General features: G+C 37.6%; 1 long non-coding RNA gene across 1 annotated transcript; it reads right to left on the bottom strand.

Annotated features, from left to right (window-relative positions):
* Positions 1-24,926: 24,926 nt before the first annotated feature.
* Positions 24,927-123,533, bottom strand: LOC141513384 (uncharacterized). The gene is made up of 4 exons (XR_012475784.1): positions 123,448-123,533; positions 72,954-73,041; positions 26,464-26,562; positions 24,927-25,112 (listed from the first exon to the last, which is right to left on the bottom strand). It is a non-coding gene; the product is annotated as an uncharacterized LOC141513384 (long non-coding RNA).
* Between the last annotated feature and the right edge of the window lie 20,646 nt (positions 123,534-144,179).

Raw genomic sequence — 144,179 nt, 5'->3', positions numbered from 1 at the left:
AAATTAATTCTTCTATTGCCAACCTAGGTGGAGGGAGGCAGATACTTATATGTAATTATTTAGGGGAAAATCCCTTAGGGAACTGATCTTCAAGAACAGGTTTTATGCTAAAGGTTAAGCAAAGTCACTTTTATTTCCCTGAGCCTCAGTTATTCTCATCTGTAAAATGGATAAAATAATACTTGTATAACCTACCTCCTCAGGGAAAGTAAAAATAACCATTTATTAACTTCAGTACTTTATTTATTTATGATTTTTTATTTTTTACTTATTATTATTAATTATGAAAATTCTTTATAAGTGTGTGCTATCATTATCATCATCATTACTTTCTCTGATATTTATATGGGAAGTCTTTATTCCCCTTGAAATGAATATGGTTGTGATGCAGCGATTGACTGATACATTATATGAACTGATACTGAATGAAGTAATAATGGTTGTCCTTCATTCTCAAAGAAGACCATGACATCAGGGAGGTGATGCCATGACAAGCACATGAACTGGATCTGAGTGAGGGGGTGTTATGCTAAGTCACCAGCCTCACTTTCTCCTCCAGAGCCATCTGGGGCCAGATAGGAATCGAGACAACTAGAGATGGCTCTGGATACAAAGCATTTAGGGTTAAGTACTTACCCAAGGTCACACAGCTAGTAAATGTCTGAGGCTGAATTCTAATTTCTGTCCTCCTGACTCCAAGACCAGTGCCCTATCCACTGTGCCATCTAGCAGAATCAGGAGAACATTGTACACGGTAACAGCAACATTGTGAGATGATCAATTATAATATACTTAGCTCTTCTCATCCAATACAATCATCCAAGACAATTCCAAAGGACTCATGATGAAAAAATGTCATCTTCATTCAGAGAAAGGATTATGAATTTGAATACAGATCAAAGCAGATTATTTTCGCTTTTTTAATTTTTTCCCTTTTGTTCTAATTTTTCTTTTACAACATGGAAATATGTTTAATACAATTGTACATGCATAACCTATTACTTGCTTAGGGAGAAATGAAGAAAAGGAGAAAAGGAGAAAAAATGTGGAACTCAGAATGTTACAAAGCTGCAAGTTGAGTGTCCAGTGGATAAAGCACATGCCCTGGATTCAGGAGGAAGTGAATTCAACTGACTTCAGACACTTGCTAGCTGTGTGACCCTGGGCAATCACTTCATCCTGCTTGTCTCAGTTTCCCTTTTCTGTAAAATGTGCCAGAGAAAGAAATGGCAAACCACCCTGCCAAGAAAACCCTAAATGGGGTCACGAAGGAAAAAACAATACTTCCTTTGTTATTCATAAAGAATACATAGACTATCTATTTTGAAGAAATTAGAAACTGGGAGGTTTTTTTTTTCCCTTGGAACAAACAATATTGTAAACAGCAAAGCTAGGACCAAGTCTAGTGTTAATGTTCTTTCCCCTTTCTGCATTGTAAACCTTGATTATTGGAGCCTTGAAAACCAGGACAATTGGTGTTTAATAACCAAAGGAGCTGACAGCCTAAGTGGAGCAAGCATTGTGCCAATCACCTCACAAATATTATCTCCCTTGATCCTCACAGCTATGAGAGGTGGGTGATATTAATTATCTCCATTTTACAGTTGAACTGAGATTAAGTGACTTGTTCAAAGTCACACCACTGAGGCTAGATTTGAATTCAGATCTTTCTGACTCTGGGTCTAACATGCTATCCTTTGAGATACCGAGCTGGTGTGATCTGCTCTACCACAGAGGAAAAAAGTCTCCCAACCTCCCGGTAGACAGATGCACAGGGGGCCCACTGGACTAATACTAATTAACATAGTTAAGCAATATACACAGGATTACTCAGTGAAAGGTCAGCAGAAAACTCAACTGCCATCCCCTTGCTATTTTTGGCAATGAAATCCATATGTCCTGTGCCATTGAACCCAATGCCCTCCTAAAAACCCTCAGAGTTGAAAGAAGGGGGAAACGTGAAAGGAAATCCATAGATTTTTAGAATTGGACAGGACCTTAAAGACCATCTGGTCTAGAGGTGTCAAATGTGCAGCCCACCAGATGAGTATGGCCTGAACCAGATTAAGATGTAATTGGAAAAAATTTAACAAAATAAATAAAATTTGAATAGAATACAGATAATATTGATTGTGGTTTTCTATGTCAATATGCCGCTGGCAAAAATCCTTACCTACCAAAGGGTAGCCCCATTTCAATTCTATTTTGATGCTACTAATCTAGTCCATTTGTTCTCTTTTTACAAGAAAGGAAACTGAGATCTTGATCAGTGGGAAGAAGAAATGATTCTACTAAAGTTGTAGGAGAGTAGGAAGCAAAGTTTGGATTCAAACCATTCTGACCTCAAATCAATTACTGTAGCTTTCTGCTTACTATTGCTTCATATCTCTCCATATTGACTCCATCCAATGCCTTCTGGAACTCTTGTTCTTCCTCATCTGTAAAAACTTCTCAAAGTTGTAGTAAGGATCAAATGCAATCATTATAAAGTATTTTTGTTGAATAAATGAAAGAACAACATTTCCTTTGTTCTCAAGGAAGACCACCATCAGGAAGATGATACCATGACAAGCAAGTGAATTGGATTTGAGTGAGGGGATGCTGGGCTAAGTCACCAGCCTCACTTTTGGTTCAGTGGCCCGGCATGGATCAAGATGACCAGAGATGGCCTTGAATGTGAGGCACTCAGGGTTAAGTGTCTTGCCCTTGGTCAGACAGCTAGTAAGTGTCTGAGATCTGGTTTGAACTAGGGTCATCCTGACCTCAGGGCTGGACTCAACCCATTGCATCATCTAGTTGCTCTTCTGGAATATAGTGGATACTATTGAAATATTATCACTCTTATCATTGAACAAATTGTCCTTTTTATTAAAGTCATGCCATTTCTCTGAGGAAATACTGTATCGTTATTTAGTGTACAGTTAAGTGTAGCTATTTTCCTTGCAGTAAAATATAGTCTTCTTGAAGGCCAGAGTTTTATTTGCATCAGAGACAGCTCAGTGACACAGTTGATAGAGAGGACAGGAAGACCTCAGTTTCAATTACCTCCTAAACACTTATATGTGGGACTTCCAACAAATTATTTAAATTGTCCTCTTCAGATTCCTTATCTGTAAAATGAGAATAATAACAGCACCTACCTTATACATGGGGTTGCTCTGAGGTCAAAATGAGGTAACATATGCAATGCATTCTGCAAACCTTAATATAAATTAGCTTTTAATTTGTATTAGTAATATTAGTATACAGAGAACTGTCAATTAATAATCTAATGAATGTCCAATGATTTGAATTTTGTTCAATTCCCATCACTTTTCCAGTTGAAGAAACTGAGGTAGGAAAAAAGGGAAGTGATTCAGGCATGTTTACAAAATAAAGGAAAAATTGTGAAGGAAAGTTTCTCTGAGATTATGGAGAGAAGATGGATAGAGAAGGGGAACTGAGGGTTGTGTTTAGGTAATGTTAGTTAGACCAGGGAAAGGGAAAGAAATATTATGGACATTCTCATCTTCCTCCTAAAAAGGTACAATTTTTCTTTTACCTGGCTTAGCCTCATTGGTGAAAGAAATTCAACCCTTCAAGGGGAGAGGAGGAAAATAAGGGGGGGTTGGCCTCCTGGGTTTTGGAAATTGGCCCTGTCAAAAGAGTGGCTCAACGAGAACCCTAATAACTGAGAAGAAGAGGGGTTCAGGACAGAACAGCAGCCAACAGCCAGAGAAGAGGATTCTTGAAGCTTGAATATTTGACCTAGAGTGGATTTTATTTTGTCTTTGGGCAGGAGGGAGATGGTAGTTTTACTGAGAGTTTTGATTACAGTAAGATAGAGCCTCTTATTGAGCCTCTGATTGTTTCAAACAAGCCTCTTTGTGGTATTAGTATTTATTACACCGAATTAGAAGGCTTGAGGAGTGGCTTCTGTATGTATTTAGAACCACTTAGCTAAAGCATCGAAACATAATGCTTTTTATTACTCCATAAACACAAGTCTCTCCAATGTCTCTGTTGCCTCTGAGAACCTCCTGCCTGTTCCTTCCCTCTCCCCCAACTCCTGCTCTCTCTCCTCTCAGCTTCCTTTCAATTAATCAAAGACTAATCTTACAATGTGATATGAAATCCTCACCCAACATACTCTCTCTGAGTTGGCTGTGAAATGAGCACTCAATGTCAAAGACAAATTAGATGGTCTAATTGCCCTCATTTTGGATTCAGAAACCATGAAGCACTTTTAATAACTCACAACAGCTGCTAAGATATGGAAGGAGTGGACGGCTAGGTGGCACAGTGGATAGAGCACTGACCTTGGAGTCAGGGGTACCTGAATTCAAATCCAGCCTCAGACACTTACCTAGCTGTGTGGCCTTGTGCAAGCCACTTAACCCCATTGCCTTGAAAAATCTAAAAAAAAAGATATGGAAGGAGGAGGGAAAATGGGCAAAAGATGATTCCCTCTCATTGGTTTCCATCATATATACTATTAATTCATTCATTCATCAATCATTGTTCATCATTCATGTATGAGTGTGTACATTCATTCACTCATTCATTCAATTAGCTAACAAGCATCTTGTTAAGTGCCTACTGGGTGTAAGGGCTGGGGATCCCTATACAAAGAATGAAATTCTTTCAATTATTCAACAAAACATTTAAACCAGGAAGGTATGCTGATCATTAGGGCCAGGGACTTCCTTGTAGAAAACTTAGTGATATAAGTTATCCTATATTATAGTGTTGCTGAAATACAAATCAATCAGTAAGCATGTATTAAGCACTTACTGTATGATAAACTTTATGCCTATACATCTTCTAACATGCCAGGGATACAAAAATGATAAATGAAACAAATCATCCCTGCTGGCAAGGAGCCTGCATTTTAATTGGAGAGACATGATCTTGGGGTGATGGAAGAGGTATAATCTATTCTGTTCCATAATTTTTCCTAGTTTTAAAACTGGATTCCCTCTCTGAGGGACTACACTCTAATTTAGGATTGGTGACCACTCTTTAGGTGTTGTTTAATCTGTATTTTAATTAAGACCTATCCTCTGTGACCCCATTTGGGGTTGTCTTGGCAGATATAATGGACTGATGTACCATTTTCTTCTCCAATTCATGTTATAGAGGAAGAAACTGAGGTAAATGGGACTACCCAATTACATTTATCAAATTATCAAGAGCCAAGCTACAGAGGTAGTCTATGCCCTGGGATAAGTTCATTGTCTCTGCTTGCCTATTTATATGAAGTTCAGTTACTCCAAAGCTTAGAATCCCCTCTTAGATATGAGAAACTTCATATATAGCCCCGAGGACCTCCCCTTTACATTTCATAGTCTCTAACTTTGTTCCTCACACCTTTGTCTTTGCTGGAGTCAAAATGGTGGTACATCCTTACGCAAGTCTTACCAAATACTTCAAACATTATACATCCTGCATTTCTTTCCCTATGAGTTTTCCCTGACACCTGCAAAAAAATCTAATAATTTCTTCATGGCAAGGACCCCTTACACTTTGGTCTTTGTCCAGTCCCTGGAATATAAGCAGTATCTCATAAATAATGTTTGATGAATTGATTCAGCAAGAGGTAACATTATGCAGTAGACTTGTAGTGACCACTTATTCTTATTATTGGAAACTATCAGTTATCAGTTAATATTAATAGATAGTTACTAACAATAGCTAATGTTTATATAGCACATCATTCTATAAAAAAGCTATATAATATATACCTGCAAATTAGGTAATAGATATCTATAGATATCTATGTGTATCTAGTTATATAGATATAGCTATATATATATATATATATGTATATATAATTATATGAACTATATAGGTGAATAGATATATGGATTTATATAGCTATATAATTAACTATATTCTCTTTATATATATGGTCTATATGTATGAGTGTGTACATATTAGTGTATTCTCATTTAATTATTACTAAAACCCTATGATATAGGTGCTATTATTCCATTTTATGGATCAGGAAACTGGCTGAGTGACCTGCCCAGAGGTATACAACTAATAAATGTCTGAGGCAAGATTCACTCAGGATTTCCAAACTCTTGCCTTCTGTACTCTATCGATTGAACCAGCTGACTAGGAAACTCATATGCCCTCTCTAAGTCTCATTTTCCACATCTATAAAGTAGAACTATTTATATAATCTACCTCATAGTGTAGGATCAAATGTAAACCAAGTTATAACTCATAAAATGCCATTAATTATTTGCATTATTTGTCACTTTACTAATTATTATTTGTTGTTATTATTAATAATAATATTTGAGAAGGACCTTTTTCCTAGTACCTTGCTTTGTAGGTATCAAATGGCTAGCTATCATCTTCATACACTCATAGAAGGTTGGAGCTTGAAGGGAAGTCATAAGGATCTAGATAGTTTGGGGGTTTTTATGAGGTAATCAGAGTTAATGAATCTAGACAATTCAAGGAACTTAGAGACCACCTAATTAGACCCAATATTTTATACATGAGGAAACTGAGACCATCTAGTCAACCTCCTTTTTTGACAGTCTAGCAAGGACTCAGGGCCAAAAGTTCAAGGGGCAATAATTCATAGGCAAAAATCACCAGGGCTCCCTAACCACACCCTGCCTGAAGTCCTTTCTGACCATAGTGAATTATTTTTCCTTTTGCTTATTTTGTCTACATTTCAGAAGCAGCCCCCACTGCCAAGCAGGGCATATTTCCAAAGAAGGGCAAAACTAGCCATCAGCAAAAGCCACCATTTCATTATTTCATTCTGTCTTCATCCATCACCTTTCTAACCTCCCCTCATCACCTACCCATTTTACAGGCAGTGGGGGAGGAAGAAGAGTCAAGTAATTAATTATCAATAATGTTTTCTTGGAAAACATTGGAAAGAAATTTCAAGACTCACCCATGAGTCAGAGAAGGCAAAGAAGCATTAGGGCAGTGAGATAATCATATCCCTCCCCTCACCCTAACCACCAATCTAGAAGTTCATGAATTAGCAAAGATAGATAGATAGAGACCTGAGAGAGCATTTAGTCCAAATCTCTTATTTTAATGATGGGGAAACTGAGGCACAAAGGAAAATGATCAGCCAAAAGTGAAAGTGGTGACAGAACTAGAACCACATCTCAGGAGTCAGAAATTCCAGGTTTGTATTATAGTCTTGCTATTAACTAGCTTAAGTATGCAAGCAGGTTGCTTAACTTTTAAGTCATTTGTGTCTTAGCTTCCTTATCTATAAAATGGAGGTAATACTGTGCTATGGGGATGAAATGAGATTACTAACAGAAACCATATAATATATTATGTAGATGTCAACTACTATATTTATCCCTAAAAGATAACCCCTCCTCTTGAGGAAAGTAAATTTCTTGAGGAGTTTAGATTCTGTAACCGAGGGTTCTTAACCTGGAGTCTGTGAATTAAAAAAAAATCTTATTAACTATATTTCAACATAATTGGTTTCCTTTGAAATTTATACATTTTAAAACATTATCTGAAAAGGGATCCATATACTTCTCCTGTATGCCTGAGAGGTACATGCCACAAAATTAGATTAAAAAGAATTCTGCCACAGAATAATTTAGAGTTATAAGGAAGGCAGTGATTTGGAATCAGATGAGCCGTATCCTTGTCCTTGGGATGCTATTTTATTTACACACACACACACACACACACACACACACACACACACACACACACACAGGATTACACCTTCAGAACTAGAAAGGATCTCAAAGGTCAACTAGTTGGGTCCATAAGAAAAGGTCTAGCCTTCTTATTACCCAGGAAGGCCTATTCAAAGAATGAAACCCATGTGAACTGTTGGGGTAAAGGAAAAAGAGACCCCTTTACATGTATGGGTCCCTTTGACAGGCTGGTAAAGCTTACAAGACTTCAGAATCAGTTGTTAAATACATAGAATAAAATATATAGGATTTAAAAAAGAAATAAATTATATTAAATTTTACATTTTTAAATTTATAGTTAAAAAAAAAAGAAGTTCATGAATTTCAGGTTAAGAACCCATGACTTGCAAAGTGTTTCTAAAAGTGTTCTAAAAACAAATCAACCTGAGACAGAAAGATTATAGTACCTCTGTTTCTCCTTCACAATGCACTCTTCCCCATATCTTGACTTGCTGTTGGAGTACCCTGAATTTTCAGAGACTATATCAGAAATCTCAACAAGTCCAATCCATCTGAAATGACTTCACACATGGACCCTGTGGTCCACTGTGTATCGATCACCTGATGACCAGCCTAAGTGAAGAGAGCCAAGAGACTGACTACAAGGTGATTGATTTTTTTCCTGCCTCAATAACTCACAAAACTAGCTAGTAAGTATACAGGGGCCATATGACCTGTGACAGTGAAAGGGTTACCCCCACTGACAAAATCACAAATCTTCAAACTGAAATATTAAAATAAACATCAACCAAAAAGGTAGAAGCCAAAATAATTTTCTGGGTTACCCTCAGTTAACCAGAAACATTCATTACTCAGAATCCCTTATTCCATTAGTATTCTAGATGGCCAAGTTTTAACTTATCATACCTATATGATTCGAGTCATCTGTCTACCACAGCCAAAATCCATCACTTCCTTGCTCTCTCCTCTATTTTGCCTTCCTGTGTAGTAAAGGTGAAATGTCTCCCCCCTAGGAAAAAGCAATATGTTTAACACTGTCAGTCCAGACAAGCTATCCTGCTTCTTATTCCCCTCGACCCCCCACTATGCTTGATTTGAGGATCATCAAAGATCATTTTACTCCCAAATGGAGTTATAAATCAGTTTCCTTTACAGGGATATTTCCCACAAAATACCCCGTTTTACTGTCAAAGGGTAAAAGGAAGAAAAATGTGAAGACTAATGCATGAGAATCAAAGACATAAGGAAGAGAGCAATATTTTCTCAGTGGAAGCTTGAGTGAAATTCCCCCTAAAATATCCCAGGGTCTCCGAAAATCGATCCTTTGAAATGTCTCAACCTTTGTTATCATAAGCAGTTTGATAAGCCCACCCAGGACAAAGATACTGGGAATTCATGGCATATGGAGACCATTAATCCAGTCTTTGGCTTTCTTAAGTACTTCGATGTACTTTTCGGCTCATGCCCCCACACTAAATCCAAGCATTTCAAGTAGAGTAGGGTTAATTTTCTTAAATGGATTTTAGTCAACCAACCAGTTAGCCAAATTCCTTGTGTCTCTTTTCAACACAATAATAAACTGAACTACTTGCTTACCGACCTTCCATCTGAGAGATTTCAGGTTGGACATCGTTCAATTTAACCTCCCACCCCCCCCCCGATTTTTAGAAGCCATTCTCTCCATGCCAAATTGTGGAGGAGAAATATAATAGGGGTCATACATAGGGGAGGATTCAGATGGATCCACCTAATCAGGCTATTCTGATTTCAGAACATCATGCCCAGGAAGAAGGAAGGGAGTGTTGAGGTACTGCCACACCACTATTGTGTTCCCCAATACTATCTGCAATTCCTTGGAAGAATAATAATCCTAAATAATAATAAATTCATATTTCTATAGGATTTTAAGGATTACAAATTGCTTTCCTATATTGTAGGAAGTGTAAGGATTACAACTATCTGAAGAAGTATGTAATACTCCATCTCCATTGACCTCTTCCAGTATCTTTTCTTCAATGAAACAATAGTGAAAGAATTTCTTAAATCTTCTCCAAGGCTAACTCTGGTCTTTATAATTCACAATATTCAGTTTCGTTCCTACCCATTTCCATGTATGCCATCTTCCTTTTTTCAAGGTTATTTCCAGATTGGTTCATATTAATATCTTCTCAAGCTTCTCTGAATTTTTTATTCATTATTTGTTATAGCATAATACTGTATCATTAAACCCATGAACTACAATGTAATGACCATTCCTCAAATAACAGTCACCTACTTTGTTTCTAGTTCTTTCCTTCAATAAAAAGTACCCCAATACCTTTTGCCACATAAAATGTTATCTAGTCACACCCCCTTCACTTCACATTTGAGGTATTGATTTTCTGAATGTAAGCATAAGACTTCTTTTTATTCCTTTAAAATTTCAGCTTCTTTCATTTGGTCCAGTGTTTTCAAGACTGTCAAGTTTTTTGGTTGTTTTGTTTTGTTTTTTATGTCTGTTTAGAATCCAGGCTGTCATCCAATAATTAGCTGTCCCCCTCCAGTTTTGTGACCTATAAATTTTATGGCATTACCTAAATCATTCAGAAGCATCTTCTTATGAAAACCATGATTCTTTTGTTGGCATTCTGTTTCAAAGAAGAAGAACCATGTCAAAGAGCAGCAGAACTTTGACTTAAAAGGAATGTGAGAGAACATTTACCACAAGTCCTTAACCTTTTCTAAGTTCTAGACCCCATACATAGTTACTGAAGCCTATGCATTCCTTATAGAAATGGTATTTTTAATTATATAAAAGAGATGAGATTAATTAGGTTGAAATATAGTTTTCAAAACATTTTAAAAACAAGTTCCCATCCCTATTTTAAGAATCCTTGGCCAACCTTCTTATTTTACAGACAGGGAAACTGAGGCTTCCATAGGTACAATGATTTGTTCAAGATCAGATAGGTAGTAAAGAGGAAAACCAGAATTTACACCAAAGTCTCCAGACTCTAGATCCAGTGATTGCTTCTTTACACTACGCAGCATCCAAAAGTTCGGAAGAGTTCTCTAATGAATGAGAGAAAGGCAAGCAATCTAAGAACAAGTAGTTTGTTCTTTGGTTTCCATGGAGCTCTGCTGCTGGGTCCTCCGCTTACAGAGGGAAAATTACAGTTACTCTACCTATTCTGAAAATACAACCTAATCCTCAATCTGTTGGGGTCCAGTTGATCCCCAAAGTGGATGATAGGGTGAAATTGGCTGCCAATTCCCCTGTGTTACAGAGTTCAGGTGTCAGACTTCCTCTGAACCTAGACATACCTGGATGGTCCTATGGGTAGGTTCTGCACACAGATGTCTAATTAGCTTATATCATTTTTCTAAATGAATTCAGCCAAGTAAATGAAATTAAAAAAAAAAATTAAAACACATTGTAAGCAGCACATCCCCCCAGGCCACTGTCTGCAGTGAATTAAACAGAACATATTTCCCAAGACCACAAATCTATTGAAACAGTTTCCCAGTGATAGGCATTGAACTACACAGTTAAAATCCTAGGGGCCAAAAACACACTTCTGAATCCCAAAGAAAAGTCACAGAAAACGACTTTCTCCAGGCTTTGTCATAATGGTTCATTGTCCTGGAGGCTGGAGGGAAATTTGTCAATGCACACCAGATTTTCAGGGGAGAATGGGCATTATATCTGATATTAAGCAACTGACCTGAAATTAATATAGCAGGGCTTATTTGGATGAACCTCTCTTTTAAAAAAAAAGAGGGGCCCAGCAGGGGAATGAGAGTCAAAGGAGAGAGGCAAGAGGAAGGTTAGCAAAGCTTTCCCCAAACAAAGAAACTGTTACTATAAAAGACTGAAAACTTGGCAGGTAATTACATATGTGTGTGTCTGTACGTCTATTAATTTCTAGAAAGCTCAAAGATGAACGCTTTGGATTTCTTGTATATAATAACAGTAAGGATGAAGCTGGATCCAACTGTTCTCAATAGAGTGGAAAAGAAATAGAACCAAGCTAGAAGGGCCCATTTTTGATCATCAAGGTGTTTTGATCTTTTAAATTATGTTTGAAATTAGGCATAGCCTGGAAAATGTGAGTGATTTTTCTTAGTCTGGAAGCTATAGGCTTCCAGTGTAGTTTGTTCAATATTTGTCTGGCTGTGCTCCCCCTAGCCCTGACCCCACTTCAGTTCTCTGCCAAGGTAGTTTCTCTGGTTGATGCTACCATCCTTCAAATGTTACCTTTTTCCACAAAGACTTCCCTGATAACTTCCCTCCCCTACCCAAAGTCTAAAATGATATCTTTTCATCTTTTTTAATCAAATTTCATAGGTCCTTAGACTGATCTTGAAACACATTTTATATTTCATTTAGAACTTAGGTGGCTTAGTGGGGAGAGCACTGGTGGGGAGTGAGGAAACGTTGAGTTTAAATCCAGCCTTAGACCTTGTGATCCTGTATAAGTCACTCAGCCTCTGCCTGCTTCAGTTTCCTCATCTGTAAAGTGGAGACAATAATATCCACCTCCCAAGGTTGTTATGAGGATAAAATGACATCATGTTTATAAAGCACTTTGCAAACCTTAAAATGTTTTTATAAATGCTAGTTATTATTACATTTAAATGAATTTATCTAAAAAGAAATATATCATCAACTTCATTAAAACAGTATACTTACCAAATAAGGACCATTTCCTGTTTGTCCTTATATAATCCTTAATATCTAACACAGTGTAGAGCAGGTCTTAATATTGGCTTTGTGAACTTGCATTCTTTATGTCTTGATAACCATATTCCTTTGTAATCCTTTGTACTTTATTTTTCTCATTTATAAGCATCATTCTAAGAATCCATAGTCTTCACCCAAACACACACACACACACACACACACACACACACACACACACACACACACACACACAGAAAATCTTTTCTCAAATCCCTTTCTCAACTTGAGGACGACACACCACCCCCCCCCCCCCCCCCCGCATGCCTGGAATGCTCTCCTTCCTCTTATTTGACCATTGATCCCTCTGGCTTCCTTAAAATCCTGATTAATATCCCACCTTCCACAGTAAGCCTTCCCCAAAGTCCTAATTCCAGTGCATTTTTATCCTGTAATTTTGCTTGCTTTGTATACATCTATTTGCATATTACTCCCCCCATTAGATTCTGAATTCCTTGAGGGCAGGGTTGATTGTCTTTGGCTTCTTTTTGTATCCCCTGACTTGACACAGTGCCTAACACAGATGAGTCATTTAATAAATATTGATTGATTGATTCAAACTCCTCTCCCAGATATATTCAACTATCTATTTGCTCAAGACTCCAGGGATTTTGACTAAGTAATCCTGGTCATGAATTAAGCGAGTTAATTAAGTCATCATAATAATTTAAAATATTATCCCCCACCAAGTGACACATAGGCATTTAACAGTGGAATGTAGGGCCCTTGAAGACCCAATTCTCCCAAACCTCCCAAGGTTACTTGGCTCTCCAAGGCCAGCAAAGTGCCTAGAAGATATACACTGAATCACTGTTGAATTGGATTAAAAGCAGATCCTCATGGTATTTGGTCTTGGGGAAGTCACTTAACTCCTCTGATCAATTGTAATACAAGAGTATTAGACATTCTGCTTCTGATCATGCCAATTAGGGGATGAACTAACTCTTTGATTTCTCCTGCCACACTTTGGACTCATGTTGGGTATGTTGTCCATTAAAACATCTAAGTCTTTTTCCCCCATATACACCTTGCCTGACTACATACCTCCCCTATCCTGGACTTGTACAAAGCCACCCCCCAAAAAAATACAAATCTCAAAATCTCACATAGGATTTTACATTATTTTTTCTTAAATTTCATCTAATTAGACTCAACCCCACCCCATCCTCACCTGTAAAGATACTCTTAGAGGCTGACTTTGTCTACCTGTTGGTAGACCTTGACTGTGTCTGTGTGTGTGTGTGTGTGTGTGTGTGTGTGTGTGTGTGTGTGTATGGAGAGCGACAGAGAGAGAGAGAGAGAGAGAGAGAGAGAGAGAGAGAGAAGAGAGAGACTTCTATTGATAAAAGTATGCTAGCATACTTGAAAGAATCAAAGGTTTGAAATCAGAAGACTTGGCTTTAAATCTTCTTAACAGTTTGGTAAAACAGAATAGAGTGCTAGACCCAAAATCAAAGAGGACCTGAGTTCAAACCTGACCTCAGTAACTTTCTACCTGTATAACCCTGAGCAAGCCTCTTAACATCTCTGCTGTAAAATGAGGGAAATAATTATATCAACCCTCCAAACTTTTTGTGAAGATGGAATGTAATGCTAAAGTGCCTAGTACACTGCCTGGTACCTCGTAGGTTATTAATAAAAGCTTCTTCCGTCCTTTTCCCTTCTTAACTTCTATGACTTCAGATTTTGTCCTTCTACTTGCTCATCTGTAAAATGAGAGTAAAGTGAGATGATCTCTGAAGTCCCTTCCAATACTACACTGGATTCTACGGGTAATTCTAGGGTCCCTTTAAGTTCCTTTGAGCTAGGAAACATAGGGCAGTGACAGATTCCAAAGTCATGACCCTATACTTTGGGCAGCCAGATGGAAAGAAATTTGGGGCCAGGATACAAGAGTTTGCAAGCACCCTAATATAATTGGTCAGCATGCAAAGTTGGCCTTGCTTCCCTGATCTTTCAAAGCCTCTCCTTGGCTACAAACTAAAGCTCCACTTCAGTCTTCAAGCAAACCTGGAAGAGACCCAGTCTCAAGAGCAAAACAACTTGTAAAATATTTTCTATCTGTCATAACATGGTCATACACTACTAACTAATGATCATAACTTCCACTTCCCAAGCCAGCTCAAGTAGCACCGGTTTTTGTTTTGTTTTACTAGCATGCAATAAATACAAAATCCGAGAAGGAAGAAGGATGGTTGGACCTGAAGGATGTCCAGCTAGGTGAAGGATTCTGGTTATCTGTCTTTATGCTGCTGGGGTGGGAAAATTTTCCTAATCAATGAAGGAGGCCGTATAGTGGAATAACAATAATCCTTAAAACCCTCCAATTTCTGCAGCATTTCAAGGTATTTCAAGACATTTTTTATAACAACCCCATGAGATAGGCTGTGCGGGTGTACTTGTGTCTTTTTTACTGATAAGGAAACTGATTCTTAATGATGATATTTGCCTTTCTTTCTCAAAGAAGACCATGATATCAGGGAGTGGATGCCATAACAAACAAGTGAATTGATTTTGAGTAAAGAGGTGCTGTGCAAAGTCACTGATCTCACTTTTCCCTCTGGAGCCATGCAGGTCCAATGGTCAGATATGAATCAGGATGACTGGAGATGACCCTGGATGCAAGGCAATCAGGATTAAGTGATTTGTCCAAGGTCACAAAGCTGGTAAGTATCAAGTGTCTGAAACCAGATTCCGACTCAGATCCTCCTTGACTCCAAGGCTGGTGCTCTATCCACTGTCCCACCAAGCTGATCATACCCTGTAAGACAGTTTATGTGGGTACAATTACGTCCTTTTTCCTGAGAAGGAAATTGAGCCTTAGGTAGGTAAAGTCAGTTTGCTGAAGGTCATGAAGCCAGTTCATGACAGAAACAGTCTAGCGCTCTTTCCAAAAGCACAGGACAGTATTAATAGGGTATATTTATGAACAACAATTATATATTTATTTAGTAAGTATGTGTAGTAGAGAGAGCAAGCCCCAGTGAGAACTTGATTCAGATCCTTCCTCAAAACAAAGGGACGATGTGAATCAACTCTTGCCCTTCACATGAATCCCCTCACTGCCCCTACTTCTGCCCCTGCAACTCTTTGAGATCCATAAATTATAAAACAGTTTCAGACTTCTGGTAGAGAAAATTCTAAAGAAGAGTTGCCTATACCAATGAAATCACATGTCCAGTAAAAAACAAAGTATTTATACATCACTCAATAAGCCCAAATGGACATCTAGGTGGCAAAATGTCTAGAGTACTAGACTTGGAATAAGGAAGTCAAATTCCAGCCCAGCTGTGTAGCCCCAGGCAAATCCCTTAACCCTTTTCGCCTCAATTTCCAAAACTGTAAAATGAGTTGGAGAAGAAAATGGCAAACCACTCCTTATTTCTGCCTCAGATGGGGCCATAATGAGAAAAACATGACTGAAATGATTAAACAACAAGAAGTCAATCAGCCAATCAGCATTTATTAGGCACCTACATGTGACAGGCAACCAGGTGGCTTAGTGGATAGATTAGTGCACCTGGAGTGAGGAAGATTAGAGTTTCCAATCTGCCCTCAAATAATTTCTTCTGGTGTGACCCTGGACAAGACACTTCAGTTTGCCCTTAACCTACTGTGGAGAATGAAATGGAAAATCACTCCAGTATCTTTGCCAAGAAAACTCCATAGATAGTATGATCCATGGGGTCACAAAGAGTCAGACATGACTGAACAGTAATATGTTTCTAGACTTGTCCCTTTCCTGAGTTCTAGGCCTAGCTCTGACTCCCCATAGATATCTTTCTAGTTGACTCTTCCAAGTTAACATTACCAAGATTTAGCTTCTTTTTCCCTAAACTTGTCAACTCTTCTGACTTCATTCTTTCAGGCTACTGCTGGACCATTCATCTTGTCTTCCATGTCTATGACCTTGGAATTACCTTTGACTTATCCCTCTGCTTCTACTTCAAACTGTCACAAATTCCTGAAGATTTCACCTCCATAATATATCCTTTAAACTATTTCCACTATCATCTGTCCAGTAAAGGCCCTCTGTTGCCCTCAGTAGACAATTATAATGTAACCATTAGAGTCTAATGCGCCTTTCAACCCCCATTCTTCTATCTGACTCCCTCGCCAACCAAATTGTTCCTTCCCTTTACTGTCAAAATATTTTTTCTTTCCTATAGATTTATTGCTATCATTTTCTATGATCAAAAAATCTTTAATGATTTCCCATCATCTACTGGATAAAGTTCTCACTCTTAATGGTCAAGAAAAACGTTTGCAAATGAGTTAGAAAAAGAAATGGTAAACCACTCCATATCTTTGCCAAGAAAACCTCAAATGGGGTCATGAAGAGTCAGACACGATTGAACAGCAACAACATCAACAGCAACAATCTGGAACCCTTCAACTTCCTTGTATTCCATATTCCATTGAAAATGAATTATTCTCTGCATTCCAAACACACCCTGAATTTTCCCACCACTGTTCTTTTGCTAACATTCTCTAGGTCTAATAGTTACCCTCTCTATAAAGCTTCCTTGAACAACCCTGACAGCAGCATCATTCTTATTAGACCTCACTCCACTATACCATCTCCTGTCATCCTGATTTATATGTGACCACTGGACCCAGGTGACTCTGGAGAAGAAAGTGAGGCTGGTGACTTAGTACAGCAGGCATGGCCCCCTCCTACCCAATTCACATGCTTGTCATGGCATCACCTCCCTCCTCTTCTTCAAGAACAAAGGACATCATAATCATCATCTTCACCATTTCCTTGTCCAAAATCCAGTCTCTTAAGGACAGGATTGATGGAGGCTAGAATTAACATTCTCCAGATCAGATTTCTAATCTCAATGAATTTCTGTCCTTTGTGTTACACTCAAGCAGAGGTAGATAGCCAAATCTAGGCTTTCCAAGACTATGGGTGGTCTAGGTTCAGAAGTTGTCCCTTCATCCAAAAAAGACAAGATGTCATTCTCCCAGAACTGAATTAGAATTGGTTCATCTATCATTAATTATTACCCAATCAGAGCTGATTGCCACCCTCTGGAACATTCATTTTTCCAAGGACATGTAAGCCCTGAGCTTGCTACCATGATCATCTTTAGTCCAAGAGGGAGTCAGCCAAATGACTATTCCTTTTATTAATAAAATATTGACATTATTAATAAAATGATTGCCTAGAAACTATGTCTTTCAGTCTTTTAAATGTTGCAAGGGTGAGGAAGTTGATGTAATAAAGTTTTTTACTTCAAATGTATGTTTTGTATTTCAAATGAGAGAAATAAAAACTAGCTTTCCGGAGTCTTGGGTTCTAGTCTAGAATGTTCTACAAGACTATCTGTCTATATAATCATAATCAAGTTGCTTCTCTGCTCTGGGCTTCAGTTTTCTTACCTGCCAACTAGGTGGTGCAGAGTATAATGTAGTTAGTCTGGAACCAGGAAGATTTGAATTCAAATTCTTTGACCCTGGATATTTTTCTTGGTCTGATTTGCTTGTCAACAAGCATTTTATTAAGGACCTACTATGTTTCAGGTACTCTTTGTATTCCTAGGTCTTAGCACAATCTACCAATCTATCTATCTTACCTATATATAATCAAGTATCTATCCATTTATCAATTCATTCACCTATTTCTATCATCTATATATCTTTCCACGTATGTATTTATCATCCAACCATCTATTTATCTATCCAATTATCTATTCATCAATTTATGTATCCATCTAACTATCCATGAAAGTATCTGTCCAGTTATCTATCTATCCATCAGCTATCCATCCATCTATCCATCTATCTATCTATCCATCCATCCTTCTCTCCATCCACCTATTTATCCATCTATCTATTCATCTAGCTGGCCAGCTCTCAAGCCAAATTTTATGAACTAGAATGAAAGCCTGTTAGAACTAGAAAAGATCTTAAAGTTCATCTATTCTAACTTCATTTTTCACCTGAGGAAACAAAATCCCTAGAGTTAAATAACTCACCTAAAGTCACACAACTAAGTGTCAGAGCCAAAATTCAAACCCATTTCTTCTCATTCCAATCCCTATACTCTTTACCCAATACCATGCTATATCCATCTATATGTTCCCTAAATGGTGATGCAGTAGACACAGCACTGACCCTGAAGTCAAATGACTTCAAATCTGAATTCAAATCTGCCCTTAGACATTCACCAGCTGTGAGATCTTGAGCCAGTCACTTTATCTCAATTTCTTCAGCTGCAAAATGAATTGTTATGAGGATTAACTGGGGCGATATTCATAAAGCATTTATAGGTGCCTGCACATAGTAGGTTTTATATATATATATATATATGTATATATATACATTATATATGTAATATATTATTATCATTGTTATATGCTTATTGAGTGGGAGTTGCAGAAGCAGCACAGCTACAGGATTAGGACACAGAGGGACTATTGGAAAACCACTTCCCTGCATGGGCCACATCCCATCAATGTCTGGGACACTCAGCTGGCAGCTGCAGTCCTCAGTTTCTCTCCAATGTGATGTCTGTTTTGACGGATGAATTAACCAAGCAAAATGGGAGTCCCTCAGGTTATTTGAGTGCACGCAGCTACGTTCCTTCCTGCAGGGCTGGTGAAAGTAAACAACATTATTATAGATTTGGGCCATGGCCTGGCATGTGTAAGTAGAATTTCTGCCTAGGCCATATGTTCGCACTGAACTGGAACAGGGGCATGGATACAGGGAAATTGTTTAAAGAGTCCATTCAACCTCAGTCCTTCCAGCCCAAATGTCAGTGAATATGATTTTCTTTAACTAACCACAAAGAGGGTTTTGTTTGTCAAATAAAATAATACATAAATTGGTATACTAGCTAGCAAAATTTTTTCCCAATAATTATTATTATTACTTGAATGTCAGTCCCACACCAAGAATGGGACATTATAGCGCCATAGGAGACCATAATCTTTTCCCTGGTAGCCCTGTGCCAAAGCCACATGAGAATGGGAGGCCAAAATACCAGGGCCCCCCATTCCCAAAAAAATATGCAATAGGAGCAGATGCCCAAGAAATATTTAATTAAACTCCAAAAAAAAGAAGGTGAGCACAACTGTTAGAAATTAAATCCTCACTCACAGAACAAGTCTGTTAGTCATTCTCTGACACTGCTATAATTTCTCCCTGAGACAGGTTAACTACATGTCAAGAAATGTTTCCGACCCAGACAGCACGTACCTACCAGTTTGAGGTGATGTTTTCATTTCTCACGTGCCGAAGACCAGACTTCCAGTTGCAGGGCCAACAAGCAAGCCAGATTCAGGTCAGAAAAATGAGGGTGTCTCCTCAGATGGCAAAGGTACCCAAAGAAAGAGAGAAAGAGCAACAGACAGAAAAGAGGGGTGAGGAGAACACGGCTACTCTTTGCAATCTCTGTTTTTCTAAAAGTCTTCCATTGTTAGCCAGATACCTATAGAAATACGCAAATCACTTAAACCTCTGAGCCTCAGTTTACCTTCTCTGTTAAATGAGAATGGTGATGCTTGCCATACGTAACCTCACAGCATCGTTAAGCAAAGAGCTTCATAAACCTTCTAAGCACTATATAAATGTGAGTTATGTGTATTATTGTTGTTGGAAGCAGCCTCACCCTGCTCACCTCATCACGCTGCATCCACTTCAAGGAACCCTATTAAGAAAACTCTTAAATTCCAAAGTTTTGCTATTTCAAGAACTAACTACTGTAAAGGAATGAATTTCTCTCTGTTCTCAAATTATCATGTACATGCCTATCTGTTGGCATATTGTATCATGTGCTCCCCCCACCACCATTCTGCAAAATAGAATGTTAAATCTTTGAAAGCAGGGGCCAGTTTGGTCTTTGTTTTTCATCTCTGTTTCTGTATATATAGCAAAAAAACCTACAATAAATGCTTCCTGGATTTTTGAAAGGTAATGGGGTTAAGTGACTTGCCCATGGTCACACAACTAAGAAAAGTAGGTCCCATTTTGAAATCAGGTCTTCCTGACTCCAGAGCAAGTGCTCTATCCACTGAGCCACCTAGCTGCCCACGTAGACGGAATATATTAGATTCAATTCATAAATATCAGGGATAGAAGGATCCTTAGAGATCTTCTAGGCCATGTCCCTCAGTATACAAAAAAGGAAACTGAGACCTAGAGTTACTTCTACAGGGTTCCATCGGAAGACTGTAGACTCCAACCCAAGTCTCCTTGATGCGTGGAGGAGAAATTAGCTCACAACGCTCAGTTCATCTCTCTGGTGAAAAGAGCATACTAAGGTGAGTTCACTTTCAGGGTGAAAATAGCTCACAACGGTCAGTTCACTTCTCCCGCCTCCTAAAGCTTGCAGGGCTTTGGCCTAGATGATTTGTGAGCCCCCTCCCAGCCCTGCTGTTTTCTACCATCTTAGGGACAGTCTGAGATTTCTATCCCTTTAAACAAGGGCCAAGCTTTGACCTAGACTTCACAAACCTTCCTTCATAGCTTGCTACTTATTAAGTGCAGCTGGTGGTCTGAGGGAACTAGCCCACGCGGAGGGCCACTAGTTAACTTTTTTCTTTTTTTATAAATAGCAAGATCAACAGGGGTGTGGGGTGTTCAGCTCTCGGTTTCTTCAAAATAAAAGGCATTTGGGGGCCCTGAAATCCTCCGTTTTTTCAATGGAGGCCGGAATTTAATTTCAGATAGTGTTACTCCACGTTGTGTAAGGGATTGGCCTTGACTCTACTCGGGCACAAAACCCTCTTTATTAGTCACACACCAAGAAGCCTTAAGTCTTTTTTTTTTCCATCTCTAAAAATGACATTTCGTCAGTGTGTTCTTTTCCTCAAACTCCCCACCACTGCCGCCCCTTTTTTAATCACCTGAACACTGAGCTTCAAACCACAGCCCGCTAGGCCCCGTGTGAAGTGGGGAGTTCTCTGGGCCCCGGCTTCTCCCCCAAACTGAAGCTCCAGTGTGCCTCCAACAGCTTGCTCTTAAAGGAAGGCAGCTGCTCCAGCTCAGGTTTCATCCAGCCACCAATTTCCTTTTCCCCTGACAAACGGGCCTCAGAAAACGCACAGGCCAGAAATTCTCCACGTTTAGCGAAACATTTCCTCTTCCCCGGCCTCCCTTCCATTAACATTATTACTCCGCTCCTGGGAAAAGTGGACTTTTCTTTCCAGAGACAGGAGTGTTATTTCTCTCTTGGTTTCACTCTTTATTTGACTTTTGAGTGGTGGGAGGGGTTGGTGGGGGGTTCTCTGAGGAGGGGGCTAGGGGCCAAGAGGCAGAGGGATGGAAGTGTGGGGTGAAGAGAGTTAGGACCTTTCTTTCTTTCTTTACTAAGGACCCTTCCCACTGGTCACTTTTCCAGTCTGAATTGTCACCTGAGGAAAAAAAAAAGAAAGAAAAAAACTCTACATCTGCAGAAACTTGCCACCAGGGCCTCATCCTCAGGGGTAGTTCCTCTCAGGGCTTAACTTTTTAGGCCCTCTGTGATGTTTGTCCTTCATTCTCAAAGAAGACCGTGACAGCAGGGAGGTGATGCCATGACAAGCACATGAATTGGATTTGAGTGAGGGGAGGGGGAGAAGGGGGTTGAGCTAAGTCACCAGCCTCACTTTATCCTCCAGAGTCAGCTGGGTCCAGTGACCAGATAGGGATCAGGTTGACTGGAGATGGCCCTGGATACCGGGCAATCAGGGTTAAGTGACTTGCCCAAGGTCACATAGATAGTAAATGGCAAGTATCTGAGCCTGGATTCAAATTCCCATCCTGCTGAGATCATACATTAAAAAGCATTGACTCTGGGGGGGGAGGGAGGGGGGCCTAGTTCAAATCTCACTATTGACACTTGCTACCTGTATGACCTTGGGCAAGCTACTTAATGTCTTGGGTCTTAGGATTTGGGGAGCTTTGTTGGTGGGGAATAAAAAGATTTATTTAAGTATTGCTGTGGTTAGCAGAAGCTAAGGGAGAGAAATCCATCAAAGGATAAGCAATAAGGAAAGATAAATGCAAGAGAGGCTATTTGGGGGATCATGCTTCTCCAAAGTGGGCTAGCTTCACTGAAAGATAAACCATCAGGGGATAAGCAGCAAAGAAGGCTATAGGGGCATGAGAGGTGATTCAGGGAGATAACACCCCACCAGAGCAGGCTGGCCTTCCAAAGGAAGACAAATCATCTCATTTTTTCAATCTGTAACATGAACTGGTTAAAATATTTGACCTCAGAAGTCTAAATCTATGATCTCCTAATCCTATGTACTATAAGGCCCCTTCCAATTATGCCAATCTATATTTATAATGCCCTTCTCGTGCTACTATTCTAAGAACCCTGCCATTTTGACATGCCATATTCTAAGGCTTTTTTTTCTAGATCTAACATTCCATAGTCTAAAAGCCTCTTCCAGCTCATTGTTATGATCTTTCCAGTTCCAATATATCCACACAGTATTTAACTTTTCTTTTTCTAAGAAGAGGAAGGAAATAAGTGTTTATTAACATAATGCCAATCACTATGACAAGCATTTACCAAATATTAAATCACTTGCTCTTTACAACAATACTGAGAGGTAAGTACTATTATTGCCATTTTACAGTTGAAGAAACTGAGGCCCCAAGAGGTTATGATATTTGGCCAGAGTCATATAGCTAGTGAGTGTCTAGGACTGGATTTAAACTCTGGAAGAGGGGGAGGGATGGCCAGAGTGTGGAAGGTCCTAAGTGATTTCCTAATTGAGTCTAAGGAAGAAGAAAGTAATCATCTTAAATAAGTTTCTGATTAAATGAATAAGTGTCTGGGTGCATTTTAGAGCTTACAGAAATACTCATTTTTTACAACAGAAAATATGTCCAAGGAAATTTGCTTTTGAAAAAGGTGAAGCAGGACAGAAAGTAATGCCACACAGCCAAAGTACTATAGCATGGTGGCAGCAAGCCCAAACTGAGCCCCCTATTAATAAATTTAGAGCAATAATATTATATTTCACCAAAGTTCTATAGTGCTTCTTATTCCCCAGAGCCATCAAGCACTTTTAGACTCTGCCCATGTGGCCCGATGCCAGGCCAGTCTGCCTATTGATTTGGGCACTTCCACTACTACCACCCAAAGACTAAATGGAGAAAAATGACGGGGAGGGAGGAAAATCTGAGACCTTGGGCCTTGGTCTACTGCCTCTCCTGTCTCCTTCATAGGTCATCACTGCATTTTAGCCTGTTCATGAAGGAGGAAACTATAGGGTTTTAAAAATAATACAAAATGTGTTTTAAATACTCAATAAAATGCTTTTTAAGGTTAACTTTTACATTGCTCTCAGATATCCTGAATTTCTTGTGGAACTGTAGAAGACTCAAGATCCCAGATCATAGAATCTTAGAGGATGAATCTACCATTCCAAGTGTTGACATCACCATCTTTGAAAGTTTGTGGAGGGCAGGAACTGACTCCTCTTTTTGTACATCTAGTGCTTATCACACTGTCTGGTATACAGTAAGGACTTCATAAATCTTTATTGATTGAACAATAGCATAACTGCATTGTGTTTGTGCATACTGTCTCATTTGATCCTCACAACTACACTGGGGAGTTCCCACGGACTATTTGTGCCCTACCTGAGCTCCTATAGATCTCTGATCAGTAGTCATAGTCAACACATGGTACCTTGACTCTAACATAGTGATGTCATTTTGTTCCTCTTTGAGAATGAAGGATTACAACCCATTAGGAGGTAGGTGTTATTATTATCTCCATTTTACAGATGAGAAAACTAAGGCAAAGAGAAGTTATACAGCATCACATGGCTAGTAAGTGTGTGGGGGACTAGATTAGAACTCAGGACTTTTGGATCCTGCTTTCTATCCATTGTGCCATCTAACTGCCTTAAAATCCTGGAATCCTAGAAGCCAATAAGCATTTAGACTCTTCCAGGTATCGGCAGTGAGTACTAGGGTTACAGAGAAAGACAAAACAATTCCTTCCCTCAGGGAGCTTCCATGAGCGAAATGACATGCATAACACCAAGTAGCTGGGTAGCTGGGAGAAGTCATAAAGGTCTAAGGAGGGATTGAGCTAAATTTTGGAGAAAGTTCAAGGAAGCCAGGACAATGAAAAGGATGAGGTGAAGGGACAGAGTATTTCAGATAGGAGAGTCAGATAACCCAAAAAACAGAGAAGACACACAGTAGGGCAGTGTACTAGACCACAGAATGTGTGTGTGTGTGTGTGTAAGAGAAGTAAGTATAAGAAGGTCCAATGATTATCATATTATCCCATTTCATACCATATCATATTACATATCATATTATATCATATCATACAAATCATATCATATCATATCTGAAATAATAGCTAATGATGAAGGCAGAAAAAGAAAAGATTAGGAATGAATCAGCTTTGGAGGGTACATGAAAATGAGGAGTATAAGAAAGACTAGGAAGTCAAATTAGAAAAAACAAACATAGGGCTTTACATTTGACCCTCAGGAGCTCATTGAACCCGAAGGTGACATGTTCAGATCTACACTTTAGGGGAAAAAAATCACTTTCCACTCAGCTGGACAAGCCAAGTACTCTCTGCCAGGCTCAGTTCTTCTCTGTAAGTGGTGATAATAATAATACCCGTTATCTAGGTGGTGCAGTGGATAGAGTAATGATCTCGGAGTCAGGAAGACTCATTTCCGGAACTCAAATCTGGCCTCAGACAGTTGTGTGACCCTGAGCAAGTCCTTCAACTCTGATTACCTCAATTTCTTCATCTGTCAAGTGAGCTGAAGAAGGAAATGATAAGGTCAGGATCTTTGCCAAGAAAACCTCAAATAGGGTCACAAAGAGTTGGATATGACTGAAAATGACTAAACAATGGCACCTACCTAGGATCTCCTAGCATTGTCATGAGGAATGAATGAGACAAGATTTGTACAATTAGGGCATAATATCAACGCCATAATGATAATGACCAATAATTATCATACCATACCATTTCATACCATACCAAATCACATCACATCATATCATATCTGCTGAGTGGAAGGGAGACTGGCATGGTAAGAGATTTGTGGCAGGGAGAAACTGTTCAAAGGCTATTGAATAGTCCAAATGAGAGGTGATGGTTATGTGAGTGAAAAGGATGCATATGAAATAATAGCTATGATGAAGGCAGAAAATAAAACAAGATTAGGAATGAATCAGCTTTGAGGGGTACATGAAAATGAGGAGTTCACCCAAGTATATGAGAGCGGGTCACTAGAAGGGTGGGGTCACCCTTATTAAAAATAGCAAATTCCAACCTTCCTACTTATGATCTATGTGAAATGGGGCAAATCATTTAATTTCACTGGACTTGAGTTCCATCGCCAGTGTATTGCACTAGATGACATATAAAACTCTGCTTAATTCTAAATCATATGATTCTAAGCCAGTTCAAGCCACATGAGTCTACAGGACAAAGTTAAGAAACTTATTTGCTTAATGACAAAAGGTAGGGCTTCTCCACTTAGGAAAAAGTGGTCAAACCAACTTGTCAACTTATAGGGAGAGAAATAACACTTACGTGTCTCCCTGGATTGCATACAACCTTCTTGAATGCAGGGTTTATTTCCTTTTTGTCTTTATATTTTTATTCCTAACACATAATAGAAGTTTGGTGCCTATTGTTTAACTTAATGAAAGTTAACAGCTGGGGTAAGTATATAGACTTTTAGTGAACCTGTGACCTTCTTCCAATGGTATAGACTTACCTCCCACCTTCTCGACCTCTACTTCTTGCCGATAATGTCCCATAGTCCTCTGAAGACAACAATCCCCACTCAATGCACTAAACACCTCTTTTAGGTCTTAGATCAGACTGTGGGCATTGTTATGTAGGACCCCAGTTTAAATAGTCCCCCCTCACATAGACTGTGAGAATTTTTACTGTTTTTCCAAGAAATAGAGAATAGAATCTCAGAGTAAGACAGTTCAACAGCCATTCTTTGAAGAATTTCATGAGACTGAGATTAGAGTTTAACTATCATATCTATGAGGAGTCTGTGAAAGGATTTTGAGACTTAGCGATCTTATAAAAAAAAATCACCTGAAATTAAGAAACTAACATTTTTTGAGAGAGTATGAAGAAGTTACCTTGATAAGAGATCCTGAGAATTTGTGAGTCTTTGCCCACTGAACTGTGAGACTTTTTAAAGTATGATTCCAAGCCTGTGGAGAAGTCATCTGTTGCTGCTAATAGAGAAAAAATGTCTTTAGTTATAATCATTCATGACTGGGACACATTGTCAAAATATGTAAATATGTTTTTGTACTATTTGTTATGCTGTTTCTGTATTCTGTGGACAATAACAGGTTGCTGTTGGTTTTGTTTTTCCTTCATTCTTGAAGAAGACCATGCCATTGGGGAGCTGATATCATGACATGCAAGTGAACTGAATTTAAGTGAGGGGGTGCTGGACAAAGTCACCAGCTTCACTTTCTCCTCTGGAGTCATCTGAATCATCCTGTATATAATAACACATATTTATCCAAATCTATTAGACCAAATGGTTTAAACTAAATTAATTTAATTTAATTGAACTAATAATTAATAATAATAAAAATAAATCCATATATACTAACAATAATAAATTAATAACAAACTAATAATATAATTAATAAAAAGAAGATGGTGAAATTTCAATAATACATGAGGAAATATCAGAAGGAATCCTTTGATTGCCTTTAAAACCAGATTTGAGAGAATTCACAGGGTAACAAGTCGAGTGAAAAGCAGAGGGACTGTGATTCATTGTATTTGTTTCTTAGAGCACCTAAGATGCATTCCTCTCACCTGGCTAAACACACCCAAATCCTTGTCCTTGGGATTATTCTATATATGTTAGCAGAGAGCCTGGCCACACATGGTAACATTTTATTCCTCAAGTTGCTCCATGTGATTTCTTGTCCATGAGTTCTCTCCTCGTGGAGATTCAGTCATCACCTTCTGCCTGCTATGATACATTTCCTGGATTACCCATTTTATTCCACTTACTGCATGTGTTGTTAGTGATAATATGCCACAGACTATCCTACTCAGACCCACCATAAGTTTCTTCATTGGTTGCTTTTAGTTTTGATTCTTTGGAGATTATGTTGTTTCATGATGAATCACAGAAAAGTAAAAAATGGTAAGAACAATTGAATCAGACTAAGTGTATTAACACACACACACACACACACACACACACGCACATACATATACATCTGCCCACATAACCCATGTTGGAACTAACATCATTTTGCAATTAATCAATAACTTTCTCTTTTTGTATTTTTTTCTTTGTGTAAGGCAATTGTCTGAGTCCATTTTTGAACTCAGGTCCTCCTGACTCCAGGGCCAGTGCTCTTTCCACTGTGCCACCTCGCTACCCCTCATCAATAACTTTTATTGAGCTCCTTCTATGGGCCAAGCACTAAGAAGGTCCTTATTCAGAGAGATTATATTCAAACAGGATAGTTTAGTAGGAAGGCCACTAGAAGTTTTGAGTGAGAGGAGTAATCAGAAAAGGCTTCACATAGAAGATGGTATTTGAGCTGTATCTTGAAAGAATGGAGAGATTTGTTCAAGCTAGAATGAGGATGGAGTACATTTCAGACATCTGTCATAGGGACCATCAAGTCAAAGGGATTGAGATGGAGCGATGTATGGGAGGGTGAGAGAAAAGGCTAGTTTAGGCATCTCAGCAAGTACAGGAAGGGGAATAATAATACCCAATGAGTTTGGGAAGATAGATTGGGACCAGATTGTGAAGTCCTTTAAGTGCTCAAAACAAGAATTTGTATTTTATCCTTTAAAAAAGGAAGTACTGAAGTTATTGAGTTAGGGAGAAATATGGGTAAATGAAAACAATGCAGGAAGTATGTCAAAATATCCAAAAGAGGATTAAAAAATGAAAACGGGGGGGGGGGGAATTCCAGAGAGTATTATTGCCCTTAGGAAAGATCATGGAGAAGACATCAATAATCATCAACTCATTTTTCTTTCCTAACAAATTCTTATGAGAAGTGTATAGATCATTCAAGGAAAAACTATCATTTTTGCCTAAATAGAATATATAATAGAAGTTAGATTTTTAAAAAAAATTGATACCCTAAAAATAAATATACAGTCATACCATCCTTTCAAGTCTTATATGACTTAGAAAACATAGTAAACATTTAATAATGTTTATTGATTGGCTAAGAATATCAAAGCTAGGAAGGTCCTGAGAATGCAGAATGACAAAGCTAGGGTAGTTCTTCAAATACAAAATGGCACAACTGGGAGGGCCTCTAGAACTTAAACCATCAGAACGTGGAGGGAAACTATTAGAATGTAGAATGTCAGACCTGGAAGGAGCCTTAAAACATTGATTATCTGAGCTAGAGTTGGAGGGGTCCTCAGAAAGCATCTGGTCCAGTCCCTTACGCACCCTACTAAAGAGATAACCAACTTGAAACAGAGCTGGAAGCAACTAGCATTAGACCTCGACTGAGTACCTGAGAAGGTCTTGGACCTAGATCTCCTAGATTAGTGCTGTTGCACCCATCTGGGTAGACATGCTACTTTATCAGAAGAACAGAGTCTGTTCATCACGGGGTCTTTAACTCCATCTCCTCTCTCTGAGGCCTCAACATGTACACACTGGGAAAACCAGTCTGATTTCAGAAGCTAAGCTAAAAGCAGATGAAGAAACGAGAAGTATCCTAAGAGATGACCTCTCTTTGCCTGTGTAGAACTGGAGGAGAAACCAGAGAGCCCTTTTGATCAAACAGCTTCCTGGGAACATTGGGCCATGCAGCAACAGAGGAGCAACAATCTCAGGCCTCTGTTAAAGAGCTTTGGCTGACATTCTCCAGAGCCAATTCACCATTTCCCCTGGGGATCAGCAAGAGCTCTAGTAATATCCAGGTCTATTATTAATAATACAATAATAACTTACATTATAGCATACCCTTCCTCCCTAAGGAGAGGCTACAGCTTCAAGAACACAGCAAGTTGTAACTCAACCTGGGCACAGGGACCACATTCATCCATGGCAGCTGGTTAATGGGGCACAGTGTGACTGCCCAGAGGAGAATGGAGGAAGGGGATCTGGTAAATGGCATTAATGGCTCTGTTGGGTATTGTTTGGAGAGGGAGGCAAGGGTCTGTTCTCTCTCTAATGGGGTAAAGAGAAGTAGGCAGGTGTATTGGCTTTAAAAAATGTATAAGAATGTAATTTCTTCCTATTTCCAAGCCTGCTAAGACCATACTTAGCCTAAGGGGGCCTTTGGAAACCATGCAACTAAGAAACAGGCTAACCTTAACTTTACTGTCCTGGAAATATCCTTTTCTACTACGTGGCTGATCTATTGCATTACTCAAACCCCCTCCAGCTAGGTCTTACCTCCTAAAGCTCTCTAATAAAGGGTTCCAAGAATTGACCTTTGTCCTGGGGCAGAAGCTGAAGGGGGAGCAGGTTGATCATTTTTTCATTGACTTGAATAAAGATGTGTTTGTTAAATTTAAGATGACACAAAATTGGGAAGGATAGTGATTAAAGTCTCTTAACTCTCAAATGCTCAAAAGGATTTGTGGTTTCATTAATTTAGGAGATTCCTCCAAGGATGCAAATGGTGATCCAGGTCGCATAGGTTAGCACACATACTGTCTGGGTGACAGAAGAATGGGGCTACTTCATTGGACACTGTGGGGTCTTTAACTCCAGGCTCTCACTCTGGGCCCATGCATGTCCCTCTTTATCCATATCATCCCATAAGCTAGCTACTAAGAAGCTACCCAACATCCTGGAGGCTTCACACTTTAGGTTGTCCACTTATTGCCTTACCCTTGACACATGACTGCCCTATCTTCTTTTCTTCTCAAATATTTACTTGATACCATGCCTTATTCCTATTCTCCCAAGTTTCTCACTAGTTATATGTGTTATGGTCAGTATCTACTTAACATGCTCTTCTCCATTGCTCTTCTCTGAATTTTTTTTTCAAAATATAAGCCAGTGAAAACATCAGCTCCCAAGATGAATGCATGCTAAGGTTTGAACAATGCAGAGAGCAGGCCTTGCCCCCATCTTTTCAAAGCTGATAAATATTCTAATAGGGTGTTCCTTCCATTCATTGGCCCACCCCAACCCACTGCTTTCCCCATATCATTTTCCATCAGTGTCATATCAGCTTATCTAACCATTCTACATAAGCCTAAGTCCTGATTAGCTCTGGGCCTCTATCCAGAGCATATATCCCACTGTACATTTGAACTACCATCTGCATAATTCTCTTGGTGCAATGTGATATTAGTACTCCAATTCTCATCTCTGTTCTCCTCAGCTCTCTCTAAATAGCAATAAATATTTGTTTCTCATTATCCTTGAATGGAATTGTTGCTCCTAATCAGAGTATATCTAACAGTTCAAAATCACTCTAGTAGAATTTTTTTGACTTTGAAAAGATGGGTCTTTGTATTTTAGGAGAATCTTAGGATCATAAAAGGAGCTTTGCAGTTTGCTTAAGGCCATTCAGACTGCTCTCCTCCATTTGTCAATTTGTCCTGGATATTCAAATAAACAAATTCCAATAAAAAATGTTCAGGTTGTCTATCTAATTGCATGTCATGTCATAATCTGGACAGCAGGTATTCTTCATCCATTTGGTTTTTCTTGTGTGGATAGTTAAGTAAAATTCTTGATAAGTTACAAATCCCTTCCAGGAGTTTCTGTAGTGTTCCAGGCTTGATAAAGCTAGCACAATGTCACCTGCCAAGAGGAACCAAAAATATATCAGATTGGAATTATGTAATGAACTTAATTAGATGAAATTTCATTCCTCCAAAGATCGTTATTGATGTGGATGAGTCATCCTTTGACACAGATAGTGTGATCTTTCTTAAAACTTTACAAAATTTTCAGTGATCCTTACTTTCTTTTTGGTTGTATACTCTTGGTTACAAAGGGAGATTAATTGGGAAGAAGAGAAAGGTGGGTATGTTCAGATAGAACTGTAAAGTAAAATAAGTGACATAAATAATGAGAGAGAGAGGGGGAGAGAGAGAGAGAGAGAGAGAGAGAGAGAGAGAGAGAGAGAGAGAGAGAGAGAGAGAGAGAGAGAAGAGTAATAGACAGCTAGGTAGTTTCTGTGGCCCAAAAATTCAACATCTTATGACCAAACTGAGGAGAACTAATGAGTCTCTCAGAATTCAACTAGGCTTGTCCTCAGACAAGAGTCACACAACCCATCATGACTCTGATTCAAAGCTTTCCCACTTGGTAAAAACTATCAAAACTTGCCCTTTCCTGGCTTAGCTTCCAGGAACCCACAATCACATCTGTGCAATGATGAGGCTTCAGAGAATAATATTAGTGGAAGAGATGATATTTAGTCAGGAAAAATGTGATGTCCAATACTTGAGTTCCAAAAAAATCAACTTGGGTGTTCATGGAAGTTGTGTCTAAGGATCAGAAGAGTTCTTATGCAGAAGCAGATTTACACTTAATCTGCTTGGTCACATGGGAAAGAATTAGAGCAACAGGGGAAATTACAGAAGGGAAATTTTTAGCCTGATCAAAGGGCTAACTTCCAAGAAATCAGAATTGTCCAAAATGGAAGCACAATGCAGGAAATCAGGGAGTCCTTCCTGCTGATCAGTCTCAAACAGAGGCTAGATGACCAACCACTTTTTATGATACTCCAAATGGATTTCTTTTTGTTCATGTATGGGATGAATTAAATGACCTTTAAGGTTTCTTCTGACTCTTAATTTCTATGAATGGTGTTTCCAAACTCCTGACTTTATTATCTCTTCCCATCCTCCCTTTGGATGATCTGCCAGTCATACCTGCCATCCTTCAAATTATTAATAATTATGGCTGATATTTATATGATGCTTTACTATTTATAAATTCCTTTAGAAATATTATCTCATTCATGTTTTACAGCAACCTAGGGAAGTAGATGCTATTATTATTCCCATTTTATAGATCAGGAAACTGATGCTGGGAGAGGTTAAGTAACTTAGGCAGAGTCACACAGTGAGCGAGTGTCTGAGATAGCATTTGAAGTCAGGGTCTTCCTCGATTCAAGCCCAGCTGCCAGGTTAGCCACTCCCTAAGGATAAAATGAGAGCAAAGGTTGGTCGAACTAAATTGGTAAAGGGTTATGAAGCCCTGTCATTGTTCACACTCAGAGCTAAAAGTCTTGGGAACAGTAGGTTATAGGGACAGTGGAAGTGGCCCTGAAGATTCAAATTCTAGCCGGTCTTTCCCTTGGATCCATCTCTTCTTCCAACCGCTATTCTGGGTGGGCGATTCTTATTGCTCCAGCCACTTGGAAAGAAGGCAGGATGGTTCTCCCTATGGTTTTCCATTTAACAGGGCACATCTGGGTTTCATATCAGGCCTAATTAATCCTCCATGGCTGTTGGGTACTGACTCTCAAACAGGGCAGCCTCTAATTGTAGCTTCAGCCAGGCATGGTGACAGAGTGGGCCAAGGCAGCCCAGCCACTGATTTACTGCCTATATCATCAGGGAGAGAAAAAGGAGGAAAAATGAATGAGGGAATTGCCTTTGGAAGCAACTGTTGGCAGTAGAAGGCTATAATTGGGAGATCTGAGTTCTAGCCCTCCACGAATAAATGCTCCAATTGATGGGGCCTTGTTCAAATCCCTCCCTCTTCCTGGGTCTCTGGATCCTTCCCTAGAGAACAAGGTAGCTTAGAGCAAACAATCTTTGGGACTTTCTTAGGAGCCCATGGTTCTAAAACCCTGTAAATCAAATGTGATTTGACTTGAAAGTAAGGAGGAGAGGGAGGATGTGAATTTAGAAGACCTATCTGGTTAAGATACAGGCTTCTCCCTTCTTTGTTCTTAACTTTTGTTTGAGAGAGAGAGAGAGAGAGAGAAGAGAAGAAGAGAGAGTGTCCTAGTCGCCTTTGACAGGCTGGACCTCTTCTCAGAATAGAATTGTTTTAAATGCATAAAATACATGGTATTATAAAGGAAATAGATTATGTTGAAATCTAGCTATAAATATGTGTTTTTAAAAAATCAGTTAATGGACTTCGGGTTAAGAACCCTGTTTTAAGGTAAAGCCTCCCAGGCTGGGATCCATATACCCAAAGAGGGAACAAGAAATTTTGTCAAGGTTATGTGGGAATGGTGCAGTAAGTAATTCTATTATCCTATTAAAATATATTAAAAGTTGTACTTAACCAATATGGACTTAATAAGCACCTACAAGTGTCAACACTATGTTAAGTGCCAGAGATGCAAATACAGGCAAAACTATATTCCCTGTCCTTAAGGAACTCACATTCTAATGGAGAAACAATATACAAAAACAGCATATAAAATATTATTCATATATATACAGCTATTTGTGTATATGTATGTGTGCACATATGGATCATGACATTATATGCATCATATGTGTGCATATTATGTATTGTTGTTCTTTGTCCTTCATTCTTGAAGAAGACCCTGACATCAGGGAGGTGATGCCATGACAAGCACATGAATTGGATTGGAGTGAGGGGGGCTGTGCTAAGTCACCAGCCTCACTTTCTCCTCCAGAGCCATCTGGGTCATATATGGATCAGGAGCACCCGAGATACCCTTGAATGTGAGGCAAGCAGGGTTAACCAGGAACACATGGTTAGGAAGTAACAAGCATCTGGGGTTGGATTTGAACTCAGATCCTCCTGATTCTAGGGCCGATGTTCTGGGGCCAGTATACACTGCACCACCTAGGTACCACAATATAATGTATACACACACTAACACACACACACACACACATACACACACACAAACACACAGTACAGTGTAAATCATGAGAGGTAATCTAGGGAAATCATTGTGAGATGGAAGGCAAGAAAGTCACCTTGCAGAAATGGGGATTTGAGCTATATTGAAGGAAGCCCAGGACTTTGGGGGGGGGTGGAAATATTATGTACTAAAGGAAGTTTTCTTTAAAAAAACTACTCTGTATTTAATTTTATTTTGTGTGTGCAGATGCATGGTAAACTCAAGAATGTGTTTCCTTTCATACTGAATAGAGAGTGTGGGAAAGTTTACTGGAAGTCGAAAATGATGGAGACTTATAGAAAAGTTGGGAAACCATGACCCTAGGACCTCCTGTTAGAACCAAAGTCCTAAACCATTGGGTTTCAGTAAAATTTCAGTGGAAAAAAAGTCCATAAAAGGGAGTCTGGATGTTTTGTTAACTTTTTTGTTACACACACACACACACACACACACACACACACACACACACACACACACAGAGCGTGCACGCACACATGCACACCCCTACCTTCCTTTGCAATGGCAAATCAGTGGATAGAAGAAAGCAACAGGTCTACAAGATTGAGCAACATGTGTAGCATTCTGCTCTTGAAACCCACTAATTCTTTTCTCAGAAAAGGGATATGCCCTTCATTATCAGTCAACTGGAACCAAGATTGGTCATGACTTTGGCATGTTGTCTTCTGGGGTTATAATCCTGTAGAGTAGTAGTGCATTCATTATGTATATAATTCTCTTTGCTTTGTCTACTGTCCTCTACTGGGGAACATTAACCCTTTCAATCCTGGCACTCATCTCCTGGTGCCTACACCATTTTGACTGGTGAATGGGGTGCCTGGATCACTCTATGTCACTGTCCCCAGTCATTCTTCACATGCCATCTGGGCCTATTTTCTTGCTATTTGTCTAGTGTACTGCTACACCCCACGGACAAATAGACTTTGCATCCACCCTATATCATATCCATAGATACTCTTCTCCTCTCCACCCTTTCCCTTGTAATCATGAGTACTTCCATTGCTATTGGAGAGGGCATGCCAGTCATGACTCAACTCATCATCCCTATGACTTCCCCAAACCAAAATACCTAATCCACCACTCCCCCACCACTGTTTCTTGAGGGTGAGGGTTCCTTTCTTTCTATTTGTAACCCTAGTTTTGCACAGGGTTTCATATTTTTTTTTTAAAAAAGAGTGCTTTTTTCATGCCTTCATTGTTGTGGATCAATTCCTTCAATGCTTCTTCTCTGAATTCCCTGTTTTCATCATTTCTTTCAGCACAGTAATATTCTATCCTATCCAAATAGTACAATTTCTTCAAACATTTCCCTAATATCTTTTTTAAAAATTTAAATATTTTATTATTTATTTTCTAACTACATGCAAAGATAATTTTCATAAATCATTTTGCTAAGGTTTTAAATTTCACAGTTTTCCCTTCCTCCCTTTCCTTCCCCTTACCCTGACATAAAGCAATCTTATATTAGTTATACAAGTATAACTATATTAAACATATATTCATATTAATCATATTGTAAAAGAAGAATCAAAAGGGGATAAAAAAACAGAAGAAAAAACAAAACATAAAACAAATTTTTAAAATTGAATATAGTAAGCTTTGATCTTCATTCAGATTCAAAAATTCCTTCTCTGGATGTAGATGGTATTTTCTATCAAAATCCTTTAGATCATAGTTGATCATCATTCAATGCTGCTATTAGTGTGTATAGTGTCCTTCTGGTCTGCTCACCTCGCTCAGCATCAGTTCATGCAGGTTTTGCAAGACTTTTCTGAAGTTCTCCTGCTCATGATTTCTTACTGAGGACTATTCTCTTTGTGCTAGAAGGGACCTCAGGTCATCAAGTCCTACCTCATCATTTTTAACAGATGAGGAAACTGAGATCAAAATTAGCTAATTTGCCTTACCCAAGTCTCACATAGGAAATGTGTCAGATAAGGGGCATTAATAATAATAATTATTATTATAATGATAATAATTAACATTTACTAAGGCATTATATGTGAAGCACTTGGCTAGGTGATTTACAATTATTGTGTCATTTGATCCACACATCAAACCCTGAGAGACGAAGCTGCTATTATCCCCACTTTATAGATGAGGAAACTGAGGTAAAGAGAGGTTAAATGCTCAACCATAACTAGTAAGTATCTGAGAGTGAATTTGAACTCAGTTCTTATTAATTCCAGAATTATCTATTGTGCCACCTTATTGCTCCTAAAATTAGATTCAAATGAAGCTCTCTTATTCTAGACTCAAGACTTTTCCCACTTTGCCACGTTGTCCTCTCAGTTGATTGGGGTTTTGTTTTGATTTGAGTTTTTGGTTACCACAAAAGTTCTACTATTAATACTTTGTTATATATGTGGGACCTTTCTTTCTTTGACATCTTTATAGTATAGTCCCAGGTGTACTGATGCTATATCAAAGGGTATAAACAGTTTAGCCATTTTTATCACATATTTCCTAATGGTTGTAAAAATTTTCCCACTTTCAGGTTGGGTAGGAAGGGGAAAACAGAGGAAAGAAAAGCAGAGAGATCACAGGGCGGGGTGGTGTGAGGGGAGACAAGAAGGAAAAGAGAGAAAAAGCTTCCTTTTGGGAGATGCCAGCTTGGAGATTTATCACCAGGCTGTATTTCACAAGATGTGAGCCAGAACGCCAATAGCATATGTAATGGTTTTACCAGCAGACAAAGCATCCCTGTTCTGGACCAAAAGCTATCTAGGCAGCAATATTTTAATTGGGCTTATATGCTTTTACTAAACTAATTTTAAAGCTGTACAGGGTGACTGAGGGGAAAGGGGAGAAATCTGAAAAGGAATGCCTTCCAAGAAGAGGAAGTCCCCATTTCAATAGAACTGGGACACTTACTTTCTTTTAAGTTAATGACTGAAATATTAGGAAAATAGAGAAGGCAAACAGGGTGTGCAGTTGGAAGAGCAATGCCCTGAAAGTAAGGATTCCTGAAGCTTAATCTTGGTTCTTCCATAAATTGAGCTGTATGACTTTGGGCAAAACCCTGACCTCTTTGGACTTCGATTTTCATCTCTGCAAATCGATATATAATGGACTAAATTATCTCTTTTTTAGACCTGATGTTTCACGATTACAAATAATTGGGACAAGGAGAGAAACACAAATTCTAAGTATTTAAAGGGTACAAAATCAACTATAAAGGTAGAAAAGATCTTTGATCTAGAGTTAAAAGGAAACTCAAAGGATATCCAATCCAACATTTCCCATTTTACAGATGAGAATACTGAGGCTTAGTCTTTCACAAGGTCATGCAGTGTCAAAGGAGTAAATTTAAACCCACCTCCTCCTCTGTCTCAAAAGGCAGTATCTTTTCCACTGTGCAACACTTTCTCCCCAAATAAATTCCCTCCGTTACTTCCTTATTTTACATATGAAGAAACTGAGGCTCAGAGAGACAATGAATCTTGAAGAAATACTATAAAGTAGTTTGTACCAGTCAGAATTCTAAGTTCAGAGAGATAATAGATCTTGAGAAATCTCAACAGAGTAGTGTGTTTCAACCAGAATTCAAGGTTCAAAGAGATAGATAATAGAATTTGAAAAACTTGACTGAAATAGTATGTATTAGCCAGAATTCAAACCTACATCCTCTGATTCTAAATCTTAAACCTTTTCTACTTCATCATGAAAATAGACAGAATTTGTGTATATTGAGGGCTATGAGGCATTGGATAATATCTCAGTTTATTCTCACAGCAGCTCTGAGAGGGATACACTATCATCATCCCCCATTTTACAGATGGGGAAATGAAGGCAGGTAGGATCCCCCAGCTGTGAAGTGTCTAAGGACAGATTTGAACTCAAATTCTCCTGACTCAGTCCTTTTTCACTCTTCCATTTAGCTGCCTTAGATGAAGGACTTCTGTTTCTATTATACTGTAATTACTTCCCTCTCCCTCTGTTCCCCAGAGGGAACACTCTGAGATATACCAGGCTTTTGTTGATCCTTGAGTGTCTCACCTCCTCTTCCAGTAACATTTAGATCATCAGAGATCGTAAATTTAGAAGAGATCACAGAAATTATCCAATTCCTTATTCTGCACATGAAGAAATAGAGACCCAGGCAGAGTGATACAGTTGAGAATCCAGGGTTAAGACAGACAGTAATCTATCGATAGCCAAGTTCACACAGCTATCCATAATCATTATTACTCCTCCCAGGGTCATACCTCTCAAAGATTCTCTCCTCAGGCCCCTCAATCACTGAGCTTAATGAAATAGTTAAAGGCAATAATGACAGTAGAAGGCAATGGTTGGAATGCCCCTCCTTCTTTCTGGGCTCTCCTGTTCCATGATCTCACCAAACTCCCACGTTTAGTCACAGTCCATCCTCCCTTTCCAAACTCACAGTACCAATTAGTGAGTCCCTGCCTTATTCATTGCTAATGAAGTCCCATGGTCAGATCAGCCTGCCTCAGTTGTTCTCTTTCTCCTCTCTAAGGTCAACACACCCCAGCATGCCCCTCCTCTTCTGGTAGGTCAACTGAGATCCTCTAGTCCATAGTCACTCCCTCACTTCTAACTCTGGCTCTCTCAGCATGGCTCCAGTAAATAGCATTTCTCTCATTCTCATAGCACCCACTATCATTCTGACTCCTACAATTTCTATCTCAGCCCTGGCATTCTCTGTCATTTGGTTGGCAGTGTGACCCCTTCCCCTCATGGTTCCTTTGTTACCATGACTGCCCTCATCCAGGAGCTCTGCTTCCTCTGTGCTGTACAATCATTTCAGGTCTGTCTGACTCTTCCTGTCCCATTTAAGTCTTCTCTTCTCCAATATAAACAGCATCGGTCTCTTTGAATAATCTTCATACAATACAGTCTCTTATCCCCTCATCATTTTTGGTTTCCAACTAGAATTCAGGTCCCCTGATTACTAGTCCATGACTCTTTCCACAATCCCAGCTCACTTTACAAATGAGGAACTAAGACAAACAGGATTAAATAACTTGACATATTTTTAGTCACACATATATCATTGGTCCCACAGCTAGTAAGTATCCGAGGCCAGATTTGAACTCAGGAAGATGAAAGTCTGTATTTGAACTTGGGTATTGCAATACTATTATTTTTTTCAATTTTTTTCAGCTGTGTCCAACTCTCTGTCACTGTTTGAGGTATCTTGGTAAAGATGTTTGCCTTTTTCTTCTCTAGATTACTGTATAGATGAGGGAAATGAAATAAACAGGGATAAGTGACTTGCCCAGGGTCACACAGTGAGTAAATATCTAAGGCCAGATTTGAACCCAGAAAGATGAACCTTCCTGACCAGCACTCTAATTGTGCCACCTCGCTGCCCCCCAAAATATATTATAAAACCTAGTTTTGATCAATATCTTTGGTTGATCAAATAGGAGCTATTAACCAAACCAATGTTTAGTGCTGAAGAATATGTAAGAATGGGGTGGCTAGGTGGCACAGTGGATAGATCACTGGCCCTGGAGTCAGGAGTACCTCAGTTCAAATCTGGCCTCAGACATGTAATAATTACCTAGCTGTGTGGCCTTGGGCAAGCCACTTAACCCCATTCTCCTTGCAAAAAAACAACCTAAAAAAAAAGAATATGTAAGAATAAGCTAAAGATTCTGAACTGATTTGACTGAAACCTATTGGGTGCTTTACCAGGACATACTGGTAACATTTTACAACTGACTCCCAGAACATTCCTGATACACTTCCATCATTTTCTTAAATCTAAACAAGGGGGCAGTTAGATGGTTCAGTGGATAGAGCACTGATCTTAGAGTTGGGACAGGAGTTCCAATTCAGCCTCAGACACTTGAAACTAGCTGTGTGCCTTAGGATACCTCACCTCCAGGGTCATCTCCAGTCATCCCGATTCATCTGGACCTAGATGACTCTGGATGAGAAAGGGAGTTGGTGATTTAGCCCAGCATCCTCGCACTCAAGTCCAATTCATGTGCTTATCACGGCATCATCTCCCTGATGTAATGCTCTTCTTTGAAAGCAGAAGACAAACATCATCATCATCATCAAATCTAAACAATCAACAAAGTAATAAATCAAACCCTGCTTTTAGAGCATTTGCTGTTCCAAAGGTGAAGCTCACGCTGAAATTTAACAATCAGCTCTCAAGACTCATCCAAAGGTCACATGGAAAAATAATAGCTGACTCAGCATCTCCAATTTGGAACCAACATAGAGTCCAATCTAGCCTTAGTCATTCCTGAATAGGAAAGCCTCAACAATAATCCTGAGGAGAGAAGATCTGGTCTCTGTTAATAACAAAGATGTTCTGTAAAAAGGTCTAACCCCAACCCTGCCAACTCCTGAGATAGCCCATTCCAGATTGTGACTGCCCCATTTTTCCCTTCCATTAAGTTGAAATCTACCTCTCTAAAACTTGCTCTCACTTATAGTTCTGACTTCCGGGGCCAGGAAGAACAAAAACAGTAGCTAATAAGAGCCAGTATTTATATAGGCCTTTGAAGTTGGTAAAGTGTTTTTTATAAATTTTATCTCATTTTATTCTCACAACCACTCTGAGACATATATACTATTATTATCCTCATTTTACAGATGAGAAAACTGAGGCAGAAAGAGGCTAAATCACCTGCCCAGGTCACAAAGCTTAAATTTCTAATGTGGGATTGGAAATCAAATGAACTTTATCTTCCTTTTAAATGACAGCCGTACTTAGATATTTTGATGTCAAAAATCAAGTCCCCTCTAAGTCTGCTCTTCTCCAGTCTAATAAGTCTTTTTCAGTCTCTTTGAACAATCTTTATACCATACGGTCTCCTGTCTCCTCATCATTTTTGGTTTCTAGGACTAGAATTCAGAACCCCTGATTACTAGTCCATGACTCTTTCCACAAGGTCTATTCCATTCCATTATTTAGGCTTAAATTCATACAGCTATTCATCACTATAATTAATCATAAAACACTCTCCAGGATCCAACCAAAAGTATATTGTACTCTAATGATAAAATGTATTTTGCCATCCTGTCCCAATTAAAAAACCCTCACACAGTTGCACCAGGGATTCATCTTTACTCAATATATTACTAGAATTTCAGAGTAGGAAATAGCCTTGAAGATTCTCTAGTTTAGAGGTTCTTAAATTTGAGGGAGGATCATAAAGCTGACTTGGTAAACTGGGGAAATCTATGGACTACTTCTTAGAATCATGTTTTTAAGTGTACAAGATAAAACCAATTGACATTACAAAAAATATTAAATAAAAACATTTTTCCCATTCAAGTAAATGAACTTCTGGAAATTTATCCATGGATTTCTTGGAGGTTCATGGACTCCAGATTAAGACTTATATTCTAGTCTAATCCTTTTATTTAAGAGAAGAGGACATTAAGTCTCAGTAGGGGAAAGTGATTTTGCTCAGTCACATAAGTATAGACATATATCATTTTATTGTATTTTGTAGATATTGAGGTGGGTTTTTTTTTTCACAAATTGAAGGTTTATGGCAACCTTACATTGAACAAGTTCATAGGCATCATTTTTCCAACACATTGTGACTCTATGTCACATTTTGGTAATTATCACAATATTTCAAACTTTTTCATTATCATTATAATCATTATTATTATTATTATTATCTGTTAAAATAATCTATGATCAGTGATCTTGGTCATTATAATTCTAATTATATGGGGATGTTACAAATTATGTCCATGTAAGAAGACAAATTTCATTGATAAATGTTATGTGTATTCTACCTGCTGCACTGACCATCTATGTCCCCACCTTTCTCTCTCTCAACTTGGGCCTCTCTATTACCCTGAGATACAACAATACTGAAATTAGATCATTTAATAATCCTACAATAGCCTCTAAGTGTTCAAAGGAAAAGGAAGAATCAATAGATTTGGCAAAATTCATTGTATTTTTGTTTTGTTTAGGGTTTTGTTTTTTTTGTGCAAGGCAAACGGGGTTAAGTGGCTTGCCCAAGGTAATTATTAAGTGTCTGAGACCGGATTTGAACCAAAGTACTTCTGACTCCAGGGCCGGTGCTTTATCCACTGCGCCACCTAGCTGCCCCTTTCATTGTATTTTTTTTTTAAGAAAGTGCCACAGCTACTCCAATCTTTGGCAACTATCACCTGATCAGTCTGCAGCCCCCAGCATCATGGCAAGACCTTCCATCAGCCAAGAGGTTATAACTCACTGTAGGTTCAGATGATGGTTGGCAATTTTTAGCCATAAAGTATTTTTTATTCAAGAGGCACATATTTTTAGACAAGATATCTTTGGGTTTACTGACTAGACTTCTTTCTTAAGGACCAAATCACTCTAGAGATCATTAATTGGCCAACAATAAGTCCCAGTCCAAGCCCACAGGGGTCAATTTTGAGTGATTATAAAAAGCAATTGTTTCTGTTTATGACAGAAACCTTAAGGGTCTTCCTCTCCCAGACTAATTTATTTTTTGAATAAGCAAAAGAGGTCTTTTTTGCTTCATTTCTTACCTAGTCTTAATCACTGAGTGGGCAAAGCTTCAGTTGACCCAAGACTTTAGTTTAAAAAGGCAGAGTCCTTCCACTGCACCCAGAATCATCTCTAGTTGTGTGGATGTGCCACTGGATGCAGTTGACTCCAGATGAGAGAGTTTAGTGACTTTGCGCAATCCTCCTTCACTTAAATCCAATTCACTTGAAAAGCACAGCAGCCCCTTCCTGACGTCATGGTCCTCTTCCAGAACAAAGGACAAATAATAACAACAGAGGACAGAAATCAATTCTCCCTCCCAATAGTGAAAGGATTTGATTCTTGGGGGGTCAGAAAGTCAAGATTGGGGCTCCTAGCTAAGTCTGAGGGACCTGTAATATCTAGCAGGAACTGAGGATAGGTAGCCTAGAGCCAAGAAAAGATGAAGCTGAATGGGGGGGGGGGAAGAGGAATAATAATTGGCTTCAAATATTTGAAAGACTGTCATGTGGAAAGGGGATTAAATTTGTTCTATTTAACTCCAGAACACAGAAGTTGAAGGAAAGGGTAGATGCTTCAGGGTGACAGATTTCTGTTTGTCTTAAGCAAAAACTTCCTAACAATCAGAACAATCAAAAATGAGATGGATTGCCTCAGGAAGTGATCATTCCCCATCTGAGGTTTTCAGGGAGAGTGTAGAGAGGTAATTTTTATGCAGATACAGACAGAAGCATGTGAACCCTGAGATCCCTCCCAAGATTCTGTGATTCTATGACTTCCTAGCTGTGTGACCTTGGACCAGTCCCTTGAATCACTCTATCACTCAGTTTCCTCTTCTGTAAAGTGGGGAAATAATTGTGCTTAAGTTAACAACTTCACAGGGTTGTTGGGATGAGGTTGCTTTATAAACCATAAAGTGTTATAAAAATTCTGTCATTATGGTATATATGTATAAATATTGTTTATACAGTTATACATTATTTATACATAATAAATATATTATAAACATATCTCTGTGTACATATAAACATATTTGCACATATTTTATGTGTGTGTATGTCTATATATACATATTTATACACATACACAAATGAATATATAGATAGAGCTGTATATGTATATATATAAATATAAATCTGTGTATTTTTATTTATATTCCATATAATCCTACAGTAATCCCTTCCACATTATGGAAGGAAGCATCAGAGGAGTAGCACTCCTGGAAAATCTAAGTGAAATTTTTTGGTCCTCCCTTCATTCCAAAGAGGAAGTCTGATTTTTTTCTTTTGCTTTTTTTTTTTCTTTTTTGTGGTATTTATAATACTATACATTTATTTTATGCCTTTCTATGTTATCTGCTGGCCTAAGCATGATATCTGAGATTTCCACAAAACTCAAAAAAATTCCAATTTCATTTCTTATTCCAAATCACTGTATCTTGAATCTACAATGAGGAAATTTTCAAAGTGGAAGGGATAATTAGATAATCATAATAAGAAGATATAGTAATGACATCTATTAGTCAAAACGCATTTTAAGTATTTTCTGGGCTAAGCATTGGTAATACAAATATTAGCAACAAGAAAGTCAGTTCCTGTCTCAAGGAGCTTCCATTCTAATATTATTATATTATTATTTCCAAGTCTCATTCGCCTTTCTTTTATCTCTCCCTGCTGATCCATAAGAACAGCTGTTTATTTTTTTGATAATCATTTATTAGCCATCTACTATGCACAGAATATTATGCTAAATTCTGAGATTGATGGGGAAATGTTGTTGTTAGTCCTTGTTCTTGAAAAAGACAGTGACTTGGGGCAGCTAGGTGGTGCAGTGCATAGAGCACCAGTTCTAGAGTCAGGATTCCCTGAGTTCAAATCTGGCCTCAGACACTTATCACCTGTGTAGCCTTGCGCAAGCCACTTAACCCTATTTGCCTTGCAAAACCCTAAAAAATAAAAATTAAAAAATTAAAAAGTGACTTCAGAGAGGGGAATACAAAGTTTAGATAAAAGGTAAATATCTATAGGAAGCTAAGACACCAAATGACCAATTCATCCCATGCACTCATTTCTCTCATATGAAAAAAGAGGGTTGAAAACTAATTGAACTCTAAAATTCTATAAAACATTAAATTCCATAAAACTCCTAAATTCTATAAGACACAATATTCCATAAACACTGGAGAAATACAGCACGCAGTATGTTCTACTCAGTGAGATGCAAGGCTGTGGTCATAACCAGGGAGCATCAGGGTAAACTTCATGGAGGAAGTGACATTTGAGTTGATGAGAATGTTGGTCCTTTGTTCTCAAAGATGATCATGGCATCAGAGAGGTGATATCAATACAGTGTTCTGTATCCAATGCCCCTCCACTCCTACTAAAACAAGCAAACAAAATATAATGTGCACTTTCTCATCAAGCTTGGTCATTATAATGATGCCATGCTCAATTTCTTTTTGATGTTATTCTTGTCATCTAAGTTATATTGCTCCGCTGATTCTACTTGCTTTGCCCTGCATCAATTCATATAAACAGAAAGAGTTTTTTCCAAACAAAGGTGCCCAGTCTTGACAGGAAAACATTAATAGAGTGTCACTTATTAAGCTTCGTCTTGAGAACCTCTAATAAACATTAAATGTGGATTATTATTCTCACTTGAGGCACTTTCCAGTCCTAATAGACAACTGGTGGCCCAGTAACTAGAACTCTAGGTCTGGAGTTCAAATTTATCCTCAGACACCTCCTAGCATTTTGAATCCAGACAAGTAACTTAGATGTTGTATACCTCAGTTTCCTCATCTATAAAATAGAGATAATAAAAGACCTCACAAGATTGCTGTGAAGTGCAAATGAGATAATTATTCAAAGTGACATCTGGCAAATACTAAGAATTATGTACATGTTAGCTATTATTATTTTAATTAAATAGATAATAATTGTAAAGAGCTCAGCAAATAATAGAGGCTATATAAATGTCAGTTATTATCATCATCATCATTATTATTATTGCATGAGATAATAATTGTAAAGTGTTTAAAAAAGTATATAGCACATAGTAGGGGCTTATTCCCTTCCCCTATTATAGCACATTGCAGTGAGCTATGGGCCAGTATGGGTAGTGGGAGAAGGGGGAGAACTGTTGAAAAAGTGGAGGAGGTAATAGCTAATACCTTTCAGTCAGTTGCCCATGAGATAATGAACTAATATTTTTTTAATTCCAAGGTGCACAAATTACATCATTTTGATGCTCTTTTAACAGGCAAAATCTTTATTCTGTTGCCAATTTCTTCACCCTCAGACAGGAAGAAGCACTTTGATCTACTGATTATATTAGGAGGCTAATGCAGCTTTAATGAAATTACTTTCCTCAGTTTGACAAGTTTATTTTACCCTCCTCATACACAGCAATGTGTAAGAAGCTTGACTTTCCATCAGCAGACCCAGCTCACACCCAGAATGAAAGGCGCCATTTCTAGGGGAATTGTTTATCTTTTGCGAGCCCCTGCCCGCCATTGCAGAGTGGATACACATTACTACCAACAGGAACCATTTGAGACAAATAATGCTGCAAAGCCTTCTCATACTGTGTCTGTGGGAGGCCGGGGCCACCAGATGAAAAGATGGAGCACATCAGCCAGATGCCTGTCCTACCCATCAGCAAACACCTGATCTCACAGAAGCAATCAGCTGATTGTGAATGCTTTGGAAATTCCAAATTAACCAAATTTCTGTATGTCCAGGATTAATTTTGTCCTCACTTTGATCAAAGAAAAGGGTCCAATGATAGCTGTTAAGCCAAGAACCCCCCAGGCTAAATGGGACCCTAAATAGTACTCATTGGTTCCCAATTTTTTTCATTCAAGAGATGAAAGGGAGCTTCAAATGGGAACTGTGATGGGGCAGCTAAATGGCGCAGTGAATAGAGCACGGGCCCTGGAGTCAGGAGGAGCTGAGTTCAAATCCAACCTCAGACACTTAATAATTACCTAGCTGTGTGATCTTGGACAAGTCACTTAACCCCATTGCCTTGCCAAAAAAAAAATGGGAACTATGACAATAAAGAAGGTAACCTTTGAGAGAACTGTGCCTTGCCAAGAGTAATGGGACTTAGTTTGGTGGAATGAATAAAGTATATGTCCTGAAGTCAGAAATGACCTAGGCTCCAACTCTACTTCTAATATTTTCTAACTGTATGACCACAGACAAGTCATTTAATGTGACTGAATTCCATTTCCCTTATCTTTAAAAAAATGGAAATAAAACATTTTTGCTCTCTCCCCAAGTTGTTGGAAGGGTCTGAGAAGAAACCATTTGTATATTTATTGTTTCTGTATTCTAGCCCCCTCCTCATTTCCTGTACTGGACTTGGACCTGCCTTTCCTTCTTTATGCCCATCTTGAGACAATGCTACATGACTGGTCTCTCCCTTCCCTTCCCTTTCATACTCCAGCTCTGAAAATTGCAAACAAATCAAAAGAGTCAAACCTTCCTGGTTACTTAGTATGTTCTGAGTATATGTGCAACCTAGGCAAGTCATTTTACTCTATTTGCCTCAGTTTCCCATATGTGTTCCTTTTTCCTTCATTTCCTTTACCTCCCCCTTTCCTCTGGATAAGTTCCCATGTGTCAGTGTCCTTCCTAAAATTCATTACCCAAGATTAAATCCTATATCCCAGATAAGGTTTGACTAGGACAGCCAGCCTCTAAGGCCAAATTTGAACTCCATTCTTCCTGTTAGAAATGCCAAGTACGCTATCCACTGTGTTACATAGCTGCCCCGATGGAGACAAAGAGAGATAAAGAAAGAGAGAAGGAGGGGAAGAAAGATCTAAAGAAAAAGACAGAAATAATTACAGATTTGGAGCTATAGGTAGGGAAGGTAAGAAGATAGGGACTGACTGCTTAAAGTACTTTCAGCTTGAAGTTGAATTCTGATTTGGGAAAGGGGGAAATGATGTAAGATAATTAGCTAGAAACACTAAGGGGCAGCCCTGAGAGGGAAGACCAAAGCCTATTTCCAGGAGTCATAGCCTACCCATCACTGGATCATCTAACCCCCTGGACAAAAGAGAAACAATCCAGAAAAGCAGCTCACCAACCAAACAAGCCAGAAAATGGACTTTGATGTGTCATCTTTTCTTTGAGTAGGGACAACTGATTCCATCCATTAGATGCCATACATAACTAAAGTCTGGCAACCTCTCAAAAACTATGACCGAATTTTCCAATTCCATTCCTTTTTTTTTCATTCTACAAAGGCTAGAGTCTGGCTTGTTGTTATTCAGTCATTTTTCAGTCACGTCTGATTTTTTTGTGACTCCATTTGGGCTTTTCTTGTCAAAGATACTGAAATGCTTTGCCATTTCCTTCTTTAGCTCGTTTGACAGAAGAGGAAAAGAAGCAAACAGGATTAAGTGACTTGCCCAGGGCTGCACAGCTAATAAGTGTTTAAGGCTAGATTTGTACTCAAAGATGAGTCTTCTTAACTCTAAGACTGGTACTTCATACATTCCACCTAGCTTCCCTAGGGACATGAAAAGAGAAGAAATATGGATTACCCAACCATTCAGTCATTCCCACAATTAGAATTTGGGGTAACTTCCATAGGTGAGGGTGAGTGGGGCCAGGGAAGTAACCAATAGTGACCAATTAATGGGAATTAAGAGTATCATGACATCATCAGTTTCCATTGCTAGAATAGTTTCCATTTGAGATGGTTGGGATATTATAATTCCCTATTGTAATGATGAAGAAACTGAGGCTTAGAAAGATGAGATGATTGATGACCAAGGTCCCATACAATTGGTGACTGATCTGGGATTCCAATCAGATCTGCCTCACACTCTTTCTACTTTATCAGGATCCCTCTGAGACATGGTTCCTAGGTCATAGGGTTATGAAGTTTTCAAGTTAAAAATAACCTTAAAAATATCTAGTCCCAACCACATCCTAGAAGAGGAAAATGAGGCTGAGAAGGTGAAATGTCTTGCCCAAAACCAAAGAGTAGAGTCAAGATGGTGTATATTTGCAAATAATGAGTGATTTTTTTCTTCTCACATGCTTGTAAATGTACCTAGGGTCTATGATGTGTTGGGTGAATTTAGAAATCCACTTTCCAAGAAGATGCCCACTAGCCTGTCCCCAGAGGTTTAATCCCTTTTGGAAAGGATTCTAGAAGCCAAGGAGACCAATCCCGAAACCACCTTTCCCCAAAAAATCAATGGAGGGACCCAATCCCTTCATCTAGTATACATTCCTGTTTCCTTACGTAAATGACCCATACTGTCATTTCATGTTCACCACCTCTTCCATCACCAACCTTCAGATGTGTGATTGATCTACCCAACATATGAGCTGTGATGTCTAGGCACAGTGGATCAGTTCATTACTAACCAAAAATCAACAACCCACACAAGTGGGGCTTTGAATTTTGGACAGGCAGGAACTCTGCATTTCAATGTACAGTGGTATTCAGGTTATTTATTAAAAAAAACTCATGGATATATTTTTGTGGCATTTTTCAACCAGAATTTTTTTATGATGGGTGGGACAACTAGAAGGTTAGAACTATGAAATGGGAATGAAGAGAACTGGGTGTTCATTTTAGGTCAGACTCTGACAAGCTCTGTGATCGTGGAATAGTCACTAAACCTCCCTGTACACTTTATAAATAAGACCTTAGAGCAAGAAGGGACCTTAGAAACCATCTGCTCCATTCATTTTACATATCAAGAAACTGCAAGGAAGTGATTGACATGAAATTATACAGAGAGAAATTAAATTTTTCTTTAATCCTAAATGGCCTTTTTTTAGTCCTGTCTTGACATCTCTGTAGACTACCTTTGTTTCTTGGATTTTCCTGAACTACTCTCTTGGTTTTCTCCAATTTTCTGGAAAGTTCTTCCTCAATCTCTTTGTCGGACCATTCCCTAAATGGTCCATGACTCCAGATCTTCTCTTTTCCTCTCCTCTCTTTCTTCCTCTTTTTTCTTAATCTCTCTCTCTCTCTCTCTCTCTCTCTCTTACTGTCCTTCAGCTTTAATCTCTCCTCATTCTCCTACCTCTTCTCTTATCATTTCCCATAGGTTTCATTACCATATCTAGGTTAGATGATCCTAAAATTGATGCACAACATCCTTAAACCTGAATAATCCATAATTCCAAATAACCAAAATGTCTGTTGAACTTTTCCTTCTAGAAATTTAAATTCAATATATCCATAAGATTGTCATATTTTCCTCTTAAAAACATCCCACTTCCTAACTTTGAACTCCATTCTTCCTGTTAGAAATGCCAAGTACGCTATCCACTGTGTTACATAGCTGCCCCGATGGAGACAAAGAGAGATAAAGAAAGAGAGAAGGAGGGGAAGAAAGATCTAAAGAAAAAGACAGAAATAATTACAGATTTGGAGCATCACCATTTTTCCTCGCCCAAATCTCCAACCTCAGAAACTGTTCCCTTTCCCTAGTTAATATATCCAATCAGCTATGAAATCCTGGAAACCTTACATATACCCCCTTCTTTTCACTCACATGGTCACTCAGCTGTGGCCTCTCATATGGATGATTGAATTATACTTCTTAATTGGTATCTGTTCCTATTCTCTGTTGTTGGAGTTGGTAGTAATCCTTCATTTTCAAAAGGAACATCTCATTCTGTCCTCCAGAGACATTGGAAATCAAGATGACTGGCTATGGCCTGGCATGCAGTAGGTGATCTTTGCATCGTGAATATCTGATCAACCTCTAAACTTTCCACAGTGCCTGCTCCAGCCTCCTTCACGACCATAGGAACAAATTGTTTTCATTTGTCCTTTCTACTCGGGAAGTCTTCAAAAGTAGGTATCGATATCCCTCTAACTCACAGATGGGTTTGAAGCCTATCAATTACCCTCAACTGGTTTAACCCATCCAATGAAATGGTTTACTGGACTGGGACTTCTGTGAATACTACAGCTTCTTGGAGGCACAGGAGAGAGTTGGGTGACAGGTAGATAAGAAAGGTGAATGAATTGTACTGATAAGGGCTTGGTAAGCCCTAAAACCAGAGGAGCTAGACCTCCCTGAACATTCCATACTATCCTCTATCCATTTACCAAAATGATATTTCCTGTAGCAGGGATCTGAACATACTACTGTCCCATTCAAAAAATTTCAATGGTTTCTTGTTCAATTTAATAGGAACAAGAAACCATTGAAATGTTTGGATGAGAGCCTGTCTCCTCAGCCCTACTCTACAATTCTTTCCATTGCTTTGTTTATTTCACTGACAAAAATCAACAAATAAGCATACCTGTCTCCTACTTAGATAGCTAATCATTAGGATGGAATGTCTAGACTAAAGTCATGAAGACCTGAATTCAAATCCAGTCTCAGATATTTATTAGCTATATGACTCTGGGCAAGTCACTTAAACCCTATTTGCTTCAGTTCTTCATCATAAAATTGGAACACATATTAGAGAAGAAAATGTCAAACTACTCCAGAATCTTGACAAAAAAAAAACCTCCTGGACAAGTCCAGGGAGTTGCAAAGAGTCAGATAGTAATGAATAACAATAAAGTCTTATACCTATTTCACTTTTTTCTATATCAAATAGTTTTGGATTCTTTGAATAAAATGGTCCAGTCCATAGTGTACCCACAGTAAGGTAGGGTCATTGATAGAGCACCACGTCTGGAATCAGTAAGATCTGAAATTAAATCCTGCCTCAGACATTCACTGTATTACCCTGAAGAAGTCCCTTAGCCACTGTCTACCTTAGATTCTACTTCTGTAAAACAGGATGGAAAAATAGGTAAGATTAGAAAAATAAAAAAAACTACCTTCCTGGGTTGTTGTGAGTATCAAATGAGAAGTTACTTTTAAGTATTTTGTAAACTTTAAAACATTACAATAAATATAAGTAAATATAAGAAATATTTACTACATTACGTTAAATAAAGGGTATATCATGGCATTAATAAAGGTATCATTATTATTAAAGGTACAAGATATAGCAAACATTGCCATTGTTTTACTGATAATATATCTTCCCTCATTAGAAGTAAGAGTAATGAGATTCTGACCATGAATTAACCCATAGATCAGACAGGTATTTTAATTGATTTATGCTCAATCAAATCAGTTCCTATTGTTGAGTCCCAAATATATATATATCACTTTTTCACAACATCGCTGTCAGGTAGATCATACACATATCATTATCTCCATTTTACAGATGAGAAATTAAAACTCTAAGAGGTTACATGGTCTGTCCATGTCTCTTTGGGGTTTCTTTTTTTGTGCAGAAATGATCTAAGTCCAAATAGCCATTTTGCTTCCCAATCATGTTAGAGAAAATAGATAGCCCAGTACAAAGCCAGGTCTGGACAAGTTTTAGAATCACCAGTTTAGGATGGCACTCCAGAATTCCATCTTAGATAATAATGAACTTCTCTAGGTCCACCCTACAACATCCATTCTCCAATTTCCTCTGGATCTGCTGTAGATAGGTGGAAGCTATGCCTAGACATCTCTCTGGTAGCATTGAACCATGAATCAAGTTTTAGCCATGCCCCATTTCTAAAGGGCCCAAAAATTGTTGGTACCATCCCAGATGTGCTGCTTCCATGACTGTGTGGGAAGTAAATAGACCAAATTTTTCCATCCCCATCCAATTTGGCCAACACTGGGTAGACCCTGCCCAAGCAATGTCTGCAAAGTGCTTTGAGCTGGTTGGGAGGGAGGCACTATAAAAACACAAGATATTTTTATTTGAGGCTTACAAATGCTTATACGTATCATAAATTGTCACCTACTTACACTGAGGGATTCCAGACCAAGGTTTCTCAGGGAGGTCTCCCTTTTCACTTGCCCAAATGAAAGTGCCCCTCATTAACAAATCAGGGACAAAATTGGCCACTTGTGTCCAAGGCTCCCATGCTGAACAAAAGGTCTCCTCCTCTCCCAATCCCCAAGAAAGCTTTGATTGGCTGCTGCTCTTTCCTTGTGTCCACTTCCAGTGAGCCCACCCAGATCCAAGAGCCAGCACGATCTGGCTTTCCTTTAGCCCTGCTCACCTCTAGGCTTCCTCTTCAAGCTCCCTGCAGGCCCCCATCAATCAGGGAAGCAGGGCCTCTTTGGAGAGCAAGACCTCTGGGCTCTGTGTGTTGGGAACATCTGATGAACTCATCAGAGAGAGCCCATCTGTGAGTAGCCTGTGTCTGTGAGAGTGGGGCCGACTCCCCTTGGCTCTCAGCTGCTCCACCCAGAGCCTCAATCAAACTCCCAGCCTGCTGTAATTACATTCTCATGAATCCCAAAGGCTCCTCTTGGAGCCCAACCTGGGACTCCACAGACTCCCTAGTTTATCAGCCCTGCCACATGTCACCTGTTACCATTTCCTGTCTGCCTTCTGCAAAGAACTGTTTATTCCCTTGGCCGGGGGAGGGGGGGGGGGATCTACATTAGCATCCGTGTACTGAACGATCATTACTCAACTTGCACAAACTGAAGCTTGGGCTAATACTCAGTCTGTCTGGAATGGAAAGGGACCTCCCTTTGGCCGCAGACCTTCAGATCTGGGTCTGGCTCTACTCCTTACTGTCTGTGACTTCAACTCTCTAGGACTCAGTTTCTTCATCTTTAAAATAGGATTGAATGAGATCTTTCTATATCACTATTATTCAGAAATCATTTATTTCTTCCTATGCCTCATTGGAGGATAGGGGGAGATGTTGCTATAAATAAGTCAGGGTCCTTATCATCAAGAAGTCCTGACTCTATTACTGATTCACTGTATCCTTGGACAAATCACTTCTTCCTGAGTCTTAGTTTACTCTTGTGCAGAAGAAAGTAGTCAAAATGGGGTCAGTGACCCAATCAGAATTCATTAAACATCTAGTACTTAGGGTAGCTCAATGGTCAGTGGGTAGAGCACAAGACCTGAGTTCAAATTTTGCATCAGACACAACACTTATCAGGGCCATCTCCAGTCATCCTGATTCTTATGTGGCCACTGAACCCAGAGGGCTCTGGAGGAGAAAGTAAGGTTGGTGACTTAGCACAACTCCTCCTCACTTAAATCCAATCCACATGCATGTCATGGCATCATTTTCCTAATGTCATGGCCTTCTTCAAGAATGAAGGACAAGGGGTGGCTAGGTGGCACAGTGAATAGAGCACCAGCCTTGGAGTCAGAAGTACCTGGGTTCAAATCCAACCTCAGATACTTAATAATTACCTAGCTTTGTGGCCTTGGGCAAGCCACTTAACCCCATTGCCTTGAAAAAAATCTTAAAAAAAAAAAAGAATGATGGACAAACATCATCATCCGTAACGAGCATGGAATGATCTCTAAGCACCTCTTAAGCTCTAACAGTCTGGAATAGCTGGGACTAGATGAGTAACTAGGATTTCTTGTACCTGGGGCAGGTGGCCAGGGAGGGGAGCATTGAAGAAGGCATTACAACATTACAACAGCAATCAAACCAAAAGAAGAGATCAAGGGACTCCCAGAGTCCAATCTATGTCCCTGGTGGCCAGAACATTAATGATAGGATCCTATCCAAAGGCAAGGAGTAATGGTTGCCTTCTACCTCCAGTGGACATGTACAGATCGTGGTAAAGAGAGTTGTGGGGAAGCTAATTCTTCCTGGAAGGAGGAATGTCATACCACACCCCACCACTTGCAAATGAGTGACCTGGGCAAAACCTCAGTTGCCCTATTTATCCCCATTTTATAAATGAGGAAATAGACTGTTAACTAACCATAAATGGAAAGGAAATCAAAATTATGGATTTCCTACAGAATAACTGGTTTCATAAGCTATGTATGTTACCTGCAACCTGTATGAGCTGGGAGAAAGTCATTTTTTTCCCTTCTGGGGCCTTACTTTCCCAATATCTATAAAGGAGATCATTCAGCAAATTCAACATATTTATTAAATGACTATACTACTAGCAAATGTTTGAGACCAGATTTGAACTTAAGTCTTCCATAGTTCAGTCAGTCATTTTTCAGTCTTATGGATTTTCTTTCCTCCTCCAGTTCACTTTACAGATGAAGACACTGAAGCAAACAGGATTAAGTGATTTGCCTAGGGTCACACTGCTAGCAAGTGTCTGAGACCAGACTTGATCTCAGGAAGTTGAGTCTTCCCTATTTTAAATTGTGTCAATCACTCAGATAGTGGGGGAGAATAAAAAAGATATTTAGGGTCTTCAATTTTCCAGATAAGTTGGCTTCCTTTACTTAATGAATTCCCCATGTAATTGTTGAAAGTCAGAGACACCGAGTTATGGAGTCCAGACAGCAAGGCACAGCCCTCAAGCACAAACAGAAGAAAGAATGAAATGGCCAAGGAGGTAAAGCCCTGGGTAATCGATTACTTCTTTCCTACCATTATATAAGTGAGGAGGTTTTGGCGATATGAAGAGGCGAGGGTTGGTAGCAGCTGCGCTGGCCAGGAGTGAAGGGTGGGACCTTCGAATGTTAGTGGTTTCAAGTAACAGGAAACCTGAGGAATATCATAAATCAGGGGTTTCTGACTAGGTTTTTTGTACCGACTATAACAAAATGTATTGAATATCCTGAGTGTGTGTGTGAGGCTTTCGCCTGTCCAATTACCCGGGCCTGACTTTGGAAGGCCCACTAATTTGACACTGGCCTCAAAATTGAAAATTGTTAAACAAAAATTAGGTTTCAGCATTTTAAGAAAAATCTATCTGGAGCCGACCATTAAATGTGAGCCAGAGGATTTAACTGACTGCAACAAAAACACAGACAGACAAATTTCTTGCATTGCTAAAGCAATTGGGAGATATTTCCTCTTCTGGATCTTAGCAAAGCACACAATCACTGCTACAAGTGACAAGTAGGCTAACAGGCTGAAGGCCTGGTTTCTCTCTGCCATCCCCCACCCAAGCTCCCGGAATCACAGGCCCGGAACAAGGCTAAACCATCCTGTCTACCCATCGCACACATGCAGAATCACAAGACCAAGGCAGAACTCAACCACTTGTTCTTGCCACTTGGCAGCCTCCACACCACCAATCGTTCAAAGAAAGAAGGAAATAAGCATTTATTGAATTCCTACTATATATCAAGATCATGACAAATATATCATTTGATCCTCATGACAATTCTGAGAAGTGGAGGCAGGGGGTCTTTTATTATCTCCATTTTACAGATGAAGAAACTGAGGCCAACAGAGGATGCATGACCTGCCCAGAGTCAGCTTTTGAGTATGTGAGGCAAGATTTGAAACAAGTCTTTCTGACTTCAGACCCAGAGCTCTCTCTCTCCTGTACCATCATTTTTCTAGTCATATCTGACTCTTTGTGACTCCATTTGGGACTTTCTTGGCAAAGACAATAGAAAAGTTTGACATTTTCTTTTCAAACTCATTTTACAGATGAGGAAACTGAGGTAAACAAAGTTGCCAAACTTAAGCTCATGAAGATGAGTCTGCCTGACTCCAGATTTAACATTCTATCCACTATGCCACCTAACTGCCCTATTGTGCCATGTAGCTACATTTAAAAATTTATTCTAAACCTTAGAGATCTCTAGAAAAATTAATTCCATGCCTCAGTCATCTAACTCATTGGCCAATCACTATTATTACTGGTATTTTTTTTTATTTTTTAATCAGACTTGCGATTTCATCAGTTTTTTTATTTTCTTCTGCCAACCAATCAAAGAATCAATTTATCATGTGCTTGATATGTTTCAGATACCAAAACAGCAATCCAGACTTGAAAGGAACTTACATTCTAATAAGGGTGTTGCCACTTGCACATATCAGTATGTATAAAATAAATATAACGCCATAAATCAAAATAAGAAATAATTAAATCCAAGGTGAGCTGAAAAGGAAGATACTACAAATTAAAGGATTCAGAGAAGATTTAAAAAAGACAGTTCTTTTGAAATGGTATAAAAATTGGAAACTGAGAGGATGTTCATCAACTGGGCAACAAGAAATGATAAAGAATATGGTTTCAGAAAAACCAAGACATGTAAACTGATGCAAAGTGAAAGAAAAGAACCAAACAATCTATTCAGTGATAGTGATCTTGTAATGATAATCAACAATGGAAAATTTAGTAATTCTGATCCATCATAACTCCAAAACACTCATGATATCAAATACTATCCACCTCCAGAAAGAGCACTGATAAACTCAGGATGCATGTAGATGGAAGCATATTTTTCCTTTATTTTTCTTGGGGTTTTTTCAAAACATGACTGATATAAAAATGTTTTGTATGATTTCATATGTATAATTGGTATTCTATTTCTTGTTTTCTCCATAAGTAGGGGGAGAGTCTGGAGGAAGGGTGAGAATTTGGAACTTAAAATAAAAAATAAATTAAGGGGATCAGGAAAAACTGCTCATAGAAGGTGTCTGGGCTTCACCTTGAAAGAAGAGAGGCTTTCTATGAAGAGTGCATTCTAGGAATGAAGGATGACCTGTTCAAAGGCAAGGAAATGAGAAATGACGTGTCCAGGTGAAGAGTAGAGAGAAGGCTAGTTGGGCTAGTTGAAGAATGTTAGAGGAAAAAGTTATAACAAATAAAGCTAGAAGGATTATCAGGGGTCAGGTTGTGATAGGCTCTAAAAACCAAAAAGGAGAAATTTCTATTTGATTCTAGAATTTATATTTGAATCTAGAGATTCCAGGAGGGAATCCACTGGAGTCAATTGAGTACCAGAATGATATAATCAGGTCCATGCTTTAAGAGAGAGAAATGATCATAAGACTGATGAAAGTTGTTGAGATCACCAAGAGAGTATAGAGAGAGACGAGAAGGAAACCTGGGTACAAGTCTTGGGGAATTTCTACTACTAAGGCATTCTATGGATAGTGGGTCAACAAAGAGGATGGAAGAGTAGTCTTCCAGCAAAAGAATCAAGAGAGAATACTATCACATGAGGGAATAGAATCAATGGTTCCGGCAACTAATGAAGACTGGCAGCTTCTCTACAATTTAGGAAGTCAAATGACTTGCTTAAGGGTCACACAACTCAGTATGTCAACGTTGTGACTTGAACCTAAAATTCTTGAATATCAGGGATAGCTTTCTCTATCTACTACACCTCTCCTGTTCACAAATCATTCTTTCTATTCAACTTCTTTTCCTATTACCAATTGAGATGAAGAGTTGAACCCTATCTTTGTGATCAATCAATTTTCAGTCCATAAACTGAATAACTGCCATTTAGATAATGATGGTATGATGATGTTATGACATGGATTACTGCCTATATTTTGGTGGGAAAGTCTGGGATGCAGAAACATAAACCAAACTATTCCTTCCCTCTCATTCTATAGAGAGCAGATTTTATACAGATTACCAATACAAAATAATTGGGATGGGTAGAGGTAGTACTAATAATTAAGGAAATCATAGATGGGAGATGGAATGTCATATATGCAGGATACTGAGTAGCAAATCTATACACACTTCAACCTTGTATCACCTTTCAACCTCGTTTTACCCTAAAGCTACATAATCAAATAAATCATAGATTAACAAAGAATGAGATATTCAATTGGATCTCTGAGTCAAACCACTTCTGAGGAATGGATTTTAGGCAGAAAACTGACAAGGTGGAATTCACCTGGAGGAAGGTGACCAGGAAAGATAGTGAGAGGACTGGAATCTATGCCATAAGAGGGTATCTGTGCCTAATATTCAGGGCAATGGGTGAAATTTCAAGATATGTCTACTTAGGTTTAAGCAGCATGATATAGCAAAACGTCTGGAAGGACTTTTCAATTTATATGGATTAGTTGAGTCCCCAGAGTATATACCTATGAGGTTCCCCTCAGGGTTTTAGGGATTAACAGTGGACAAAGCACTGAACTTGAAGTCATAAAGATTTGAGTTCAAATCTAACTTCAAACATTTACTTTCTTATGACCCTGGGTAAATCACTTAACCCTGTTTAGGGGCAGCTAGGTGGCACAGTAGTAACCTGGAGGAAAAGAGGACCTGAGTTTAAATCTGACCTCAGACACTTGGCTCTTTCTAGTTGTGTAACCTTGGGCAAGTCCCTTAAGCTTGGCTGCCTCACATCCAGGCCATCTCCAGTCACCCTGATTAATAATATCTGGCCACTGGACCCAGATGGCTCCGGAGGAGAAAGTGAGGCTGTTGTCTTAGTACAGCCCCCCCTCTGCCCCCCAAATCCAATTCACCTGCTTGTCATGACATCACCTCCTTTGATGTCATGGTCTTCTTCATGAATTAAGGACAAACAAAAACAAACAAAAAAGCATCATCTCCCTGATGCCATGATTTTCAAGAATGAAGGAATTACAAACTCAGAAACTGTGTGAGCACAATTATAAAGCACTCCTCACCCAAATAAAGCCAGATATAAATAACTGGAAAAATGTCAAATGGCCATAGTTAGGCAGAGCTAATATGATAAAAATGGCAATTCTGCCCAAATTAAATTACTTATTCAGTGCCATACCAATCAAACTACCAAATAACTACTTTACTGAGCTAGAAAAAAAATAGTCATAAAATTCATCTGGAGCAACAAAATGGTAAGAATAGCAAGGAAACTGATGAAAACAATGTAAAGGAAGGTAGCCTAGTGCTAACAAATCTAAAATTATACTATAAAACAGCAGTCATCAAAACTACCTGCTACTGGTTAAGAAATGGAGTAATGGTTCAGTGGATTAGGATAGCTTCAAAAGAAACTGCACTAAATGACCACAGCAATCTACTGTTTGACAAACCCAAAGATATCATTCTCTGGGATAAGAACTCACGATTTGACAAAAATTATTGGAAAAAATGGAAAATAGCATGGCAAAAGCTAAGCATAGGTTCACATCTCACATGCTATACCAAAACAAGATCAAAACAGGTACAGGATTTAAATGTAAAGAGTGATATCATAGATAAATTAATAGACCAAAAAATTATCTGTCTGATCTATGGGAAAGGGATAAATTTATGACCAAACAAGAATAAGAACACTAAAATGAATCATTTTGACTATATTAAATTAAAAAGTCTTTTCACTAATAAAATCAATTCTGTCAAAATTGGAAGGAAAGCACAAATCTGTGAAACAATATTCACAACTAAGAATTCTGATAAAGGTCTCATTTCTAAAATATATAGAGAATTGCATCAAAATTATAAGATCACAAGTCATTCCCCAATTGATAAATGGTCAAATAATATGAGCAGACAGATTTCTAATGAGGAAATTAAAACTCTCTCTCTCTCTCTCTCTCTCTCTCTCTCTCTCTCTCTCTCTCTCTCTTTCTCTCTCTACATATATATGTGTGTGTGTGTGTGTGTGTGTGTGTGTGTATAATCATGTGAAAAATGCTCCAAATCACTATTTATTAGAGAAATGCAAATTAAAACAACAATGAAGTGTCATCTCATACCTATTAGATTAGCCAAGATGAGAAAAAGGTAAGCTGATCAATGTTGGAGAGGTTGTGGGAGGATTGGGACATTGATGCATTGCTGGTGGAGCTGTGAATGGATCCAACCTCTCTGGAGAGCAATATGGAACTATGCCCAAAGAACAATAAAACTAATCATACAGTTTGACCCAGCAATTCCAATTGTGGGTCTATATCTAGAAGAAATTTTAAAAAAAATGGGAAAAGTCATACATGTTCCAAAATATTCATAGCAGCTCTTTTTGTAGTGGCAAAGAACTGGAAATTGAAGGGGTGTCCATCAACTGGGGAATGGCTAAAAAGTTATGGTACATGAATACTATGGAATACTATTGTTCTATAAGAAACCGGACTCTAGAGAAGCATGGAATGACTTACAGGATCTGATGCTGAGTGAAGGGAGTGGAACCAAGAGAATATACACAGCAACAGCAGCATTATGAGAATGAACAACGTTTATGGAAGCAGTTCCTCTTGGCAGTCCAGAGAGCTGGAACAACTGTATTTGACTGGCTTATAGACTATATTATCCCCATCCAGAGGAAGAAAAACAAAATAAAATAAAAACAAAACACACAGAAAATAAACAACCCTTCCAAATCTGATGAACACTTTAAAAAATTATCTCTCATGTATCTCTTTCCCTTAATCCTAATTCCTCATGCCAAAAAATACTAATGTGTAAACATGTTTATCAAAATATGTATATAAAATGCTAACACGACTGTTCCCTGCTAAGGGAAGGGGGTGGGAAGTGAGAGTGGAGGGAAATTTTGTAACGTGGATGTATATACATCTATATGGATGAAAATAAAATAAATAAAATTTTTAAAAGAATGAAGGAATTGGCCTGGAGAAATTAGAAAAGAATTGTTTGTCTAATGCTATATCAATCATGACCTCGCCCCTCCCCACTAGCATGCTACCCATCTTGATTGTCAGCCGATGTAAATTTGTCAGCTAGAATTAGCATTTTGTAGGGAGTATTTACTAAGGTGCCGTGGTAAGATGAGTGGAAACAATATATCTTCCCAAAAGTCTGACATACATTTCCCCCTACTACATACAGAATATAGAGGGAAAGGGAGCTAAAGCTTACAAAGAATTGGTGTTAATTCACAGATTTCACAGATTCTGGAATCTCTTGTGAAGAAGTTCCCTTTAGGCGTGGTGTAGCTTCTTTCACTCTTTTGGAGAATGAATTAACCTTTCCATTTGATATTTGTCCTGTTCCCAGATCCTGATGCATATACTCCCATCAACTTCTAGTCACCAACCACTGCTGTCCCTAGAAACCATACCACGATGCCAGTGGGAAGATGGAATGTTCTGACCACTTTGAAATTTGAAAGATCCTTTAGACAAGGGGAGGGGTGGAAGATGCCTAGCCTAAGGCTGAAACTGAAGTATTCTCCTATACTCCAAGTAGTTCCTTTTGAGGGGTTTTGCTGGAACACTATCTCTTGGCTCTTGTTCATACCAGTCTCTTCTCCACCAGATAGTTAAATAACTTGGATTCCGAAGTGATCTTCTATTTTACAAACCACACGCCTTAATCAAGTTTCCACAGGACACTCCTCTTCTCAGTGTCACTCCAATTTATCTAAGGACTTTTCACATTTAATTTGAAATCTTTGATTGGTTGATTGAGACAGGTCCTCATCTCATTAAGGTGTGACTTACTCTAAATGGGAGGGAAGGAACCACATGGTATAATAAAGCGCCAACCTTCGAGTCAAGAAGGGCTCAAATATGAGTCCAAGACACTTAGTAACTGGGCAAGTGACTTCACCCCATTGTCTCAAATAAATAAAGTGAATAAAGAAATAGATGGGGTGAAAAATTTTACTGATTTACTCAGTTGAAGCTCACATTAGCATCATAGATATTCAACTGACCTCAGAGTCAGGAAGACCTATTCAAGTGTTGCCCCTGTTATATACTGGCTGTATGATCCTGGGCAAGTCATTTGGTTTTTCAGTATCCTTAGTCAGTTTTCTAAGACTATAAGTTAAGGAGAAGATACCCATCTACCCTGGTAGAAGATTCCTTAGGGGGGAAACATGGAAATAACAAAATAGACAAACCAATCACAGCAAACAAATAAGAAAGTTGTCCTGAAATCAAATAGGCTACTGTGCTGACTTCATTGTTGTATGTCTGTGAAACCTGGACAGTCTACGAGCACTATGGCAGGAAAACAATCAATTCTATTTAAATTGTCTTAGAAAGATTCTGAAGATCATCTTGACAAGAGAAGATACCAGATACTGAGGTCCTTTCTCGAGCTAAAATGTCAAGCATTCAAACATTAGTACAAGGGCACAACACCAATAGGCTGACCACATTGTTCAAATGCCAAATATATGCTTGCCAAAAGGACTATTTGATGGAGAACTCACACAGGGCAAGCACTCATAGGCAGTTCAGAAGAAGCAATATAGCGACACTTTGAAGGTCTCTCTTCAGAAGGTTTAGAAGTGATTATTCAGCATGGGATACATTGGCACAGGACCACTCAGCAGGGCACATCTTCATCAGAGACATGTATTCTATGGACAAAGTAAAATTAAAGTAATTCAAAGGAAAGTGAGATGTGTAAGTTTAGAGCAACCACCCCACATGTTCACATGGACCTTATGCCCAATATATGGTAGAGCATTCCAAATTGGTATGGTCTGATCAGCCACAGTTGGAGACAATGAACTCAATAACAAAGGACAAGAATCAATCAATCAATACAAGGGACAGAAATGAGTAATGGATAGCATCCTTAGACAGGAATCAGGAAGTCTTGGGTTTAAATGCCCATTCTATCACATGCTGCTTGACCTGGGTTAAAACATCAAACTCTTCTGTGCCTGTGACCCTAGGAAAGTCTTTTAACTTTTATGTTCTTGAGGGACAGGTAGGACTGAACTTCAAAGCCATATGCATATGTATATATGTATACAGAGATATTTCCTGGGTAAAATCTTTGAGCTTAGAAAGGCAGTCTCATTTGAAAATAAAATTGTATTTTATTTATTAATGTAAAAACCAGTCTTAATTTACAGACTATAGAAAAACAGGTAGTGAGCTAAGCCCATAGACCTTAGTTTTGCCAACCCCTACTTTGCTACACTTGACCAAGTCTAGAAAAAATGAAATCATTACATTCCAACTTTTACATCCTCTCCTCAACTGCCCCATCCCTTATTTTTTCAATTATATTATTCATTTATTGACTAGAATCAGTTTGCAATCTGCAAATATCTTCTAACATTTTTTGTTACAAGTTGTAACCATGAAATTCTCATTTCCATATGTGGCTTGAGCAGCCGTCTCTGGGGTCTCTTCCAACTCAAAAATCATTCGATTCTCAGTTGAATCCGAATACCAAAAGATCCTGGCATTCTAGATTGATTGGCCAAATCCAGAAAGATGGAATTTCACAGGGACAAACAAGTACATAGGCTATTAGCAAAAGCATTAAATTTGTAGTCATAGCAATAGAGCTTGAATCCTAGAGATTTATTACCTTAATTTATTTTTACAGAAAGCCTTTCTTAATTCTAATTCCTTACAGCTGTTAAGTATTTCCCATTTGTTCTGTAGGTACTTTTTTGGTGTACTTTTCTTTACATATTTTCTCCCCCATTAGAAAGGAAGTTCTGTGAGTATAGGGATAGTCTTTTGACTCTTTTTGTATCCAGCACAATGCTGTGGACTTATCAGAAACTTAATAAATGATCACTTGTTGATTATATGATCTTGGACAAGTCACTTCATTTCTATTTGTCTCAGTTTCTCCTTTGACAAAATAAGGGAAGTGGACTGAATCATCAACTTTTTTCTAGTTCCCTTATAAATATATATTTTTATAACTCTTACGGCATGATTAGGTACAACGGGTCTGGACTTGAAGTCAAAAGATCTAGCTCCAAATTCCACCTCTAACATCATTTAACCTTTTGGGATTTCAGTTCCAATGATATGTGGTAGCCAGCTCAAATCAGGTCAAGAGAACTGATTTAGAGATTCTGGCCATACGTATTTGCTCTTTGGAAATAGGCAAATGATAGAAATTAGGATTTGATTTATTGTTTAGCTGACTTCTAGATTTTAGAAAGTGATGGGGGGGGAAATTTAATAATGTCAATTAAAATTAAAAGTTTGTTGTGTATATACATTTCTTCCCTTGGAAGAGTTGGTTATTAAACATTGATCAGCACATCATTGCTCAGTTTCCTCATTTACAAAATAGGAGTAATAATGTTTGGATTAGCATGCTTAGAAAGTTATGGCTGTAAAAAAAACTGTCAGCCAACCACAAAGGGAAAATGAAATTAAAGTTAGGGATTTCTTAGAAGAATAATTGATTTCATAAGTTGGTTCTATTACTTGTTACTTATTGGGGAAAGTCACTTTTCCTTCTAGAGTCTCACTTTCCCAATCTTTATATGAGGGGATTCTACAAATTCAACACATTTATTAAGCAGTTCTTATTTGGACAGACCTGAAGTAGAAGTTAAAAATTAAAATAAAGGTACTTACTTTCATTGAGTTTATATTCTATTTACAAAATATTTATTAAATAGTCTCTCCTGTCTTTTCCAACTCTGAAATCTTACCTTTTAAAAAAATTATTGATATCTTTTGTACCTCATTAGAATTTCTCCAAGTATTAGTTCCCTTTGTCTTCCAACAGAGCCATTTCATATATTAAATAATATTTTAATGAAAAAAGAAAACAACCAGTAAAATCAAACAATATGCTAGAAAAGTCTAAAAACATATGTTGTGTACCATAAGGACCTGTCATGTCTACAGAGAAGTAGGTTGAGGGTGTCTTCTATGTTCTTTGGAACTATTTTAGTTCTTTGTAATTTTACATTTTCTTTTGTTTTGTTGTTCTTTCTATTTGCATTGTCATAATCATTGTGTATATTGTTTTTCTTGGCTCTACTAACTTCACTCTACATGCAGATTTTTTTTGTTTCTGTGTTCATCATCTCCATGATTTCTTACAGTATGGCAATATTCCATTATAATTACATATCACAATCTGTTTAGCCACTCTTCAATCAGTAGAAGCCTACTTTGGTTCCATTTCTTTGATAAGACAAAAAGTGCTGCTATAAAAATTTCATCTTTCTTCTTTCAACGACCTGATTAAACTCTAAACCCTAGTAGTGGGATCTGTGTCAAAGGGAATGCTCATTTTAGTCACATGATTTGCATAATTCCACATTGCTTTCCAAAATAGTTAGTTGTACTGATTCATAGCTCCACCAACAAAGTACTAGTGTACCTATTCCTACAATTTTCAGTTTCCTTCTTTTGTTATCTTTGCCAATTGTGAGATAAAATCCCTATCTTTTGATACTATTTTCATATCATATTTGTATATTGTTGTACATAAACTTCTTCCAACCCCTCCAGTTTCTAAAATCCTAATTCTTCCTCTTTGTAATATTAATTTTTTTCCCTTCAGTAAGATTTCGCTAAGTGAGGGACCTCTTGCTTAAACCTATAAAAGGCTCCATATTGAAATGTCTTCTTTAACCTCAAGCAGGGCATTTATACCTTTCCATTAAGAACCCTATGAGAAGAGCAAACTGATGAGTTCTTTGGCACCAGAAAATCATTTCTATGTAGTTAAAGAAAATATATTTAAATTACTACTACTGACCATGGAGATGGGAATCACTGAATCTGTATTTGAATTCCCCTTGCTCTGAAATCCAGACCAAATGTTTTCACCTTTGTGATTGGCAGCAAAATTAATTATTGAATTACAAGGATTTCTAATGCAATTATAAGTTTTAAGAAATGTGCTGCTGCCACTACTAGAATAGCAAAATAGAGCTGAGAATGCATTTAAGTGAATAACATCCTTCCCCATGCTTCACTATTAGAATTAGCAATTTTTCTGCCTTGCCAGCTTTTGTCTGGTGTCCTCTGGCAAGTCACCAAGCAAGGTTTTGTCATTAGTGGCTTCATCTGAGGATCTGAGGCTGCATGCAGATGATTATTAAGACCAGCCTTTCAGGCATGGATAATAAAATTGCTTGGAGAGATGACAAAGTTGAAAGATTCTATACAAAACTTTTCTATTTTTTAATATCTCAAGTGGGGAGGAGAGAAGTAGTGAAAAAAGAAAAGAAAGGAAATAAAGAAGGAATAAAGGAAGAAAAGATTGAAGTAAGAATATTGGAAGAAAAGAAAGATAGAAAGAAGAAAATAGGAAGAAGAGGAAAGAAAGAAAGAAAGAAAGAAAGAAAGAAAGAAAGAAAGAAAGAAAGAAAGAAAGAAAGAAAGAAAGAAAGAAAGAATAAAAAAAGGAATGAGAGAGAAAACAGAAAGCCTTTCCTTGAATTTCCCTTTCAGTCCATTGCTGAATTATTCCTGAGTTAATGGGACCCAATAGGTCTATTTCACAAGTAACCATCTTGTTCTAAAAAGTCATAACAAAAGCAGCATTTACTATAGACTTCAATGTGCTTTTGTCAGAACCTGGTCTTGAGTGAAAGAGATTGGTTTTCTTTTGTCTTTTCTTTTCTGATACAAACTGTGGTAGCTTTCAAGACAGAGTCTGACATTGATTCCTGAACCCAATGATTTCTTGCCTCCAAGAAGCAAGTGTAGACTATTGAGCAATTATACAATTCCTCCAACAGTCAATGTAGGCAACCCACATGGATAATTTAAGTCAGGAAAAATACAAACATTTTCACCTCAGTTGTGGGTAAGGGAACACAGAATTATTTGATTAATTGCTGTGGTTTTGTTTTTGCCTAAGGTGCCATATATAGGAGGATGTAATGAGCAACATTTTTGGTGAGGAGTTAGGGATGGCCAAGAGAGGTGTCATGAAGGGGTTGGCACATGAGCTTGTAAGAAGTTGGGCCTACTAAGAAGTGAACTTGGAGTCATGAAGACCTGAATTTGAATCTGTCTCAGATTCAATTCAACTAATCTCATTCAGATTCAATTTTGTTATCTGTAAAATAGAGACAGTTATAATGTCTATCAACCAAGTAGTCACAAGATTCAGATGAGATAACGAATGTAAAGTTCTTTGAAAACCTTACAGCACCATATAAATGTTAGCCTTATTGCTGTTCAGTCATTTCTGATTTTCCATAACCCCATTTAGGGTTTTCTTGGCAAAGATCCTTGAATGATTTGCCATTTCCTTCTGTAGCTCATTTTGTAGAAGAGGAAACAGAGGCCAAGAGGATTAAGTGACTTGTTCAGGGTCACACAGCTAGTAAGAGTCTGAGGCCAGATTTGGACTCTGGAAAATGAATCTTTCTGCCTCCGGACCTAGTGCTCTATCCACTGTACCATCAACTATTTGCTTTTATTACTTCATTTTATTATTATTTGAGAAAGTGCCTTGAGAGAATTGAAAAAGAACCTGGGCAAAAGGATGGAAAATGAAAATGGAATATCCATAAAACTGGAAGAAATTTTGTGAATTCAGTTTTGTTCAATTCAGCAATCATTTATGGAATGTCTTGGTGTTGCAGTGGGTAAAACACAAACCTTGGAGTCAAGAGTTCAAATCTGTCCTCACACACTTAACATTACTAGTTGTATGACCTTGGGTAGATCATTTAACCTTGATTGTTTCACATCCAGGACCATCTCTGGTCATCCTGATCCAAATAAGGTCACTGAATTAGATGGCTCTGGAGGTTGGTGACTCAGCATATCCCCACACACACACTTAAATCCAATTCTTGTGCTTGTCATGGCATCACTGATGTCTTGGTCTTTTTCAAGAATGAAGGACATACAACATCAATGGAACACTCCCTCTATGTACAAGATTCTGGGGACCCAATGAATCAAAGGGAACAGTCAGTTCCTGTCCTTGCAAATATTATATTCCTTTTCCTCTGTGACAATAACAACGGATAGAATGAACTATTATATATATAGATATAGATATAGATATAGATATAGATATAGATATAGATATAGATATAGATATAGATATAGATATAGATATATAGATATATAGATGATATAAAGAGGTCTTAAGGTGGAGAGTAGGGTCAAAATATTTCCCATACATTGAATTTTTAAGTAAAGTTGGTGACAATATTCTCAACTAAGTATCAAGAAGATGGGCTGATGTTGAAAGCTATTGAGAGAGAAAGGTTTTGTAATTTCTGCTAGGAGGAATGTTATATAGGCAATCAAAAATAAAAGAATCTCTGCAGAGCAGTCATATTGGGAGACAGAGGAAGGGAAAAGAATCAAGCATTTATACAGCACCTATTTTATACCAGACCCCTTGTTAAGCACTATATGTATGTATGTATGTATGTATTATGTGTGTATATTACATATGTGTGTAATATATATGTTTACAAATGTGAGATGTGTTGCTATTACCATTATTTTACTAGTGGGGAAACTGAGGCAAACACAGTTTAAGTGACTTGCCAGTGGGACACACAGCTAGTAAATGTCTAGAGCCAGATTTAATTTCAAGTCTTGCTGACTCTAGGCCCAACTGGAGGGTCCACTGTGCCACTTCCCTGCCTCAATAATGGAGAACATCTAAGTATAGTAACTACTGAACATTAATTGTGTGACTTTTTTCTAGCAGTATCCAATAGTAGGATCAGAGGTGGATGATGGGAGTAACACAAGATTGGAGTTGGGCAGTCTTGATGAGATCAGAGGATGAAGGATTCAAGAGTAGAGAATGGATGATGTTAAGCTGACTAGACAACCATATTTTTCTTATTAACAAGGAAGGTAAAAACCTTTCAAGGATGAGTGAAGAGACTAGAGAGTCTACTGAATCAGAGGGTGAGATAAATAACGAGATTAGAGAAAGAAATTATAGAATTCAATATCATGGAAGTAGGTATAGTGAGGAATAAACTTTAAGATGTGACCCTCCCTGTGAGTAACTGAAATGAAGATTTGTGTTAGGAGAGCTGAAAAGGTTGATGAACCAGGAAGAATCCTGAATCTAGAGTGGAAATCAAGATAGTGTCCAATTCCCCAGGTATACATGTAGGAATTAGATTGAGAAGAAAAATGGGACCCATATGGAGATTCCTTGAGAAAGGAGGAGGGTGACTTAAAAACCAAAAAAGGATCATGTCAAGAAAATTCCTTTTTTTAACTAATATACCAAATGCTCAGGAAAAAAATCACAATCCTTGATTGTTATCAATGATATTACTAGCAAAATAACATTTCTAATCAACATATAGACCTACTTTCCCATTTCTTCATAATCTTGAAAAGAATAATCTTCATACATATTAAAAGCATCCTTAACGAAGATATGAGAAGAGAGCAAGCAGGCAGTCTCTAAATTATATTCTTCATTGGACAAATCTTTAAAGTCAAATAGTTGACTGAAAAGTATACACACTGTGCTTATTGTTTGTTCACTATTTTTAAAAATAGCTTTTGATTTTGCTAGAGTCTTAAAGGTTTCTGCCAACAATATGTCTTTCACGCATATGTTGAAGTCATACAAGATTTTTGAAAGATGTAAAAAACAGATAACATTGTTCAATAACCCTCTAATTATTCCTGTCAAATGAGGCATGAAATAGGAAGACCGATCCTCAGGAAAAGTGTCTGCCATAGTTAGGGATGATGTTCACTCTCTGTATGTTCCTATTTATAAGTGACATTGTGCCAATTTTGTTCCATTGAAGAACACTGCAGAGTCTCCTAAATGAGATTCAGAATCATGTGGGAGTCCTAACAAATTACAAGCAAATGAAGAATATACACAAAGAGGTAAATAAATGCATAAATCTATATGAAAGGGGATAGATGTGTATGTGTGTTTCATTTTCTACTCAGTTTCTGTTGAGATAAAAAGATATCACATATACATATAAAGATATAAGCAAGTATATGATGACACATAGTATATATTTATATCATTATGTGTGTATATATCTTTATATATGTATGTAGGTAGGTATGTAGGTAGGTAGGTAGGTAGGTAGGTAGGTATTTGTGTATATGATGATGTCTGTCTTTCATTCTCAAAGATGACCATATCATCAGAGAAGTCATGCCATGACATAAACATGAGTACTTGTGAGTGAGGGGGTGTTGTGCTAAGTCACCAGCCTCATTTTCTCCTCCAGAGCCATCTGTGTCCAGTGGCCAGATATGAGTTAGGATGACTGGAGATGGCCTTGGATGCAAGGAAATCAGGGTTAAGTGACCTACCCAAGATCATACAGCTGTTAAGTGCCAAGAGTCTGATGTCACATTTGAATTCAGGTCCTTCTGACTCTAGGGCTGGTGCTCTATCTACCTTGCCAACTAGCTACCTATATAGATATAGATATTGTCAAGATTTCTATATAGGTATATATATATACATATATATATATGTATATATATATAAACCTACATAGCTATAATATTATTTATATTTATAATTACATATATATGTTTTTGTGTCTATACACATATGTGTAAGGACATATGTTGACTGATACAATAGAGTGCCAGACCTAGAGTCAGAAAGGTCTGAATTCAAATCCAGCCTTAAACATTTACTAGTATGTGACCATGGGCATTTCACACACCCCTGTTTGACTTGCTTTCCTTGTCTATAAAATAAACTGCAAAGGAAAATGTCAAACCACTGCAGTATATTTGTCAAGAAAATCAAAGAAAAGGGGGCACGAGGAATCATACATGACTGAAAACAACTAAACAACAATTATACAGACACATACACATACATATTTGAGGTATGCTGTCTATATACAGATAAAAATATATATTTGGTATATAGCTTGTAATTTTGTGTGACTTTAATGCTAGAGCAGGCTCTGTCTACAGGCATAGCAGGAAGAAAAAATGCCAAATGGAGTTGGAAACAGCAACAGCAATGATCACTTATTACTCTAGACTTATGTATCTCATGACCTTCTTATCATTCCATTTATCTAAATGAAATAAAACTTCCTGGATGGCCCCTCTAATAGACTATGAAATTATAATAAGAGGATAATAAAGGCAATGTGTGGTACAGAATGCTGGACTGATTACAGACATCCTCTCCAAGCTTAAATATTCACATTCAGCCAAAGTGGAGGCCCCAAAGCAATATAACTACTAGAAGAATTAATGATGAGATTAGTGTCTTTCTGAGCAGGAACAGTTTGGAGGGAAAATTGAGCCAATATACACAGTTGGCAACAACAGAGCAGAAAAAGAGTGGGCAGCTTTCAGAAATCTGGTGTACAGCACTGTATTTGCTCAACTGGGTCAGAACACTCACAAACACCAAGACTGGTTTGATGAAAATGATGGGGAAATACAGGTGCTGATAAATGAAAAACAAGAACTCCATAGGGTTTACCAACAGAATAGTGCATCCATTTCTAAGAAGACAACATTAATTCCATCAAAAGTAAAATACAAATGAAGCTTAGAGAGATACAGGATTCTTGCCTCAGTAAGAAGGAAGATGAAATTCATTTTTAAGCAGATATAACAATCCAAAGTGCTTCATGATGTCCTGAAGGCTATTTATGTGTCAAAGACATATGGTGCATCTCAACTATTCAGTGATAATTGAACCACATTGATTAACAATAGGGACATGATCCTAGAGAGATGGGCTGAGTATCAGACCATCATCAATCAGTGCAGAAGTCATTGATCATTTACCTCAAGTTGAAGTCATTCAGTTCCTAGCTGAGGTTCCAACTGAAGAAGAGGTTTATGAATACCATTAGGCTCCTTTCAAGTGGCAAAGCACCTGGTGCTGATTCTATTACAGCTGAGATTTACAAGGTGAGTGGTCCATTGCTCATCCAAAAGTAGACTAAAATGTTCCAGATTATATGCCATGAGGAGGTTATCTCCCAATGCCTCCATTGTCCATCTCTATAAAGGCAAAGGGAATAGATTGTCTTGTGACAATCATAGGAATGTTTCTCTTTTAGTCATTGCTGGTAAAATTCTTGTAATTTTGTGTGACTTTAATGCTAGAGCGGGCTCTGTCTACAGGCATGGCAGGAAGAAAAAATTCCAAATAGAGTTAGAAACAGCAACAGCAATGATCACTTATTACTCTAGGCTTATGTATCTCATGACCTTCTCATCATTCCATTTATCTAAATGAAATAAAACTTCCTGGATGCTCCCTCATAGCAAACATTGGCATCAAATAGACTATAAAATTATAATAAAGACTGATCCTTCACCTGAAAGAAGGTCATCACTCTGTAGCTTCAGAAAATGTCAAGGAACAGTAGATACAGTGTTTGTGCCTGACAACTCCAGGAAAAATGCCAGGAGCAGAACAGAGATCTAGATACAACATTTGTAGATCTGACCAAGGCCTTTGAACTGTTAGTCATGAGGATTTATAGAAAATTATGTCAAAATTAGGTTGCTCAGAGAAGTTCATCAGAATTGTATATCAATTTCATGGTGTCAGGATTGCTTGGGATCTGGATAGTGGGTGATGCTCTTGAGATTTCCCAACCACCAATCGGGAGAAATAAGGATGTATCCTTGCTCTTATACTTTTTAGCGTGATGTTTTTCAGCCATTTAGCAAATACATTCACCAAGGATGAACATAGCTTCAAGATTAGCTATAAAACTGATGGTAAATTATTCAGCTTGAAAAGGCTACAAGCTAATACTAAAGTGAAGGGAGTGTTGGTGCATGATCTCCTGTTGCAAATGATTGTGCACTCAATGCAACCTTTAAAGCTGTGATACTACAAAGTGTGGACTGATTCTCTGCTGCTTATGCTAGCTTTGGTCTAACAATTAACACCAAGAAAATACAGGGGCTCCATCAGCCAGTACTTCATCATCCATATGTGGAACCACCAATTACAGCAAATGGAAAAGTTCTGAGTACTGTGGACTTATTTACTTACCTTGGCAGTGTCCTTTCCAAGAAAGTACATATTGACAAAGAGGTTGACACACACATATTGTCAGAGCTAGCTCAGTATTTGGGAGGCTCTGAAAGAAAGTGTGGGAGAGAAGAGGTATTAGACTGACCACCAAACTTAGGTCTACAGGGCCATTGTGCTGATCTCATTGCTATATGCCTGTGAAACCTGGACAGTCTACCAGTACTATGTCAGGAAACTGAATCACCTCCATTTAAAACTGTCTTAGGAGGATTCTGAAGATCACCTGGCAGAAGGCGATGCCAGATACCAAGGGCCTTTCTTGAGCTAAACTGCCCAGAATTCCAATATTACTACAGAGAGTACAACTACATGGGCTGGGCACATTGTTAGAATACCCATTGTTAGAATACTCACATAGGCAAATGCTCACAAGGAGTTCAGAAGAAGCAATACAAGGATAATCAGAAGGTCTCTCTGAAGAATTTTAGAATTGATTCTACAGCAGGGGTGTCACTGGCACAGGACAACCCAGCATGGTATGCCCTCATCAGCTGGCCTCTCTTAGGAAGGCAGAATTGAAGCAACTCAAAGTAAACATGACATATGTAAGTTAGAGTAAACATTCCAGGTATTCACATGGACTGTTTCTGCCTGACATGTGGAAGATAATTCCAGGCTCATATTGGTCCAAGCAGTCACAGTTGAGCACACTATGATTTCTGTCAAGCATAGTGATGTCATTTTGGTCTTCTTCAATAACAAGGGGCAAGATAATCTATGTCTATGTATATACCCTGATATTATATATACATATATATGTATGTATATATAATATATATGTCAAGCTATATACTGTCCACTCATATTTTCTATTAGATATAATGATATAAATATATACAGAGATAGAAATAGATAGATATATCTGGCACTGTGGGTGGACAATTAAATAGATCCAGATTAAAGAAGGGGAGAACTAACTCTATTTCTTTGGAGATCTTGTCCTTACTCACATTTTTAACATAATTATTTTTTATTACAATGATGTTTGTCCTTCATTCTCTTATTTTTTGGTTTTTATTGGCAAGGTAATGGGGTTAAGTGACTTGCCCAAGGTCACACAGTTAGGTAATTATTAAGTGTCTTATTCTGGATTTGAACTCAGATCCTCCTGACTCCAGAGCCAGTGCTCTATCTTCTGTGCCACCTAGTTGCCTCTCTGTCCTTCATCCTCGAAGAAGACCATGATATCAGGGAGATGATGCCATTTACAGTGGAGTAGAGCAGTAGTATCAAACTCAAATACAAGTGGGGTCTACTACTTTGTAGATGAGGGTCCCCGAAGGTCCAAACTGAGTTAGTTTTAAAATGTAATTTTATCTGTTTTATTGTATTTTTTATTTCGTTATATATTTCCCAATGAAATTTGACCTGGTTCAGGCAACACTTGCTAGTATTCCACAGTAGAGTCAAGAGTCCTTAAAAGCAGCCTCAGAACAATTAGTTGTAGATCACCCAAAAGGCAATGGAGAAGCAAGAGTAGGCTGTAATGTAGTATCAAAAAGAATAGGGTTTTTTGTTTTGTTTTAGTGTTTTGCAAAGCATTAAGGTTAAGAGACTTGCGCAAGGTCACACGGCTAGGTAATTGTTATATATCTGAGACCAAATTTGAATTCAGGTCCTCCTGACTACAGGACTGGTGCTCTATCCATTGCGCCACCTAGCTGCCCCTCAAGAGGAATAGTTACAAGACAGAGCATAAAGTATATGTGATCCAGAAAGGAAGTGGACCAGATATATCAGTAAGCCAATCAATAAATATTTATTAAGCACCTACTATGTACTAGATATTGTGCTAAACATTAGAAGCAGTGGATTGGGGCAGTTAGGTGATGCAGTGAATAGACCACTGGCGCTGGGATCAGGAGGACCTGAGCTCAAATCTGCTCTGAGACACATAATAATTACCTAGCTGCGTGACCTTGGGCAAGTCACTTAACCCCACTCCCTTGCAAAACCAAGGAGGAGGAGGAGGAGGAGGAAGAGGAAGAGAAGAAGTAGTGAATCAGGATTACCAGATTGGTAAATTAGGAGGACACTATGCATAACTTACCCAAATTTCAAGTTTTTAAGCAAAGCAAATAATGCTTATCTTGAGAAAAATAGGAAAAGCTATAAGATAGGTGACATTATAATAAGGCAATATTTGGTTGACTGGGCAAACTCAAATTGTCATCTTGAATGATTGGAGCTCATCTTGGAAGGTGATGTTCAGGGAAATAGTCTAGTCATCTGTCCTCGGCCTCAGGCCATTTAGCAATTTAAGTAGTGACTTAGATAAAAAATAAATGACAGCTTTAAATCTGCATATGATTCAAGGCTGAGTGGGCTATCTAATGCCCTGGAAAACAGGGTTTATAAAAAAAGATTTCGTCTGACTAGAATATCTATGTATAATATGATTTGAAGGGAAGGAAATTCTGGGCTTATTGTTTAAGTAATATAGGGAATTACTGATGAGAAAATTCCCTACACAAATATGGATTAACACTTGCTTTAAAAATTAAAGGGGCCAGGGGCGGCTAGGTGGTGCAGTGAATAGAGCACCGGCCTTGGAGTCAGGAGTACCTGGGTTCAAATCCGGTCTCAGACACTTAATAATTATCTAGCCATGTGGCCTTGGGCAAGCCACTTAACCCCATTGCCTTGAAAAACCTAAAAAAAAAAAAATTACAGGGGCCAGATTTAAACAACCAACATTGTCAGATATGATTTGAACCTAGGTCTTCCTGACTCTGAGAACATCCTGCTATTAAATCTCTTTCTTGTGCCCAGGTCACAGCCCAGCACTACCATATACCTCCATATTTTCAAAGTACTTTGAAGGAAATTTAAAATCAGCTTATTTTTTCAAACATTCCTCTATGACATACTTATTTCCGCAGACAATCTCATATCTTGATAAAGGAAAAATTTCAGCCCAATTATCAAATTCTAAATCAAAGAGTTGTTTTTCAGCTGTGTTAGTTTAATCAAAATATATCCCCTCTCTAAGCTTTCTTTTTTAGGTGAGAGTTTTTGGGCCCCCCCCCACCTCAAGTGCCCCAAACCACACAGGTAACAAGACATCTTTTATTTCCTTAATCAAGCTTTCCCTGAGACCTCAAATTGTTTTTGATTCCCCATCACCCCCATCCCAAATAACACTTTTCCCAAATCTCAATTATGCAGGATATTCTAAAAGTCTTAGTGCAGTTGTAAGCTTTATTAGCTTACATGTGTCATTTAATATCTTTCATTTTGCATTTTCTCAATCTGTTATTATATCTAATTCTCACACTCTATTATTCAGTACCATGGCAGCAGGAATTCTATCTTATCAATGTTATATAACTTAACCTTCAACCCATTGCACGCTATAATAATAAATTCTTTGAATGTTACATTGATGCAAAGTCAGACCTGGAAAACATTATACTCAGTAAAATAAATGGAAAAGACAAAATAAAATAACCCCAAGCTGAATTGACCAATGTCAAAGCCTGACCTCAGAACAGAGATAAAAAAAATGTACTTCCAGTTTTTCCTTAAAGAGGTGAGAGACAATGATTGTGGAATTCTACATACTCATTAAAATTCAGTAGATGTGTTGGGAAGTTTAGCTGGACTTCTTCCCTCCCTTTTTCCTACCCCCTTTTTATTCTTTTAAATAAGAATCAATTCATTGATAGAGGAGGGAGATATCATAAATTGAAGATCATATCAAAGACAAATTCTAATAATAACAACTTAAATTCTTTTAAAATGTTTGTTGAATTGAACTCAATTAATATTCTGTCTTCAAAAGAGCTCCCATATGACAAATTTGTGTTTTGGCCTCTGTCTCCTTGTGAAATTCCATTTCAAAGTCTCTAATATAAAAAAAGTAAAAATAGAAACTCAATGAGTTGCTGATTATGAATTAAGACAGTTTGCTGGAAATCTCACAAGGGTGGTGGCCTATTTAAAGGTCAAGTCCAGGTTCTAAGGAGGTCAATTTGACATTTGGGGCATTATACTTTTTCCTCCTCTGAAAACTTTGACCTCCTGACCCTGTAGATATCAATGCACCAAACAAATCCAGGATCAGGGATTGTTTTTTTTCTCTCCAAACCACATTTAGACAAACGCCCTTCAGCTCTGCAAATGCACTACAATCTTCATGAAACCAGCATTGGCCAACAACATGCTAGTTACTGTTTGAGCCTAAAATGGCTATTTTGTCTTCAAACAAGCAGACTGTTTCCATGATACCAGTCTTGGGGTTTGATTCTATTGCTACCCTCATCCTTTCCATCTGGGGTCCCTGAATCAGAGGTCTCCTGAAGATATTCCTGAGAAAAACTGACTCTCAAATCCCAGAATTCTGGAAATTCTAGAGTATGGAGAGTCCTTAGATATTATTAGTCAATGCCTTTAATTTGCAAATGAGCAGGGTCACTACCTACTATCATCACTGCCCAAAAAATATTAGGTCCTTAGAATCCATATCTTATGTTCTTTATAATTTGTGCTTGCTGACCCGACTTAGTGCTCCTTTCACTAGACAATTCAATATCTCATTCTTTAAGAGATTTCTCAAGTCATTAAGTATGTGTGCTGCATGGGAAAAGGGACTCAAAAATCTGTACTCTCATGGATTTTCTAATCTCCAGGTCAATGATCAAGTGCCTACTATGAATGAATGGGTATCTAGGTGGTTTAGTGGATAGTGCATTGAGTCTGAAGTTAGGAAGACTAATCTTGTGGAGTTCAAATCCAATCTCAGATAACTACTGACTGTGTGATCCTGAGCAAGTCATTTTATCCTGTTTGCCTCAGTTTTCTCATCTGTAAAATGAGATGGAAAGGGAAATAACAAACCACTCTAATATCTTTTCCAAGAAAAACCCAAATGGGGTTATGAAGAGTTGGACATGACTAAAATGACTCAACAACAAGAAAACAATGAATGAATGAAAAATAATTTATTAAATATGGGTTCAAAGCACTGGGACATATAAAAAAGCTAAATAGCCCTCACTTTCAAACACCTTACATTCAAAAAGAAAGATGATCAATGTAGCATGATTTTATTGCAAGTTGGTAAGGTATTTTCTCTCTTGTTAGTTCTCCAATGCTAAAAACAATATCAATTCCTGAAGTTAAACCATTTGACAATGCCAAGGACTTGGGTAGCAAGAACTTTATTATTCAGTTGGCTAAGAAAGAAGGGGAACTATAGCATCTGTCCATTAAATGGCAGTTAGTTGGAGATGGTGGAGGTATTAGTGGGGATGGAATCACCATCTCAAGAAAAGTTGATTGCTACAATGATGGTTGCTGTAAACCAATTGGAAGCAGAGCAAAAGGTCTAAGCACTGCTTTTCTTAGACCATCTCTCTCTCTCCAGATTTGAAGGAGTCGGTGGTTGAGGTTTTGGGTTGTTTTGATACACCTACCATGGACTTTTTGTCTCTTCTTCAGGCTGCCCTTGCTAGATGCTAGAAGTTCAAATAAAAATTATGAAAATTTCTACTCATAAGAAGCTTACATTCTAAAAATCATTCAAATATTTCTGAAATGCTAGGCAGCCCAGAATTCCTGGGGAAAAAATGACTATCAATCTGCTAAAATTCTAAATAACTACATATACAATGTTTAAGTTCTGGCCAAACTATATGTACTTATGTGTATATGATGTGTATGAGTATCTGTATGTAGTTATATCTCAGCTCTTCCAGAATAATATTAATGGTAAAAGCTGGTTCAGGCTATAAGCAAATATTAAGTCATCTCTCTCCAGTGATTTTGATTCCCAAACATTCAATCAAAATATTTATCAGTTAATCAAAAAATACTACATCAGTTAAAACAAAGAATACATTTAATAAGCATCCAAGCAACCTTTGGAACAATATGCCTTTCTTTTTGAAGGGCAAAGAGAATAGGGTTGGGGTGGATAGTAATAAGAATGAGACTTCTCTTGAAAGTTCTGCTTCCTTTTCCAAGACCAGGTGAAAGACTGTAAACATAAAGGTCAAACCTTGTTTTATTATATACCTTTCTGTTAAAAATATTCACTTGGAAAATTTTTTTTAAAATCTTGTTTCTGTCCAACTTTTGCAAAATTAATTCATGTGGAAGACAAAAAAGAGAGAGAGATTAGGATACAGTTTCATATATTAAATTCAAATGCAGGATTAATGACTTTTATTTCTAAACCCAAGAGGTTGTCTGGAATTTAGGACATTTTTTGAGTAGTAGACACCAGACATAACCAGATGCAGTTGTATTTTGAACCAGTTCAGCACAAATTTAGCACCTTGAAAGAGAATATCCATGTCTCTCATAATGCAAACATTTCTTCTTTTTTTCCAGAAAATTTCTCCCTAAGAGCAATACAGGGGCATCAGATTAAAAGCAATGACTGAGAACCAGACAATTTGATCTTTGAGTGGATAGAGTCAATAGAATTGAAATAAACTATGAAATTCTTCCCTCCCCCTTCTCTGCCCTCTTGTCCATCAAAGTAATAAAAAAGCCATCTTTCAAAACAGTCAAAATGGTTGACTAGGGGAAAAGAAGGTGGGGAGAACTCACCAGCATGTCTGTATGTTCCATGATCTGGATTGCCAAATACTATGATAATGAAGATTGTTGAGGTATTTCAGACTGCTCTGAAATCCAAAATCATCTCAAAATCTGAGAAAGCAAGAACTAGTTTGGATACTTTAGAATGCAGCTTCATGATTTGTTGTTGAGTCATTTCAGTCTGGTTCAACTCTGTGTAACCCCATCTGGGGGTTGTCTTAGCAAAGATACTGGAGTGGTTTGCTATTTCCTTCCCCAGTTCTTTTTATATATGAGGAAACGGAGGCAAATAGGGTCAAATGACTTGCCCAGGGTCACACAGCTAGTATATGTTTGAAGCATGATTTCAACTCAGTCTTCCTGACTTCAGGTCCAGAACTCTATCTATTGCACTCTGTTGTCCTAGAAATCCTTAAACATGGGACCACTTCAACAGAAGAGAATGAAGTGATAAGAAACTGTCCCTCTACCAGTGTAAGGCAGCATTTCCTTGTCTTGGTGAGACTTCAAGAGCATGAAGAAGGAGGTTAAGTGATTTACAATGGCCCACACACCAATGTATATCCAAAGCTGATTATCTATCCACTATACAATTCTGCCTCCCCAGCTTCGAAAAACTCATTTAAGTCCAATAACAATTTGGCCAAGAAATGCTATAATACAGGGGCAGCTAGGTGGCTTCAGTTGATAGATCTGGGCCTTGAGTCATAAAGATGTGAGTTCAAATCTGGTCTCAGATGCTCGCTAGCAGTGTGACCCTGGGCAAGTCCCTTGATCTCTGTTTGACTTAATCCACTAGAGAAGAAAATGGCAAGCTATTCTAGTATCCTCACCAAGAAAACACCAGGGACAGTACAGGAGTTCTATGGCATACATGAAGAGTAGGACGCAACTGAGTGACTAAATAACAACAATGCTAACACATTCATAGACATTAACCTAGGAGTTAAAAAAGACCTTAGGAGTCAAGGCTAATGTTTTTTTTAAGTTGAGTCAAAATTCTCTCCCTTTCTTTCCCATATATAGCATGTATGTATGTATATATTACCGATATGTATATATACATATGTGTGTATATCTTATGTCCGCTAGCTATAACATTCTAGTTTATCTAAGTTGAGAGTAATCTTAGAAGACATATAATTCAATCCTCTCATATTATAGATGTGGACACTGGAGGGGCCCAGAGACATTAAGTGACTTTCTCAAGGACACACAAGAAATGAGATATGATTTGAATCCAAGACCTTTTCTCTACTCTCTTTAGTCTACCTTTCTGAGACAAAATGTAACAAATCTATTCTTCAGCCATTTGATAGCCTTGAAAATTATTAAATATGACTGTGTCTTTTGTGAGTTGATTTTTTTTTTTGGTTTGAAGAGTAAAACTTTATAAGTTTCCTTTTAAAAATTTCACCTTTTTCCACTAAGGTTCTGTTCCAATGTCTCTTCATAGCACAAAATTAATACATTTAAAATACATATTCTTATGCATTCCTAACTCCAGTGCAATTCAAAGGTTCCTAAAAATATTTTGATTGTCGATAACATTCTGAAGCCAGCCATGAGTCAATTTTTTGAACAATCATAAATTAACTATGTGAACAAAGCCACAGAATGACAGAAGGAGAAGAGACCTTAGAGTTTCTCTATCTGTCCTCATCCTCCATTTTACAACTGAGGAAACCAAGACCCAGCAAGTGGAAATGACTTGTCAAAGGTCATACTATCGGTGGCAAAATCAGGAGTAGAAATCCTGTTAAATTGCTAAATGCACCAGACAATTGGAATTAAATGGGAATTTATTTCAATTGTTATTTTGTTTTCACTTAACTGTATGGGAGAGTTTGGTTTTTGTTTTAGGGAGTGGGTTTTTTTCTGGTTCTTTAGGAGGTTTTATAATTCATTTGATTATCTTGATCATCCACCAGCAGTTCTTATCCTGATGTCTATAATTATGTTTCAAATGAATTTCTTTCCCTTGTAACCCAGGTCATTTTATTTTTATCATTTAAAACACTTTTCTGAGAAGGGATCCATAAGCTTCACCAGGCTTAATCAAAAGGATTCAACACACACAGAGGAAAAAAAGGTTGAAAAGTCCTGTCTCAGGCTCAATCTACAAAAGCAAGGACATACAACAATCATATCTGTGATCTCCAGGCACACATTGATCATCCCTTCTTATGTGGATCACAGCAGGAGAGTCTACAAGGTGGTCTGCTTAAATCTCCTTCTCCTCCTCCTCCTCCTCCTCCCCTCCAACCCACTCCCACCAGATGCTTTGGGACTTTAACTAAGAGTCTCACCTTGCCCTTTAGAGGCTATCACTCCATCTGGAGCATCAGGAATTTGCCTAATTATAAGACAAAAGTCTTGTATGCACCAAAACATTCCTCAGCAGCTATAAACCTTCAGACCCAGTGGAAAATTGAGAAGGGGAAGTTTTTCTTTCCTCTTAGCTAAAAACATGCTTTTTCTTCCCAGTCATCACCTCTTCTATATCCCATCTAATCTGTCCCCTTATTCTTTCTCTCTTGTGGCTGCTAGCTAATCCCTGCTAAAGTCTTAACTAATAATAAAGGTGTTAACTAATAATTAAGGTGTTCCCTGATAAAGGAATTAATGCTTTCCAACTTCTCTCTGAAGAAATTCAATATTTTAAAAGAAAATTCTAGTAGTCTAAAAAAGACCATAAAGAATGAAGCTATTATATATATATATATATATATATATAGAGAGAGAGAGAGAGAGAGAGAGAGAGAGAAAGAGAGAGAGAGAGAGAATAATAGATGAGCCCATCCAATAACATCACAGAACCTGCTATACCTACAAAATAAAATCTTCAGAAAGACAAAGGCAATGATTGATGGACAGAATTTGGATCCATAAATATCACAGAATGTTAACTCTAAAAGGACTTAAGGGAACACCATAGAAACTCTTTCATTTAATAGTTGAGAAAAATAAGGACTGGAAGCAGAGTCAAGTCTGTAATTCAGATTTCATAGCTTCACCATCTACTGCACTGGGTACTCAAATAATGTTGGTTTCTTTTTAATAATAACTCCCATTTATCTAGCACTTTGCAAAGTGCTTTCCTCAGAATAATCCTGGGAAGAAGAGTGTCCAAGGATTATTATCCAAATTTTTATAGGTGGGGATCAAAGATTAAATGGTTTTACCCATAGTTCAAAGTTTATCTTCTTCAGTGTCATGTCAACTGACTCCTTGCTCTGCTCCTTTCATACTCTATCCTATCAATTTTTCTTACATTATTACAATCCATATTCCAATCTAGATAATTGTTCATCATCTTTCTTTGTTTTGTCATGGACCCCTTTGGTAATCTAGGGTAGTCTATGAACCCTTTCTCAGTATCATATTTTTATATGTTTTGTATTTTTTTCTTTTTTTGTAAGGCAATGGGGTTACGTGGCTTGCCCAAGGTCACACAGCTAGGTAATTAGTAAGTGCCTGAACCCATATTTGAACTCAGGTCCTCCTGACTGCAGGGCCAATGCTCTATCCACTGTGCCACCTAGCTGTCATATTTCTAAAGAATATAAGAAAATATGAAATTTCAATTAGAGATTAGTGAAAATAAAAATGTAATTTTTCCCCATACACATTCACAGATGCCTCTTCCCTGAAATCTATCCATGGACCCTCTGAAGATCAATGGAATCCAAGTGAGGAACCCTTGATCTAGGTGAAAGGTCCCTTGGAAAAACCAGATCCTTTCATGAATAAGCATTGACACCTCCAACTTGTCATTGTTCAACCTATATGTTCATCGTCTAAGTGACAAAGTTAGCTCAATATGCCTGAACAATTTATCTTTTGGAAAGGTCCACCAGTAAGAAGCTATTTCCTGTTCTAGAATCAGGATGGGAAACTCAAGCAATTTCTTCCTATCACAACCCACCCTTGCTTTTGGTAGAGTGTGGGCAGCTTGCCCATCTGGATTACCCCCTTCCTTACCCAAGAGACCTGTGAAAGTGAACAGCCTCTCCAGGACTGGGAAAATCTTGGCCCAGACTTCACTTTGTGAAAGATTCCCACAATCGGCTGATGGATGGGCTGCCAGGAACGCGTAAACGAGCCAATGTAACCTTCCCAACAATACGTTCCTGTCGCCAAGAGCCCTCCCCTGGGGAAGCCTGTGCTCTGCCCAGGTGCTCTCTGCTCCTGGCTCCCTGTCAGAGGATTCAAAGAGGACAATGACACTCTGTGCCACAGATGCTGATCTGTCATGAATTACTTTAAAAAAAAGGACAGCTGTTGTGTTTTTTTTCCCCCTGAAGTCCCTTTTATTACTCTAGCCAGGGCTAACCTGGAAATATCATTGGAACATAATCAAGCTATAAAGCTTGACCAGGAGATACTAGGAAGGCAGGCCCTGCTGTGGTCATGTTGACTTAAGCCCTGGGTCATTTTTAAGATCAACCAGGGTGTCCCCTCCCTGGGCCCTACATATGGGACAGCATGGGACTGTTAGAACAGAGGCCAGGAGGTGAGTGATCTCCCTGCTGACAGCTTTGTTGACCCTCTGCCCTGGCTATTTTTATAGAAGCAGGTTATCTCTAGTGATGTAAACAGGCCCTTTCAAGCTTGATCATGTCACTTCCATCACCTGCAAGCCAGAGCCTCTACTCTGCGAAGCTATGGGTTACAGCATCAGCTGTTTCCAGTTTTCACGGGTTGATGTCACTTGAGCAGGCCTGTTGAATTAGGCAGAGTAGGTGGTCACTCAGGGGAGACAATTCCAGGGGCCTTGCCAAAAGGCTTACTCATTAACCTGGAGCAAGCTCTGATATCCCCATAGATTCTTTTTTTTTTAATTTAGTATTTGCAAGGCAATGGGGTTGAGGGACTTATTCAAGGTCACACAACTCAAGTCCTCCTGATTGCCAGAGCCAGTGCTTTATCCACTGCGCCACCTAGCTACCCCCTATTCCAATAGCTTCTTATCAAACATGCAAGCATCTTTAAGTAGACTATATGGTATTATAAACATTGTTATACTATGTTATTCATATAACCTGAAACTATTAGATAGTTTCTTTTTTTAAAGAGGATTTGAGAATGTTTATGAATGTATTTTCTTACTAAGTATCTAAGTAACACTCTGACTTTGTTTTGGAAACATTAGGCTATTCTTCTGTTTTATTTGTTTAAATATCAATTAATAAAACATAAATAACAATATATATATAATTATATATACATATTATGCCCACCTGTATGTAGATATATATGCATAAATACATATATGCATATCTTTTGCTCTCTAGAGATTAGAAAGATAAATGTATGTTTCTACATACATATGATGAATCTATATGGTGAATACACACAAACCAGATACATGTTTAAGTTTAATCCATATCACTTTATTAAGTCTAGACAATCAACAAAAAAGAGCAAATCACACCCTGATTTATAGAGTTTGCCAATTTACAAGGTGTAAATGCTCACACGAAAAATTCAACCGTTGGTTCCCATAAGCCAACAACTTTTGCTCAAAGGGTATTCAAGAAAAGTACACACTCTGGGAAGAAATGGTAGCTAGAAAGCCTTTGATTTGGACTTGTAACTGGGGAATTAACTGGTTAAGTTCATTAAGGCCGATTAGTAAGAAATAATAACAACAATAATAATATTTGTTATAGTGTTTTATTATTTGCAAAGCACTTCACATGTTATCTCATTTGATCCTCAAAACAATCCTAAGTGGGAATGCAAATATGATCTCCATTTTACAGGTGAGGAGACTAAGGCAAACAGTGTCACACAACTAGTCATTGTCTGAAACCAGCTTTGAACTCAGGTCTTCCTTATTCCAGGCCCAACACTCTATTGCATTACCTCGAGGAAGGATTGCAGTGGGGAGAGATTTGAGCAAGGTGACCAATAAACAAAATTCTATTAATATGATGATGGGGGTTAATCAGGGTGGGTGCTATTGGATAAGAGAAAAGGAGACCCACAGTAGAGGCTTTATGAAGATAGGAACACCAAGACTTGGATTTGTGGAGTGAATGTAAAAAATCAAAGATGATACTGAAGTTATGAGCCTGAGAGGATGAATAATAAAGTTTTGAATAAAGGAGGGAATATGTAGCAATGAATGATGAGAGGGCTGGTCTCACAGTTAAGATGGTCTGAGTTCAAGTCCTCTGAAGAATAATGGCTATGGGACTGTGAGCAAGTCACTTTCACCTCTAATCTACAGGCAGCTGGCTAAGTCTATAAGCTATGAATCTTTCTCAAGAAAGGGACAGGAAGGGAGGAAGGAAGGGAGGGAGGAAGGAAGGAAGGAAGGTAAATAAGTAGATAGATTAATGAATGGATGGATGGATAAATAAATATACATGTGAATGAATATACAAAGAAACAAAGAAACAGATAAAAGATTAATAAATGAACAAATTAGAAAGAAAATAGGTGGATAAATAAACAGATAGAATGAGTGAATAAATTCATGAAGTCCAAATATTGCCTGAAAAAAACCCAAGGTGAAATGAGGATGATGATGGAATAATAAACAACATTTATCTAAACACTCTACATACATTACTTCATTTGATTCTCACATCCTTATGAGGTAGGAGCTATTAAAATCTCCATTTTACAGATGAGGAAACTGAGGCTGCAGTTAAGTATTCAGGCAATTATGGACAATCATTTGATCTATGGTCATGCTATGATCATTCCATTACCATTTATTAGTTGAGTTCTCAAGGATATTTTGATATTTTGGATTTATCATTTGTCTGTTCATAAAAAATAGAGAGCTTCTGATGCTCTCATTGGGGTCTTGTGTTTATCTTGCTATTCTCATCTTTTCTAGTAGGGCTCAGGCAGATATTATCTTGAGACGTCACTATCCTGTTTGATATTGTCTTTTTTAAATAAAAATTGTACTTTTAATTTTTTAAAAATATTCATCAAAAAGGAGTTTGTATGGTTAGTGACAGTAGAAAGGTATCTTATAGATGAGGTAAAAATTCTAAAAAGGGGTTTCCTCAGAGGATAAAATTTACTTAACACTTTACCTATTTCATGGGACTATTATGAATTTCAAGTTAGAGTATGGAAGTGTTCTATCTCACTAGAAATGGATATTATTATTATTATTATTATCATCATCATCATCATCATCATCATTATTACAGGGTTCTGCCCACCACATAATATCTATAATCTACCTTTGATGTCAGTGTAAATTACAGAGATGAAAATTGCCCAGAAATGTGTCCAATATTGTTCTTCAGTATCTTGATCAGCAATCTAGCAAAAATGTGTGACATCCACCCTGAGGATAAAAAGTTACCTGAATCAATAGTCTTGGACTGACATAAAAAAAAAAACCTTCTAGTAAAACATGCTCCAAGAATGGGAAAGAAGAATTATGGTGAGAATTTAACTTCTTTAGCTTGGAAAAGAAAAGTCTAAGAGATGGTTTAATCACAGTCCAGGGCATTGCTAAACTCAACTTTTTTTGTCTCTTCTGCAAGAGGAAATTTACTTAAATTCCAAGAGAATTCAGTTAAACTTGAGGAAAAACTGTAAGTTTGTTCAAATTCTTCCATTAAAAGGAAAGTTGTGGAAACTCTCACTCAGTCTTTATAAATGGGCTCCAGGTCTTGTATGCTTTGGGCTTGCCCTTCTCTGAGAGTGAGGAGTTTGGAAGCTGGGATGGGCATACCAGCTGAGGTCCAAACTCCACCCTCCCCCTCCTATGCCTAGGCTCCATTAAGCCTAGAATTTTCCATCAGGAGCTTAACACTTTGCTCCCACTGCCAGGGGGAGAACGAGATAAAGCAGAATGAGCATTGACTGGCATCAGGAAAGCTGGGCATGAATCCCTGGCTCAGTCATTAATTTTCTGTGTGGTCTGAGCTAAGACCTTTCCCCTCTGAGTCTCAACTTCCCCATTAATAAAATGAAAGAATTGTACCACATTACCTCTGAGTAACCATGAAATTCTGAAATCTGGTGATTCCCTCTTGCAGACTTCAAAGAGGTTCCTCTAGTTCCAGAGTTGGCAACTTAATCAATAAGGTACCTCTTTAAATCTGGGATTATTTTCCACCAAACTTTAACCTTGGCCATTTGCAACCTTCCCCCAACCTTCCCCTTTGAAGCCTGGGGAGACCCCCTTGTTCTTGTTATGTCCCTATTGGGCAGTTCTTAACTTTTTAAATGTCATGGACCCTTTTGACAGTCTGATGAAATTTATGGAACCCTTCTGAAAGTAACATGTTTAAATGCATAAAATAAACTGGATTACAGAGAAAGAATTGTGGAGTTTGAACAAAGACCAAGGACAATTACCTTTAATTTAGAAGAAAAACATATCTTATTATGTAATCTTGCTATCTCTTATACTTTATTTTTCTTCTTTAAGGATATGATTTCTCTCTCATCACATTAAACTGAGATCATTGTATACCATGGAAACAATGTAAAGTCTAACACAATGCCTTCTGTGGAAGGGGGGAGGGAAGCAAGAATAGGGGGAAATGGTAAAACTCAAAATAAATAAAATCTTTAAAATGAAAAAATAAACTGGATTGTAAAAAACCAATTATATTAAAGTAAAATATATACACATATATGCATTTTATGTATACAAAGTACAATATATACATATATGTGTGCATATATACTATATGACTATTCTCTATACTATATGTTATTGTACATCATATATGCAAATATTGTGTGTACTATCTATATGTCATATAGACATGTGTAATTTATAAAAGAATTATGTAAAGCATATATAATTTATTCACATATATGCCCTTTATATATTATATGTATATATACACACATACACAAATATATTTCACAGACCCCAGTTTAAGAACCCTGGTCAGAAGGGTTTCTAGAGGATTTATTAGGAAAAAGATAGTTCATTCCAAAGCTTTCCTCTAAATTCCAAATCAACTCCTTGCAAATCCCAAGAGAAGCAAAATCTCAGGAATTAAAAACCAATCTAATTAACAGGCACTAGCTGCTAGAAGAGAATGGAGAATCATGGTGTGATGTCCTAGGACCTTAAAAAGCTCACCATTTGTTCCTGCAGAGAAGCAACTGCTCCAAGATCCCTCTCTCCCTTTCTATGGGCTTTACCAGTGCTCACCGGGAGGGTTTGCCTTCCCAGTCCTATAAAGAAGTTTATAATAAGGAATTACCTTCATAGGAGAGCACTGGAACAAAAAAGGATCTCCAGATACAAAATGTTAGTGAGACGGGTCCTTAGAGGACACAGAATCCAAGAGTCCTTAATGTTTTTCCTGTAATGGACCCCTTTGGTAATCCAGGCAAATCTAATACTTTGGTAATTTGTTGCTTGTATCCATAACTGAATTCAGTTAGAGGTTGGTAAAAATGAAGATGAATGTTTTCCCATCCAAGTTTACCAACCCCCTAAAATCAACAAATTCTTGATCTACCAACCTTCATATTTTATGGAACAGAAAACTCAGCCTCCAAGGAAAAGGCAATTTGTCCCAAGTCAAAATGGTAAATTAGAAACAAGAATGGGCCCAAAATCTCTCTCCTAAATCCTATTCAAGTGCTTCTTTCTTGATCACCATGATATCCACATAGTGGATCTCCTCTTAGCTTCAATTTATTCCCATTAAAGCATCTTCCAATCTGTTCCTTGATTTGCCATATGAAGCTAATATTTTCTATTCTCAATCCCTCTCTCCTACTGAAAAGTCTATCTATCCAAAGGAAAAAGCTATCATTCTTTCTCTAAGGTCTATTGTGATGGTGATGATGATAATATTAGTAATAATAATAATAATAATAATAATAATAATAATAATTTCCATTTCTAGTGAGATAGAGCACTTCCATATTCTAACTTGAAATTCATAATAGCCCATGAAATAGGTAAAGTGCTAAGTGCATTTATTTCTCTGGGGAAACCCCTTTTTAGAACTTTTACCTGATCTATAAAATGAGGGTGAAAATACAAACACAACCTGCCTAATCAGGTTGTTGGAAGGATCCAGGGATGTAGATTTAGAGGTGGAAGGATCATAGATAAAGAGCCAAAAGAAAACTTACTTAGAGACCATTCAGTCTAACCCTTTCATTTGATAAATGAGGAAACTGAGGCCCAGGTAGGTTAGGTGAAGTGCCTAAGGTGTTAATCCTCAGAGATGAGATTTGAACCTCACTCCTCTGATGGGGGGGGGGGCAATATGAACCTTAGATATAATATTACCCAATCCTCTTATCTTATTAATGAGGAAAATGACTTTTTCGAGGTCATCTATTACAAGACCCTTTGTCTCCAAACCCATTACCCCTACCATCCCACTGCCTCTCCATCAAGAAAATGCATATAAGATATTTTGTAAACCTAAGAGCCCTGTTTACATGTGAGCAAGTATTCCTATAATCACTTTTTCACAAATGGGAAATCTGAGAGTCAGAAAAAGCAAGTGACTTGTGCAAAGTCACACAGCTCTAACCAGCCAAAGCAAAATTGAAACTCAAAAATGGCTAAGCTCCAACCAGATGTTCTTTGCCCTATTATCTCATTACACACGTGTTCCTCACCAAACCTTTAAGCATTTTTTTCCATTTAGAAAAACAATCCTTAGTATTCTATTGAACACCACCAATTTCTAAAAACAACAACAAAATAGGTGTTTAATTGGTTCCTTGAGAGAAGTACTAAGCCCAAGGAATTTCACTCAGTCCAGGTCTTACTCAGTCTACCTTTCCCTTGAGTATTTACAAGGCCTCCACAGGGAAGTCATCCAAATTCCAGAGCTTTTAAATAATCAGATAAAAACAGTCCTGGTGAGTTCAGAGTGTTGCGTCCACAACCTAGATTGCATCCCCATTTCCACGAAGCTGACACTTTGGGCTGATAAGACTGCTCTCACCTCTCCTGGCTGCAAGGGTTAATCCCAGGGTCTCTCTGGGGTTCAGTTAATTTACAGCTCGAGACCTTTATCATGTCACACTGACATTGAGGGCTCACATTTCCCACTTAATTACTTGTTCAGCAATCACAGCCCCAAAGAGATAGCTGTGTTTCTGTGTTTAGGTGATGCAGCTGTGAATTGTTTATTTACTTTTCCCTCAGGCAGGGAATGGCGGTAATTTAAAGGTTCAGATCTCTGCTACCCTGACTGGTGCTGGCCCTCCTTAAACACTTCCATATTGTACCAGTGGAATGTCTTACTGAGCTGCCTCCATTCCTTCTTTGGGTTCCCTGAGTTCACTGAGCAGGTGTTATTGGTTATGGCTATTGGTGACTGGGGCATCTCTAAGCAGGTCAAAAGATGGAGACTCAGAGATGGGAGCAAACCACAGAACAGAGTGACAGAGCTTGAAAAAGAGAAAGTTAGGCCTGGAAGAGATCTTGGAGTGTAGGCTAGAGTTGGGAACAAAGAATGTTAGGCCTGGGAAAGATCTTAGAGTCTAGGCTACAGCTGGGAACATAGAACGTTAGGCCTGGAAAAGATCTTGGAGTGTGGGCTAGAACTGGGAACAGAGAATGCTGGTCCTGGAAGAGATCTGGGAGTGTAGGCTAGCAAAGTATCTTTGAATATAGATTATCAGGGCTGAAAAGTCCTTTAGAATAAAGTCTATCTAAGCTGAAAGGGATCTTAGACATGATCTACTTGGATCTTCTCATTTTATAGAAACCTTAGGCCTTGAGAAATGAAATTGTCCAAGGTCTCACAATGAAATAGTGATGACCAGAAGCAGGAACCAGGTGTCCTAACTTTCCATGAATAGCTGTGTAATTTATTTATAAACAAGGAAGGAAGGAAGGCAGGAGGGGAGGGGAGGGGGAAGAAAGAAAGAAGGAAAGGAGGGAGGGAGGAAGAAGGAAAGGAGGAAGGGAGCAAGAAAGGAAGGAAGAGAAAGAGAAGAAGAAAAAGAGAAAGAAAGATAGGAGAAAGAAAGGAGGGAGGAAGAAAGAAAAAGAAAAGGCAGCAAGAAAAAAGAAAGAAAAGGGAGGGAGAAAAAAAGGATGAAAAGGGAGGGAGAAAGAAAAAAGAATAAAAAGGGAGGGAAAAGAAAAAAGAAAGAAAAGGGAGGGAAAAAGAAAGAAAAAGGAGGGAGAGGGGGCGGCTAGGTTGCACAGTTGATAGAGCACCAGCCCTGGAGTCAGGAGTACCTGAGTTCAAATCCGACCTCAGACACTTAATAATTACCTAGCTGTGTGGCCTTGGGCCGCTTAACCCCATTTGCCTTGCAAAAAACTTAAAAAAAGAAAGAAAGAAAAAGGAGGGAGAAAGAAAGAAGAAAGAGAAAGAAAGAAAGAAAGAGGAGGGAGAAAGAAAAAGAAGGAAGGAAAAGGAAGAAAGAGAGAGAAAGAAAAGAGAAAGAGAGGAGAGAAAGAAAGAAAGGAGAGAAAGAAAGAGAGCAAAGAAGGAAAGAAAGAGAAAAGGGAGGAAGAAAGGAAGAGAAAAGGGAGGAAGAAAGGAAGAGAAAAGGGAGGGAGGGAGGAAGAAAGAAAGGAAAAGAGAGGAAGAAAGAGAGAAAAGGGAGGGAGGAAGAAAGAAAGGAAAAGAGAGAAAGAAAGAGAAAAGGGAGGGAGGAAGAAAGGAAGAGAAAAGGGAGGGTGGGAGGAAGAAAGGAAAAGGGAGAAAGAAAAAGAAAGAGAAAAGGGAGGGAAGAAAGTAAAAGAAAGAAAAGGGAGGGAGAAAGAAAGAAAAAAGAAAAGGAAAGGAAAAGGAGGAAGAAAGAGAAAAGGGAGGGAGGAAGAAAGAAAGAGAAAGAAGAAAAAGAAAGATTGCAACAGATGCTAGTATCTAAGTTCTAGAAACTAGTTTCAACCACTTGCCTGTTTAGCACTTTTTTCTTTTTTCTTTTCTTTTTTTTTTTTCACTTTAGGGCTGCCCCAGTTCAAAACAGCAGCTCCCAGCAACTGGCAAGGCCAAATGGTATAATTAGCCCTTCAATTGTCAAATGGTGAGCAGATGGCCTTACCTTTCACACCCTAGAGTTAATAAGCCTTAAGGTGTGACCTTTCCATATTGTCATCCACCTGCATTGGGCAGATTTGTGAAATTCTAAGGGGCAATTAGAGCTGATAATGAGCCTTGAAAGCAGGCCAGCCTTGACCTTCATGCACTTAGGTGGGCTTGGTGCCCAGTGAATCACACTGTGCCCACTGGCAAATGGTCTGGGTCAGAGCCCAAAGGGAGGATGACACCCAAGAATATCTTTCTTCCACGGGTGGGTGCTCCAAAGGAGCAGCCCCACTGGGGGGGGGGAGGAGCAAAGAAGGACTTCCCCATCCTCCCCCACCCCCAACCAGTTTCTTTTCTACTCCTTGTTCAGGAAAGGCTAATCCATAGAGCAGATCATGTGTTTTAACTGTGTGTTTGGGGCAAGGGAGAAGGGCGAGGCTGCCAATCTTACCCATTCTCCAGGTGCCAAATAAACACCTACTACTTCCACTGGCCCTTCCTGGCCTCAGCACACCCATCAGCTTATGAAAGAAAAAAGAACAAAAAACAATTGTGCTTTCAAGAAAAAAGAACTAATAAAAGCTCATTCACTCTGGTTTTAGGACTCAGTTGATTGGGTTTTACAGAGAACAAAAGACATGCTAATATTTTGGCTTATAAGAAAACTAAGAGGCAATAAATATGATATAGCTGATTTCAATCAAGAAGGCTTGAGTTTGAATCCCACCTCGGACTAGCTAGGAGCCCGTGCTTGAATCATTGAAACTTTCTGAGCCTCAGTTTCTTTATTTGAAATAAAATAGATTTAGTCTATCATTTGTTTTTGTTGTTTCAGTTATGTCCAATTCTTCCTGACCCCATTTGGGGTTTTCTTGGCAAGGATACTGGAGCAGTTTGCCATTTGCTTTTCTGGTTCATTTTACATATGAGGAAACTGAGGCAAGCAGGGTTGTGACTTGCCCAAAGTCACACTGTCCACTATCTGAGGTGGAATTTGAACTCAGGGAGATGAGACTTCCTGACCCCAAGCCTGGTACTCTATGTACTATAGCGCCTCCTAGCGGCCCAATTCTATCTTTATCTGAAATAATCTAGCCACTATTTCTTTGTTGTAGAAATTACACAGTCAGTTAGGCAAAGCAATGTATAGAGCACTGGAATGGGAATCCACAAGTCACAGATTCAAATTCAGCCTCAGACACTAACTAGCTGTGGGATCCGGGTAAGTCATTTCACCTTTGTCTGCCTCAGTCTCCTTAACTGTAAAATGGGGAAAATAATGGCCTCTCCCTCCTAAAGTTGTTGTGTGGATAAAATGAGATATTTCTAAAGTTATTAGAACCATGCCTGATACAGAGAAAGCATTTAATGGATGACTATTTTCTTCCTTCTCTCCTTCCTTCCTTCCTTCCTCCCTCCCTCCCTTCAACCCTTTCTTCCATCCTTCTTGCTTTCCTTCTTTCTTGCCTTCCTTCTTCTTTCCTTCTTCCCTTCCTCCCTTCCTTCCATCTTTCTTTCCATCCTTCCTTTCCTCTCCCTTCTTTCCTTCATCTTTTCTCACTCCCTTCCTCCCTTTCCTCCTTCCACCCTTCTTTCCTCACTTCCTTTTTTCTATCCAAAATTTTCCCTCCTTCTTTCCTTCCTCTCTCCCTTCCATCTATTTTCTTTCCTTCCTTCCTTCCTTGCTTGCTTGCCTGCTTCTTTCCATCCTTCATACCTGATTGTGGAGAACAAATGAGATGTCAGTAAGACCCTTTATAAACTTAAAATAATATAAAATTAATGTTATTTATTTTTTTAAATGGGGTTTGAGTTTTTCCTTTGCTTCTAGCCAGCCTGTTTTGGATCAGGAAGGCTTGGGTTTAAATCCCATCCTTTAATCTTGAGCAAAGTATTTCCACCTTCTAAACCTCAGCTTCCTCCTCTGGAAAGCAAGTCAAGTTTAAGTTCTTCAAGAACTTTCCAACCTGTGAGTCTATCATGTAAGGACGGGCCTGTGACTAAGGGAATGTTCCATCACATCAGCTGTAGCAGACCAGTGGCAAAAGTCATAGGGTGATTGCATTTGGTGTGGGTAGAAGGAATAGCTGTACCCACATGGATGAACTCAAGGGCCCTGAACATACTAAATTAGTATTAGATCTAGAAGGGCAAAACTAAGCAAAATAAGTGGCTTAACATGCAAAAGAAAGGCCACCAAATTCTGTGTCCCTCAATAGGAAGGAGAGAAGGAAGGAAGGAAGGAAGGAAGGAAGGAAGGAAGGAAGGAAGGAAGGAAGGAAGGAAGGAAGGAAGGAAGGAAGGAGGAGAAGGAAGGAATGAAGGAAGGAGAGAAGGAAGGAAGGAATGAAGGAAGGAAGGAAGGAAGAAGGAAGGAATGAAGGAAGGAAGGAAGGAAGGAAGGAGGGAGGAAGGGAAGGAGAGAAGCAAGGAAGGAAGGAAGGAAGGAAGGAGAGAGGAAGGGAAGGACAGAAGGAAGGAAGGAAGGAAGGAAGGAAGGAAGGAAGGAAGGAAAGAAGGAAGGAGAAGGGAAGGAAGAAAGGAGAGAGGGAAAGAATGAAAGAAGAAAAGAGGAAAGGAAAGAAAGGAAGGAAGGAAGAAAAGGGGGAGGGAAAAACTAATATGAGTTTCCTGGGAAAGAGTAATGGGAAGAAAAGATGAGGGCTAGAGAAAGGGATAGACTAACACCTTTCTAACAACACTCCTCCACCCTCACCCATACACAAACACAAGCATACCACAGATACTGCTTGCTGGAAGCCCAGTTGAATTTTTATTTATTTATTTTTCCCCCAAGGAAAGCACACCATGCCACCATTTGGTTAGCCAACCATGTTTTATTGCATCCTAAGTCCTCAGCCATAGCAAACACCACAAAGATTTTCCTGTACAGTATCCATTAAAATATTGCCAACCACTCATTAAAAGTTCCAAAGGCTGGTAGGAAGCCTATTCAGTAACTGGTACAGAGATGTTGCAATATGACTTCCTTGTTGGAGTTTCCCTTGTGAATCTTCATACTCCTTATCAGTGACTGGAGGGGAATGAGTCCTTCTTTCCCAGGGACACAGGATAAAAATGATTCTCTTGGGGAAGCTAGCTGGTGCAGTAGATAGAATACTGGCCCTGGAGTGAGGAGGACCTGAATTCAAATCCAGCCTCAGACACTTAATAATTATCTAGCTGTGTGACCTTGGGCAAGTCAACTAACCCCATTACCTTACAAAAAATTATTCTCTTAGAGTTTTCTTGGCACCCATATATCTATAGCATTATACCTATAGAACTGGAATGTAATATACATTCTTTCCATGCTTTTTAACTCATTCCCATTTTTCCAACCTCACAACAGCTCCATGAGCTAAGCTGTGCAAATATCATCGTACCCATTTTACAGATAGGAAAACTGAAACTCAGAGAAGGGAAGAGATTTGCTTACGATTACATAGCAGATAAATGCTGGAGCATGCCTCTGTACCAGTCATAACACCAAGGTCATATTCTTTTTCCTTCTAAGAATTAATGGAATAACTTGGAGAAAACCCTTATAAATTCTCAGAACCGAAAAAAGATACCTACTAACCCCATTGTGGGTACTCTTACTCCTACAGAATTTTAGAAGTGAAAGAAATCTTTGTCTAACACCCAGGTACAGAAATTAGGTCCCTGAGAGGCAAGTAGTGAAGTAATTTTTCATCCTGGGAGCTCGTGGTCTCCCCGATCTCCTGAATGTTTCCTGATTCGTTTTAGGCAACATTTCCCTTGTTTGAAATTTCAGATCTATTAAGGAACCTTTCTGGACTTCAGTTTCTACTATCTGTAAAAATAAGGGATCTTGGATTAGATTATTTTTTTTTTTTAGTTTTCGCCCAGTTCTGATATCCTGGACCAATCATTCATTCAAACATTCATTAATGAGCTGTCTAACAATGTACTAAATGCTAAAGAGACAAAATGGGCAAACCTAGTCACTGACCTCATCTAATGGTAGAGAAAACATGCCAACAAGTATGGGGCAATAAGATATGAATAGGATAAAGTGGAAAGAGCAGCTTTGACATTCGATGGAAGGGATTCATAACTGTAGCCCAGTTTCAATCGGGAGATTTCAGGGAAATCTGGGAACTTGGATAACTTGAAATTTAACATTTCCTTTGTTGAAGAATGTAAAAGAAGAATTCCCAGAAGGTGTCTATAGGTCTCTGCCGATTTCCAAAGGGGCTCTTGACCTAGGAAAAGTTAAGAAGGCCTGTTCTAAGAGCCCTCTAGTTCTGACATTTTATTCTCTTGTAGCTCTGGTAGTTTGCAATCGAAAATCCCTTCCAGCAAAGGCACTCTATGCTCTTGAAAGCTTGAATAAGGCCCTCCAGTTCAGAGATACTAAGGAGAGAGCAATAAAAGTTCTCCCATTGCTGATTTCTAGACAACAAATAAAAAACAGAGGATGGGAGAGAATTGCCGGAAACATTCCCCACATGGCAGGAATTCACCCGTGTCATTTCCCACTTTCACCTTGGCCGCTCAGTGCTCGGGATCTCCCTTTGGACCCACATCCCAACTAGTAAAGGCCAGGGACGTGCTGAGATGCCAACAGGGGGGACAGGGAAGGGGAAGGGGAATGTAACTGCTGTGTTTATTGGGCGCCAGAAGAAAATACTGTAGTCAGATCCAATGCTTTGCCTTTGGCCCAAACTTGCTAGCTCATCATCTGTGAGGCTTTGAAACCTTTTGGACACAGTTTACAGGACACATCCTGTTCTGGTGAGATAAGGAAGAATCCCTAGTTTCTCACCAGTGAGCAATCCTTTGGGGAAACGAGCTGGCAGCAAGCTCATAGGAATGTGTGAGCAAGAAGCCAAAAACTGAAACAAGCTGCCAGGAGAGAAGTCTGAGGTAGGACCCACTTGGGCTCCATCTGCTCCCCAATGAACCTTGACACACTTCAGGTCTCAGCTTTTCCTTAGAGGGGTGGGGGGGAGGATGGAGAATAGTGTTCACCTGTGACCCTTTGGAGGGCTTGCCAATATAAGCGTTTAAACCAGAAGTTCTTAGGCTGGGGTCCCTGAATTTGTAGGGTGTATTTTTAAAAATATACTTAACATATATAACAAATATATTTTAATATAATTAAAAATATATTTAACAAATGATGGTATTTCAATGGAATTGCTTCCCTTTGCAAGCTTATATATGTATTATTTTATGTATCTAAAAATACAGTTCTGAGAAGGGGCCTATAGGGTTCATCAACCTGTCAAAGAGGTCCATGACAGAAAAGAGTTTAAGAATCCCTGGTTTCTTGACTATGAACAGTCTTTAACATCAGGATGATATGTTGGATTGAGCAATATGACTAGGTTAACCTGACTATTATAATATAAAATGTTCTGAGCTTGGAGTGAGGGGAGAATTCTTTCAGATCCTTTCTCCAGCATTTGGTACCTATGTATATGACCCTGAGCAAGTCACTTTACCATCATGAGATTCAGTTTCCTCACATGCAAAATATGACTCTCAATACTCTCTTTATGTGCCTAACCCTCAGGGATGCTGTGAGAAAGTTTAATTTATGTCATCTCAGGAAGAGTTTTTCGAGCCAAGTATTTTGTAATAATATATGGAATACCTGGGAAGGAGAATTTTACTTCATTTCGGAAGGTTTGATTTAGAGTGGTAAGGGGCTATAGAGAGCATTTTGTCCAACCCCCATTAAAATGCTGAGGTCATCAAAACCTTGGGGTCAAGTTCTATCTTGTTTATCTATGTTTGTCTGCCCAGGACTTGGATTGCCCGACACATAGAGCTTAATAAATTCTCAATTCATACATATATATATATATATATGTATATATATGTATATATATACATATATATGTATGTATGTATATATATGTAACAAATATATATATATATATATATATATATATATATCCATTACTTTCTTTTTCTTTCTTCCTTGCTTTCTTCCTTTCCTTCTTCCTTTCTGCTATTATAGGAAAATGAGCACCAGAGATTTTAAGTGACTTGTCCATTGTCAGGCACAATCAAAAAAAAAAAAAAATGGAAGACAGAGTCGGAATTCAAACTCGGGTACTCTGATTCCAAAACCCAAATTCAACATAATCTAACAAAAATTTGTTAAAGTCTACATTTATTGAGTACCAATTAGAGCCCCTGACTAATCTTTAATTAACTTGATAGAGAACTCCTATGTAAGAAATCTCCTTCTATCTATATAGGTCAGTTCCTTTTCTACAACTTATAGTCTTCATTTCTGAGTTGATAAGGTCACCCAGCCAGTATGGGTCAGAGGTGAAACTTGAACCCTTTGATGGTACTTCTCTATCCACTATATCATGCCACCTCTCTGAAAGCAAAAATCAAAAGACTGATAAATCCTGAAAAATCTTAAACTCTAATACAGGTATACAAGTACAGGACAAAATGGTGGCTAAGAGGCACTAGAGGGAAAAAGAAGTTTTTATGCAAGTTCTAAAAGGGAGATGAGGTAGAAATCAATTCTGGTTGAGGGAATCAGGGAAAACCAGGACTTGAAATGGATCATGATAGATGGGAAGGATTTCAGTTGACAGAGGAATGAGAGAGGGGATGTCAGACACTGGGAATAATATGAGGAAAGAAGAAAGGAAAGAGAAAAAAAGAAGAGAGGAAAAAGAATAGAGAAAAGAGGAGAGCATAGAGGAAAGAGGAGAAGAAAAAGGAGGGGAGAAACCAAAGAGGAGAAAAGGGGGGGGAGGAGAGGAAAGGGTATGTTATAAGAATGGGGAGTTATCCTGTTTGTCAAAAGCAGAAGCATAAAGTCAATAAACAATATTGTTATGATGATGAGCAGCTAAATGAACCACTAAGGGAAAAAAGATCACCTGAGGTAGAAGCTAAATAAGTGAATAGTTTCCTTTATTTCTCTCTTTCCTCTCCATCTGTTTGTTATTCACTCACCAATTTAGTATGAGAAGGGAATTTGCTTCCACTTATCAAGGCACTGTCAAATGCCTCTCTTAGAGATTCTGTGGGGTCTATGGGGTCTGTTTGGAAGTACTCCTTCAAAAGTCCCTTAAGTCCTGGTAATTGTCTTTGTGATTCTCCAATAAAATGTTCCAATGGAAATCAATATCTTCTGGATGAACGTGGAACAGTTTTGAAGAAGCAAAAAAAAGATGAGAGAGTCAAGAGAAGTTAGGTCTGCCTTTTAAAAAAATGTGCTGTGGAACAAGACTTTGAGGCAGCTCTATGGTTACTATAGTAATTTTGAATGTGTCCACTTACTACAGGAAAATTTAATGAGAGGAAAAGGGAATATCATCTCATCTTCCTTGAGTCATCCCAATTTGATTCTCAAAAGCCTTTTTTTAAATCCTAAGACTAATAAAGTTATTACTAATCATCTATTTAGGGGCCATAACTATTATATCAATTTGAATCATATTTATGACCCATTAGAAATTTATTTTAAGTGCCTCAAAAGACATGGGGACACCTTGTTTAAATAATATATGTGAGACATTTGTGCCCATTATACAATTCAATTTGATTCAATCTATTAAATATATACTATGTACAAGGCATAATACTTCATGCATCAATACACTGATAATACAAATAATACAATGCAAATAAATAGATACTAACAAAAAGACAGTCCTGCTTTCAAGGAGCTTATAATCTAATGGGGCAAGACAATACACAAAAAGAACCTGGAAAGGAGGTACAGGACACCTAGGCATGGGAGCATTATGTTCTGTGGAGTCCAAACCAAGCAGAACAACTAATGGAAGATGAAGAGTGAGTTGGAAAGTTCAGATCCCAACAGTCTACAAGGGAAAGTTAGTTTAGTGCTCTATCCTTCAATCAGAGGGGTGAGGATGAGCTGAGAAAGTATTTACTATTCAAAGTTAAATCCATCAGCATAATGAGATTTCAGTTAATAAGTTTATCCTCTCCAGGTATAAAAAGTATCATTTTATCCTTAGAATTGAGATGAGACGGCTTACAGTATTGTAGTTCAACTTTTGTTACTTACTGTTAAAATCATAATTATTCTATATTTGATGCGGAATCTTTGGTCAGAACAAATCTCCAAAATAGCATTGTTCCTATGTCAAAAATACAATATGAAGTACAAAATCTGTTGGATAGCATCAATTTCAGGATGCCTATATTGTTCTTTCCCCCTTTAAATTTGGAAACATGAGAAGCAAGAAAACACTAGTTTTGGAGTCAGAAGACCTCAATTCAAATCAGTTAAAGTCTCTTTCACTTACCTCTGTGCAAATCACTTAATCCTTCTCAGCTTCAATTTCATCTGCAAAATGGGTATAAAATTAGTACCTATTTCCCAGATTTGTTATGATAATATGAGATAATATTTAGAAAGTGCTTTGCAAAACTTAAAGGACTATATAAATGCTAGCAAAGAGGAGGGAAATGATGATGATAATGATGATGATGATTGATGAAGATGAAGATGATGATGATGGTGGTGGTGGTGATGGTGGTGGTGGTGTGGTGGTCACAAGCAACATCAAGCAACTCATCCTCCTCTAAAGTATTTTTAAGTTACAGAATTATCAAACTTATAGAACTAGAATAACCTGGTGAGATCATCTAATTTAACAACTCCCATTTAAAGAGATGGACTCGGAGGCCCTGACAAAGGAGATGGCTTGCCTGTTTCATACAGTTTATATCAAAATCCATATGAGACTAGAACTCAGAGCTTCTCAACTCACTGTTTCCTTCTTTTCTAAAACATTAAGATATTAATTAAATGTTATGTGAACTCCTTTCACATTATAAAAGATCTACACCAAGAATTTAAACAAGAAAAAAAATTGCTCTCCTTCCTACTTAACTGACCCAAGAGGAGGCATTTTTTAAAAATTCTTCCACCCAATCCTAAATTTACAGGCAAGGCTCTAGTGAAAGTGGCAACTCATACATATCCTAGGATCTGAAGACAACCTAACATCATCATGCTGTAAGCAAAAGGAAAAGAAAATGTGGACAGTTTTATCTAACACTCTTCCCCTAACATCTTCAAAAGTTAAGTCATCATTGTTTAGGGGCAGGGTTATACTGGTAAATATCCAACAACCAGTTCTCTGAGGGGGGGGGGCAATTTTTGCATTGCCAAATTGTAAGTTTAATCTATATCACTAATATTTCTCCATCATTTTTTAAATTCTAAGCAATCAATAAAACAACAAATCAAAACCCAATTCCTGAGATGTAAATGTTCACTCTTAAATTTTAACCATCAGCATTCAGAAGCCTCTCCATCCAACTCCAACCAACAGGCAACTAGGTTCTAGAAGGTATGACAATTGAGAACCAATTAGAACAGGATCCTCAACTTGAGAAAGAATATCAGCCAAATTAAGGATGCAAAGGTTCATCGCCAGAGGGCTAGGACCCAGGGAATGATTTGTTTTGTGGCCATAGTCACTCCCAAAACCAGCTGTGTGATAGCTCATATACTCAGACAATAATGAATTACGACTATTACATTTATTTTTTGGTTTAGATCTGTGATTTCACTGGCAAAGGAACTCCAAGTAAGAGATCCCCCCCCCCATCCAAATTGCCAACTCTTTTGCAATCACAGTCTTAGAGGATCCCAGGCTTAGAACAGTGCCAGGGACATAGTAAGCCCTTCATAATTGACTGTCTGACCAGAAGGGCAATTAAGAGCTGAAGTTATTTATTAGCATCATGACATCCCAGCATGTTTCAGAGGCAGTATTTGCACCAAGCTTTTCCTGATTCTGAGGCTCACTATTAAATCACCAAAAGTATGGTCTGAAAATATCAAGCTTATAAGCCCATAGAGCAACCATTAATCTTATCACTATGGTCCTTCCCTATCAAGGACCCTATCAAGGGTCCAAAAAGGACAGTAGAAGAGGATCTTCCTCAGAAACTGGGACATCTTAAAGGCAGAGCAGTCAATTTCTGAAGACAATCACAGATCTGTCAAATTTCAGAGACTTGTGGGGGCATAAGGGGGAGGCAGGGAAGGAGAGAAGGGAAGGGAAGTAAAAAGAAAGAGAAAGAGGGGAAGAAAGAGGATTGTAAGCCAGATAAGGGGAGACTGAGTAAGAGATAGAGGAAGGGAGGGAGAAAAAGAGAGAGAAGAGAAAATTATGGGAGACAGAGAGAGAGAGAGAGAGAGAGAGAGAGAGAGAGAGAGAACGAACAAATTATTTTAAGCATCTTGGGAGAAATCATTTCAAGAATACTAGAGAATTTTTCTCCCAAAGGAAAAAGACAGATTTTCATTCATTATCCTTCCCAGATTGGAGGCTTTTAAATGATGAATTACAAGAATATTTAAGAAGTACTTAGTTATTTTATTTCATTTCATATCAATCACAAGCAAACCTAAAAGATTTATTGTCTCATTTTTAAAAGAAAAGAACAATTGCAAACTCCAAATTTGATGGCGATATGACCTTGAGTAAGTCATTCTTTTAAATTATCAGTTAAATTTATACAATTTAGAGATGAAAGGGATCTTTTTGAATACTAACCCAACTCTCTTATTGTATTGATAAGAAAATTGTGGAGAAAATCCCACGCTAGCAAAAAAAAATGGGTTTGGGAATGGAAGAAGTAAGAGAAAATTTAAAATCCAGATCTTGCAATGCCATACACTGGCTCTCTACAGTAAACCCCATTGTTTACATAGAACATCACTGGTCTAAGTGATCTGAGAAGTCCTTTCAACTCTTAATATTAAATGTTTATAGGACTCACTAGTGGTAAGGGAAAAAATTACCAAAATCAGATCATTAATCATAAAATAACCTTCTTCAATGGAGGAGAATTATAAGGACTTCTTATTAAGAAATTCAGCATTTTTCTAATACTCTCAGGCTTAATTTTCTATATTTCTTTTACCACTCATTCTGTGAGTCTGTTCAGTGAAGTTTAATCCTGAGTTTTGTTCCATGAGCACGCATCATTTCTGTGTTGACCATAGCCGCCACTGACAAAAGGAATCTGAGCCTTAGGGCCCCTGAGGATAGTTGAGGTAGTGCTTTACCCTGAATCCTTCTCCTTGGTCCTGAAAACATTCCCTTTTATGAACAATAGGAAGGGAGTTCCATAGAACCAAAAAATCCACCTTGGAATATTATGAGATCAAAGGACTGAGAGATCAAATTGACCATGGAGATCATGGTGCCCCAAATGAGAAAAGTGAATCCAAGGGAGGCTGAGCAAACCAAGTAAATGTGATCTCCACTAACCTTGGGCAACTCTATGCTAACATCCATTTTATCTATTTGGACAATGAGCAGGAAAAAAACTTCATGATACAAAACTGTCCCAAGGTTACAATTATTAGATATATAGCAATTATTAGATGCTACTATGTCTCAGACACTGTGCTAAGTGATAGGGAATACAAAAAAAGGTTAAAAAAAACAGTCCCTTCTCTCAAGCAGCTCAGAGTCTAATGGAAGTCATAAGTTGCAAATCAGAAAATCTGGTTTCAAATCTCAACTTTGCCATTTGCTTCTTGGGTGAGGCACCTAGGTCGAACAATAAATAAAGGGACTAGAATCAAGGGGATGCATCTTCTTGAGTTCAAATGCAATCTCAGACATTAACTAACTGTGTGACCCCGGGCAGGTCACTTAATCCTGTTTCCTTTCAGTATCCTTATCTGTAAAATGAGCTGGGAAGGCAATGACAAACCACTCAGGTATTTTTGCCAAGAGCACCCCAGATGAGGAAGGCATGACTGGAAACTAACTGCACTGAAATGAGCATAGGAAAATGATCTATATTTTCTATACCTCAGACTTCCAACTTCTCTGACTCAGGATTCAGAAACAAATAATCAAATAAATATATATTATAAGGAGGAAAGTCTTACATAATTAAGCCTAGCTTTTAATATGATAGAACTAAATGAATTAAGCAACAATAAAGGAACTCTGAAAGTTTTTGATCAATATGATTTAGCTGGATAAATATTTTGTTTCCTTTCTATTTTGTTGCTGTTCCATGTTTTGATGTGTGTGTGTGTGTGTGTGTGTGTGATAAAGGGAGCACAGACTAATTTATCCTTTCTAACCATCACCACCCATGCTGAACACTGACTGAGAACAGAGCAGCCATACAGGTAGTAAGTGGCAACAGTGATTGGAACCTTAATTCTGTAACTCTTAACTTTAAAGAAATTTGATCAAAATAGACAACACAAAAGAATGATCCCCATGGTAGACATTCTAAGATGGGGTCTATGTAGCCACCTCCACTGAAGTTTTTCTCTGAGTAGACTCCTGATATGGAGGGGACCCTGGTTCTAGGCCCACCAGCTCTAGTATAAGCTATCAGAGCCAAAACTAGGAATTACTTTGCCCAAGGAAAATTCAGTTCAGACAGGAGAGGGATATAAAGGGTAATTCGCCCTTATTGGATAGTTGGAGTCTGGTCTATTTGTATCTTAGTATAATTGGTCATCTCTCTTGACTCTTCAAATCTCAGGAAGAGTCATAAGAGGTGAGATACTAAAAAGGCAGGTCCTATATGAGAAGCACCCATGATGATAGGACCATCAGTTTAGTGGTCTATTATGAGCAAGTCCTTTGAATGGCTTAATACCAATTAAGTAGAAGAATGCCTTAAGGAGAAAGAGGTCTCCCACTAACCACAATCAACACCACAGCAATTCTCATCACTATCCTGAGATAAAGTTCAGGTCACCCAGCCCTAGTTATAGCTCTGGATTTTACCAAGCCATAAAGTCTTCAAGTATAGATCTGATGTCTGAGGAAGAGGTAAGTTCATGGAAGTTGAGGCAAGTCAGCAAGTATTTTTTAAGCATCTACTATGTATCAGTGAATTAAGCATGGATTTGGGAATACCAAAAATAAGGAAAAACAAAAACAATCTCTGCCTTCCATATGCTAACAGTCTAGTAGAGGAGACAATGTTAAACAGCTATATATTAAGAAGACACATGCACGATACATTGGAGATAATCTCAGAGGGGAAAAGATACCAAGGTCAAGGAGGACTTATAGAAGGTAGGTTATTAACTGAGACTGGGGGGGGGGGGCAAGGAAACCAGGAAGAAGAAAAAGTGAGTATTTCAGGCTTGTTGAGACAGGAAAAATGCTCTGAGCTGGGAGGAGAGTGTTATGTGCAAAAAATAAGGGAATCAGAATCATTGAATCACAAATCTGATAGAAAGAAATAAAGTGGGGATATCTAGATGATGCAGTGGATAGAGCACTGACCCTAGATTCAGGAGGACCTGAGTTCAATTACATACTCAGACACATAACACCTACCAGCTGTGTGACCCTTGGCATGTCATTTAAGCCTGATTGCCTTGGGGGGGATGTAAGACTCAAAATATAGGAGTCATATTATGAAGAACTTCAAAAGTCATGAAGAAAAAGATCATAGAACTTCCAAGAACAGAATCAAGATTGCAGAGTAGAGAATGCTAAACTCTCCCAACATTTTCCTACAAACAACTTTAAAATAATGCCTTGAATAGAATTCTGGAGTGACAGAGACAACAAAAGTTCAGAGTGGGATATTATTTCAACCCAAGAAAACCTAGGAGATCAGAGAAAAAGATCTATGACACAGGGGAGAGTACAACCTGGAACCTACATGGATGAAACACCAGTGGTGGGACTCAGTAGTGGTGCAGAAGCAATAGCAACTTTGGGAGTTCTCAAGTCAGAACTGGTAAGGGGGCCTGATAATTGGTCAGAAAAGAGATTAGATGATGTTCCTGTGGTAGTATTGGACACAGAACCAGCTACTGTTAGTAACTGCAAAACCTATACCCACAGAGTTCAAGGACAGAGAGGAGTATTAAAAGTCAATATGGAGTGGAAGACCTGAAGGACAATATCACTTCTGATCTCAAAGGATCAGGGCCCCTGAAAAACAGTAATATTTCTGATCCCAAGGAAGGATAGATCCTGAGAAGTATCAATTGTAATTTCAAAAGATCAGCATCAGTAAGGACCAAAATAAAGACCAAGAGAGTGACTACACCTCTCCCCAGATGATATCACATTGGAAACACCAAAAACAACTTTAGCTCTAAAAACAGCAGTTTGAAAAAGTCTGAATCTTGAGACAAAGCCTCTCCACACACACCAGAAATTATAATATAAAGGTACAATTCAAGAAACAGGGTGGGAAAATGAGAAACAATAACAAAAAAGAACCAAACTACAAAAAAAAAAGTATGGTAACAGAAATGATCAAAACCAAATGCAAAGAATACAATGAAGTCAAAAAAGGAAAGATCTCAAAGAAAAATGTGAATTGGACACAGGCCTACCAAGAATTCCTGGAAGAGCTAAAAAAATTACTTTCAAAAATCAAATGAGAGTGGTAGAGGGAATGATTCGTAAAGAAATGAAGGCAAAGGAAGAAAATTACGAAAAGTTTGGTAAAAGAGGCACAAAAAAATGCTGAAGAAAATAACATCCTAAAGATTTGGTCAGATGGAAAAAAAAATTATAAAAGCTCATGGAAGAACTTAATTCCTTAAAAATTAAGTGGTAAAGTGGAAGCTAAAGACTCCATCAGACATCAAGAAACACTCAAAGTCAAAAGAATGAAAAATAGGAAAAAATGTGAAATATTTCATTGGAAAAACAACTGTATTAGAAAATAGCTAGAAGAAAGATAATTTAAGAATTATTGGATTGCCTGAAAACCAGGATCAAAGAAAGAGCCTAGATATTGTGTTTCAAGAAATTATCAGGGAAAAAAATGTCCCATTATCCTAGAATCAGAGGATAAAATAGAAATTGAAAGAATACATCAATCACCACCTAAAAGAGATCCCAAAATGAAAACTCCAGGAATATTATAGTCAAATTCCAGAGGTTCAGTTCAAGGAAAAAATATTGTAAGCATCCAGAAAGAAACAATTCAGATATCACAGAGTCACAGTTAGGAAAACACAATATTTAGCAGCTTCTACATTAAAGGATTGGAGGGTTTGTAATATGATATTCCAGAGTTCAAGGCCAGGATTACAACCAAGAATCCCCTACCCAGTAAAACTAAGTATAATCCTTGGGCTGGGAAACAGAAGAATGAGCATTTTATGAAATTGAATACTCACAGGAATTGCTCATTTAAAAAAAAAGATCAAAGCTGAATAGAAACTTTGTCTTTCAAATATAAAACTCAAGAGAAGCAAAAAGGTAAACATGAAAGAGCTATCATAATGGACTCATTAAGGTTAAATTGTTGACTTTTCTACATAAGATGATGATGTATGTATCATCTAAGAACTTTATTATTAGAAAGAATGTGGGGAGATGAGTCAATTATGTTGGGATGATGTAAAAATAGACAATAAAGGGATGTCTTAAGACAAAGGAAAGGGGAAAAGAAGGGGGGAAGAGGTATGTAGGTAAGATTTTTTACAGTGGTAAAGAAAATAAGAGTGAGGGGAATATGCTTGAATCTCATTTGCATCTAAATTGGTTTTTAAAAGTAAAATTAAATACATACATATATATATATAAACTCAATTGATAATAGAAATCTATTTTACTCAATTACGAAGTGCGAATGTAAGAAAATAAGATAAAATGAGAAAGGGTCATGATAAAAAGGAGGACAGATAAAAGAAGGAAGTGATCATAAGCCAAACAGACTAGAGGAAGAACAGGATATTTTTTTAAAATGGAAAGAGAAGATAATCAAGAAAGAAAGATAATCAAGAAAGAAAGATAATCAAAAGAAAATAGAATGAAGTGAAATGCAATTAGTAATCATAAAATACATATATATATATATATATATATATATATATATATATAATGATATGAGCTCACCCATAAACGGAAACAAATAGCAGAATAGATTAAAAGTCAGAATCCAACAAAATGTCATGTACAAGAAATATACTTGAAACAGAAAGACACCCACAGAGTTGAAATAAGGGGATGGGGCAGAATCTATCATGCTTTAGTTCAAGGGTAACAATCATGACCTCAACCAAAGAAGAAACAAAAATATACCTAATCAAATGGAATAAAAAGAGAAACTGCATTTTGCTAAACAGAACCACAAAGAAGTAATATCAATACTAAAATATATGTACCAAGTGATATAGCATCCCAATTCCTAAAGGAAAAGTTAAATGAATCTCAAGAAGAAATAAATAATAAAACTACACTAGTAGGAGACTGCAATTATCCTCTTCATAATAATAAATCTAAGCATAAAATAAATATGAAAAAAGTCAATGAAATAAATAAAATCTTAGAAAAAAGTTAGATATGATAGACCTCTGGAGAAAACTAAATGGGAGTAGAAAGTAGACTATTTTCTCAGTTGTACATGGTACCTTCACAAAAAACTGACAATGTTTCAGAACTTGAAAACCTCACAACAAATTCAGGAAAGTAAAAATATTAGCTGCACTTTTGTCAGACCATAAGGCAACAAAAATGCATTTAATAGGGAAACATGAAAGAATAGACTAAAGTTCAAATTAATTTAATCCTTAAGAAAGAATGTGTCAAATAATAGATCTTAAAAACAATAATTTCATTAAAGAGAATGACAATGTGACTCATCCAAAATTTGTGGGATGCAGCCAAAGCAAAACTTAGGAGAAAATTTATATTTCTAAATGCATATATCAATAAAAGAGAGGAAAAAGTATGTCAATAATTTGAGCATGGAACTAAAAATAGAAAAAGAACAAATCTTAAATCCCCAAATAAACTCCAAAATGGAAATCCTGAAAAATCCAAGGATAAATTAATAAAATTAAGACTAAAATTACCATTGAACTAATTAATAAAAACAGATGCTAGTTTTATGAAAAAATAAAGCATTAGCTTGATTTTAAAAAATTAAAGAAGAAAAAGAAATAACTAATATATCAGAAAATAAATATATCACTAGTGAAGACAAATTTAAAACAATTATTAGAAGATATTTTATCCAATTATATACCAATAAAATTGGAAGTCAAAGTGAAATAGATGAATATTTACAAAATTTAAACTGTTTATATTAACAGAAAAGAGAATAGAATCTTTTAATAATCCTAGTTAAGAAAGAAGAATTTAAGCAAACCACAAATAAAGTCTGTGAGAAAAAATCCACAAGACCAGATGTATTCACAAGTGAATTCTACCAAACATTTAAGGAACAATTAATTCGAATATTAAAAGCTTAAGCTATTTGAAAAAACAGGTAAAGAAAGAATCCTAATTCCTTTCATGATGCAAATATGGTTTTGATACCTAAACCAGGGACAACAGAAATAGCATTAGAAAACTGTAGACCAATTTCTTCTATATATCAACATTATAATTTTTTAAAAAATAAAATACTAGCAAGAAGCTTACAGCAATATATCACAAAGATCACACACTTTGGTCAGAAAGAATTTATTTATACTAGCAAAGCAAATTGGGTTCGAGATTAGGAAAACTATCAACATGACTGACCATGTCAATAACAAAAACAAAAATCATATGATCATATCAAAAAATAAATAAAAAGTCTTTGACAAAAATATAACACTCATTTCTATTAAAAATACCAGGAAAAGGGGCAGCTAGGTGGTGCAGCAGTCCCGGAGTCAGAAGGATATGAGTTCAAATGTGGCCTCAGACACTTAATAATTAGCTAGCTGTGTGACCTTGGGTATGTCACTTAACCCTGTTACCTTGCAAAAACCAAAAAAGAATAATAATTTAAAAACAGTGAGAGGAAGAGAAACTCTAGAAAACATGGGAATTAATGGAGCCTTTCTTAAAGGATAAATAGCATCTAAGAGAGGCCAAAAGCAAGCATTATTTGTAATGTGAATAAAACTGAAACCTTCCCAATAAGATCAGGAGTGAAGCAAGGATGTCCATTATCACCACTATTATTCAATAGTGTACTAGACATAATAACTAAAGCATTAAGACAAGAAAAATAAATTGAAGGAATAAAAATAGGCAATGAGAAAACTAAACTATCATTCTTTAAGTATATGATATACTTAAAGGATACTAGAAAATCCACTAAAAAGTCAACTGAAACAATTAGTGACTTTGGCAAAGTTGTAGGATATAAAATAAACCCACATGGATTATGAGCATTTCTATTTACAACTAACAAAATCTAAAAGGATAAAATAGAGAGAAATTCCATATAAAATAACTGCAGATAATATAAAATACCTGGAAATAGACCTCCAGGACAGACCCAGGGATTTTATAAACACAATTACAAAACATTTTTCACACAAAGATGGATCTAAATAATTGGGGAAATATTAATAAAAATCTCAATTCTCAGTTAATTTATTTATCAGTGCCATACCAATCAAAGTACCAAAGAATTATTTTATAGAGCTAGAAAAAACAATATCAAAATTCATCTGGAAGAACGAAATGTCAAGAATTTCAAGGGAATCAATGAAAATAAACGTTAAGGAAAGTGGTCTAGCAGCTCCAAATTTCATACTTTATTTCCAAGCAGTAACCAGCAAAGCAATCCTGGACTGGCTGAGAAGTAGAGTGGTGGAGACTGGAATAGATCTCGAGCACAACAGAGTAGTAAAGGACCATGCTAAGCTCATCTTTGATAAACTCCAAAATCCAAGCTCTGGGAACATGACCTTAACATTTTGAGAAAAAATTTCTGGGAAAATGGCAAAAATTAAGCATAGTCCAGCATCTCATCCTACATATTAAGGTAAGGCCAAAATGAATATGTGATTTAGACAATGCCTCAAGGACCCATCATGAAAAATGCTATCCATCTTCAGAAAGAGAAAACTCTGATGCAGATTGAAGTATACTTTTTTAAACTTTATTTTTATTCCCTTATTTTGTTTATGCTTTCTTTTGCAACATGGCTAATGTAGACACAGGTTTTGCATGATTTCACATGTGATCAAAATCACATTGCTTGCCTTCTAAAGGAAGAGGAAGGCTGGTAGGAAGGGAGAGAAATGGAACTCAAATTTTTTTTAAAAAATGATTGTTTAAAAAAAGTTTACATGTAATTGGAAAATAATGAAATAAATAAAAAATATATTTTTAAAAGCTTACCCCCGAAAAGTTGACACTCCCCCAGGGGATGAATTTTTTTGGTCACTATAATTTGAAACTTTAAGGTTTGGAGAAGTTGTAACCCAAGTTAGTACCAGCACCAATGAAACTGTAGATCTTTGGAAGCACTGGAAGCTATCCTGAGCCAAAGGCAGACAGCCAATCTAGTGGGAGCTAGAAGAATAATATTAGTGCCTTGAATTTATCCAGATCTTTTTTTTAAATCCATTTACATCTATCATCTCATTTTATCCTCATTCTTAAAACTAGTGAGATGGGGATAAAGTGAAGATATTATTATCCCCATCTTACAGAAGAAGTAACTAGAAACCAAGAGGTTAAGTGATTTAACAGAGATCACCCAGTTCGAGGCCAAAGCTTAGAATAGAACCCAGAGCCCCCTAGACCTTCTACTATAACACATTAGAATAATTACTTGATCAACATTGCTAGACTGATATGTCCCTTGGGAAGGCAACAAATTTGGATACTGATGGGATGGGACATAATAGTAATAACTCTAACTTTTATAGAAATCCCTTTCCTATCCATTATTAAGTTTGATTTACCAGTTTCAATTGGCAGGATATTTTTATTTTGCAGATGAAGAAACTGAGTCCCAGAGAATTGGAATGCTTTTCTCAAGATAACACAAAAATTAGTTGGAAAGCTAGGAATAGAATCCAAGTCTCTCTCAGTCCTGGGCTCTTTCCACAACACCACAGCTGCATATTCCCACTGCACCAGTTACTAGTATTATTTTATGCCTTAAAAGGAGAACACAATATTTTTAGAGGATTCAAATATCCATATATAAATAAATCTATCTAATTAGACGGATCTTATCGGCAATGCTATCTTTAGCAAAATTTTAAAATGAATAGCAGCAACACTTCACTTTGAAGTGTTCTTTTCTCCTTCCAGAGTTTTTTTAAGATGAAGATAGAACGTGACCTTCCATTCAAAGTGGTGAGAAGAGTCACAGGTACTGTTCGTGGAAGTGCCTGTGTGGATGAGTATATGGAAATAAGGTAGAAGGTAGAATGGCATGGACCTAAAGGCAGGAAAATTATATTCTCTTCCCATCTTTGGCACTACCTAGCTGTATGATCTTAGGCAAGTCCCATCTGCTTTGTGAGACTGAATTTAATTTTAATTTTATCAGTAAAATTAATAATTCACATAAATGGCATCTCAATTATATTATCTCATGTTTTCCATGTGTTTTCCAAAATCCTTAAACTAAAAATATTAAGCCATATGTAATCTCAACAGGGCAAGAGACCATTTCTTCCTAATTCCTCTCTCAGTATCATTTAAATTAACTTTCAAGTTCACACTGGCATATCAGACTACTGGATCATATTGGATTTAAACCATTACCACCAACACCACCTCAACCTTTTCCGGAAGATCTATTGTCTATTCCTATTTCCTATGACAGAATTATAGATTTAGGGCTAGAAAGCATAATTCTCTGTTTTAGAGATGAGAGAGGCTCAGTAAAGACAAGTGGTTTGCCCAGGATGGCACAACTGGTAAATAATATCTGAGGCAAGATTGAAATCCAAGTTTTATTGAAGCTGAGAGCAATGTGCTATTGACTAGGACAAATTAATTGCACAATTGATTTTTAGTATTCAAATATATGGCAAGATTTATCTTTACTTGCGGCGGCTAGTTGGTGCAGTGGATAGAGCACCATCCCTGGAGTCAGGAGTACCTGAGTTCAAATGCAGCCTCAGACACTTAATAATTACCTAATTGTGTGGCCTTGGGCAAGCCACTTAACCCCACTTGCCTTACAAAAAAAAAAACCTAAAACAAAAGATTTATCTTTTCTTTAATTTCATAAGAAAAAAGGAAAAAATAACTTTACTTGATAATTTCATTACTTACTTTAAAAAAATAGCAAGTTACAAATAATAGATTTTTAGTTTCATATGCAATAATCTTTTTTATTGTATTATGCTATGGAAAACTTATTTTATTCCATGAATTAAAAATAAAATAAAAAATAAAAATTTAATTTAATTTTTTAATTAAAAACTATAATAAAATTTCACACCATGAACTGCAGTTATGTCCCAGTCCTGCCTCTGAACTGAATGTGTTGGTATTCCAGGCAACTTTTAAGTCTGTAAGTTGTAGAGAAGGTACCAAGCTGCATTAGAAGGGAGAGCTTTCTCATCAGTAATGTTTTTTGGCACCGAATTGATAGATACAGACCCACCGCCTTATCTTCCCTTCACCCCCCCCCAAAAAAAAATTTTATACATACATACGCACGTGTAAAATGTAAACTATTGAAATCCTTTTGCATATGACTTGTTTTCCATGAATTAGTTATCTCTCCCAGTTTTGATGAGCTATGCATGCCTGGAATTCTCTCCCTCCTCTCTACTTCCTAACTTCCTATAGACCCTAGTTAAAATTGCAGCTTCTACAGGTAAACTTTTTTGATCCCTTTTAGTGCTGGTGCCTTCTCTCTGTTGATTACTTCCAATTTATCCAGTTTATTGCTTGTTTCTTCATAATTGTTTATATATTATCTTCCCCCATTAGATTGAGAGCCTACTGAGAACAAGGACTGGACTTTACCCTTTTTTGTTCTCCATTTGTTTCACAGGATCTGGAGTACAGCAAATGCTAAATAAATGCTTGCTGATTTGACTTGATACAAAAAAATGTTAAACTGGAAGGATGCCTAGGACACTTCATTGAAGTCCTGTTTTGAAACTGAGTACCAGTCATGAAATGACTCTTTGGATCTGCCTATCAACCAGATAGCTTCATGAAGCCTCATGAGAGCAATATCATCTTTCCTCTAACTTATCATCTTATCATAAACAAAATTGACCTAGATAAAAAGTCTTTACTATGTAAGCTACACCTATATTGTTCCCCAATCAACCAGCCTGGTAACTCTGATTCTCTTATTGTATATCAATTCCATTTCCTCTCGATCATCCTTCTCCTCGATGTCATCCTTTATGTACTTGAGTCTACTCTTGGCTTATTCAGAAAGACCACATCTCTGGTGTGAGAGCCTTTTCAGGGCTGCTCATCCACTTTGGGTGTTCACCTGATTCACCCAACTTTCACCTGTGACTCCAAAGAGCTAAAGCATGCACAACAGCCACACTGTAGTAGACTGTCTCAACAGAAATGTTAAACCAGATTGAGGATAACTGACAGACCCCAAAGCTGCCATGAGTTAGAGGGATGCCCACCCCAAGCATGTGAAGACATTCCTTGGTGGAATTGGCAGATGGGAACAATTTATTTCAACAATCATTACAGGGACTGAAGCAGGCAATTAAATGCTTAGAACTTAGATATCAAAGACAGCAAGGTCATTCATTGCATCCCAAGCCACTGCCAGTCATGGACTTCAATGTCTCAGAAAAGGAGTGAGACTAATGTCTTTATGCAACTGACTCACTTAAATTTAATTTCACATACAAGTAAAGACATCATTCATGATGTCATTGGTCCTCTTCAAAAAGGAATGACAAACAGAAACATCCATCCCCCGTGTACTTCTCCATAACAATTTGGAAAAGTCATACATTTAATTATTCTGAGACTAGAATTATATGACTCACAGTTCTACTGAATCACTCCAAATATGACAATGTTTTGGGGTTTTGGGGGGGTTTCAAGGCAATGGGGTTAAGTGACTTGCCCAAAGTCACACAGCTAGGTAATTATTAAGTGTCTGAGGCCAGATTTGGACTCAGGTCTTCCTGACTCCAGGGCCAGTGCTCTACCTGCTAAGCCACCTAAAAAAGTGGGTCTTTGTTTCTAGGAGAAGTTTGAAGTTACTAAGTATAAATTCCCCCCAAAAAAACAAAAACAGAACATGTTATCCTCTTCCTCTTAAATTATGGGAGCATCTCCATGTCCATTCAGTATTTCTTGTATAGTTAAAGAAAAGCATAGAGATAGATGAAAATATAGATATGAATTATTCATCCAAATCATATATCGTAGTGTGGACAATAGGCATCCATCATGTACTTATTTTTTTTTCTGCGTGACTAGTTTGGTAAAACCCTGAGGTATTCTGAATCTGATTTAGAAAACTCTGCAAGGTTCCAGGGCCTAATTGAATTAATATAATGTGATCTGCAAAATAGAAGCATAAAGAAAATCTCACTTTCTGAAGTAGAGACTTACATTTTTTGTGATGAACTGCTATGATAGTTTCCTGGTCAAACCTATGAAAATCTTCTCAAAATAATGTTTTAAAATGTAAGTATGTCTGTCTGCATGCATATACCTATATACATATATATATATATTTATATATATATTATATATAAAGAGAGAGATACATAGAGAGATAGAAAAATAGATAGATAGATAGATAGATAGATAGATAGATAGATAGATAGATAGATAGATAGAGGTATAGGTATAGAGATTGAGATAGACATAGACATATACATAGAGACAGACATAGAGATAGACATGGAGATGGAGATGGAGATGGAGATGGAGATGGATAATATGTATATATGCAATTCCAGAGGAAACTAAAGATTAGTGAAAAGAAAAGTGTAATGCTTTTTGTATCCAAGCTCAAGGAGCCCCCAAAATTTATGCAGGGACCATGGTGACCATGTACCTCAGGTTAAGATCCTCTGCTCTATTGAGTAAGCTTTTTCTACATGAATCTATGCTGAACAGCATTGCTAATTGTAGCAAACACCTTTCATAAGTATTGGATTCCATGTTTCATGACAACATAAATAATCATAAAGTCATTGAACAAAGTTATCTTTTTTACATCAAGAAATCTTAAATATTTTTCATGTATGCATGAAAGATACCTAATTGATGATAAACCACTATTTTGCTCTTTTTATAACTCTGATGCTCTTATTATTTATTGACTACAGATCCTTTATGCTTTTTTATTTTGAAATATATATATATGTACATACACACACATATAGATAGATAGATAGATAGACATATATATATATATATTTCAGTCAACTGTTCAATTCTAATGATCTGACTGATAAAGAAAATCATTTGGGAAAGTCTACCTGTTCTCTTTCTCCTATCTTCATCATTCATATTTGTATTGATTATTCTCCTCCACCATTCACCATCTCTGCTCCTACTAGAGTGCAGTTAGATGCTATTGGGTATGGAATTGTTTTGACTTTGTCATAACCATTTGTTGCTCTCTAGTATCACTGGGGTCTCACAGAAATCCTTCTATTCTTTATTGATTGACTTCATAACTTCCACTCCACCCAAGTAGCCATTCCAAACCTCCCTTCCTCAAGCCTTGTACATCACTCTCCCTCTTAGAAGAGACCTTGCCTTCTACTCTAAAGGGAAAAAAAGGAAGGTCATCTATTGTAAGATCCCTTCTCCTCCCTACCCTGTACTTCAAGACTCTTTTACCGTTTAATCAATTCTTTTTTTGTGTGTCTCTTCAAAAGAATATGAGATCCTTGAGAAGAAGACCTTTCTCTTTTATGCCTTTGTATTTCCAGGACCTTGCACATAGTAGGTGCTTAATAAATAATGATTAAATTAAGTTGAAATGAATTCACAGTCTTCCTGTTTGAGTAAACAGGAAAATGAGAGACAGCCAATTATTTCTCAAATTTGATCATCCTTCTCCTGCCTCATGTTTTTGCCTGGATCATTGCCCCATCCCTGGAATGCATTCCCCCATAAAATAATAACAGTGATGATGATGATAATAATAATATTTATATAGTATGTACCATATATAAGACATTACAAATATTATCTCAACAACCCTGTGAGATAGGTGTTGGTATCCCATTTTGTAGATGAGAAAACTGATCCTCAAAGAAAATAAATGATTTGCTGCGAATTAGCATGAGTAAAGCATCTGTGGCAGGATTCATGCCCTGGTCTACAGATCCAGTATTCTAGCCAATATACTATTTTAGACTAGATAAATGTTAAAGTCCTTCTTCTGCCTCTGACATTGTCTATAAATCAGATTATCCAGAATGGGAGTTGAAGCAGTCTCTTCCACCAAAAAGGTATTGGTCCCAGGTTCATGGAGACACGTCCAGTGACCTTGAAGAAGCAATGCTGGCAAATGATTGAAGGAATGCAAATCTGCTGGTGTAGTTACTAGAAAGATATGCAATAGACAGAGTACTAGGTCTGAAGTCAGGAAGATCTGGATTCAAATCTAGCCTCAGACACTAATTAGCTATATCATCCTGTGCAAATCACTTAAGCTCTTTCTGCCTCAGTTTCCTCATCTGTAAAATGGGGGGGGGTAATAATAACTAATTCCCAGGGTTGTAAAATGGATTAAATGAGATATTTATAAAACATATACATTTATAAAGCACAGAAACTATAGTAGGCATTTAATAAATGTTTATTTTCCTTCTTCCCTTCATTCAGATGTTAGATGAAGATCCATTTGCTAACATGTCTTTTGCTCTAAAATTCTTTTTTTTTAGATTTTGCAAGGCAATGGGGTTAAGTGGCTTGCCCAAGGCCACACAGCTAGGTAATTATTAATTGTCTGAGGTCGGATTTGAACCCAGGTAATACTGATTCCAAGGCCAGTGCTCTATCCACTGTGCCACCTAGCCACCCCTACTCTAAAATACTTAAAACTTGCTTAATGGATTACTTGCAATAAAATTTCTCAGCATCAGCTTGAGAAGGCCCTGTGTAAGTCTCTGAATCCTTGTTTATTTATTTACTCCTTCTTGGTATTTCACCCACACACATCTTGAAGTCCTTCAGTAACCCTCAAATTAAATTCCCTGTAAAATATATTCAAAATTTATGAGAATTTTATCTTGGCAATAGAAATGTCACCGTCATAGTGAGCCTATTCCTCTACAAATTAGGTCTTTCCCTGGTTCAGAGCATAGTATTTTGTGTTATATTTGTCTTCTAAAGGTTTTTGTAGGATTTTTTTTTAAAAACCTAAAACAAAACATGAAGCAAACTCTCTGATCTTATTCAGCTGTCCAAGGGAAAATCAAATCCCCATTCCTCCCTCACATTGCCCAAACAGGGCTGTCTCCAAAAACAGAAAGTGAAAAGTTTACAAATAGAAATAGCCCACCATCGCTCAAACTCGGTAATGCGTACAATTAAACAGGTCTCATGGCATGACACTAACCCCTGTGTTATTTCTGTAAACTCCCTTTGCGAAGGTCTTATCCATTATACTTTTTCCCCCAGGAAAAACCTGATCTAGGGTGACAATTTTCCCATCAGTTGAGGCCATGGCTGCTGCCCATACAAATGGATTTGAAAATTTAAAATGGCGATTTAAGTTAAATCACCCATCTAAATTACTACCATTCAACATTAAAACCTACATGGAGATGCTTGCTTCCTTTCTCATTTTATTTTAGACTCACGTCAGAAAACATTTGTTGCCACATGGTCTACTTAGGATGTCGCAGATAGAATCACAAAGAACACCAGACACCAGAGAGTCAGCAACAAGCCTGGGAATGGAGTCCAAGCTGATGATGTGACCTTGCTTCTCTGGGCCTCAGTTTCTTCATCTTTCAAAGGAATGATCTCAATGTTTCCTTTTGGTTCTAAACAGTCTGTGATTCTTTGAACTCTATAAGGTAAGAAGAAGGTTGACTAGAACACAAATGTAAGTCTATGTGGAAATTAATAGTTTTCAAAATTTAATTTAAATGGGCATCACTTGGCACCTCTTCTTAGAATTAACTTATCCTTTGAAATGTTCAATTACATTTTCCTGCATGGGTCTGGATGGGTCCTGTGCCAAGAAAACTGCTTACATTGAGTGTGTGCACGCGTACAAATGTGTTAAATAGTTCACTCTGTTCTTCTAAGGAAACAACTACTTTGTAAAATGCTGCCAAGAGGATTGGACTTCTTAATGTCACAAACAATTTATGTGAAACGAGTTGGTCATAATAAAAATTATGTCTGCTCATCCCTTTGTCCATAACTTAGGGTCATTAAGTCAATTCAATCAACAAACATTTATTAACTAAAGTGAATTTTTAAGGGTTTTTCTTTCCAATTCAGCTACCATTCCATGATTAATATTCCTCACTTTCTCAATGTTGTATGTCCACAAAAGACAAAATCAGGACGGCAGAAGAGAGTTCATTTGAAACAGCTTCCCCTGTCCTTCTCTCCCCAACCAATTTGGGCTCAAATTTATACATTAATAAACTATGAGTAATTATATCAATGTGCATTTGTAAACTCAACATTTCTTTAGTAATTCAGCTTGCAAGAACAATAAAGTGTTGAATCCCTACTGGTATAATGATTTACTTATTTAAAATGCCTTACAATAGTACTTTTTAATTGGATAAATTTCTTTCCTCTCATTTACCATCCTGGTAGTAAGGCCCCTGCCCCCTTTCCAACACTCCTCCTTACATGCCCACACTCACATTTTTCACCTCCCTTTTTTAGACCCTTAGAAGCAAACCTTCAATACCTTTTTACACTGAACTAACTCTATTACCAATGACAATTAATTCAAAATTTTTGAATTTAAATTTTGATGTGGGTAGACTGCAGGTTTTGCTCTGATTTTTATCCATATCATTTTTACTTTAAGAATATTCACATTTAGTGTTCTATTTAAATGAAAGTATTCAGTACCTATAATTTTTTCAAAATATTAATATTTTATTATAAAGACTTTCAGACATGTTTAATATACTAATTCTTTTAGACAAATATTGAGCATTAGATTGGGAGAACATTGTTAACTACTAACTATAGACAAATCATTTTCCTTCTCTGGGCTATGGTTTCTTCCTCTATAAAAACAAAAATGCTACCTCCAAGGTCCCTTCCAACCCTAGCGTTCTATGACTCTTTAGTCATGTAAATAAAATAGTTATCTTTTAAGTACTTTCTTCTTTTTAGCATAGACTAAACTAGGAAAATTTGGTGACAAAAAAGGAAATGGTTATTCAGATCAATAATTCCTTTTAACAAGTGCTAGTATTAGGAAATGTAAGTCACCATTTTTATCTATGCCCAGTTATATCCAGGAACATAGCTTAAATATAAATATAATATATTTATATTACAAATGTGTATATATATATACATATATCAATATAATAAAGATATATCTAAATTCATTTACACAAATTGTTATTATATCTCAACTGTTCTTATTTTCTTATGTGTTCTTTATTCTACTATTTTTCAGGCAGGCAAATTTTGCATTAATTAGTATATTTGATTTTCATTTTATATAAATTAGATTGTTAATCTGTAAGTCTCATGACACTAAGGAAACTTTTTCTTAATTATATGAAGGCACATCGTTAACATCGTTTTGTTAAACAAAAAAATTAACAGAAATGCCAATTGCTTTTAAAATGAGCAGGCAATTGCTAAAATATTAAGATAACTAGACCATTGCTTCAACCTTTATCTTGAAAATTCTTTTGAAATAGTTAACATTTATTTGAAATCATAGATACACCGAACTGTTCGTGTCATTCAATGCTGTTTATTTTGCAAATGAGAAAATGAAGGTGCAAGAGGGAAGGTAATCTACCCATACCCACAAAGTTACTAAATCTCATAGGATTTCAAGCTGAAAGAAACTTTAGATAAATATCTATTTCAAACCCCTTTCCTTTAGTTAGGAGAAAAGTAAGACTTAGAGAAATATGGTTACTTGCCCAATTATACATACAAGTAGCAAAGCTGGGATTTGAACCAAGGTCCTCTGATCCCAAATCCTAAGTTTTGCATTTTTTGTTTTGTTGTTATTGTTGTTATTTTGTTTTGTTTGTATTTTTTCCATCACATAAAACCATATGATCTCAACCCAAAGTTTTGCCTCAGTGGTCAATCCATTTTAAAAGAAAGCTCAAAATTCTATAGATATTCATAATAATGTATTCTGACAGTCTTGCATGAAAGGTGTCATTCAGTGGTGGTAAGTATTTAAATCAAGTATTATAACAGAGCTAGAGAAAGTCCAAAAGAGAAGATGAAGCCCTGAATTCATCCCAGCCAAGACTGATAGTCATTTTCACCACCATGTCTCTAGATGTAGCAATGCCATCTAATGGACACTGCAGGGACCTTTCAGCTAATAAAGAAGGCTTTGCAGGATAAGAATCACTACCCAAATCAGAAAACTTGGGCAAAGATTTACAAGGCAATAGTTACAGGGGCAACCTCAACAAGCAACCTAACAGAAGAGAAGGACGGGTAGGCAATTTGTTGTCAAGCTTCTGCTTTATCTCTCTCTATGACATCCCTGCTTGGAAATTAGCTAGGGTATGTCTCTTTACCCCTCTGCGAATTCCCCCAAACGCAATGGTAGAGAAGAGAGAGACAGAGATAGACAAAGACAGAAAGAATGAGAGAGAGGAGAGAGACAAAGAAAGAGATAAAGAGACAGAAAGAAACAGAGACAGAGAAGAGACACGGAGACAGAGAGTCAGAGAGAGAAAAGAGAGAGCAAGTAGGAGAGAGAGAGAGAGAGAATGAGAATCTGCTAGTGTCACTTTATATTTGTAAAATTTTAAAAGCTGCAATAATTCTTAATTTTTTTTTCACCATTGAGTCCAGGTCTACTTTATTCCAGATACTTACACACAGTCATTAATTGTGGAACACACTGAGAGGACACCCCCATACATTGCTCTTTATCATGCTTCAATTCTTTCAAGCTTCATACAAGGTTACAGGAACATATAAACACAACAGCTAAGTTTTTTTGTATTTGATCTTTTTAGACAGTTAAAGCAAAACAACTTTCTAATGCCTGTGTGATTTTTTTCCTTTATAAATATGGGATCATATTTCTATATTATCTGTCCACTATTAATTTCTGAATCAAATTCTTGTCTGGAGAACGCTATTCTCTAACCTCTTCTATTAGCTTTGCCTTTTAATTACAGTTTTCATTGCTTCTTCTGGGTAATAAAAGTCACTATATTCTTTTCACTAAAAGATATTGTTTGACAAATTCTTGTACATGTTGGAATTATTTGAGGCAGGGAGAAAAGACATAAATTCTGGCATAGCAATAAATAAAGGATTTCTTCAGAATTTTCGAATGTTTTCCATTATGTTCAGCAAGGAAAAATGGGTTACTAAAAAATATAAAGAAGTCTACAAATTTTTGCAGCCCTTCTGATTACTTTTGCAAATGATTTAGTCAAATATTCCCCTAGTATCTCCCCACAAGGGAAAATATCCTTGTCCCAGAAGCCTTTGGTTATTATGTAGCAGTTATTCATTACTACATTTTAATTTGGGGAAGGGAACGTCTTATAAAAGTATTTGAGTTTTGTAATTTAATTTCTAGACCACAGTAGTTTGCTAATATTTGATTATCAAGAAAACAAACACATTTAAAAAAAAAAGAAAAAACTCTTTTAGGAGATAAATATAGTAGCGGAACTCACACTACCTTTAAATCAAAGAGAATTCTTTTATCTATTTTTTTATCTTTCCAAATCTTAAAATGAAAATATGTAATTACAATATAGGAAACCATTTTTTCATTCTGTACTCCTCTGTCCTATACTTTCATATGTCGTTCAGGCTCTCCGACTGTTTGTGTGTTTATTTGATTTTCATTTGAGAAATCTTCAAAAGACTGTTTTATTCAAAGTCTAGAACAAGGAGGGAGAGAGAGAGAGAGAGAGAGAGAGAGAGAGAGAGAGAGAGAGAGAGAGAGAGAGAGAGAGAGAGAGAGAAAGAGAGAGAGATCACATTGGATTATGCTGCAGGCAGATCTGTGTCTCCATGGAAAGAAAGGAGGAAGAGCAAAAGAGAGGAAGCCAGTCGGGGAGAGAGGAAAGCAAGTTGTGTACTCACAATTTGCTGATGAACCCGGGCTTCTGCTGCCTCTCTTTCTCAGTCCCCATTCCAAAAGGAAATACAGTTCTTTTGCAGAATCCGACATGAACCTCCAGGAAGTTGGCAAAGTCACTAACTAAACAATCAATAGAGGAAATACAACGAATTAAAATATATAACTCATTTTGCCAGGACTAAGACAAAAAGAAGTAAACTAACCAAGATTAGGACAAGAAGAAAGGGAGGAGAAAAAAAAAAAAATATATATATATATATATATGTATATATATACATTTAATCTTTCCGGTGACCAGAGATAATGGTATGCATTAAAATAAATCCCAACTTGGGATAATGGACATTGGTCGCCTGCCTCCACATTACAAAAAGTCACCAGGCCAAATGTCTACACGTTCGGCTCTCTGAAAAGTCAGCCTAAAGCAAGTCATATTAAAGAGCTAATACATCCTGCTGCAGGCTGGAAATTAATTGGTTTTCCAATGAAACTACACTCTAAAAAACTTCACTCTCTCTAAACAAATGCTTCCCCGGACAGGAAATGTTAGCTGTGTTAAGTATTTGATTTGTATTTTCTCTAAAACCTATTTGACTCAGGAAAGTTTTATATTTAATGATTAGTTGTGAAATACAGATGGATCCTGCTTCCAAAGAGCCTGGTTAATAATGCAAGCTACTGGTTGGCTGCCTTTGCTCAATTCAGATTTTATTCATTGCCTCAGTGAGATTAAGTTATATTTTAGACAAGACTTCAGTTTTCCAAATGTCTCTCAAAAGATCGAATGCCATGATGTATTTGTCCTGCTAATCTTATCTTAAGAGAAATACTTTTCTTTCTATGATTGTGGTAGTAAGTGATTTTTGATTTGGAAGGTTCCCCCCCCACCTAGGATCCAAAAGAAAATGTTTTCTTGCCAGAGCACCTAAATATTGGAGCTAAGACATAGGTGCAATATGTAAAACTTTAATCAAAGAGACTATTTTTCAGTCAGAATGGTTAACTGAGGAAAGACGGAGACTGACATTCTGTTGTGTTAAACATGTTATCTAACATAAACTGGGTTAAAAAAAAATGAAAACTACCAGTTGCAAGCCCATCCAAAAATTATTTTTCCCTTCCCCTAGAAAAAAGAGATTAGAATTAGGCTGATTGAAGAAGATTTGAGGGATGGTAGTTTTGTAGGGTTCATTAAGAGAAAAGATAAAACTAAAATGCTTTCAGATAGGGGGAAAAGAACTTTAGAATATTAATCATTCCTACAGTCATGGGGAAAATTATCTTTCTAATACATTTTGCTTTCCCACTTTCCCCCCAATTAAAAGTTGAAGAGTAAAGTAAGAATATAGAAGCAGATTAAAAAGAAGTCAGAAGGATCTATTGTATGGGGGGGGGGGAGATTAGAAGAGGAAAACCTGAGTTTGAAAAAGGAAATAAAAATAATAACAACAACAAAGGCCTTTACAAATATTATTCTAATTTGTTCCTGACAACAGCCCACACAGTTACCGTTATTATCATTCTTGTTTTATAGATGAGAAAAAAAGTTAGATTTTTGTTGTCGGTTTTCATGTTCTTCTGAGTTTATTTTTTAATGGTTAAAATACTTCTCTCCCAATAAATGACCTGCTTTCAAAATGTCAGTGGGTCAAAAATACTTCCAAGTATATTAATGAGATAGTCATTTGCTGCAAGGACTCCAGCTAACTGGGTAGGGGCATTGGGAGAAGCTCACTTCTGAGTGTGACCTATACACCTCCTTATCTAATTTGGAAAACCAACTAGAAGCCCAAAACATTTTTATGAAGAAGGGGGGAGGTGAAATTGATGACTCCTAATATGCATCTCCAAAACAGACCCAGTTTCCTTTCTCAGAGGCCCAGTGGAGGCTCTGAACTGGCAGCATAATTAAATCCTTTGCCCCAACTGGATTAGAAGAGTGTGAAATCCAAACCAGCCTCCCCCAAATTTGCAATGCAGATCCATGAATTATGAGGGAACTGATAACCCAGGTATATGTAAGCTCCTGGGGTCACTGCTTAAAACAACAAAACTTTTACATTTTTTAATCAAGAATGTTCTCTAGCAAGCTGGCCCAAGTCCAGTGACACCATGGATGAGCTAGCTGTGTAAACACTGTAGAGAAGATTAACACTGCTGTTCTAACCTCATATAGCGATCACGGCTTTATGGAAGCTTTTACGGCAGCTGATCTATGGGCTTCATAATAGTCTTTTTGTTTTAAGTACGACAACAGATCCAAATGGACTAGTAATGCCATTCCAGTTTCAGTGTCACTTACAATATAGATCTATCCTGACCTTACAGACCTCCCAAAATTCTCCCCAGTACGGGGGGCTGAGGGGGAGGGGGAGAGCAAATGAGGAATGACTTACCATTAATATTCTCCTGTAGCCTGGGAGTTCACAAGTCAGTTCTCAGTGTCATATGTATCAAAAGTAATTAACTTCCCAAATCTGGTGAACTATTATCGATGACCTCTTTAATTTGGCACCAAGGCAGAGTGGATAATAAATTTCTGGGGTCCCTGGCAAGAAGATGATGGGAGCAGACCCTAGTTGACTCCCAAAATAGCTTCTGTACTAGGCCATATGCAGATGTGAACACAGAGACCCAAAGATGAGAGGTAGAAAGAAAAGAAGAAAAAAAATTCTCTAGAAGGGTCAAATGGGAGTGTGGAGAAATGAATTTAAGAGTCCTTGTGTCCTCACATAAATTCATTTCAATATTAAATAAGAAGAAAACTACCTCAGGGTTAAATTTTAAGGATAGTCAGGGACTGGCTAGAAATTGAAAATTCAATGAACCTCATATGCAGTCACCCCCCAAGTATTTCCCCATACCAGGGTGACTTTGCTTAAGGTCTTCAGGAAGCTGCAAAAACCAGCATTCTGGAGAATTGAGTGGTAATTTTGTCTCTCCTTCTGACCAGCTGTGTGACCTTGGGCAAGTCCCTTCCCAATTTCTTTAGACCTCAATTTCCTTACCTTTAAAATGAGAAAGTTGGACTAGATTCAGTTCTTAAATTGAATGGAGACTGGGAATTTGTGTTTGTATATTAGCCATGCATTAGACATATATATTTATTTCCTTATAAAGCATATGGAAGCTTCCTCTGAATGTTTTAAAGGTATCCATGTATGTATGCATCTGTATTCATTTCCTATGCAATTCTATGTATTTTTATGCCTGCAAAAAACTGTTCTGAGAAAGGGTCCCTAGGCTTTTACCAGTCTACCCACAGAGTTCATAACACTAAAAAGATTAGGAGTCTTTGAGATAATTTAAGACTATATTTCTCTAAGGCCATTTCCATTTCTGTGGATATAACTGTTATGTTCTTAGAATATATTTCTTGAGGGCAAGATATGATTTTTGTCTTTATATTCCAGAATTTAGTATAATTCTTGAACATAATAAATGTTTATTGACAATACAAAATCACATTTCTCCTAAGGACTTGAATAACTTATGTTACAAGTCTTGGATAGACTAAACTTTGAATGTCCACAATATATGTATGTAGGGAAGATGAGAGTCTCTGATAAAGAGGGAATGATGTTCAGGAAAGGGGAGAGAGGCTGACTGCCTCCTATGAGCAAGCTGATCCCCCACACACAGAGACACACACATACACACTACATACACACACACACACACACGCACACACAAAATCACGGGTAGTCATAACCTATTCTTCACTATCACTACCACCAACCAGAAAAAAGTATTTGGCCAACTTGGAATGGGTTGAAGAGTTGAGACAGAAAAACATATTTTGACCCTCACCTCCCATCTAAAGTAGCCAACTTTGCCTTTTTAACCTACTAGCCCATATCCTTCTCACTAATGAGAGTAAAGACATTTCCCACCAAAGTCCTTTTGCTAAAATGTTCTAAAATTCTTTTATCCACAAGTTTCTAGTTCATGTTATTACAGAAACTTCATTTATTTCAGGGAGTCAGTGAATGGGATGTGGGGGGGGGAGAAATTGCAGTGTTGCAAATCGAATATAAAATCTGAAAAACAGCTGATCTGGCCGAAAAAATTGGGGAAACCAACAGACAAAATATACAATGTAACCAAAGTCGATACCTTTATGAGACACCAAGAACTGCAGGTACAGATGCATTGGAGACCTCCAAAGTCCTTTCATTAGTTACCTGATGAATTTGACATTCAGGATGATTGCACCCCGGGGAACCCCCCTCCCGAAAGCTTGAAAAACAAGTTTTTATTAACCTAATAAAATGAAAAGAAAGAAAAAATCTTATAGGAAAAAAGTGAATGGCAGAATAAGTGCAAGAAAATTCAATAAATTAACCAACTTTTAATATTTTTTAAAGCCGCATGATGGGCCAAGGGTAGTTATTAGAACGATGATTACCAAAAAACATGAAACTACTAAGGGAAAATCTCTTTCCCTTTCTGCCCCAAGTTGACTTTTTAAAAATATAATATAGGAAACACATTACAATAAATTATGTTATAATAGATATAGTATAATGAATATATAATAATTATAATATAAAACAAAGATTTCAGTTTGGAGACTTTTAAAAGCATTTTAACTTACTTTACTCATCTCAAAGAAAAAGATTCTTAATATAAAATTCTTAAATTTGCTTTTTTTTGTTTCTATTTCACAATACAATTGGTTTACTTTGTAATTTGACATATTTTATTTTATTCCTTTAACAATATGATTCTGAGAAAAGTTTTGCCCAAATTCCAAAGGGGTCCAGGACAACAAAAAAGATTAAGGATCCCTATTCCAAGCTAGAGGGGAAAGAGAGAGACAATGCCACAGAATGTTGGAGTCACCAATGGATATCATCATTCCAATCCCTTTATTTTACAGAGAGGTTGCTTGCATCCCAGAAAGGGAAAAAAAAAGTGGGGCTCGCTGTTAATGAAACAGCTAGTCAGATAGAGTCAGGAAAACCTGAGATCAAATCCTCAGACACATACTAGCTGTGTGAACTTAGACAAGTGCTTATCTTCTCTCTGCCCCAGTTTCCTCATTTAATAAAATGGGGCAAATGATACCACCGACTATATTATCCAAAGCTGTTGCAAGGATCAAATGAGATAACATTGATAAAGTGCTTTGCAGACCTTTGTCTAAATGCTGACTGTTAGCAATTATGACTGGGGATCACACTGGGAGTAAGGAAAAGAACCGGATTAAAACCCCAAATCAGGGCTGTTTTCACAAAATCACAGGACTATAGAACCAATCAAGTTTTTAACAGGAGAAAGGATCCTTTTCCCCTCTTTGAATGTCAAAGAAAAAAAGTAAGCATTTGGTGCCCCCAAAATGTTTTGCTGTCTGAGCCTTCCAAAGAAAAGGATAATGAATGATATCAAATAAATCAAACATGCATAAACGTGACAGGGTCTCTTTTATACACAAATACCTTCAGGGATTGTAAAGTCTGAAAGCTGCAGTTGTGTGTCTAAGGGAGGTACAAGGCCCTCACTACAGGCGGCTGCGCCATAAATAATACCAGCCAACAAACAGCTTCTTACTTTCCCTGAAGCTCGCTGCTGCTGTTATGGCCAGTTCATATTGGCTGCCAGCAGATAAAAACTCACCATTTCCAGTCAACCCCAACCTTGGACAAACCCAGGCAAGTGAGGCTGTTCTCTTTTAACCCCCCCCCCCAACTGCCTCCCCAGGTTTATCCTTCAACCCAAAGAAAATGGAATGAGCTAAGATTCACTGGATTTCAGAGGAAAAATCTTTCCTCCCTTTGTTATTTACATATATACTAAGTCCCAATCAAAATAACCCAAAGGCAGTGTGAGCAGGTCTCAGACCCAATAATCCACAAGACTGGGAAGTCCTAGCAATATGTTTTAAAGAAAGAAAAGACTTCCTCCAGACCCACTCCTGATCACATCCTCTTATGATCATACAAGTGACCTTCAGATATTTCTTGGCAATGGAAGGATAGGGGGAAGGGGAGTGGAGGCACCATCACTTGTCTGACAGCCCTGGGAATTCAAATACATCCACTGTAGGTCAGTCAGCAGTCCAATGGGTAGAGCCTAATAGCTAAATTGCAGAATTTTTGACTTATACGTCTTGGCTGGATGACCTGAGAAGGTCTAGTCCAGCTCAGTCAGCATCTTAGTCTCTCCCCAGTCAACTAGATAACACCCAAAGAAGTGCTACCCTATAACTAGAATGTAGTAGATTGAGACCTGGATCTGTAGTTAGGAAGATCTGAGTTCAAATGTTACCTCTGCTACGTATTAGCTGTGTGACCTTGGACAAGTCACTTATCCTCTACCTCAGGATCCTCATTGTAAAATGGGAATAATAAGAGCACCTACCTCCTGGGGTTGTTGTGGGTGTTAAATGAGAGAATAATTTTAAAGTTCCTGAAACATGATAAGAGCTACATAAATGTTAACTATTAATAATGTTAGCTACTCCCATGAAATCACACCTCTTATCCAAAAGAGAAGCCAAGAGGAATCATAAAAATCAACCTCCTCTCTAAGGTCAGCTTTGTTTCTAATGTTTTATATGATTTCTTTTTACTATATAAATGCCAGAAGTTAGTCCTTTACCAGCTCTTGTCTTTTAATATTCAACTTTCCTGGTACCTACCCCACACTCATTCATTAATTGTACATCTTTTCATAAGTCTACATGACCTGTGGAGATCCCGGTTAGAACCAGAAGGGGTCCTAGTCTTACCCCTTATAAATGAACAATGTAAAGCCTAAAAATGAGAAGTTACCTGTTCAATGTCACAGAAGTCATAAGTATCAGAACTGGGTCTAGAACCCAACCTGGATTCTCCAGTCCAATGTTCCTGTCACTACACTATGCTGAGAGGCTGTGTCAGATAATAGAAGGTACACTGGATCCAGGTCAGAGGATCTAAGTTCAAATCCTGATTCTGTCACATACTACCTGTGAACCTTGCTTAATTTTTAGCTTTTATTTTTACTTTTTATCTTCTATTCTTTCTTATTTTTTATATTTTTTTAGACAAAACTATTTTAATGAGTATTTGACATTCTATGTGTTTTATTTGATGCATTTAAGTACATAATTCTGGTAAGCAATCCATAAACTTCACCAAACTGCCAGGGAGGTCTGGGTCACACAAAAATGTTAAGACCCTCAGGGTTACAACATTCTCTTCTGTTAAATGAAGGTTGGACCACATAACTTCTACAGAATCTTTCAGCACGTTATCTCCCCCACCTTGAACCTCAGTATTGTCCTATATAAAACAAGGACTGTGAAAGACAAACTCTCTAGGTTCTTCCCCAATTCTGCATTTTATGCTTTCCCCCCATCAAACTTGAGGAGCTCAAAGAAATGATGTCTGTCTTTGCCCTCACCCCAATTTCTTGGAAAAGAACAAGGTCAGTGAAATAAAAGAAAGAACATGAAAGGATTGAGAAACAGCCCATTCCAAAGTACTTTATTCATCAGACCAATCCTGTGGAAATGAAGACTATTGATAACCTATACTAGTCTCTCTTTTGAGGGAAAATGTACAACCGTAGCCAGAGACTGATTTCAGTCAGAGAGAAACAATTTAAAATTGTGGGTTGCTTTTGTTTGGTTGGGTTTTTTTTTTAACTTCAACTTCCAGTCAAAAAAAATTATTTAAGCAAGATTCTCCTCAATCCTTTCCCTCCTAACCCAGGCCCTTCAAGCTAGCATCAACTCAGGAGTGTTTCTGTGATTAGCTGTGTTATCACCTTAAACAAACTACTGGCTCAACTCCCCTCAAGGAGGGCTGCTCAGCCCTATTTACAGTCTAATGCTGCCTTATCAGCCTGTATTAAAGTTTTAATTCCACTCACACACTTGGATACCCAAAAAGAAGGGGACTGAGCCTTAGGTCTTCAACTGGCCACAGTTTTAAATTGATGTGAGAAAGCCTTTCTATTATCAGCTACCTGCTAAGGGTTTCAAGTGTCTGTTTACCTGAAAGCCTCTGGGACTGCCCTACAACTCCCTGGGAGTTCTGAGAGGATAGGTGGGCCAGGCCTCCATGGTCAGAGAGAATGATGGGCCTGTTGAAAACAGAGAGAGATAAAGGAGACAATTTAGAACTATTCAATCCAGATTCTTTTTGGTCCACTAAAAGACTGTGTGGGCCTTCAAATAAAGGAGGACAGGCTTTAACTAAGGGCTTATCTTTCCCCACAATTAAATGGACAGATAGACTTTAGTACTATGGATAAGGAAATCATCTTGAAATTATTAAACAAAAAAAATTGTTTTCCCAACCAATTCTCCCACTCCTATTTTCAGGATTAAATAGAAATAATGGCTCAGATTTCCTATCTACTTTTTCCCCTCACAACAACCCAGAGAGAGGAAGTGGATTGTTTTTCTCCTTTTGGGGTTTCTTTCCCTCCCCCCTTTTTTTCCTCCTCTTCCCCCTCCTACCCCTGTCCGAGAGATGGCTACCATTAGACATTGATATGTGTGTAAAATAATTCTATCCATAATTTCATTATTCATGGGCACCTCTCAGTGAGAAGACCTTCCTCTACAAATACAGAGCAGCAACTGTTGTTCAGTTTATAGTCTTAGGTTGTCTGGAACCCTGAGAATTTAAGTGATTTGCACAGGGTCACAAAGCCAGTCTAAATCGGGGTAGGATCTGAGTCCAGGTCTTCCTAGCCCTGAGGCCCACTCTCCAACCACAACGCAATGCTGTCATACCAATAATGATTAAAACTAGCTATTAAGGCTTAACAAACGGCCAACTATGATTCCCATTTCACAGAAGGAAAAGATGAGGTTGGGTGATTTTTTTCTCCCAATCAGAAACTGATTTGGGACTGGCTTTTCTGACTTTGAAACCAATTCTCTTTCCACTACCAGTGGTGTTTAACTTGGCACCCAAGAGTTTATTTCTTAAAATAATATTTTGATAACTGTATTTCCATATAACTGAGTTTTTGGTAATTCTATGAGTTTTTTTATTTTATGTATTTAAAGTTATGATTCTTCAAAGAAGTCCATAAACTTGAATAGACTGGAGAAAGAGTCCCAAAGCACAAAAAAAAAGTTAAGAATGGTACATTATACTGAGCTGAAAGAGGTCTTAGAAATCATCTAACCCAATTCTTTCACTTTCCAGACCAGGAAACTGAGTCCCAAGAAACTGATTTGTCCAAGATCAATAGCAGAGAAGGAGCCCAGAGCTCTTTCCAATAAAAGGATCTTTCAACAACACTAAAAGATTTACTGAAGGCCCACACTTCAACAAATGGTCAAGTCCTTCAACCAGTGGTACAAATGCATACAAGAAACTCCTCCATCTCTCTTTCAGAATCTTTCTTCCACTCCATCTCCGGCTCAGAGACCCCTCTCACCCACAGTAACCTCACAGGGATTTAAGTGAATGAATGCCTCTTAACCCAAAACCTTCAGTAGACAACAGTCTCTAAGTACTGTAATCTAAGGAGGCTGGTGCTACAAACTCTCACTTAACACTTGCCTGAAGTGTAATATTGGCTGAGAAAGGCAGGGAGCCCAGGAGGGATGGGGCCCCTTCATTCATTCTCCAGCAAAATAAATTTAGAAAACAGGAAATGGGTGAGGAAACGAAAGTGAGAAACTGGTTTTGGGGAAGGTTATTATGGAAAACAGGCTCACCTTGCCCACTCATTTAAAGAGTTATTTCTTTCTCAGCAACATCAGAAATCATTAGGTTCATATGCACTGGTTCTAAACAGGGAGAAGAGTGCATTTTGAAATCATCTGGTCTCAATATATCTTCTCTAATGACCCTGAAAGGAAGGGTAAGAGAGACTGTAGAATCTCTTCATGGATGTTTTGAAGAAGATGTGGAAGACAATGGTTGGGACATTATTTAATCTAACCCCTGCTTATTTCACACAAATAACTGAATTGTCTTCCACCTCTTCTTCAAAATATCCATGAAGAGATTCTACAGTCTCTCTTACCCTTCCTATCTCCTTCCCCTTCCCCATAGCTGTTAAAACTAGGGGGAGATTTGTTCAACTTGCCAGTAGGTTTGGATTCTTGGAAAGAGGGAAAGGAGAAGCAATGAGAAATAAGTTTGTCTACTCCCAATCAAGCTCTTCCAGATATACCCCTTAATTATGATAAACCTTTGTGGTTAGCCACACTGGTCAGTCAGAGATTGTCCATAAGTCTTGAAAAGATTGGGAATGAACAAGCAATCTACCTCCTCCTTGCTCAACTATTAACTTGTGTGATCTGAACAAGTCCCTTCTCCTCTCTGGGTCTCAGTTCCTCCTCTGCCCAATGAGATTGGAATTAAGAATATCAAAATCCCTTGCTGCTTTAATAACCTATGATAGTCTAATTATCGACCATTGTTGTTCAGTCATTTTTCAGCTGTGTCTGATCCTTTGTGCTTCCATCTGGGATTTTCTTGGCAAAGATCCTGGACTGGTTTGCCGTTTGCTTCTTCAACTTGTTGGCTTGACTGACTGTCTAATAACTTACCTCCAAGCTACTACCCCTCACACCATTTCTAACTGTCTTATCAGCAGTGATGGTCAAGCTTCCTAGGGACGCCCAGTAAAGCTGACACCAGAGTCAGGATGGAAATCACTACTCATTATCTGGTGCCTTGGGCTCTCTGGGAATGAAAAGTATGCCAGGAATTTGGGATGATTTCCTCAATGTAACAGTAGAAGACAAATTCATGCACACACACACACACACACACACACACACACACACATATACACACACACACACACACACACACACACACACACACAAAACTAACCCAGAAATATTGCACAAGAGATTTCTTTCCAGAGGATATTAGGATTCTGAAGACTCCCATTCCCCCAAGGGACCACAAATTCAGTCATCCAAGGAAGCAAAGGCAGAGCTGAGAATCTCTACTCTTGCCCCAAATCAGTGGCATTTCCTTTTGATGCCTCTCAACTGGTTAAATGCTGAGTAGGCAGTTCTATCAAAGCTTTCTCTAGCCTAGTATTCACTCCACGAGGCCCCATTCATTATCTTTCTCTGATTACCTAACACTCCCTCACACAGCCCCTCAAAGTTGGCCTCACAGCCTAAAGCCTTTGGTTTTTCCTAGAGGGCCCCTTGACAGCTCCTTTCGGTGGGTCAGTAACCAAAGCCCACACTTTACAGCAGCTCCACACCTAGACCTGGTGAAGGTGTGAAAAAATAGGGCCCCAAGTCAGTGAAGTCCAATCCTGTGCTGTGTTTACTCACCCCTGGAGATGGACTTGTATTTCTAAATCACATTGGGTCTTTGCTTCTCTCTGCCTGGTCTCTCTGCCTGCTCAGGTCTGTCCTTAGTGAAAATAATTACTAAAGAAACATACCACTCCATATTTCACACTCTTCTAGTTTGGATGTCAGCAGCCATCCCAAAGGGCTCCAGATGATTTTCTAATCTGTTTTTCTTATGGTTTGTTTAAAAATAAGAAGTCTAACCCAAATATTAGGTAGATAAAGTTCAAGCCCCTTAGTTTACAAAGGAAGAAAGGGGTATCACCCAGAAAAGTGATATCACTTCAAATCACTCAAACACTAAACCAATTCTTTGGACTCTAAATCCAGAGCTCTTTCCTCTAAGACAGCGGGTGGTGAGCATCTGTCCAAAGGAGATATAAGGCCCACAAAATTATTTGGTCTGGCATTGCCATGGCAACCACAGGCAGGGCTCAAAATTCAATAAATCTTTAGGGGTTAATTAATTAAATGTTTGACCAAATATAGCAGGCTAATTTTTAAATGGATAATTTTGTATGGTCTACAAATAATGTTATAAATATCCAAAAACCTCTTAGCAAAAAAAAAAAAAAAAAAAAAAAAAGCTCCCCACCCCTGCTCTAAGAGATGATTTGATCAGGAATCTTGGGTTCTGCTTCTGACTAACTACTGGAACAGGACCTTTAGAATTCTCAGATTCCTTATTTGTAAAAATGAATAGATGACCTCTAATCTCTCTAGATAGAAATGCCATAATGTCTTAATTTCAGATAGCCCAGATTTATTTGAGAAAAAAAGAGAAAGAAAGCAAGAAAGAAGAAAGAAAGACGGAAGGAAGGAAGGAAGGAAGGAAGGAAGGAAGGAAGGAAGGAAGGAAGGAAGGAAGGAAGGAAGGAAGGAAAGAAAGAAAGAAAGAAAGAAAGAAAGAAAGAAAGAAAGAAAGAAAGAAAGAAAGAAAGAAAGAAAGAAAGAAAGAAGGAAAGAAAGAAAGGGAAGGGGGAAAATGGCACAAACTTGTATAGTTCTTTTCACCAAAAAGCATCTATATTCCTCAAATCAATACAAACCAATACAGACCTGGCACATATTAGTCACCTAACAAATGGTTGTTGACTGCTAGATTGAACGAGATCTAAATAAAAACTTGGAAAATATACAAATCTATATGTTCATTTTACAGATGAAAAACAGAGGCATGGGTTATTTTCTACAATATCATGCTTGTACAAGCTCCCAGTCATCAATGGAGCAGAGCAGGGTTGAGTGCCTGTTCCCTTGCTTTGTAGCATGATGTTTTCTGTGATGCTGTTGTATATCTTCAACAAGATTGAAAACAGTGATTCACATTGACAAGTAAATTTTTTAACTTGGAAAGGCTACAAGCCAAGACTAAAGTGGAAGGACAGTTGGTGCATGATTTTGTTCCAAGGTGATTGTGCACTCAGTACAGCCTCTGAGGTTGAAATACAACAGAGTATAGATTGATTTTCTTCAGCTTGTATTAATTTTAACCTGAGAATCAACAAGAAAACAGAAGTTCTACACCAACCATCACTATACCATCCATATGTGGAACCACTGGTTACAGCCTATGAAGAAATTTTGATTGCTGTGGATAGGCTTACTTACCCTGGCAGTATGCTTTCCAAGGATATCCAATTGGAAAATGAGGTTATGTCTGGTAAACTCCCAAGAAAAGTATGGGAGAGCAGAGGTATTAGACTAACTACCAAACTGAAAGTCTACAGAACTGTTTGTGCAGATCTCATTGTATGTCTGTAAAACTGGATAGTCTATTAGTGCCATTCCAAGAAATTGAATTGCTTCTATTTGAATTGTCCTAGAAAGATTCTGAAGATTGCTTGGCAAGAGCCACCAGGCACTTAAGTCCTTTCTCAAGCTAAAAACTGGTATTCAAACTCTACTGCAGAGAGTGCTGTGACAGACTGGCCACACTGTTCAAATGCCAAACATATGTTTGCTTAATAGACTATTTTACAGAGAACTCACACACAAGCCAAGTGCTCACATAGAGGTCAGAAAAGGTTATACAAGGACACTCTCAAGGCCTCTCTGAAGAACTTTGGAATAGGTTGTGAGACATGGGGGACCCTGGCAAAAGACTGTTCAACATGGTGTAACCACAACAAAGAAGGCTCTTTGCTCCATGAGCAGAGTTGCACTAGCTCAAAAGAAACATGAGATGCACAAATTTAGAGCTATCTCCATTCCATATGTTCATATAGACCATTTGTGCCCAATCAGTGGTGGATCTTTCAAGCTCATATTGGTCTGATCAGCCACAGTCAGTCCTGCTTTACCTTGACCCCAACATAATGATGTCATTTTGGTCCTCCTTAAACAGGAAAGACCACAACCATAACCATTCAGTTTTTAAAGTTCTTTTGATTCAACAAAAATCAATAAAATGTTGTAATATATGTAGAATAAAAAATAAAATTGTATATGAACCGTGAACTGTTACATCGTTTAAGTGTAATATTTGGTTTAACAAAGTGGTAACAAAATTACCTTGTGCCACTATTGCATTTCCTTTTTTTATTTTCTCCTTATTCCAATTTATTAGATTATATAACTATATATAATATATATCACTATATATCATAACTAGTATAACTATATTAGATATATAACTATATATCTATATGTGTTATATAAATATATATTTATATACTTATTGGTTGAATATAATTACTTGCACATGCACATGGTCTCCCCCATTAAATTGTGAGCTTCTTGAGGGCAAGACCCACATGTTTGCCAGTCTCTATATCATCAGCACTTAGTGCCTGGTCCATAGTAAACATCTAATAAATACATGTTGAGTTCCTTTGTGTTTTAAAGATTCAATGGATGCTCTTTTCCTCTTTCCTTTCCTTCTTTCTTCTTTCTTTCTTTTATGTTATCTCTATTCCCATACACTAAGTCATCTCATCCATCTGTCGAATAGAATCCCAACCTTGTAACAGGTAAGTATAAACAAGCAAAAATATGCATTAGTATGCAATATGTATGTATGTATATACATACAAATATATGTATATGTGTGTATGTGGGTATGTGTGTATATGTGCATATGTGTATGTATATATTTATATATAAAATTTTTCACGTCAAAACTATCTTCTCTTTGCCAAAAGGTAAGAGTCATGCTTCATCATACATCTTCGGAAATCATGATTGGAGACTGCATTCATCAAAGATCTAAAGTCTTTCAGAATTATTTGTCTTTAAATTATCATAGTCAACTTGTTGATTATCCTCCTGGTCCTGGTCATTTCACTCTGAATCTGTTTAAAAGTTTTTCCAGGTTTCTCTGAATCCATCACATCATCATTTATTATGTCACATTAATATTCCATTACACTCATTATACCATAATTTGTTCAGTGATTCCTTATCTGATTGTTTCTAATTCACTCATTCATTTTTTTTATTTTAATCAATGAATATTTATGAGTATCTACTATGCTCCACACTGTGGAAATAAAATCCGGATCTTCAAGGTGCTAACAGTGTTATCACAGAGATAAAAGGCAATTCACAGATAGCTATAAGAAAAAGTAGAGGAAACTCCATAAAACATATACAGATAAAGAGTTCAGAGCTTTCTATAATGATATCACATCTTGTGAGGGGCTATCAGTGACTTCATGAAAGTGAAGTTATTTAAGGTCTATCTTGAAATGAATAAATTTGTAAGGAGGGAATTTTCTGAAAAAGAAAAACAAAAGGAACAGAGTCAAGACAGCCCCAGGAATGATCTAGAATATTTTAAGGGGCACCATGGCAGGTAGACATAAGTTCAAATTCTGTCCAGAAAAATTGCTTATAGTGAATATGATTAATTCATTTAGCCTCTCTGAATGTTAATTTCTTCAACTATTAAATGAAGAGACTTGACTAGATGGATCCTAAAGTATCATTCAACTATAAATTTATGATCCTACAAGAATTTATAGAGGGAAACAAGACTGGAAAGGCAAGTTGTTCTGTATAGTACTTCAAACAGTTCTGAAACTAGCAAGGCCTTGAAATCTGGGTAAAAAGTTTGTTGTTTATTCAACAAACTTGGGAATGTTCAGTAAGATAAAAATAACCTTAGAATTATTAAGAATCTCATGCTCTAACACAGGGCAAGAGGACAGGAATTTGTTATTCAACTGGTATTGGGTGACTTACTGGATAAGTCGCCTTCTTGGTGACAGTCTTAGAGAGTTGCAGAGAACAGGGAGAGGTTTAGTGACCTGCCCAAAGTCACACAGCCATGGGAATACAAGTCTTCATGTCTCCAAACCCTGCTCATCACCCCAAGATAGGCTGCTTCTCAGAACACAGAGTTGCTCAACTAATAAGAAAGATCAGACTATCCAAGATCCATAGAACAAGACAATAGAAAGTTTCCATCTGGAAGCAAAGAAATCACTTGAAATTCTGACTTCGTAATACTTGGATCCTCTATCCAATCTGAATTTACTCTACCTTCATCCTTTCTCCCTATCTTGACTGAATTAAGAAGTGAAAGGCAAAGGGCTATAAAAGAAGAATCATGTATTGTGGAGTATGAGGGAACCTAAGGGAACATAGGAGGCAGTTAAGTGGTACAGTACCAGACCTGGACTCAGAAAGACCTAAGTCAAATCTGACTTCAGACACTTATTATCTGTGTAACCCTGGGCAATTCACTTAACCCTGATTGCCTTAGTTTCATCATTTGCAAATGATTGGAGAAGGAAATGGCAAATTATTCCAATATCTTTGCCAAGAAAATCCTAAATAGAGTGGAAAAGTGTACACAACTGAAACAACTGAAAACCAAGAGATCATTGGATCCCAGTTCAGAGGTATAGGGTTGGAAGAAGTCTTCAAGATTAGCCATTTTACAGATGAGAAAATTGAGACCAATGGAGGGAATGTAACTTGCCTGAGGTAACATAGGCTATACCTAGCATAGGCAGGATTTCCTGTGACCCTAAGTTCAGTATTCTATACACTGTATCATGCTAATCTCCTAGTTTAAGAATTCTTAACCTGGGGTCCACTGATAATAGCTAGCCTTCATTCACAAAGAAGACCATGATATCAGGGAGATGATGCACATGAATTGGATTTGAGTGAGGGAGGGCTATGCAAAGTAACCAGCCTTATTTTCTCCTTCGGAGTCATCTGGGTCCAATGGCCAGATAGGAATCAGGATGAGTAGACATGTCTTTGGATTCAAGACAAATATGGGTTAAGTGACTTGCCCAAGGTCACACAGCTAGTAAATATCTGAAGGTGGATTGGAACTCCTATTCTCCTGTTACCAAGGCCAATGCTCTATCCACTGTGCCATCCAACTGCCCTGGGGCTCACTGAAAGGATCCATAAACTTGGAATGTGGGGAAAAATATATCTCTATTTTCAAAATGTAGTATTTCCTTCAACTGCTTATAATCTTGATGCTGAAATTTCACAAGATGGCCAAGAAGGTGCAAGACATAAGATTAAAAACCTCTGAATCTAGCAACCCCCATGTTATAGAGGAGAAAATGAAAGCTCTGTGAAAAGTTATTTTTCTCTCCTGTCATCTAGATAGAAAATGGCAAATTTGGTATTTAAACTGATGTCTTCAGATCCCATTTATTATGTATATTCTGTTATAGAACAATCAGTTTGGCCAAAGATGGTAAAAATGAGATAAAGAAGAAGAAGAAATGCTCTTTTTTATTCTATCAATTAAAAAGAAAAATGGATTTTTTATAATTTTTTTAAAATGAAAGCAAGCATGATGAACTCCTTTCAGACTGAAGGCACATTTCCTCAGGTACTATTCCTCAAGCACTACTCCCCAGTAGCTATTTCTAAGACCCATTATAAACAACTGGTATCTCCAGTAAGCTTCCTCTTTAAGTCTTAAGGCACAGCTTCCCCTTGAAGCGTGGCGAACAGGGTGGCTAGCCTTTCAAGGAGGGTTTTCCAGCTGCTAGTCAATCCTTCTGGTGGGATTAACTGTAGGATACCATGCAGTATCTGGTTCCAGGGCCCCTATAATGAGTAACCAAAGCTGCCACATAGGAATATGAATTCTCTCCTTTCCTCCAAAGTTTGGATTTGCAGACACTTGGCAAGTATCTTCTGGGGTCATGTTTTCCACAGGTTCAAAATGTTCAATTTTAAGGGCCTCCTTCTAGGGTTTCATGGTCTGTGCCTTCCTCATATGAAAAGAGGGTGAGGTTTTGCTCAAGTGTCTATACTAGCCTTTGGAAAACCCTCATTGCAAGTTGCAGAGATACCTCCAAAAAACCCGTTAGCACAATTCATCTCTGCCGTGCCAAAGCTAGCTGTCTCAGGCCAATCCCCACATAAATAAGCAGAAGATGTGAACCATGCCAAATATAGTGTTAGTTTTGAAATATGGACTCATTTCCCTCCAGGGGTTGTCATAATGTTCCCTCCTCTTGAAATGTCCTTTCTTTCCAACTCTGCCAGTTCAATGCTGACCCATTGTGGATTTCACCTCCTCACATTTCCCATTTCTATAACTTCTTTTTAGGGTTTAATAATAATAGTTAGCATTTATATATCCCTTAGAGGTTTACAAAGTACTTTCGTTGCAATACCTGAGGTAATCCTAACCACAACTCTAGAAAGATAGATGCCATTGTTATCCCCATTTTTACAAAAGAAGAAACTGAGACTCAGAAAGAGAAATTAACTTACCCAAGGTCTCATAGTGGCAATGGTGGGATTAAAACAGTGCACACAGTGCTTGGCACATAGGAGGGACAAAATAAAAATTAATTAAATTGATTTGAAGGCCATCTTCAAGTCTGGTGTTCTTTTATTTTAGCTTTCCAAATTTTGTCTTCTCGAAAAAATCATAAGCTCTTTAAAGGCAAGCACTGTGGCTTAGGAATCTCTGAATCTTTTATACCACCCATCATGGCATATTTCAACATAGAAAAAAACCTGATCAATATCTATTGTCTAATTGATTACTCAAACCCAAGGGTTAAAAATAACAAATATAAAAGCACAAAGAAATTTGGAAAGACAAATGAAGTGAAACAAAACAAGGAAGAAAGGAAACCAACATTTATTAAGTTCCTACTATTACTAAACACTTTACAAATATTATATCATTTAGTTTTCATAACAGCCTTGGGAAGTAGGTACTCTTTTATCTCCATTTTGCAGTTGAGGAAACTGAGGCACATTAAGGTAAAGTTACTTGCCCATGGTCACCTGGCTAATAAGCATCTAAGGTCAGATTTAAACTCAGGTCTTCCTGATTTCAGTTCTGGGATTCTATCTACTGTACCATCTAGCTGCCTCCAAGATAGGTCAATTTAGCTAACTGACATGAAAACTGCAACCTTTCCCAGTCACACAAGTGTATAACTTAAAAGTCATCTTCCACAATGTTCCACAGTTGCAAAGTTGTCAGCTCTATCTTTTTCACCCCTCTTGCTTCTCTCTCTCTCTCTCTCTCTCTCTCTCTCTCTCTCTCTCTCTCTCTCTCTCTCTCTCTCTCCTTATTTTCAGTCACACTGACACTCTAGTCCAGGACCTAATAACCTTTCAAGTGAATGCTTAAATAACCTCCAAAATGCCCTAATTTATTCCTGTCTTTTCCCTCTGCCTCCTATCCTCCACACAGTTGCCAAACTGATATTCCCAAAACATAGCCAGGCATTTCCCCACTCAAAAATCTTCAGTGGCTCCCCACTTCTTTATAAACTCCTAAGCCTAGCATCTTAGCATTTAAGCCTGATCACAATCCAACTTTATTTCAAATTATTCCTATGAGCACAGAACCTGCTAGGCAAGCCTGTTTCTAAGATGACCCTCTGTCTTCTTTCCTTTGGGACAAAGCCTTGTGAGACTTCAAAAGACTGTAGAAACAAAGGTCCCATGATGGAAGTCCATTCTAAAGACCAAACTTGGATCAATCCAATAATCAAGGTGCTGCATTCTTCATCAAAAGAGTAACTCATCTATTGATTATGTTATAATCAGAAGTGACCATGGGGAGAACAAATGGCTAGTAGCAATCACTTCGAGTTTAAGCCCATGGTCCACAGAGACCAACAAGATATAGGCAATAGTGTGTATCACCTACCATCCATTCAATTTAATTTAAATTTTTATTTTGTTTTTTCCAACTACATGCAGTGGTAGTTTTATCAATCATTTTTGCAAGGTTTTGCAGTTTACCTTTTTCTCCCTCCCTCCCCCCCTTCACCTTGACAGAAAACTAGTATAGGATCTACATGTGTAACTAAGCTAAACATAGATTCATATTAATCATGTTATGAAAGAAGTATCAAGTTCAAATGAAAGGAAAGAAAATGAGAGGAAATGACATAATGCATAAGACAACAACTAAAAATTGAAGATAGTAAACTTTGATCTACATTTGAACTCCACAATTCCTTCTCTGACTATTTTCCATCCTAAGTCTTTTAGAATTGTGTTTGATTATTGTACTGCTGAAAAGAACAAATTCATCATAGTTGATCATCACTCAATATTGTTATTAATGTGTATGTTTTTCTGATTCTGCTTATTTCACTCAGTATCAGTTCACGTTAGTCTTTCCAGGCTTTTCTGAAGTCTCATCCCTCATGATTTCTTCTAGAACAATAGTGTTCATTCACATACCATATACACAGTTTGTTCAGCCATTCCCCAATTGATGGGCATCCCTTTAATTTCCAATTCTTTGTCACCACAAAAAGAGCTGTTATAAATAATACCACCCTCAGTTCAGGAAGATTTTTTCCTTCTCTTAATTCTATATAATTTCTTTTTGTGTTGTTTTTGTGAGCCAATGACTTGCCCAAAGTTATTCAAATAATAAGTATCAAGTGTCTGAGGCTGGATTTGAACTCAGGTCCACCTGACTCTGGGACTGATGCTCTATCTATTATGCCACCTAGCTGTCCCACTTTCTGTTTTTCAGTGAACATGCCTTTATTAAAATGAATTTGTATTAATTGACTACATGATATTAGGGAAATAATTAGTGGCAATTCATATCAGATACTCCAATAGATAATCTCATCATTATTCAGTCATTTCATTCATGTCCAACTCTTTGTTACCCCATTTGGGGTTTTCTTGGCAAAGATCCTGGGGTGCTTGGCCATTTCCTTCTACAGTAGAATCACTAACTCCTCAAACCGGCCCCTGGAATCTGAAAGGCAAGATGTTGCCTTGCTCTGAAGACCCAACCTACCATCACATATGTGCATTGGGAGAATAAGTCTAATTTATCAATAAGCTTTTCTATTCTATTATGTACTAAGGTCAGAATACCAAAAAAAGTCAAAAGACATCTCTGCCCTGATGTGATCATTGACAGTAATGCAGTCTCAACCTCCTCCTACAATTCTGCTTCTCTCCCATATCCTCCCTTTAATCTACCCATTCAGCCCCCAATATAGATACCTTCCCCTACCCTTT

Source organism: Macrotis lagotis, chromosome 1, assembly GCF_037893015.1.
Source record: "Macrotis lagotis isolate mMagLag1 chromosome 1, bilby.v1.9.chrom.fasta, whole genome shotgun sequence".
NCBI lineage: Eukaryota > Metazoa > Chordata > Mammalia > Peramelemorphia > Peramelidae > Macrotis > Macrotis lagotis.
This window is presented reverse-complemented; position numbering and strand designations above follow the sequence as displayed.